The sequence below is a fragment of the Pipistrellus hanaki genome, assembly GCF_964339955.1.
Source record: "Pipistrellus hanaki genome assembly, chromosome: 1".
NCBI lineage: Eukaryota > Metazoa > Chordata > Mammalia > Chiroptera > Vespertilionidae > Pipistrellus > Pipistrellus hanaki.
In genome coordinates, this window is record NC_140503.1 from 47,816,975 (window position 1) to 47,961,153 (window position 144,179).

General features: G+C 43.1%; 1 protein-coding gene across 2 annotated transcripts; it reads right to left on the reverse strand.

The window, feature by feature from the left end:
• Positions 1-58,535: 58,535 nt before the first annotated feature.
• FAM81A (family with sequence similarity 81 member A) lies at positions 58,536-109,914 on the reverse strand. Of its 2 annotated transcripts, none has more exons than XM_084874068.1 (9): positions 109,738-109,914; positions 94,974-95,043; positions 93,432-93,702; positions 80,475-80,593; positions 70,404-70,533; positions 68,840-68,946; positions 67,940-68,075; positions 66,185-66,380; positions 58,536-61,418 (listed from the first exon to the last, which is right to left on the reverse strand). In XM_084874068.1, exons 2-9 carry the CDS (start codon positions 95,018-95,020, stop codon positions 61,294-61,296), a joined length of 1,131 nt encoding a protein of 376 aa, XP_084730194.1. In that variant the 5' UTR covers positions 95,021-95,043; positions 109,738-109,914; the 3' UTR covers positions 58,536-61,293. The 2 variants fall into 2 exon arrangements, with proteins under 2 accessions (XP_084730194.1, XP_084730195.1); XM_084874069.1 differs by having other exon boundaries at positions 94,945-95,043; positions 109,738-109,913.
• Positions 109,915-144,179: the final 34,265 nt, after the last annotated feature.

Genomic DNA, 144,179 nt, shown 5'->3' on the forward strand with positions numbered 1-144,179 from the left:
AATATTAGGTCTAGTAATAATTAATGTCGTTTTCTAATACTTTTTAAAATAGAATTTATTTAAACAATACAACAAAATTTAATCAACAATATAGTTGCTGTTGTTTTCTACTACTTGTGCCCAACGCTCAGGAAGCATTTTAATCCCTCTGTTGTAAAATTCTTGTGATTTTGATGCAAAAAATTCGGTCAATGCATTTTTCAGGCATTCTTCATTATTAAATTTTTTTCCAAGAAGAAAGTTTTGCAAAGAACGAAACAAATGGTAATCAGAAGGGGCAATATCAGGAGAATATGCAGGTTGAGGGAGAACTTCCCATTCCAACTGGCGCAGTTTTTCAGCAGTGATTCTTGCAGTATGCGGTCGTGCGTTATCGTGGTGAAGAATTACGCCCTTCCGATTAATCAGCGCGGGTTCTTTTTCTCTTAAAGCTTGGGCTAACCTTTCCAATTGGGCACTATACACTGCACTTGTAATGGTTTGGTTAGATGGTAAAAGTTCATAATGAAGAATTCCTTTAAAATTCCACCAAACACACAACATCACTTTTTTCGCATGCAAGTCAGGTTTTGGCGTGGGCTGCAGAGCCTCATTTTTGTCCAACCATTGAGGCCGCCTTTTCAAATTAACATACAGCACCCATTTTTCATCTCCGGTAAACAATTTGCTCTAAAAACAGCAAACGGTTTTGACGAGAGAGGAGCGAACTGCAAATTGTGACTCTTTGATTACGGTTGTTGTCGGTCAACTCATGAGGAACCCATTTTCCAAACTTTTGGACTTTGCCAAGTGCACGCAATTGATTGGAAATTGTTTTTTGTGAACAATTTAAAGTTGTCGCAAGCTCTTGTTGGGTAATTTGAGGATTTTGCACCAAAAGAGCTTGAAGAGCTTCTTGATCAAAATTGAACACACGGCCTCGACCACTCTTGTCATCTAACGAAAAATTCCCCTCGCGAAATTTCTCAAACCAACGCTGGCATTTTCTGGCGCTAACTGCATCTTGACCAAGAGCACTACAGATGTTTTTTGCAGCCTCACTTGCTTTTCTTCCTAATTGGAACTCGTAAAGCATGCAGTGCCGAATATGCTCTTCATCCGCCATCTTCTTAGCCCTAGTTCTGCAACAAAAACCAAACCAAACACAAACTTTTTCAAGCAAAACTTGTTAATTGCACTTCACACGTTCTGTAGATACCACGTGTTTGAAGGTTATGTCAATACAAGTCAACGCCAAGCAAGATTTTAAACGAATGTTTAAAAACGACATTAATTATTACTAGACCCGATAAAAAGGTAAATACTGGTAAGCAATTGTCTTACTCTGCAAAATTCAAATGGAATGCAATCAGCTCTGCAGAAGAGCATGAAAATAGAGTTGCAGAGAGACAATTTGGACCTCCTCCCACTGAGTTTACAGGAAGAACAACTCCTTAAGCTGCCAAAAAAGAAGACCTTAAGAGGAAAACCAGCAAAATGTTTAAAATATTGATTCCTTATTTTTGGGTTTGGAAACATGGGGGGCATCTTATACATGGGGGAGTTTTATACATGGAAAAATACGGTAAATCTTCCCAAGCAAAAGTGACATTGATACTCTCAAGTGAAGGAAGTTTGTACTTCCTGTCATACATTAGCGTCAGTCCACATTGCCTTATCAAGTGGAGATAAAGGCATTGGACTACTAAGAAGCCATTCCATGTGATTTATGGAACTAGTTCTAAGAGTGACTAAGTTTATTGAGGAAGAAGCCACCACTTCTGATGCAGCAACATTGGGAGTTTCAGAGTCATGGCCACAGGGGACCGCAGCTAAGTACAGTGCAGTGTCACAGACACTGGGGCAGAACCAGAATAGTGGGGTTCAAAGCCCAGCTTTGCAATTTCTTAGCAATATGACTTCATTTAAAGGGTTAATTTTTCTGTGCCTTGGTTTTCTCATCAAGAATGAGTTCCTGACGAACCTGGTTTGGCTCAGTGGATAGAGCATAGGCCTGTGGACTCAAGGGTCCCAGGTTTGATTCCTGTCAAGGGCATGTACCCTGGTTGTGGGCACATCCCCAGTAGGGGGTATGCAAGAGGCAGCTTGTTTCTCTCTCATCAGTGTTTCTAACTCTCTATCCCTCTCCCTTCCTCTCTGTAAAAAAAAACAATAAAATATATTGTTAAAAAAGAATGAGTCCCTCCTTTACAGAGTTATGATAAAAAGTAAACACGTGTAAAAATTTGTAGAGCAGTACAACCAGTATCTGGACAAAAATACATGCTCTATAGGTGTTATTATTAATCAAATGCTATTTTGAGATCTAGCTCAACACTTTTTCTTTCATTTCTGATGCCAGGAAGAAGCAGTGGATAAGCCAGGATCCCACAGAAATCAGCATTCATTTGGGTCAGTTAACAAATCAACACTCAGTGCTCTCAAAAGTTGAGAATGTGGAGGGGCTATGGAGGGGACTGCTATCCTGCTAATAACATCTACTCTCCCTGTTAGCTAACTAAAACCTAATGACTGCTTTTTATGGGTTGGATGTTGCTAAATGCTCTACTCATTTAATCCAATAGCAATTCTATGAATTGGTTGTTGCTATTGCACTTTTACAAGTGAGAAAACAGAGGTTTCGAGTTACTAAGGAAATTGCTCACCCCTGAAATTAAATTCTGACTTCAGTGCCCAGAAATTAAAGCACCTTGCTATACTTGTCTGAGAGGTTGATGCATCAAGTGCACGTGGATAGGTTAGGAAAAAACAAAAACATTTTTACATCCCCTTTATTCTTTTCCACGGTAGAACCATCCACAACTGACTATTCTGGTAGAGACTGAATTAAATCATGTTGGGTCAACCAAGTCCAGTAGCCAGGCAAGCATTTAGGTGACTGGTAGAGAAACAAAAGGACACAGGGGAAGAACAAGAGGGCTGTGAGGTAGTGCAGAGAGAGTATAGGAGATGTACTTCATCTTGAGTTAGATGTGACTATGGGGCATGTATGGGTATAGTTTGAAGTACAGGTCTGAAGCCTGGGAAAGGAATGGTTTGGGGTTTTATGAGCAGAAATGGGGAGTAGAGGCCCTGACCAATGTTAACAGAGTTTGTAAAACACAATGACCAAGAATGGAATCTCTGGACCTAATACTTGAGGGGCCAGCAAAGGAAGTGAGAAAGAAGGGCCATTTGAATTTGTGTACTCCGTTTTTCACAAAGGGAAGCATGCTAATGCTGGGGGTCTTTCCCAGCATCTAGAAGGGTTCAGGAATCTGGAGAAGGTGCTGTGTGAAAATTAATAAAGAGACTAGCGATCTATACTAATAAAGAACTAATATGCTAATGGTTGATACACCATAACGAGTAATGACCAGGTCATTAGCATATTAGCTCGGGCATTGCTCTGGAGATGGGGCAGAAGCAGGGAGGCGCCCAGAGGAGGTGGGACCATCCTGAGCCAGGGAGAGCAGGGGTGAGAGCCCATAGCGCCCCCCCTCACCAGTCCTTTGCCACCCACTGCTTGCACTCTGAGTGCCCCATGGCCCACCTACCAGGGGAAGGAGCACAGCCCAGCAGGCGGGAGGCTTCCATGCTCTCCCCTGGCTCCATGATGGGGCAGCTGCATTGCTCTGGAGATGGGCAGAAGCCAGGAGGTGCCCAGAGAAGGTGGGACCAGCCCGAGGTGACTCGAGGGACTGAGGAAGGGGCTTGAAGCAGCCAGAGAAGGCCAGAGGGTTTGGGACTGGGCCAGGTGCACTGGAGCTCTGCGTGGGCAGATTCAGGTGTCAAGGCAGGGCTGCAGGTGGGTGGCGTCGCAAAATTTTGAATTGTACACTGGGCTCCTCGTATAATATAAATTTGTAATCCATGGGGAGCTAGAGGAAGCTTAGCTGTAGTAGCTAAGGTCTTTCTATCTCTAGAACCAGGGCTCTTTTTATTCCCACATTTTGCCCTACCAAAGGCAAGATTTATTATAGTATATAGTAGGCATTGTCAGTTTTGGGAGAAACTGCCTTCAGCTGTCTCAGTAGCAGGCAATAACATGTAGAATTTCAGGTTTGGGGAAATGCTATTCCAGCAGCACGTAATATGTATTCAGACCTGCTGAAGCCTCAAAATTCCATCAAACTTTTGGTGAAACTTCTTGCATTTATGACCTGCTGGAATTAGCCTCCAGCAGCATGCCAAATTCCTGTTGGTGTCTTTCACAGAACTTGGTAGTTAGTAAGCTCTCAAAAGTATCTTTGGAGTGATTGGTTTACTAGTGTGCAGCTAATTTGACATTTAAGAAAACCCAAACTTTATTATTTTTGTTTCTGAATAACACACATTGATTTATCTAGTAAGAGACTTATTTAATAAATAGTTGTAGCATAATTGGTGGAAGAAATAAAGTTAGATCTGTACATTATGCCATATAGAAAATAAATTTCATATCAATTAAAATTTGGCTTTTAAACATTTTTAGTTGATTGACTTTAGAGAGATAGACATCATCAATTTGTTGTTCCTCACACTTATGCATTCATTGGTTGATTCTTGTATATGCCCTGACCTGGGATTAAACCTGCAGCCGTGGCATTATCAGGACGAGCCTCTAACCAACTGAGCTATCCAACGAGGGCTAAAATTTGAAGATATTAGGAAAATATATTTCCAGTCACACAAACATCACCAAATTTCTAAATAAAGACCTAAAACACTTCTAATATTAAACATTGAAATAAATGTGAGCTATACATACATTTAAGAAAAATTAATAAAAACAAGTAAGATAAATATTCTAGTTCAGGGCTACAGGGGGCCAGAGTCTATCCTGGCAGCTCAGGGTACAAGGTGGGAACCCATCCTGGACAGGATACCCTTCCATCACGGACACACACACACACACACACACACACACACACACACAGAGAGAGACTGGGACAATCTGGGATGTAGGAGGGAACCCAGGCAGACACAGGGAGAATGTGCAAACTCCACCCAGACAATGTCCCTGACCAGGAATATATTTTCCCCCCTCATCGATGACATAAAGAAATGATGTTGAACAAAGGGACCAAAAAGAGGACCTGTTATACCAAGAATTTCATTCCCTTTTTAGGGTAACTACCATTTCATTGTATATATATGCAACACTTTATTTATTCATCTATTGATGGATATTTGGACTATTTCCACTTTTTGGCTATCATGAATAATACTATCTAATAAAAGGGTGATATGCAAATTGACTGTCACACCAACACACAAGATGGCTACCCCTATGTGAACACAAGATGGTCACCACAAGATGACCAGCAGGGGAGGGCAGTTGTGGATGATCAGGCCAGCAGGGGAGGGCAGTTGGGAGGCACTAGGCCTGCAAGGGAGGGCAGTTAGGTGTGACCAGGCCAGCAGAGGAGGGAAGTTGGGGGTGACCGGGCCTGCAGGGAAGGGCAGTCTGGAGGGACCAAGCCTGCAGGGGAGGGTAGTTAGGAGCAATCATGCTGGCAGGGGAGCAGTTAGGGGGTGATCAGGCTGGCAGGCAGAAGTGGTTAGGGGCAATCAGGAAGGCAGGCAGGTGAGCAATGGAAGCCAGCAGTCCTGGATTGTGAGAGGGATGTCCGACTGCCTATTTAAATGGGCAGTGAAACATCCCTCAAGGGGTCCCAGGTTGGAGAGGGTGAATACTGGGCTGAGGGACACCCCCCCCCCCATGCACAAATTTCATGCACTGGGCCTCTAGTCAGTCTCTCTCTCTCTCTCTCTCTCTCTCTCTCTCTCTCTCTCTCTCTCTCTCCATATATATATATATATATATATATATATATATATATATATATACCCTAATATGCAAATAGACTGAATAGCAGAACAACTGAACTGGTCACTATGATGTGCACTGACCACCTTAGGGCATGCGTGGAACATGGTGGGTATCAGCAGCAGGCGGCAGAGCACAGAACATAGTGGGTGTTGGTCATGGCAGGATGATGGAGCAGGTGAGTGGTGGTACCAGACTAAGGCGAGGTGCTGGTCGCTGTCATCAGGGAGAGCCTCTGGTGGTTACTGAAAATTCTTTGCTCCCATATGCCATGGTCCCGTTGGGTGCTTGCACCTGCTGATGGTGCCGGCCCCACTCGCACCCACTGCCAGTACCAGAGCCACTGCTTGCACCCCCTGCCAGCACCCAACACCGGCCCCAATCACCTGGTGCTGTCAGCAGGTGCGAGCAGTGGCTGCCAACCCTGATTGCCCCCGAGGGCTTCTCCACCTCCCCTGCTCCTGAGGGGTGATTGGGGCAGCAGCCCACCGCTCGCACCCACTGACAGCACCAGTCCCACTCGTACTCGCTGCTGGTGCTGGCCCCAATCACTCCTCTCCATCAGCAGTGTGAACAGGGTCGGCACTGTCAGCACATGGGAGAAGCAGTGGGAGTGGGGCTGCCGGCAGACAGGGGACTAGGGGCCACGGCGGGAGGGGTTTGAAGGGGGCACAGAGGATGGGTTGAGACTTGCCCCTGTGCCCACTCCAGCCTCATGACCCTTCAAGGTGCACGAATTCACGCACGAATTCATATAAATATGAATGTACAAATAAAAATATACTAGGAAATGGAGGATAGTATCTGTATTGTTTAAGGATAAATGTGATCTTTTAAAGCAAGATAAAAAAAAAAAACAAAAAAAAAAGACACACAGAGGCTATAAATAAAATGTTTAAAATCCCTGAGATATAATTGTATAAAAAATGTTTCAGTATGGCAATAGACACCACAAGCAAAGTTGAATGGCAAACAATAATCCGGAGAGAATGTTCACCTAGTATTCCTAATAGCAGAGCGCTTCTGTGTGGCAGTGAAAGGTTGTCGTGTCCTGCTGAAATGTGCAGAGATGTGTCTCATGGCCTGCCCACAGGAGGCTCAGCAGGTGGGTATAGGGGCTGTGGGAAAGCAACCTCTTACTTGAGTGTATATGTAAGAGAGATAAATCAATTTTAAATTAATTAAATCATTACATAAGTTAATTCTATTTAAGTCCTTTCAGCAATAACGGGCTTTCAAAGCACTTTCACATCCATGGTGTCCTCAGTCCAGTCTCTAGCTACCTCTCTCAGACTGTATCCTCAACAACCCTCTTTCTCTCTCTCCTCCTGCTCCTTGCTCGCTAGTCTCATTGCTGTTCCTCAAATACTCCAACTCTCCTGCCTTAAGACACTTGTGCAGTAAGCCATCCACTGTCAATGTCATCATGAGAATGCATAAAGGAACTCGGAAAGCTGATGAACCTTGAACTTTAGCAGGGCTAAAAGCTATGCACTGGTTGTTCTGTGTTGAGATAGCGATGGCTCAAAGCAATTTCCTGACCTAATAGCCTCAAAGTAAATCTTTAGTGATCTTTTACTGACCTTTCAGATAGTCTGTATGCTACCTGTTTGCCGAGGGCAAGATGTGTATCTAAAACTGAATAAAAGCTGACAGGTCCAGGATTTTAGCAAGCTTCTCCTCTAGAGAGAGCTTTTCACCTGCCCCCCCCCCCCCAATGCCTTCTAAATTCATATTTCTTGTCTAGTGTTTTCATTTGTGTGCAGCCCCTTCTTCAGATCCTGAACCCTAGCCATGCTGGATGTGGCACACTTGCACATGCATTTCCTTCCTTTGGATGCCTTGGACCCACATATGCCCCCACACTTGATCCCTTGTGTCATTCAGATCTCTCCTCCAATGTCTCGTCTCAGCCAGGCCTTCCTTGACTGTAAGGGCAAGGACTCTGTTTTGCTTTTGCTAAATGCACAGAACAGAGCCCTACCCATAAGAGGAACTCAAATAATAATCAGTTGAATCAGATGATTACTTCATTTTATTCTCACAATAAATCTACATTTCCTGATTTGATGAAATGCATGCCCTGTGATATATACAGTGGTGCCTCACACAACGAACTTAATTCGTTCCAGGAGCAAGTTTGTTATGCAAAAAGTTCGTTATGTGAAACGCGTTTTCCCATAACAATACATGTTAAAAAAAATAATTTGTTCTGTAGCATAAAATATGCTAAGATGACATAAAAAAAATATGCTAAGATGACATATTTTTATTTAGATACATCTAAAAACATAATTTTTTTTTAAAAAAAACACACATTTTTTTAATTTTAAGACAGACTAAGTAGAGTCTACCGAATCTTGCACATCTTCATCCATTTTCTGCTTTTTGGCCGATGGTTTCATGAAAAACCTGTCCAAAGTTCGCTGTGCGAGGCATTCGTTATGCGAGGCACCACTGTATTTCCATCCCACCAGCTCAGTACACCTGCCTCCCAGAAGCATTTAAAGATTCATCCTTTCCCAAAGTGCTAAAATTGATTATTCCCACCAATGAGACTCCTCTGTTTCAACAACTCTTGTGCAGCAAGCACTTGCACCAAATACTATGGCAACACATTTATTCCTCTTTCTCCTGGTTAATGGATGATAAAAGCAGTCAGTACAGAAACTCTAGAAATTTGACAATTGTTAGCAAGTCACGCCTCAGCATTCCTGTTCTGTGATGATTCAGGACTTAAGTGGAACTTCCTTGAAGTTTCCTGTGGTAATTTCCACTGAAACATGAAGCTGTCCTGCCACCACCCCTGTACTCACCTGTCATAACACAATGGGCAGGTCTCAAAAGGAAGCTCAACAGGTTCCAGCAGGACAAAGTGACCTGATGGCTTTACCTTGGGACCATACCACATGGGCCAGTGATTCAGAGAGAAGGATAAATGCTATTTCCATCATCTAGTCCAGGGCAGGGGAAGAGAAATAGACAAAAATGATTTAAAATATCCTTGCATCCAGTAAGTTATAGTAGGAGATTCAAATCATAAAACCAGCTTATGATATAAGTCAGAAGGAAATAGATGCTCAATAGAAGTCCAAGCAATGAACTATGAAAAGGTACATTGAAGGGAGAGAGGACCATTGGTTTTATTGGTTTGTTTGTGTTTAAGGATAAGGATGCTTGGGTTAAACTATGATAGGCCAATGGGTGTGAAAGGAATGGAAGATACAATAGAAAAGGTGTGGTTATTGGTGAAAAGGATGGTAGTGAGGTCTTGGGTGGACAGGCAGTCTCAGGCAAAAAGAGAGATGACATCCTCCTTTGAGACATGGAGATATGGCTGAAGAGAACGGAGGCGGATGTGGTGACATCTAACTGAGGGACAGGTGCTGCAACCTTTTGCAGCAAGGATTCAGGATATGGAGAAGGGGCTGTGCACAAATGGATATACTAGACAAGAAACATAACTTTAGAAGGCATGGGGGGACCCAGCAGAGACCTACTTTCTAGTGGAGTGGCTTCCTGAATGTCCAGACCGACAGCTTTTTCTTTACTAGAATATACATTTTCCCTTTAGCAAAGCAAACACATATATCAAAGGTAAGGTTTGGTACGACAGAAAAAGATGATCAGGTTAGGGCAGTGGTCAGCAAACCACGTGAGCCACGGTTTGGCACTCTGTTGACTAATGAATTTGCCGACCACTGGGATAGGGGCTTAATCACAAGGAACAACAACAGCCTGTAATTATTGGAATTGAGAGTCTCGGTCAGTGATCGGCAAACTCATTAGTCAACAGAGTGGAAAACTGTGGCTTGCGAGCTGCAGTTTGCCGACCACTGGGTTAGGGGATTGCCTCGAGCCACCATTGTCTCAACAGAACAATAGGTGCATAGCTTTTAGCCCTTGCTAAAGCCCAAGGTCCACCAGCCTTCTGTGCTTCTTGCTGCACTTCCATGATAGTGAAGACAATGGGTAGCTTCTAGCAGACAGGAAAGTTGATGCCACAGTCTTCTCAGAGAAATAGAAGAATAAGTGGTGCAGGGAGGAATGAGTTTGTAAGAATGAGGGTGAAAATGAAAATAATTCCACAAAACTGAGAAGAATAAAATAGTAAGTGAGGGTAAATTAAAAAACACCCCATCAAATAGCATTTATGGTTCAGCTAAAGACTGATTATACAACTTTGTAAAAAAAAAAGTCAAGCAACTTGGTTCAATGATTTTGTTTGCCAGCACTATTTACACAGTGTGTGGACACATGTACAGGAAATTTAGAGCTAGGCTAACTTGAGATGGGAAGTAGACTAAGCTACTGAAAAGAAAATCAAGGGTTAGAAGAAGGGAGGAAATTTATGAGAGCAGAGAAATGTTTGAACCCGAGGTCCACACTGGATAGAGAAACAATGAAACCAGTGTGGACCAAGGCATTGAGAGAATAAGGAAGAGTTTAGGAACAAGAAATTGAAATTCTATTGCATAGCAGGTGTACAAGGAAAGAGGATAGAAAAAAAAAAAAGGTAAAAAGTCATTGTCAGAGAAAAGAACTTCAGGATTTGTAATTTCAGTTCTGCAACAAGACCTGTTCAAGTGGGTTGCTGAAGCGGGGAGGAGGAAGACACCATGAGGCCAGATGCTGGAGAAGTCACTCATCTGGACACTGGGGACAACCAAGATATCCACCAGGGACAGAGTGCTAGGCAAGCCTCAGATTCAGGGGCCAAGATGCTTAAGGCATCTGGAGGCATACATAGCAGGCAGTGTGGCTGGCTGGTGAAGGCTTATGAGGGGGCAATCCAATCACTGACTGCAAGCAGAAATGGAGATTAAAGAGGTGGTACATTCTCCTGGTGCCAGCATGCAGGAACTGTGAGGCTGTGAAGGGATGTTAAAAAGAAAAGAAAAGAAAAGAAAAGAAAAGAAAAGAAAAGAAAAGAAAAGAAAAGAAAAGAAAAGAAAAGAAAAGAAAAGAAAAGAAAAAAGGAAAGGAAAGGAAAGGAAAGGAAAGGAAAGGAAAGGAAAGGAAAGGAAAGGAAAGGAAAGGAAAGGAAAGGAAAGGAAAGGAAAGAAAAAAAAAGAAAAGAAAAGAAAAGAAAAGAAAAGAAAAGAAAAGAAAAGAAAAGAAAAGAAAAGAAAAGGAAGGAAGGAAGGAAGGAAGGAAGGAAGGAAGGAAGAAAGAAAGAAAGAAAGAAAGAAAGAAAGAAAGAAAGAAAGAAAGAAAGAAAGAAAGAAAGAAAGAAAGAAAGGAAAAAGGCGAAGCCCACAAGAAAAAGTGAGGACAAATAACAAGCAAGGACTTCCCAGTGCAAGGGATGGGAGAGTCAGGTTGGGAGAGGGAGTCAGGCCCTCAAGCAAAGGTGCTCCCCTCTGAGCCTTGAACACCTCTGAGCCTTACAGAACCCCTCTCTCCTACCAGCCTTCAGCTGGCTTCCTGAAACTTTAACCTATGATTTCCTCTTGAAGTTTTCCTCAAGTTATGGGATTTCAGTGGTAGCATCATTCTCTTTACCCAAAGGTCCTCTAATGCTCACTTTCTGGGTTAAAATAACAGTTTTGAACTCTACAGAAGATCTTTCAAGTAATAACAGGTGTCCAATGAGGAATGGTTTCCCTTGAGGTAATAATTGGGCATACCTGGACAACTGTTACATGACAAGTGGCCCCGTGGCTGGGCAGAGGTTCTTGGTAAATTAATTGCCAATAGGGAAATGTTGGTGAGGAAAAATTATCATAAGGAAAGAATCTAAGATATTCTCAAGCAACTCATTTTACTTCCTTACTAGAGGCCTGGTGCACAAAATTTGTGCACAATGTAGAGGGATGGGAGGGTTGGGAGTGGGTTCCTCCGCCTGGCATGCACCCTCTCCAATCTGGGAGCCCTCAGGGGATGTCCTGCTGAGGTCTAAGGCCCACTCCCCATGGTTCTCTGCTCTCTGTGGACCTGCCTGCCTGTCTGCTCTCTGGCTTGCCACTGGAGCCAGGGGCAAGCAGGACCCTTGTGTCTGCTCTCTACAGGGGCCTGCTTGCTCCTCACCATGGCAAGGGCTAAAAGGATGACTCCAGCGGGACTGAGGGGACTTGGCCCCACCATCTTATGGCAAAGACACTACCATCTTTGTGGCGGAGTGAGAGTCAATTTGCATATTCTGTCTTTATTAGATAGGATTACTCCCCCTCACTCACCCATCCCCATCCTAACAGGCTGCAAGGAGGCCATGTTGAGTAATGTTTATAAGCAGTTTGAGTCTTCAATGCAACTCTGCACTGGTCCTAGCTCCATCACTCCCCAGCTCCCCAGCAAATCACATCATTTCTATAAGCTCCAGTACCTGCACCTCTAAAACAGGATGATGATAATAATTTACTTCATATAGGGTTTGTAGCTATTAAGTGAAATATGGTACCAGAGCCTGGCATATGGTAAGTGTTTAGTAAATATTAGGTATTATTCCTGATACTAACCATATTAGTATCAGTACTGTTAATATTAAAATATTCTACACACATAAACATATTGTACATATACTAGACGCCCAGTGCACGATATCACACGAGACCCAGACCTGCAGTGCCAGTGGGAGCCCTCCCACTACACCATGTGGGAGGCGAGCCCCAGACTGACTCCCACTGTGCTGGGTGGAATGTGGGACCCAGAGTCAAGTCCCTGCCCACCCATGCACACAGCTCCACCGACCTGTGTGTGCCTCACCGCACACACAGCCTCCTGGTGACTAGTCTTTGGTCATCCCGTGTTATGGTGTCATGGCCACAGGTCTTTTATTAGTTATAGATGTGTATGTATCATATAGCAGGTCCTCAGGGAATGTTTATTGAATGAATGAAAGCACGCCCATGCCCTTCTCCAGGGATGCACCAATCTAGTCATGGACATTAGAGATACTGAGAAATTTGGTTTCCTCTTTCTTGCATATGAAAATAGGAAGATAGTTTCTCCATTGGGTGGAAGAGTCAACTTAGCCACCCCTATTTTGTCCTTATGATTAAGATTTATAAAGTCAACCACAATTGCCTGCTGCCTGGTTTTCATTGCCTGTGCACCAACCACCATTCCGTTGACCCTTTTTCCTGCCCATGCACCAGGCCTCCTTTTTGAGGTAGTAGCCTCAGGTATTTCTCTCCTCAGGATTTACTCTTCAGCTTCCCCCCTAGCTTCTGGCCATCCTCTCTTCTTCCTTTCTTCACTAAACTTCTACAGCATGTTTTCTTCACCCACTGTCTCCATTTTCCCACGTTCTATTCCTTCTTAAGACTTTCTGAAATCTGGTGCCTAAGTTAACCAATTTATTGACACTGTTCCTTTTAAAAGTTACCCTGATTAATCCATTTTCTTCCCCTGGGACTAGACTCAAAACTGCATTGCCCTCCTACTTCATTCCTCCTGGTACCACTTCTTGTTGGACTATAGCCATTGTCAATGTGGATATCATACTCCTCCTATTTCTGGAGCTAGCTGGCCAGTCTGTGCTAATATACAAAGGAAGAAGCTAAAAACATGTTTTAGTTATATATGGCTATATATAAAATAACTTAGTATTTTAAAACAATAGTAATTATTAAATATCTACACTAGTAAAAGAGAAAGATGCTAATAGACCTTACCTCCACTACACCCACAGCCAATCAGGAGTGATATCCAAATTAACTCAACAAAGATGGCAGGTAAATTTGCATATGCAGGTGGCACAGGCAGCTCCAGATGCCGCCAGCCGGATCCAAGCCGCTATCAGGGACCCACGCAGGTGGCAGGGGCAGCACCTGACGCTGCCAGCTGGATCCAAGCCACAATCATGGCTTGGACCCAGGCAAGTGGCAGAGGCAATCACAGCTTGCACTCAGACAGGCAGCAGGGGCCCGGGCATCCCCTGCCAAGGCCCACCCTTGGGGTCCAGCAGAGCAAGAAAGCTGGTGGCTTAGAGGGCATTACTTCCTCTGGAGCCCCAGCTTCCTCATCGCAGCTGTGGAAACTGACAACAGGTAGGAGGAAGTCCCACCCCCACAGAATCAGCCGTTGGTCACACAGCTCTCAAAGGCCTGACAGCCAGGACTCTCATTCACCTGTATCTCAGACCGTGGCAGTAGAGAGGTGGGACTATGTCCAAAGAAAAACTGTTAATACAACGTAGCTCTGCAGCAGAAAGATGCTGGCATGTTGTCAACAGAAAATGTCTGAAGAGCAACATGCATCTGATCTTGAAAGAAAGTGACGCCTATGACAGCTATTGGAAAAACGTCACTCTGAAGCCAAAAAACACCAGCATCATCGACCAAAAATGTCTAAAGACCAATGCGCCTTTGAAGTTGAAAGAAGGCGGTGGCGAAGACAGAATATGTCTAGAGAACAGTCATCAACATGTACTAGCAATACTGGTAGGAACTGCCTGCTCAGTGAAAATGGAATACATGAGGATGCAATTCTCAAACATTGGTAAAATGACTCTTAGATGTGAATTTTGCCTATCACTAAATGTCTCTGATGAAAAATCATTTGATGGGAAATTTACTCGATGTAGCAAAGGGAAAGTCTGTCCAAATGATGTACATTTTCCAGATTACCCGGCATATTTAAAAAGATTAATGACAAATGAAGATTCTGACAGTAAAAAATTATGGAAAATATTTGATCCACAAATAGTTCTTTTGCTTTTGCTTCCATGGGTGCAAATACTGCATTGCCATTGGGGTATGGGCCATAATGTTTCAGAATACACAGACATGTTTATCGCCGTACTGGAACTTTACATCCTTTGGATTGTGTTTCTCGAAAGTTTGCTCAACTATGTATTTTGGATACAGCATAAGCAACAAGTAAAAGATTAGCAATGACAGAAAACCAGGGCTGCTCAGAAAGACTCATGATCAACATCAACAACCTCACGCCTGAAATAAATGAATTAACAAAATCATATAAGATGTTATGTGATGTAGAAAAGGAAGCCCAATCTGAAGCAGCAACAAAAAATACAGTTCCCACAGAAGTAACAATGGCATTAAATATAATCATGACAGTGATCTGGGTAGATATAATTCTCCCCGTGTAACCGAGGTTGCTGTCATATTCAGAAACAAAGATGGAGAACAGAAAGGGACTTGCTCATTCATTCAGATCCCAATAATCTGAATGCCACTAAAATGAAACAAAACGGTATCCTGTCTCCTACATTAGATGCAATGACGTATCCTATTCTTTTTCCAAATGGTGAAAAAGGCTGGGGAGCAGATATTGCATTAAGACTCAGAGACAACAGTGTAATTGACAATAATACTAGACAAAATGCAAGGGGACAAGTCACACAAATGCGGTATTATGGATTTCATCTTTCTGCCTGGGGCACTTTCAATCCTGTCCTAAATGCAGGAAATGAGTTTAATTACTTTATCAGTCATTATTTGCATCAATGTTGTTTTTATATCATAAGTTTATTTCATTTTGTTATTGTTTTTTATTCATAAAATTATGTATTATTTTCATATACATTGTACTCATTTCCTTTTCTCTCTCACACTTTTATTATAGAGAAAGGGCAAATAGCAATATTAAAATATTTCTTCTAATTAATTCTGTTTCAATGTGCATGATTTTCATGCACTGGGCCACTAATATCTAATAATATTGAGAATTTTTTCACGTGCTTATTTGTCATTTTGTTATTTCTTCAGTGAAGTATCTAAATTTTATGCCTTTTTTCAGTTTTTGCTTTTTTAAAAATATATTTTATTGATTTTTTACAGAGAGGAAGAGAGAGGGAGAGTTAGAAACATCTATGAGAGAGAATCATTGATCAGCTGCCTCTTGCACACCCCCTCATTGAGGATGTGCACTCAACCAAGGTACATGCCCTTGACCAGAATCCAACCTGGGACCTTTCAGTCTGCAGGCCGATGCTTTATTCACTGAGCCAAACCGGTTTTGGCAGTTTTTGCTTTCTTACTATTGATTTTTGAGAGTCCTTTATATATTGTGGATACATATAAACAAATAGGTGATTTGCAAATATTCTGTTAGGCTGTAGCTTATCTTTCCATGTTATTCAAAGAAGCCGTTAATTTGGGTGAAGTCTAATTTACCCATTTTTTAAATAGATTGCATGTTTAGGACAATATCTAAGAAACTGTTCCCTAATTGTAGGTCACAAAACATTTATTCTATGTTTTATTTTAGAAGATTTGGTTTTAAGTTTTACATTTAGAGCCATTTTTAACACATAGTTCAAGGTATAGATTGAAGTTTTTTGTGTTTGCATATAGATATTCAATCATTCCAGTGCCTTTTGTTGAAAAATAAGCTTTTCTCCACTGAATTGCCTTTGTTTTGTAAAAAACAAACTAACCATATGTGGGTCTATTCTGTCTCATTTATTGATTTGCCTATTTTTATGAAAATATCATACTGTTCTTATCAGAGCTTTACAATAAGTTCTTGAAATCAGGTAGGTAATATTGCTATCTTCATGTTGTTATTCTTTTTAATAGTAGTTTTTTTACAGAGAGGAAGGGAGAGGGAGCAAATGCCTGAAAGGTCCTTTGCATTTCTATATTAATTTTAGAAGCAACTTGTCAATCGGCAAATAAGCTTTTCTCTTTCTATTTAGATTCTCTTTTTCATATTTTAGCTGCACTGGCAAAAGTTTCCAGTACAATGTTGAATAAAGCTGTTAAGAACAGTTAATTTTTGAGGAAAGCATTTAATCTTCTACCACTACATATAATGTTAGCTATAGGGTTTGTTTTTGTAGATCTTCTTTATCAGATTAAGGATTCCTAGTATGCTGAGTTTTTTTTTTAAAGCAGGAATGGATTTTGGGTTTTGCCATTTTCTGCATCTATGGAGATGATAATGCCTCTTTTAATCTTTAATATGGTAAAATACATTGATATTCAAATGTTAAGCCAACCTTGAATTCCTAGATAAATCTCACTTGGTCACAATGTATTATCCTTATACACTATTGGATTTGTTTTGCTAATATTTCATTATGAATGTTTGCATCTGTATTCATATGAAGCATTGCTGTGTATTTTTTTTTCTTGTGTAGTCTTTGTCTTGTCTTGGTATCACAGAGTCCCTACACTTACGGAAATGGCAAATATTGTCTTCTTTTATTTCCCCTCTTAAATTCTTGATTGAATTCACCAGTGAAGCCAGTTGCTTTTGCAGATTGCTTTTGTGGGAGGGGAGGTTTTTAATCACTAATTTATTTTGTTTAATAGTTATCTATTTCTTCTTGGTTCAGCATTAGTAGTTTGTGTCTTTCAGGCATTGCTCATTTAGTCTAAGTTGGCATAAAGTTGTTTATATTATTTTATTCTCCTTTTACTATCTATAGATTTTATACTGATGCTACATTGCTACATTTTTTATTCCTGATATTGATAATCTGTCTTTTTCTGATCAGTCTAGAGAATTATCAATTTTATCATATCAAAGATATAATAAACATGGATATAATAGTGCCCAGCATGTTTTTTAGAATGGAGGCAGAAAGCTTTTGATTTTGATTTTCTTTATTTTTCAGTTTTCTATTCACTGCCTTTTGATCTTATTGTTTCTACCTTATGCATACTTTGGATTTTATGTTTTCTTCTCTTTAGTTTCTTAAAGTAGAAGCTAAAGTAATTGACTTGAGACCATTTTTTTTTTAAATGAACTTATTGGGGTGATGTTGGTTAATAAAATTATATGTTTCAGGGGTACAATTCTCTAATACATCATCTGTATATTGTATTGTGTGTTCACCACCCCAAGTCCACTTTCTTCTTTTCTAATATAATGCTTAGTGCTACAAATTTCCTCTAATATAACTTTAATTACATTTTCATTTACTTCAAAAGTTTCTAATTTTACTTTTTATTTCCTCTTTGGTGCAAGGATTATTTAGAAGTGAGTTTCTAAAGTATTTGCAGATTTTCCAGTTATCTACTACTAGCTCCTAATTTAATTTCATGGTGGTTAGAAAACATACTTTATTATTTAATTTTTAAATCAGTTTATCGAGAACAAATTCAGATTATGGTCTACATTGGTAAATGTTCCATGTGCACTTAAAAAGAATGTGTATTATGCTGTTGTTAGTCAAAGTATCCTATAATCCTCAGAACAAGTTGGTTGATATTTTTGTGGCAGGTAAGATAGAACTGCTGGGCCCCAGGCCATTTCTTAAATGCTTCAACCATCACTTAATGAGTTCATTGGCTAGAACTGGTCACGTGGCCCTACCTGGCAGCATGGGGCAGGAAATGTGGGGGACACATGGATATAATAGTGCCCAGCATGATTTTTAGAATGGAGGCAGAAAGCACCTCTCTGAAAACCATCCCCAGGAGATGAGATCTGAAATCATAATGTAAATGCATCATCTCATGAGACTTTCAGAGTGAAAGTGAACCTTGGTTTGCTATAAAAAATAAAAAAATGACATGTGGGAGTAATATGTAAGCTCTTTCTGCTTTTAGCTGCTGCTCTACTCATTTGTAGATATATAATAATTAGTCCAAGTTGGGTAAAAATAGTTTGCTATTTCATTTCTTTGATTGAAGATGTGCTTTTTAATCTCATCTGCCCTGGGAAATTATAGGTATTAATCATCAAGTGTATTTTAGAGGAAGGAAGAGTAAGACAAGAGCAGAGATCATGTCAGGCAAGTGTGGCTCACTGGTTGAGTGTTGTCCCACATACAAAGAGGTCACTGGTTCAATTCCTGGTCAGGACACATGCCCAGATTTCTGGCTTGATCCCCAATACACGTGTGCAGGAGGCAGCCAATCAATGTTTTTTCTCTCACATTGGTGCTTCTATCTCTCTCTCCTTTCTCACTCTCCCTTCCTCTCTCTGAAAATCAATAAAAACATTTTTTAAAAGAAACCAGCTCTTAAAAAATAGAGAGCAGAGATCATTAACATTTATTGCTTTACACTTCATAAATTCTTATCTAATCATTTGAGAGCCTTTATAATCCTTTCTGTTAAGTCTTCCATCAATATTGGCATATGTTCAATTTGTAACAATAGTCAGTGACCTTAGTGCCTGTTGTAGACGGAGATCTAGCCTCCTATGACTCCTGGGATGACACCTGGGGGTAATAGGTAAGCTCTTCTGCTTTTAGGTCCTGCTCTATTCATTTGTAGATATGGTACTTAGTCCAAATTGAGTAAAAGTATGCAGAAGTTCAGCATTCACAATCAAGAAAAATGGCGACTGCAGAGAGCCTGCTGAGAATTAAGTTCTGTTCCTGTGGTCTCCCTTCAGCCTCCCCAAAGGGCATTTGGCCTAAGTACAGAGCCAAGGATGGAGGTTAGAACACAAGGCCACTCTGCAGACCTCAGCCCTAGCACTCAATCCCTGAAAACCCATTTCATGTGGAACAATTGACATTTACCAGGAAGGTTTCCCATTCCTCTTGGTTTTAAATCACTCACACACACACACACACACACACACACACACACACACACACCAAATGTTCTGTGACCAAGTGAGGAACAAAATTTTTCAACTCCCAGCCCCTCTCTGCTGGAATTCAGATCTCTGTATTTCTCTGCCCTCAGATGTCTCATGCACTTGGACTTAAAATGTGTAAAGTTAGACTCCTGATATCCCTTCCATTAACCAGTCCTCCTCCCAACCAAATCAGCTTCTCTTCCAGGTCTCTCTGCAGTGAATGGCTTTTATGAGAAACCCAGGAGTCTTCATTGGCACCAACTTAGATATTCCTGAAAGCAGAAGTATTTTGTAAAAATTAAATCGAATACTCTAGACAAATTGCTTGACATAAAAGTAGGTGCTCAATATCTAATATCATTATTTGTTAGGATCTACATCCAAGGGCTGTTAGGCAAAGGGGTGTCACTGCTGTTCCTACCTCTGTTGCCATATTTGTGGGACTTCTCGCGGTAAAATTTTAATTTTAATTTGGGTTCTTTAATCCTTTCTTAAATTTCTTCAACGGGATTACATCATAAAGCAATTTTCCCTTTTAACTTCTTTTTTAAAAAAAAAATATATTTTTTTGATTTTTTTTACAGAGAGGAAGAGAGAGAGATAGAGAGCTAGAAACATCGATGAGAGAGAAACATCGACCAGTTACCTCTTGCACACCCCCCACCGAAGATGTGCCCGCAACCAATGTACATGCCCTTGACCGGAATCGAACCTGGGACCTTTCAGTCCGCAGACTGACGCTCTACCACTGAGCCAAACCGGTTTTGGCCCTTTTTAACTTCTTATTTTGACAATTTTATGCTTACAGAAAATTTGCAAAATGAGTACAAAGAATTCCCTTATATCCTTCACTGAGATGCCCCAAATATATTTTGTTTGCTTTCTGAACCATTTGAAAGTCAATTAAAGACATAGTGCCTCTTTACCACACTTCAATTTGTATTTACTAAATATAGAACATTTTATTAAATTACCGTGGTACAATTACTAAAATCTGAAGATTGACATGGACACAATGCTAGTGTGGTGGGGTTTTTGGTGTTTGTTTGGGGGGTTTTTTGTTTGGGTTTTTTCTTTTTTTAGCACAGAACTTTTTATCCAGAGAAAGAGGCAAAGGGTTGAGGCCAGCCTCCCTCCCCATAAATCCTAATCTTGTTCTGACAAACCTGCCAGGTGGCTAGCCTGGCAGGTTTGGCTCATTGGTTGAGTGTTGACCTATGAGCCAGAGGTCACGGTTTGATTCCTGGTCCAGGTACATGCCAGAGTTGCAGGTTCAAACCCCTGTAGTGGGCATGCAGGACGCAGCTGATCAATGATTTTTTCTCATCATTGGCGTTTCTATCTCTCTTTCTCTTCCTTCCTCTCTGAAATCAACTAAAATATATATTTTTTAAAAGACAAAAGTTGGTGCCTAAGCAGAATATTACACTGTCAACAGGCAACACAGAGAGGCTACTGTGTCATGGCGTGAGGACACAAGTCCCAGGGGTAGACAAGGTAACACATAACCCTGGCTGTGGCCCAGTCCAGCCCCTCCCAGAGGCTGAGGTCTAGTATGGAGATGGGCTCAGCAAGGAGAAAGGGTGCTCTGTGTGCAGGTAAAATGCCCCCCCACACACACACCAACCAATCCGAAAAGAGGACAAGATTCAAATGTTTATAATCTAATCTATAGATCTCATTTACATTTGCCAGTTGTCCTAATTAAGTCCTTAGCAAAAGAAAATTCTAGATCATGCACTGTATTTAGCTGTCACAGCTCTTTCATCCCCCTTCAATCTTAAACATTTCATCAGTCTCTGCATTTAATGACATTGATATGCTGGGACAAGCTGGCAGTATTTTGTGAAATGTCCTCATCACTGAATGCACATCAGGTGTTGTATTAGGAGCACAAAAATGAGGGTGTGCTCTGCTCAGTAATGCTACTGTTTTAAAATGAAAATCTGTTGGATACACAAAAGATTTCCCAGCAATGCAAACAGTAGAAATTGCCTCTTCTTCTCAGACTGGAGGAGTTGGACAGACTACTCAGGGATTTTGAAGAGCTTGTCACTCAGTTCAAAGGATCTGGGAGACTTCCAAGAGAATCCATTTAATTTCTAGCATTACATAACTCAGCTAGGGATAAAAACCAGGTCTATGAGTTAAATCAAATAGAAAACGCTTTTCTATATTCCTTAGAATTATACTTTCAATTCTTAAAGGTGTTAAAAAGATAGAGATTGCAAGCACATGTTCTGGGGTGGGGAGATATGAATGGCTGAACATGAATTAGAAGCATCTTTAGGCTCTGACTATTTAAAGGCCTTAGACTTGTAATTATACAAATAAGTGTATGCTACTATTAATATTTAGAATAGGTACATTTAATGTGCAAGCACCAGGCTTATGCAAGCATATCATTGTACTTATGCACATTTGTGTTCACATACATCTAATAAGTAAAAAAACAATATTACTATACAATGGCAGATGACTTTTGAGTGATTTGATTTTATAAAACATGTTTTTATTGATTTCAGAGAGAGGAAGGAAGAGGGAGAGAGAGAGAGAAACATCAATTACCTGGTGCACTTCCTGAATGCCTCCTACTGGGGATGGAGGCCACAAACCAAAATATGCCTTGACCAGAAATCAAGCTATGACCTCCTGGTTCATGATTCAATGCTCAACCACTGAGCCACATCAGCCGGGCTTGAGTGATTTTTATACTTTTAACAACAGTAAGAATGTTAAATAAGGTTGGCACTTTTTAATAAGTTCAGACAATTGAAAGAGTCCTTAGAGAGCAAGAAATAAATAGAATTAAGTGGGGGTGGGGGAAATCCTATGTCTGTTTTTATTGAATCCGGATAAATTACCTCCCAAAGATATTCATTTGATTTGAAATGTTGCCAATACTTAAAGCAATGATTTATTTTCCAACTTCTTGAAATTGACGAGTTTGAGGTTTATTACAATATCTGGAGTTAATTTTCCATTAGTGATACCAGTAGCATGACAATAATCAGTTTTTTATTATCATGAGAGTCATTATCAACTCAGTAGCAATATAATATTGATTTAAGTTGGCCCAGCCTCATTTATCTAGAATAAAATTAAAGTTAAAATTTCCTCCCCCCACTCCATATTCAATCTTAAACATGTTATTTCTTCCTTTTTTCAAGCTACAACAAAAGGGAAGGTGATATTGGAACTTTTCTATACATTTTTAAAAATCCAGTTATGTTATTAGGTCAAAATTCATTCACTCAATTTCCTACACCATTTACAGATACTACAGCTTTTACAATGATGTCAATCATCAAGATTATGGCACATAATCAAGCTAAAAGAAAGATAAGTTATATGGCAGGCAATTTTAGTGTAATTTGGTTCCACAATTATGAGTTTATTGCTTAAAATTAATTATTCGTTTGATGGTGGCCAAATGGAAGGGGGGGGTGGTGTAGGGAAGGTGAAAGTGAAGGGATTAAAAGGTACAAATTGGTAGTTACAGATTAGTCATGGAGATGTAAAGAACAGCATAAGGAATATAATCAATACTAACTTTGAATGATGTCCAATGAGTATTAGATTTATCAGGATGATCACTTAATAAGTTATATAATGTCTAATCACTTGGGTGTATACCTGAAACTAATATAATATTGTATGTCAACTATAATTGAAAAAATAAATAATCTATGTGTAGTAAACATAGAAAATTTCCATTAAATAGAAAATCTGGTTTCCTAACTTTTTTGTATAAAGAGATTGCTGTATTAACAATGCTACACCAAATAGAAATTAATAGGATAACTTCCAATAGAGCTTGCCAATTTTCCTGGTATAAATACTCCTATCATACCTCATTTAAACTTATCGATGGTTTAACAATCAGCTCACAAATTTTCTTTACACAAAATGTAATAGGTTCTTATGAGTGGTGTGAGCAGGCTCCAGAACACCACCAATTCTGAAGAAAATGTCTGCATTGAAGTACAGAGAGAGACAGAAGATGAAAAATGCAGATGAGAGGTTAAGAGAGAAAAGGATACAGTGAAAAGGTCTCATGTGTTTAATTGTAGCCTCAGAGAGAGAGGCGAGAGACAATGGGGTTGAAGCAAACTTCACCAATAAGTTACCTGAAATCCTCCAAAACTGATGAGACATTAATCTACAGATTTGAGAAGTCTTGTCAACCCTAAGCAGAATAAATAAAGAGACACCTTTCCCGGACATATGGTAGGAAAACTGCAGAGGACTAAAGGTGAGGAGAAAATCCTAAAATCCAGAAGCAGCAAGAGGACAGCAATTTTCAAACAACAGTTAGACTAAGAGCTAACATTTCAACCTAAATAATAGAAACCAGAGGTTGATGAAAAGATATCACCATACTTCTGAAAGAATAAACTGTTAACCTAAAATTCTATAACTATTGAAATCACCTTCAAGAATGAAAGTAAAACAATTTTTAGATGAAAAATAAGAATGTTACTGGCTAACTGCATGGACGGAAATATTAAAGGGTGGTCTTCCGGCTGTAGAAACAGATCCCATGTAGAAGTGCAGATATGAAGGAAAGAACAAAAACAAAATAAGAAGTCTAAGAATATAAAACACATAACAGCAATGCCTGTGGGGGTTAAAATACACATGGAACTAAATTATTTGACAATTGCAGTTAAGCAGGTGGAATGTAAATGAACTCAAAGAACCTCAAGGTCCTAAAATTATCAGCAAAAGAGTAAAAGCACCAATTAACATTAGCTTTCCAAATTGATATGTAGAATCAATGCAATCAATCCTAATCTAAATCATAACTGCCTTTTTTGTAGGAATTATCAAACTGATTCTAAAATCCATGCAAAAGATTCATATTAGCCAAAACAACTTTGAAAAAGAAGAACAAAGTTGAAGTTCTTATTTCAAGACTTATGAAACTAATCAGAACAGCATAATATGGGATAAAGATAGACAAGAAGATCAATGGAACAGGATAGAGTCCAGAAAAACCAACATACGTATAAACTGATTTTAAAAAATACAATGTACCAAGCCAATGCACTGAAGAAAAGAACATCTTTTAAATTAATGGTCCTGCGACAAAGATCCATATAAAGAAGAAAAAAAAAGAAACAAAAACTTGAGCACATACCTCAAGTTAACTAAAAAAAAAATCAATCATAGAACTAAAAGAATAATCTAAAACTATCATGTTCAGAGAAAATCATGAAAGAAAAATCTACGTATGTGACCTTGTCTAGCACAATAACTTCTTTTTTTTTTTTAAAGAAGGTCATGCAGATCTGTGTTTTATTTATTTATTTATTTATTTATTTATTTGGTTGTTTAGATTTTTATTTATTTTTTATTTTTTAATAAATCTTTATTGTTCATACTATTACAAATGTCCCTCATTTTCCCCCCTCCATTGCTCCCCTCCACCAGGTTCCCACCCCACCCTCTGCCCTTGCCCCACCCCCCATTGTCCTCATCCATAGGTGCACAGTTTTTGTTCAGGCTCTTCCCACACCCCCCAATCCCCTTTTCCCTGAGAATCGTCAGTTCACTCCCCTTCCATAACTCTGATTCTATTATATTCACCAGTTAATATTGTTCATCAGGTTTTTAAATTCCCTTGGTTTTTAGATTCACTTGTTGATAGTTACGTATTTGTTGTTCATAATTTTTATCTTTATTTCTTCCTCTTCCTAAAGAACTCCCTTCAGCAATTCATATAATTCTGGTTTGGCGGTGATGAACTCCTTTTGCTTTTTTTATTTGTGAAGCTCTTTATCTGGCCTTCGATTCTGAGTGATAGCTTTGCTGGGTAGAGTATTTTTGGCTGTAGGTTCTTGCTATTCATCACCTTGAATATTTCTTGCCATTCCCGTCTGGCCTGCATGGTTTCTGTTGAGAAATCAGCTGACAAACGTATGGGTGCTCCTTTATAGGTAACTACCTGCTTTTCTCTTGCTGCTTTTAATATTCTCTCTTTGTCTTTTGCTCTTGGAATTTTAATTATGATGTGTCTTGGTGTGGTCCTCTTTAGATTCCTTTTGTTTGGGGTTCTGTGGGATTCCTGGACTTGTAAGTCTATTTCTTTCCGCAGGTGAGGGAAGTTTTCTGTCACTATTTCTTCCAATATGTTTTTAGTATCTTGCTCTCTCTCTTCTTCTGGGACCCCCATAATTCTGATGTTGGTTCGCTTGAAGTTGTCCCAGAGGTTTCTTACATTATCTTCAACTTTCTGAATTCTCTTGTCTTCTTGCTTCTGTGGAGGAGTGTCTTCTGGCTCTTTATCTTTCAAATCTTTGGCTTGATTCTTGCAATCTTCCATTCTGTTTTTAGGACTCTGTATAATATATTTTTTTTATTTCAGACAATGTATCCTTTATTTCTAGTTGATCCCTTTTTATTTCTAGTTGATCCCTTTTCATACCTCATAGGTCTCATTTATTTTATCAGCCTTTTCTAGGAAATTCTTAAAAAACCTTATAAGCGTGGTTTTGAACTCTATATCCAGTCACTTTTTGTCCCCCATTTCTTTCGTTTGTGATCTGTTTCCTTGTCTCAGCATTTTCACTGCTTCCCCAAGTTGGTAGGATGGCTTTGTGTGCTAGGGTGTCCTATATGGTTCAGTGGGTCAGTCTCCCAGTTACCTGAGGTGGACACTCTTGGTGCCCCCTTTTGTGAGCTGTGTGTACACCCTTGTTGTAGTTGTCTTGATTGTTGTTGGTATCACTGGGAGGAACTGACCTCCAAGCCAATTGGCTGTGAGGATTAGCTGTATCTATGCCAGGAGACAACCTTATTCTACTAGACTTGGCAAATTGCAAAAGCCTCTGCTCAGCTTGGATGGGGCGGAGTTTCAGGGTGGAGCCTACAACCTTGGCTTCTGTCAGCCCCATCCTATGAGGTTCATGAGTCTCAGTGTTTCTTAGGGTCCTTTGGTACTCGCTGCAAGCACCTCTGAGAGAAAGGTGCCCTCGAGTTTCGCCAGCTACCAAACAGTCTAGTCTCTCTCAAATGAGCCCGGAACTGGGGTTCAGTGCAGTTGGAAGTGGGGTTCAGAGCAGTCTGGAGCTTTTGTCTCCTTCCTGCTAGGGCAATCCAGCGGCACAATTTCTGCACACAATGTGTGTGCCTCTGGGACTTCCTTTTGCCGTTCCCCTGAGTTTCTGCCTTACAGCCCAGACTCTCTCTGTATGAGCCTGGGTCCCCGGGGTCTGGCTTAGAACTGGGGTTCAGTGCCGTCGGAGCTGGGGCTCAGCACAGTCTGGAGCTTTTGTCTCCTTCCTGCTAGGGCAATCAAGCAGCAGAATCAAGAGTCTGTCCTCTGCGCGCAATGTGCGTGCCTCTGAGACTTCCTTTTGCTGTTCCCCGGAGTTTCTGCCTTACAGCCCAGACTCCCTCTGTATGAGCCTGGGTCCCCAGGGTCTCACCCAGAACTGCGGTTCAGTGCTGTCGGAACTGGGGTTTAGCACAGTCCGGAGCTTTTATCTCCTTCCATCTAGGCACTCAGCTTCCCCTCCTCTCCAGCTCCGTCCTCTCCCCGCACACACCGTGTCTCAGTACCTTAGGTTTTTAGAGCTCCTCTGATTTTCCTTCTGGTTCTCTCTTCCTTGTAGTTGTAGAATTTCCAGTCAGTCAACTTTCCTGTAGTTCTGGATAATGTCCATTTTGTATTTTAGTTGTATTTTTTTGAAATTGTTGTGTGAGGCTGCAGTTAGGCGTTTACCTATGCTGCCATCTTGGTTTCAGGTTCCAGATCTGTCCACAATAACTTCTTAAATATGGCATTGAAAACACAACGTATAAATTTAAAAAAAAAAAAAAAGATAAATTGGACTTCACAAAAATTAATACTCCTGCTTTTTATAAGACACTATTAAGAGAATGAGAAGACAATCCACAGACCAAAGAGAAATTTTTACAAAAATTATATTTGAAAATAACTTATATTCAGGAAATATAAAAAAGTCACAAAACTCAGCAATTAGAAAATAAACAATATAATTTAAAAGTGGGTTAAAAAATAAAATAGACACTTCATGAAAAAATATATGAGTAGCAAAAATAAAGCACAATAAAAGATGATCAACATCATTAGTCATTGGGGAAATGTAAATTAAAAACCACAAGATACCATGACATACCTAATAAAATGGCCAAAATTTAAAAGATTGGCCATACCAAGTATTGTTAAGAATGTGGAGAAATTGGAATTTTCATACACTGCTAGTGGGAATAAAAACTAGTACTAGTTTGAAAAACAATTTGGCAGTTTCTTAAAAAGTTATACAACTACAATATAATGTAGCCATTTTACTCCTAGGTATTTACCCAAGAGAAAGGAAAATACATGCCCATAAAATGACTTGTGTGTGAATGTATATAATAGTCTTTCTAACAGTGTGAAAAACAAACAAAATGGAAAACCAAGTGTCTATCAACAGGTAAATGGATAAACAAATAGAAAATGCCAGCTAATTTATAGTGACAGAAAACAGAGCCTTGGTTGCTTAGGTAGGGGAGATAACGGTTGAGGAGGAAAGGAGGAAGGGAATACAAAGCAACAGGAAGAAAACTCAGGGAATGGTGAATATGTTCATAATCTTGATTGTGGTGATGGTTTTATAAATGTACATATATGTCAAAACTTATTAAACCTGTACACTTTAAATATATGTGGATTATTTTATGTCAATCATACCTCAATAAATCTTTGTTTGTTTGTTTTTTAAACAACGCTGTTTTGAGGCACCATTTTTTGCTCATTAGATTTGAAGGCATTAAAGTGTGACAGAACCACATCTATGAGGCTGTGCAAAAACAGGTGTTTAGGTAAGGGGCAGCCTCTATGGAGAGCTATTGGGCAAATGCATCTTCTCTCTAACTTGTAATGCTGCTTTACATCCTACAGAAGTACTTAAATATCTATAAAATGTGTTAGGACAAAATTATTTACTGAAGCATAGTTTGCAATAGCAAAGCAGTTGAAACAACATCAACATAATTAAAATGAATTATGGAAAATTCATATAAAAAGGGGAAGAAACCCTTTATATACTACCAATAAAAAGATCTCTAAGATGTATATTTAAAGGACAAGTTATAGAATAGTACGCATAATATATGAAAAGACTAGCCACAGAGGTGGAGATGATATTTATAACATGTACCAGAGGCCTGGTGCATAAAAATTCATTTGCTGTAAAGGGGGGTCCCTCAGCCTGGCCTGTCCCCTCTCACAGTCTGGGAGCCCTCAGGGGCAAGAGTCAACCCGGCAATCAGAGGAAGGTGAATGGATAAACAAATAGAAATATCACAGTGCAAGCCTTGGCCGGCTCTGGTTACCTGAGCCTCAGGCAGCCCTGAGCAGTTTGCCTGCACCTCGGGCTGGCCCTGGGCAGGTGGGCAGCCTCCATCTGAGGCTTGCTTGTGCCTCAGGCATTAGCTGAGCAGCCTCCATCTGAGGCTTGCCTGCGCCTTGGGCTGGCTCTGGGAGGCTGAGTGGCTGAGGTGACTGGGGGACTCCAGAGGCAGGCACACAGAGAGGCCAGACCTGCCTGGGGATGGCCCAGCCTTGCTGGGCACCTGCCACCCCAGTGCGGCTGAGGGGACTGGGCGCCACCATCTTGTGGCTATGGGCACCACCATCTTTGAGGGTGTATCAGTCAATTAGCATATTCCCTCCTTATTGGCTGTGGACACCATTATCTTTGTGAGGGCATGAAAGTTAATTAGCATAATCCCTATTTATTAACTAGGATAATAAAAACATTTCTTTTTCAAGTGAGAAAAAAGACAAAAACTAAGAGGGAAAAAATGATAAGAGACAGACATGTACAAAGTATTGTAGTATATCCAAATGGCCAATGAACTTAAAAAATGTGCTCAGCTTCCTAGTAATCAGAAAATACAAATTAAAACCACCTTGAGCTATTATCACAGACCTGCTGTATGGCTAAAGTTTAAGACTAACAATGTTAAGTGTTGGTAAGGATGTCACGTAACAGAGCCCACCTACACTACATTGGTTGAAGTATAAATTGGTTCAGTTGCTTTGAAAACAGATTGACAACATCTACTGAAGTTGAAGATATTCATACTCTACAACTCAGCACTTCCACTCCTACATATATAGCCAACAGAAATGTGAGTGCATGTTCACCAGGATGCTCCCAGCAGCCTTATTTTTAATAACCGCTATAAATTCTGCACATTCAATTTTAATGTGGGGGAAAGAGATTTGACACATCACCAAACAATTCTGACACTGTCTGGGTGTCCAAAAACTCAATTCTGACACTATCCACCAGAGACAGAATCAGATTCCACAGTTTAGGGCTCAGTCCCACAAAACTGCCTTCCACAATCCCTGGTTGTTGTCTGTGCTTCTAGCCAAATGGCTGTAAATCAGAGGTTCTCTGAATCCCCTTCTTGATTTGGATTCATTTGCTGGCTCACACAACTCCGGAAATCCATTTCCTCACTAGATTCCTGGTTTATTACAAAGGATATTAATCATCAGCCAGATAAAGAAATGCACAGGGTGAGGTCTGAACAAAGGAACTCTGTCCTCATGGAGTTTGGGGACTGACACGGTGCACATGAAAGTGTTCTGGCTCTCCAGTCTGGAAGATCTCTGAAACCACCTACCCCTTTGGTCTTTTGGTGTTTTTTGTTGTTATTTTTTTACACAGACATGATTGAATAAATCACAAGCATTGTGATAGATTCAACCTCCAGCCCCGCTCCCTTCCCTGGAGTTCAATGGGTGCAACTGGAAGTTCCCACCCTTAATCACATAGTAGGGTTTCCTGGCAACCAGTCCCCATCCTTAGGTGCTTTCCAAAAGCCACCTCATTAACATAATCCAGTAATGGTGGAAAGAGGCTTGGGATGAAAAACAAGACACACAATATATAAACACACAAATGTTCACCAGCAGTAGAATGGATATATATATATATATATATATATATATATATATATATATATATATATATATAAAATCATAGCCTATTTACACAATGGAATAACATACCCAGCAATAAAAATAAACAAATTCTAGCTATGCACAACATGGATGAATCTAACAAATCAAATGAGCAAAGGCGCTCAATACAAAACGTATATTTAACATACAAATCCAATAACAGCACAAACACCAGCATGTAGAGATACAGACCGAGGTGATAAAACCATAAAGCCAGGAAGTGATGATCATAATCAGGACAGTGGTGTCTTTGGGGGAAGGAGGGGACGGAGAGGAGAGGGCTCGTGGGGTGAAGCAGTGTTCTGTTTCTTTACCTGCATGGATGATGGCTTCAGTGTCCACTTTATAACTTACTGAGCAAAGCATTACGTGTTCTGCTTTTCTCTGGATCATATTTCATTATAGAACTTTAAGGAGCACAGTGAAAAATGCTGCTGCCACTCATTCCTTCCCCCTGCCACCACTTCCCACATTCTCTGATGTAACCCACCTTTATTAGTTTTCTGTATAACCTTCCAGAGTTATTTTCAAATACATATACAACCACACATCAATTTATATTTAAAAATATATATTTTTATTGATTTTTTTTTTACAGAGAGGAAGGGAAAGGGATAGAAAGTTAGAAACATCGATGACAGAGAAACATTGATCAGCTGCCTCCTGCACACCCCCTTATTGGCCATGTGCCCGAAACCAAGGTTCATGCCCTTGACCAGAATGGAACCTTGGGACCCTTCAGTCTACAGGCCGACACTCTATCCACTAAGCCAAACCAGTTAGGGCTCAATTTATATTCTTACTAACCGTTCTTTGACATAAGATAACAGTATACCATTCTCTACCTTGATTCTGTTGGTTGGTTAAGTTTTGTTGGTTTGCTTTGCCTTTTACTTAACAAGAGATCTTGGAGATCTTTCCACATAAATATCCTCTTCTATAGCTGCCTAGTTTTCCTTTCTGTCTGTGTGCCGTGGCTACTCCTCCACCGAAGGGCATTTGGGTTGTGTCTAATCTTTTACTATTGCAAAGAATACTACCCTGAATAACTCTGCATATGCATAATTTCACATGAATACACACACACACACACACACACACACACACACACACACAAACACACACATATGAACAACTGCCTGAAATTGAATTGCTGTAACAAAGAGTGTGTACATTTGTAACTTTGATAGATGTTGCCCATTTAGTAACAATTTTCTTTTCCACCAGCCATATATGAAAATGCCCATTACTCCCATAGCTTTGGCAATGATGTGTGCTATCAAATCTGGGAATTTTTGTCCACCTGGTTTCTCAGCATAGTGTTAATTTACATTTCTTTTATTATGTGTAAGGTTGAGCCCCACCCTTCCATAGAACCATTTTTATTTCCTTTTATGTGAACTGTTTGTTCATATTATTTACACTTCTTTGAGTTTTAATCCTTTTTTTGCTTGGTTTCTAGGAATTCCTTTCACACTAGGGAGATTAGCCATTTGCCCTTACTCTGTGATATGAGTTGCAACCTATTTTTCTCCAGGTTTTTTCTTATGGGGTAAGTCTTATTCTGCCAATTGGAACGGTTTGTTTTGTTTGTTTATAACGTGGCTAAACTTATTGTTTTGGATTCTATTGGAGTTGTATTTAGAAATGTCTAACCCTACTCTCAGCATATAAAGGAATTCTCCCATGTTTCCTCTTAGTTCTTTTATGACTTCAGTTTCACATTTAAATTTTCAATTTATTTGGAATTTATCTTTGCTAACAGTGTGAGATATGGATCCCATTTAATACTTTTCAGATTATAACCTATTATTTCCTTACCATCTATTGAACAGTCCATTGTTGTCTAATAGTTTTGCTTAGTACTTTCATTTGAATCTCCCAACAGCAAGAAGAGATTACTTCAAGTTATCCTCATTCTGTGTCTTCAAAGTGCCAAAGATTTCAATAGTATCTCTTGCTGTGATGGGTCCTGCTTTAAGTGAAATGAAGGAGGATCACATTGGTTCCCCTGTTTGATATCAGGAGAGGTGTAATCAGAGTAATAGACCAGCCTCCTAAGCCCTGAGGGTAACAAGGCAGTACTGTGTTCCTGGCTTCTAGATTAGTCAGCAAAGGTTGCATCTTCCTTTCACCAAAAATCCTGATTGGGAAAAGGTTAAATGATTAAGTACAAATTGGTAATATAAAATAGTCATGGGGATATAAATTATAGCATAGGGAATTTACTCAATAATCTATATATATAAAAGCCTAATATGCAAAGTGTCCCCTTGGGAGTTCAACGAACTGGGAGTTCGATTACTCACTATGATGTGTGCTGACCACCAGAGGGCAGTGCAGAATAAAGGAAGGCCCCTGCCAGCAGCTGGCAGCTGCTAGGGACCTTACCCATGCACAAATTTTGTGCACTGAGCCTTTAGTATTGTAATAACAATGTATGGTGCCAGGTGGGTGCTGGAAATATCAGGGGGAACACTTTGTAAAGCAATGATTGTTTAACTACTATGCTGTACATCTGAAGCTAATACAAAATAATATTATAGGTATTAAATAATATTATGGCCAAAACCAGTTTGGCTCAGTGGATAGAGCATCGGCCTGCAGACTGAGAGGTCTCAGGTTCGATTCCGGTCAAGTGCATGTACATTGGTTGCTGGCACATCCCCAGTAGGGGGTGTGCAGGAGGCAGCTGGTCGATGTTCCTCTCTCATCGATGTTTCTAGCTCTCTATCCCTCTCTCTTCCTCTCTGTAAAAAAATCAATAAGGAGAAACCAAGATGGTGGCATAGGGTAGACACCCAAATGCAGCCTACCACAACAAATCTGAATTTAGAACTGAAAACAGGGGAAACATCGCCCTGAAATGCAGGACGGCTGGCTGAGAGGAGGCTCTACCATCTGGGAAGGAGAGAGAAGGCACGCTGAGCCTCAGAAACTGTGAAGGTATGGAGAACTGTGTGCGCAAAAAGGCGGCCACCCAACTGCGCTGCTGGCTTACTTGCGGAGCACTGAGCGGGCGGGCTGAGTTCCCTACCGGCTTACTCCCTGCGCGCAGAGAGGGCATACAGCTAACGCACGGCTGGCTTTCTGGTTCGGGAGGAAAACAGAACCACCCTATTGCTCTGATAGATGGCCCCAGACATGGAGAGGCCAGACTGTCAGGCAGTGGGCAGAGATCTCTTGGAGGTGTGTGAAGCCAGCAGCCATTACTGCGGGACTCAGAAACCAGACCCTCATAGGGAGGGGCTGACTAAAGCTTGTCTACACCACCCGAGACTCTGCCCCATCCAAGCAGAGCACAGAAGCCTTTCCAGTGGCTACCCTTCTCGTTTGCCGCAAATAGGACTCTCCGAGGGAGGGACAGACAGGAATCCAAAGCTTGTCTGTGCCTATACCAAAGAGGTGCGCGCGCCTGCAACCAATAGTGCGGGATTCAACAAAGCTTGTTTGTGCCACACTGAGACTCCGCCCCATCCAAGTGGAATATAGAAACCCTCCTAGCTGACACACTTCTGATCCTCATAGCCAACTGGCTTGGAGATCAGCAACAACAAGCAAGGCTTAACAACAAGACTGCACACACAGCCCACAAAGGGCTACACCAAGATTGTCCACCTCAGGTAACTGGGAGACTGACCCACTGAACCATATAGGACACCTTAGCACACAAAGCCTCCCTACCAACTCAGGGAAGCTGTGAAAATGCCGAGACAAGGAAACAGATCACAAACAAAAGAAATGGAGGACAAGAAGCGACTGGATATAGAGTTCAAAACCACGCTTATAAGGTTTTTCAAGAATTTCCTAGAAAAGGCCTATAAAATAAATGAGACCTTTGAGGATATGAAAAGGGATCAACTAGAAATAAAGAATGCATTGTCTGAAATAAAAAAAATATTATACAGAGTCCTAAAAGCAGAATGGAAGATCGCAAGAATCAAGTCAAAGATTTGGAACACAAAGAGCCAGAGGACATTCCTCCACAGAAGCAAGAAGATAAGAGAATCCAGAAAGTTGAAGATAGTGTAAGAAACATCTGGGACAATTTCAAATGAACCAACATCAGAATTATCGAAGTCCCAGAAGAAGAGAGAGAGCAAAATACCGAGAACATACTGGAAGAAACAGTGACAGAAAACTTCCCCCATCTGGGGAAAGAAATAGACTTACAAGTCCAGGAATCCCACAGAACCCCAAACAAAAGGAATCTAAAGAGGACCACACCAAGACACATCATAATTAAAATTCCAAGAGCAAAAGACAAAGAGAGAATATTAAAAGCAGCAAGAGAAAAGCAGGTAGTTACCTATAAAGGAGCACCCATACGTTTGTCAGCTGATTTCTCAACAGAAACCATGCAGGCCAGACGGGAATGGCAAGAAATATTCAAGGTGATGAATAGCAAGAACCTACAGCCAAAAATACTCTACCCAGCAAAGCTATCACTCAGAATCGAAGGCCAGATAAAGAGCTTCACAAATAAAAAAAGCAAAAGGAGTTCATCACCGCCAAACCAGAATTATATGAATTGCTGAAGGGAGTTCTTTAGGAAGAGGAAGAAATAAAGATAAAAATTATGAACAACAAATACGTAACTATCAACAAGTGAATCTAAAAACCAAGGGAATTTAAAAACCTGATGAACAATATTAACTGGTGAATATAATAGAATCAGAGTTATGGAAGGGGAGTGAACTGACGATTCTCAGGGAAAAGGGGATTGGGGGGTGTGGGAAGAGCCTGAACAAAAACTGTGCACCTATGGATGAGGACAATGGGGGGTGGGGCAAGGGCAGAGGATGGGGTGAGAACCTGGTGGAGGGGAGCAATGGGGGGGAGGGAAAGAGGAACATTTGTAATAATCTGAACAATAAAGATTTATGGTTTTTTTAAATTTCAATAAAAATATATTTAAAAATAATAATGTCTTCAGTGTTTTGTTTTGGTTTTTTAAAAGCTCTGGTTGTAAAGTTCTAATTTCTTTCTAAGATCTTGTTAATCAAGAAGCTGGCTTAAAATACCAAACAACTCATTCAATTTATTCTTGCATTACATTCCTCTTTCCTCCCTCTGAATTACTTTGCCCATCAAAATACAAAGGTCACATATTTCAACTGAAAAGACATTATGAATATACTTTCCCACTGAATTTCATTGGCACAACCACAGTAACAAAGGCATACAAACAAGGTCAGATGGACAGATTGGAAAAGAGTACAGGAAGAACATAAATTATAAAGACAGCAGAGAGCCAGGTGATTTATTTTCTTCAAAAGGTTCTTTTCTCATTTATTTCCCTCTCCTTTCTTTAACCCACAATGTTGACTACCTTCAATGGGGTAACCTCCTGCTAACCCCTACTTAGGTGTGGGTAGACCTCATTCGGAGAAATTCTGAAATAAACAGACAGCTCAAGGGAAATAATTTTCCCTCAGTGGTGTGGTCCATTTGGAAGAGCATTGGGAGAGGAGTCGCTTAATCCATCTCCAAACCCCAATTTCCTATTCCATAATGTACCCTCCATCTGCCCCCACTATTAGGTTAAGGATCAAATGAGCTAATATGTACAGAAAGGCTTTTCAAAGTACACATAAATGTGATTCAGACAGAGGTGGAGAAAAGAACAAATCATAGGCGCCACTCCAGCACCTTCCTGTTACCATAGGAAATGCTGACTTGAGGGGGTCTGAAAACCTCAGCCGGGGGTAGTGTTGGAGTTAGAACCCTGACCTCTCAATGCCAAGGTCAGTGCTTTTCCCAGCTGCCATATTACAGGTTGCAACAGGTTGACAATAAGGCTAGAGCATCACTCAGTCACTGGTGTGGCTTGGCCTGGTTGTGGCATGGCCTGCAAGTGTCACCAACTGTGTGTGCCCTGGGCCAAGGCTTTCATTCCCTCTGGGCGTTGGTTCCCTTATCAAACCAAAATGGTTGGGCTGGGAAGATTCCATGGGTTCTTCAGCAATTATGTTGTAAAATGTTATCTCAATGCAAATTTACAGACATTCACACATACCTTTTACCGACTGCATAAATCACAGAACAGGCATTAGGTTATATGAATTCCCAACCTCACCCTCATCTTCCAGGACTGCACAGCCTTCTGATCAAGTCAAATCGAAATTCCTTTGCTTGATAGTCAAGATCCTACTACCACCAATCTGCCTTTCTAATTTTATTACCAAGTCACCTAAACCTCTTAGCCCACTGTGCTTCTCACTGTCCCCAAATATTCCTGCCACTTTCCCTCCTGTCTGTGCTATTGTCAATGCTGTTTCAGAGTTGCCATCCTTCCCCCATTATTATCAACACCCTGCCTGTCTTTGGGGTGGGAAGATGGTGGGAAGGATCCCATTCTTCCAGCCTACCCCATGCACATTGTCTACCAGGAGTGAGTCGCTGTAAGGGACAAGGTACAGGTTTTGCTTTCTCTGTGTCCCCACAGTGCTGAGATGTGACCTCTGTATACACAGCAAGGGCTCCACTACCTATATTTTAAAGTTGTTTGTTTGTTTTTATGGTTGGGGAAAAAAGGGTCCAGGGATGAAGGACTTGGCCTAACATCTCACAGAGGAGCAAGAACACATCTAAGACAGCACAGCTAGAAAGCAAGCCTGGCTCCCCTGACTTCTAGCCCACAAGTCTTATGCCCCTGCCTCCCACAACTGAGTTGAGTAATTGGACATTTAAAAAGTGTGCAGATGTGTTTATTGGAATTCTATTTTTAAGAGGGAAAAATTGAAAAGGACCAAAATAACCATGAATGCATTAGGGTAATTCCAGACTATGAAAGATTATGAAGTCATTGAAGCATTTTAACGGAGTCATTTGGAGTCTTTAAAGAGCGAGACATCAAGGGAAAATAGCCATAACAACTGTCAACCAATGAAGACAGGTGTAGGGGGATATGCATGACATAATTCATCTTTATAAAAAGGAAGCACACACATACAAAGCTTGCAAAGACAGACCAAAACCATTAATAGTGCTTCACTGCACTGGGAGAATTACGTGGAAAACTTTCTTTCATTTTCTGTCTTATACACAGGTATTGTGTATGCATGGATGTGCTATAGATATGCGCTATTTTTATAATCAGAAAAAAGTTAGGACCCAATATTCAACTATGATAGTGTTTTCAAGTTAAATAAAGAATAAACTCAAATATAAAAGCTCTAGGGCAGTGTTTCCCAAACTTCTCTCATGATGAGAATCACCTGGTGGAGTTGTTAAAACACAGATTCCTGAATCCCAACTAAGAAGTGCTAAACTAGAATTTTTGGGAACATATAGGTAAAATTGTATACTTAACTAGTGCTCTAAGACAGATTTTATATACAGAGCACTAAGTTAGGTATGCAATTTTACCTATATGTTCTCAAAAATTCTAGTTTAGCACTTTTTAGTTGGGATTCAGGAATCTGTGATTTAACAACTCCACCAGGTGATTCTCATCATGAGAGAAGTTTGGGAAACACTGCTCTAGGGAGAAAAGGGTTAAGATCCATCCATTTGAAGACATAAAACATCAAAAAAGACCTTCTTTGCCAGGTACTGCCAAAGCTTCTACGGAGGACAGAGGCCACCTGGGCCAGCATAGGGCACCTGCGTGAAGTCATGGCACAAATGCAAACAGGTGAGTGGCTCAGGGTGTGACTGCTGCACTCACTGCACGGGGTGGTATCAGACCTGACCAGTTATTTGCTTCCCTGGTTAAGATTTTCCAGATTAGACCTTGAGCAAGTGCTTAAGATAAGGCATTGTTTACTTAACAGAAACCAGATGAGACTTTCCTGCCTGGCCCCTGGATGGTCTGAGGGCGCCTCCCACAACACTTTACACTGGCGGATCTGCTTCCTGTCCCTCCTAATGCATTCTTGGTTATGACAGAAATTGTAAGGAACCAGGAGTCCAAAGGCCTGGGCTGTAGCTCTTTCACCAATAGCAAATCCTGGGGCCCGTAACTTCCTCTCTGAACCAGATTTACCGCATCTGTAAAAAGACACTAATTCAGCCTGTCTCCCAAGATTTTCATGCCTTCTCTAGAATATTATACAGCCATGCCTTGGAATTATATGCAGATATGAAAAGGCCTGGGAATAGGGTCTCTGCATGAAGGGGAAAGAGCACCAACATGGATTACTAAGTGTGAAAACACCGGGCACGGAATAGAATGTATTGAATGATCTGGTCCGAATGGGCCTAGAACTTACAGGTTTTAGGTGCTAAATCTGTGGTCAGCAAACAGAGCCAAATATCAATAGTACAACAATTGAAATTTATTTTGAGAGCCAGATTTTTTAAACTTAAACTTCTTCTAACACCACTTCTTCAAAATAGACTTGCCCAGGCCGTGGTATTTTGTGGAAGAGCCACACTCAAGGGGCCAAAGAGCTTCATATGGCTCTCGAGCCACAGTTTGCCGACCACTGTGCTAGATGATTCATCCCTGGGCTCTTGAGAAACCTAAAAGGTGTCATATAAGATAGGGAGTCCTCTAGCTTTCATTTTTGTACCATTTGGTCTATCTTGTGTAAATTCCTTTTCTTAAAACATAATTTAAATAAAAATGGATAATGTTGTCTACCTCATGGATAGGTTGAAAAGACTAAGTGAAGCATTCTGCATAAGAAGCATCTCTGTAAAGTTTACCAATATTACTTCATCTTCCTAAACAAAATCAACTATCTGTTTATTGAACTCTGTTCTAAAACAGCTAAGAATCACCCAGTTGAAAACTCCCACCTTTAATATTCTTAATGGTTGGAAACACGAGACCAGTGATCAATCATCTGAGGATGCCGTGTAGGCCCCCCAGAGCTTTGCCCACCCCTCCACGTCACTGGTGTGAGGCCATGCCACCATCTAACTGTGCTCCCTGCTTCTTTCTGGCCTTGTCCCTAGCAGTTCTCTACACGGTAGTTACAGGAACAGGTAAAAATGTAAGCCAGATTATGTCACTGCTCATGACCTTCCAATGGCTCTCAACTCAGCCAAAGTGGAATTCCTTACAAGCCCCTATCTAACCTTTGCCCCTGCCAGTTCTCAGCCACTCCTTCCACTTCTCCATGGCTCCTGCCATGGGTCTCCTGGCTGTACTTGGCACACCAGTTCCTCCTTCCTCAGGGCCTCTGTACTCCCCCATGTTCATTACTCAAATGTCACCTTCTCAGAAGAACCTTCTCTGATCATCTTTTTCCCTCTCCTGAGGATATGTTTTTATTGATTTGACAAAGAAAGAGAGAGAAAAACATCAATATGAGCAAAACATCAATTGGTTGCCTCCCACACGTGTACCAATCAAAGACAGAACCCTCAACCTAGGTATGTACCCTGACCTGGAATTGAACCCACAACATTTTGCTCTATGGGACAATGCTCCAAACCATCGAGTCATCCAGCCAGGGCTGATCACCTACTTTCAAATTACAGCCCTTGACACATATGCTCCTGGTTTATTTACCTCCATAGCACTTATTACCACATGTTTTTCTTATTGATTCTGTTTGTTGCCCATCTTCCCCACTGTCTAGTTTGCTCATGAGAGTGGGGAGAATTGGTTTTGTTGATTGCTGCATACCCAGCCCCTAGGATGGAGCATGATAGCAGGCGCTTGACCCATATGGTTTTGAACGAATTCCATAGGGAGATTATTGAATTAGTTTGCTTAGCTACCTGACAAAAGAAAAGACGAGAAAAACTTGAATAGATCGGTGTGCCACCCCCCTTTTGGGGTGTGGTGTTAAAATGGGAGGCATGTGTGTGTGTGCGTGATGAAAGCAGGAAAGAAACCAGAGCAAAGGGACCATTTTTCTTAAACTGACAAGAGTTACGTGTAGACATGAGTCATGCAGCTGCCAGCTGCCAGGCAATGTTCATGCTAAAACCTTCCGGAGCACAGGGGGAGCATTTTTGCAACAAGGGAACAAGGAACCAATATAGCTATTAGAATAAATACAGATATTAATGGAGATAAAGCAGGCAGGTTAAATATTTACTCCCTGCTTGGGATAAATGAATTAGCCGATCCTGGAGCCTGAGGAGCATGGGGCATTGCCTGGGCAGATGGAGTCAGATCAGAGGAATAGTTTCCTCCTCCCAGAATCCCAGGACCCCGCTGGGGCTGGAACCCTGGTGGTGGGGCTGCTGTCAGTTTTCCAGCTGTGCTTCCCCAACTCCTATGTCTCAGGCATGTGGCTGATTCTCCTTTTCACAAATCTGAAGTCCTTGAGAATGAATCATGGGAGGGGTTCTAAGAACAAACAATGAGGGATTATCCTACTCAGCAGTCTGCTGGGTGGATTCCCATTCTTGTCTGTGAGTCATGAGGAAACCAGAGGGGGCCAAAACCTATACGTGAGAAAGGCCTATGTAGGCACTCCGGGCCCACCCAATGAGAGGTACTCTATTTCTTCAACACACCTATCCATAGCTCCGATGGCTAGCCAGGCCACTGGAGCATGTTCTTTGAATGGCCTGAGGTCTGATCTTCCACAATAAGAGGTGGTATCTAGTGCTTGGAGAAGAGCAAGGTCATTCTGCTTTGGGAAAAGCTTTGCTCCTGTCTCACCAACTATTTCCACCTTCCTCTTCAGCCTCGTCTCTCTCCTTTCCTTCTGTCTGTCCCTCTTCGATCCCCCTTCTATTTCTCTCACCATTTCCAGCAACTATCACAGTGCATGACACCTTTGAGTTAGAGGGCGTTATTGTGGAGGAGAGGGAGGCAGAACACACTATTTCTTCTGGATGTTTTTCATTCCTGGAAGTCTGGGCAAATTAGTATTTGGTTCACTTATTTCCTTACACCCATGCTCATCCTTAGAAAGGGAATTAATTTAAAAATATGATGAAATAAAAATTTAGGAATCAGAAAGATAAGGCAAAGGGACAAGACATAAAATGGAATTAGGAACAGAACACGGCTAATATAAAATGCATGCCAGCAGGTCCTATGCCTTTAATTAGAAGGGCTACAAATTCAATTCTAAATTTTCTAGCTGGATAAAGTACATCAGTAACATGAATCTTAGGGTCTATCTGATTAAAAAAAAATAATAAAACAGTTTGAGAAACACACACCTGACCCAATACGACAAAGAAGTTTCTTCTATTGAGGCAATGTAATGAATGATGACTCAACAATGTCTTTAGAATGGGCAAAGTGACAGTGTCATAGATGTAGTTCTTAGATAACACCTCAAGGAACATCTTGGGCATCTCTGCATAGCGCCATTTAGTGAAAGCAATTCTAGGGAAGTCTAGGCCACAGACTGGTCTGACACACCCAGTCCCAACTGGGCTTGTGTAGGTGGTACTGTCGTGTGATTGTCACCGCTGTTGTTTTAAATTTAATGCCTCTAGGAGGAGCATGCATGTTCTACTTCTCCACCTTCTAGTGTTTTAATCCAGTCACTTCAGACATTCGTATTGCTTTGGAGACCCCATTGATTTATCTACTCATTAAGCAGGTGTCTCTGAGCACTTTTTATTGCCTCGCACTGTTCTCTGCAAGCAAACAAAACACATTCTTCCTCAGGAAGCTTAAATCCTAGTGGAAAACAACAGGCAATATCAATGAAGTAAAAATAGGTGATATATCAGATAACTAAGTTTTATAAAAAATAAGCAAGAAAGGGAGAGGGAGTGCTAGAGGGAGAAACATTCTATAGAGTAGCCTCACCGCCAAGGTTGCTTTTGAAGAATGACCTTAAAGAAGTGAGGCACCTATGTGGCTATCAGGAGGAGTAGCAAGTGCAAAGGCCCTGAGGTAGGAAAGGGCTTGTGCTGCTGGAGGGAACAGCCCACACGCTACTGTGATCAGATCAAACAGCAAGGGTGAGCCAAGAAACCATAAAAGAAGAAGACATGGTAGAAGGGCAGGGAAGGTAGCAAAAGACCTAGTAGATCAGTGTAGGTAATCAGGGAAGCCATTGGAGGTTTTTGAGCGGGGAATTGACATCATCTGATTTAGGATTAGAAGGACTGCTCTGATTGAGGAATGCAGTAGGACCGTGGTCTGCAAACTGTGGCTCATGAGCCACGTGCGGCTCTTTGGCCCCGTGAGTGTGGCTCTTCCACAAAATACCACGGCCTGGAGAGACTATTTTGAAGAAGTTTAAAAAACTTGGCTCTCAAAAGAAATTTCAATCGTTGTACTGTTGATATTTGGCTCTGTTGACTAATGAGTTTGCTCACCGCTGCAGTAGATCAGCTGACAGATTATTCCAATCATCCCGATTTAGGAAAATGGAGTGATTGTATATTCTTCAAGTTCCCCATAGGTATGGTTTCTTGCAGACTTTCAGTGGTGTCCCTGGCAAGAACCAGGCACGCAGCCCATTCGAGGGAGAGCTATAGGTTTTAACTGTCAGCAGAGTTGAGAGCATGAACCAAAGAGCGAGACTCAGACCAGCACCTGAGGAGACAGCCCCTCCTCCCTTTGCAGAGGGGCTGAGAGAGTCCTCAGATGTCCATCTTCTTCCGCTCTAAGGCACAGACGGCTCACACCCCCGGAGCAGGGCTGCTCCTGGGGCCTGGAAAACGGTCAAGCCGCAGGAACCACGGGACTTTGATCTCAGCCACTGAAGGAAAGGGGGCCCATGGAACGCTTTGTGTTAAGAAAGTCCTTTGTGAGGCCTTCAAGTCAAACCATTTGCAAAACAAACAGAAAGGTAACTGAAATCAAAGACTGGCCTCCTGGGATTTCACTAATCAGCTGAAAAGTAATTAAAAGCCCGGGGACCCTGATCCTGGTTTATGGCCTTGCTATAGAGAACAATAGCCCTTTCTTCTGGTCTGAAGGTCAGTGTTTCCATGTGTCCTCACAGTGAAGGCACCTGAGCAGGAAGTGCCCTCCACAGGTGGCCCAAGCCTATGGACGGCAGCCACCTCTGCAGCTCACTGCGTGGCAACCTAGAGCAAGTCATGCCTCCTCTGCGAGCCAGTTTCTCGTCTGGAGATGAGAGTTTTGTGAGGACTAAATGGGATTATAAACAAAAGAACACAGCACAGTTCATAATAGGGACTCATTCCATTCCTATTGCTTCCCTCTGCCTTCCCCCTGCCCCATTCAGGCTGACCAAGGCCAGGCCTCAAGCAAGTCCCCCTCCATTGCTCCCGCACATCTGACTGCTTTTCCATCCCACTGGCCTTTCTCCGGTGCAGGAGAAGGAAGTCTGAAGCTCCCTGTCTGAGAGGAAGGCCCCTGAAACCTACCCTGAGACTTGAGCAGTTTGTTCCGAAGGAAGCCAGCAAGTCCCTGGCACATTCCTCCTGCTTTCTCAGATCCCACACCCTCCATGCGCTGCCCTTGCCCATGCACACCACCGTGGGGAAGGCTCCATGTGGGAAGCAGGGAAAGTTCCAGAGAGGCCCCATGAGCTCCCTTGAGGACTCAGGCTCCTGCAAACTTGGTGCATAGTTCCCTGAATTTCTCTTTCTACCAAACAAAGACAACGCAAGGTTGCTAAACAGGGCTTCATGTTTCAAGGCAGACAGAAAAGAGAAATTTGTGGAAGAGAAGAATTTTTCTGGGTTTTATATATTTTTTTAAAATATATTTTATTGCTTTTTTTTACAGAGAGGAAGGGAGAGGGATAGAGAGTTAGAAACATCGATCAGTTGCCTCCTGCACACTCCCACTGGATATGTGCCCACAACCAAGGTACATGCCCTTGGCCAGAATCAAACCTGGGACCCTTGAGTCCGCAGGCCAGCTCTCTATCCACTGAGCCAAACCGGTTAGGGCTTTTTCTGGGTTTTAATGTGTAAGCAAACTCTGTTCAGGTGAAAGAACATGACCTGCCTAGGGTCCCTGTCTAGTCTAGGTGGACCAGGGATTAGGCCACAGAGGATCCCAACTCTCTGTGGCCAGGTGTCCTTGCCAGCTCCCCAACCTTTGTCCCAGCCACCACCTCCTGGGACTGTGGCAGCTGCAAAGAGGCTGGGAGCCAAGTGGCAGACACAGGAGATACACAGAGGCAAATGGGGGACTGAGTTGTGCAAAAGATGAAGCCTGAGAAGGTAGATGTGGAAAGTCACACTGCCAACATCTGGAGCCCCTGGAGGCCCAGACCTCTCCATCACAGCCCTTCCCTGGGGCGGATGCCCAGCTTCTCCTCATCCACAGGCGAGAGTCCTCACGATGACTCACGGCGCTCAAAATGACTTACTCCGGTCCTTCCACCCAAGGGAGCCACGGTGCTACTGCTCCTGGCCCTTCCTAGAGTTGCTTCCGTTGAAAGCCATGGTCGGCAAACCTTGGCTCGCAAGCCACAGGTGGCTCTTTGGCCCCTTGAGTGTGGCTTTTCCACAAAATACCATGGCCTGAGCGAGTCTATTTTGAAGAAGTGGCGTTGGAAGAAGTTTAAGTTTAAAAAATTTGGCTCTCAAAAATTTCTATCTACTGTTGATATTTGGCTCTGTTGACTAATGAGTTTGCCGGCCATTGGTCTGAAGGCACTATGCCACACAAATCCCAGCCCCTCTCCGGCCAGATTCGGGGACTTCCAGATTTCCTCCCACACATCCTCGTGTAAGCTACCTGTCACCCTTTGTGGGCACCTTTCCACAGGAGGTTGGTTTTTATCAGCCTCAATCCAAGACCCTCTACTCACCCTGATTTCCAGCCCAAGTTTCCACATGTCTCACCTCAGCTCCATAGGTGCGGACTGGTCCCAGGTGGTGGGACGATCTTGCTACTTCAACCGTATAGACTCAGAGTTTCAGAGTGGCCAGGGAGCTTAAAAGACATCGCATCCTTACAGTGCTTACATCGCCTCTGCCCTGATTAGTGGGGCGTGTCCTCCTTGATGAGACAACAACTGTCATCCTCACAGCCCCAGGGAACCAACCACCCCCGCTGGACAGAGAGCCCTCCTGACCTCCTTGTGCACACAAAATCCCCTTCATCTTTGCAGGCCAATGCACTGACTTCACTTCCTTTGTTTTTTCTTTTCTCCTGGCTAAACATCTTCTATTCCTTCTGCGCCTACCCAGACGCTCCAGTCCTGCATTTCCTCACCAGCCCAACTACTCTTCTTTAAATATGCTCTGGGCTCACAATGAGGGCTTCTCTCACCTCAATGTGCATAACAATCACCTGGGCTCTTCTATCGCCATTCCCTACGGGTTCCAGGTCTAGGTGGGGACAGGGACTCGGAGTTTCCCACAAGCTCCAGGCAATGCCGATGCCACCGGTCACCACTTTGAATACGAGGATTTCCACTCAGGGTGTTCTTTCTATTTGGAAGCACCCGGATTTTGTTAGAAAGTGACTCTGCAGCCCCATCCAAATCTCCTGAATCAGAATCTGTAGCTTAAGAAGCTCCGCAGGTGCATCCATAGCATGCCCTTTGAAATGTGAGAAAACAGAGGTTGACAACCATGGCTGCTTGTGAGAATCACCTGGGAAAGGGGAAAACAATCCCATGGCCCAGACCCATTACATTAGAGGGTGGGATCCAGGCATCAGTGGTTAAAGCTCCTGGTGATTCCAATGTGCAGGGTTGGTAACTCGGCCACAAGCATCTTAGAGTGCAGGCCCTACCTCTGAGACACAGCCCAGGAAGGGCAGGACATTTTGAGTAACCTTGAACTTCTCAGGTCATAGCTTGAGGTTCCATTAGCTCCTGGCAGCCATCCACAATGCCGACCTCTGAGGCAGTACAGAGCTGTGGTGAGGAGCTCTCTCCCACAGTCAGGTAGACCTGGATTTGCATCTGATTCCAGCATTTATTGGCTGCATGACCTCAGAAAATTTCCCTAATTTCCCAGTGTTCATTCCCTGGTGTGTAAAATACAACCAAGACAGTGCCTATCTCTTACAGTCAGTCACGTTGAGGGTTGAATTGAAGGAGTAAAGCAGATAGAGTTCTCCGCACCAAGCCAACAGAAATGCTTAATATTGGTTAGTTGCCGTTAGGAACACTGATGCTAAAATTCCTGGATGTTTTGCAAGTGCTCCCACATTTAAGTCATTGTGTCAGTTGAGGTTTCCTTTTGCAAGCAACTCCTGTTTAACCAGATCTTGCTAACCTATGCAGAAAAGAAGTGTATCAGAAGACTGTGCCCAAAACTTAGCACAGGAATGGGGCCAGCTGCAGCAATCTCAGTCAGCTGGAAACTTTCGAGTGCTCTCCAGGGAATTAGCTTAGCATTCAAATTCCCAAGCAGAGTCTGACAGTGCTCAGCTAGAGTCATTCACCCCTAGGGGTCTCCTGAGTAATGCTCCCAGCAGGACCACTGGAAGGAAGCTAGTTCTCCAGAGAAACCAGAGGCTGCCACCTAGAAAAAGGTGGAGGCTGGCCAGGCAAAAGAAGATGTCCACCTCCACCCGATTGTATTTGAACTCAAAGACACACACACACACACACACAAAGGCAGGAGCATGCATTTATTTTTACTAATTTTTTAATGGAGGTTGTCATTTTTTCGAGTGTTATTTTTAAAAGTATGTTTTTATTGAGTTTTATAGAGCTAGAAACATCAATCACTGCCTCCTGCACACCCTAATAGGGATTGAGCCAACAGCCCTGGAACATACCCTAACTGGGAATCAAACTTGCAACCTCTTGGTTCATGAGTCAACGCTCAACCACTGAGCAACACTGGCCAGCCTCAAGTGTTTTTTTTTTTGTTTTTTGGTTTTTTTTTTTTTTTTTTTTTTTTTTTTTTTTTTTTTAAATAAATTTTTATTGTTCATATTATTACAAGTGTTCCTTTTCCGCCCCCTTCCCACCCCACCCTCTGCCCTTTCCCCAACCCCCATTGTCCTCATCCATAGGTGCACAGTTTATGTTCAGTCTCTTCCCACATTCCCCTGTCCCCTTTTCCCCAAGAATCATCAGTTCACTCCCCTTCCATACCTCTGATTCTATTATATTCAACAGTTAATATTGTTCATCAGATTTTTTTTTTAATTTCCTTGGTTTTTAGATTCACTTGTTGATAGTTACGTATTTGTTGTTCATATTTTTATCTTTATTTACTTTCTCTTCTGAAAGAACCCCCTTCAGCAATTCATATAATTCTGGTTTGGCAGTGATGAACTCCTTTAGCTTTTTTTTATTAGTGAAGCTCTTTATCTGACCTTCGATTCTGAGTGATAGCTTTGCTGGGTAGAGTATTTTTGGCTGTAGGTTCTTGCTATTCATCACCTTGAATATTTCTTGCCATTCCCGTCTGGCCTGCATGGTTTCTGTTGAGAAATCAGCTGACAATCGTATAGGTGCTCCTTTATAGGTAACCACCTGCTTAGCTCTTGCTGCTTTTAATATTCTCTCTTTGTCCTTTGCTCTTGGAATCTTAATTATGATTTGTCTTGGTGTGGTCCTCTTTGGATTCCTCTTATTTGGAGTTCTGTGTGCTTCCTGGACTTGTAAGTCCAATTCTTTCCCCAGGTGGGGGAAGTTTTCTGTCACTATTTCTTTCAGTATGTTTTCGATATCTTGCTCTCTCTCATCTTCTGGGACCCCCATGATTCTGATGTTGGATCGTTTGAAGTTGTCCCAGAGGTTTCTTACATTATCTTCAATTTTCTGGATTCTCTTGCCTTCTAGCTTCTGTGGAGGAGTGTCTTCTGGCTCTTTATGTTCCAAATCTTTGACTTGATTCTTGCGATCTTCCCTTCTGTTTTTAGGACTCTGTAGAATATTTTTTATTTCAGACAATGTATTCTTTATTTCTTGTTGATCCCTTAGCATTTCTTGTTGATCCCTTTTCATATCCTTATAGGTCTGATTTATTTTATCGGCCTTTTCTAGGAGTCTCTTGAAAAACCCTATAAGTGTGGTTTTGAACTCTATATCCAGTCGCTTTTTGTCCTCCATTTCTTTCTTTTGTGATCTATTTGGTTTAGGCATTTTCGCAGGCAGCTTTCCTGATGGGGCGGCGTTTCAGGGTGGAGCCTACAGCCTCGGCTTCCGTCAGCCCCGCCCTATGCGACTCCTGAGACTCAGGGTCCTTCAGTACTTGTTGCAAGCGCCTCTGAGAGAAAGGTGCCCTCGATTTTCGCCTGCTACCAAACAGTGTAAGCTCTCCCGCAATGGGCCCGAAACTGGGGTTCAGTTCAGTTGGAAGTGGAGTTGGAGGTGGCGTTCACAGCAGTCTGGAGCCCCAGTCTCCTTCCCGTCAGGGCAATCCCGCGGCACAGCCGGCCGTCCCTTCTCTGGGGGCAGTGTGCGCGCCTCCGGGACCTCCTTTCTCCGCTACCCCGGGGTTCCGACTTACAGCCCAGCTCCCTATGGCTGAGCCTGAGTCCCCGGGGTCTGGCCCAGAACTGGGGTTCAGAGCAGTCGGGGGCCCAGCACAGTCGGAGTTTTATCTCCTTTCCGCTAGGGAACGCCTGCCAGGCACTCGGCCTCCCTCCTCTCCGGCTCCGTCCTCTCCGCGTGCGCCGCGTGTCTCCGTACCTTAGGCTTTTACAGCTCCTCCGTGCTTCCTTCTGGTTTTCTCCTTGCTTCTTGTTGTAGGATTTCCAGTCAGTCGACTTTCCTGTAGTTCTGGGTAATGTCCATTTTATATTTTAGTTGTATTTATTAAAATTGTTGTGTGCGGCTGCGGCTAGTTGCCTACCCGAGCAGCCATCTTGGATTCTCTCTGTTTTTTGTTTTTCTGTTTTTTGGTTTTTTTTTAATGACAGTTTTGAAATATAATGCATATACCAATAAAATTTATCTTTTTAAAATAATTCATTGGATTTTAACATATTTGCAGAGTATCACTATCATCTAATTCTAGGACATTTTTAAAAATATATATATTTTTTTATTGATTTCAGAGAGAAGGGGAAAGGGAGAGAGAGAAACATCAATGATGAGAGAGAATCATTGATTGGCTGTCTCCTGCATGCCCCCTACTGGGGATCGAGCCCACAACTCAAGCATGTGTCCTTAATTAATAACGGGACCCTTCTGTCTGTGGGCCAATGCTCTATCCACTGAGCCAAACCAGCTAGGGCTGTTGTAGCACTTTCTTAATAGAATTCAGGTACTAATGATTGACAAGACAAAGGGACAAAGAATGTAGCACTCACCCATTTGGAACCTTTCAGTTCATGGTCAACTGCAAATATCAGACCACATCTGTGGGGAGCCGACACGGCCATGGCATACTCAGCCCCAAGGCGCCTTATCGGCTCAGCCAGGTTCAGTGACCCTGAGAGGGGGCGATGAAAGATTAGAAAAGACAGACAAGAGAAGGAAAACTGGGACTCGGTGGGACGCTGCTTCCCTGAGGTGGACCCAGCAGCACCACGAACTACAAGCCATCTTTATTTTATAACCAGATGCCACGAGGCAAAGTAAGAGTGTGGTCAAGATGTTTACAACATTCTCCTGGGTTTCAATCCTACTCAATTACATGCACCTGATCAAGCTTTGTTTACTTGCAGCCTATATCACTCAGGCATGTGGGGCCACGTGTTCGGACCATAGGGTCAAGCTTACACCTACAGCTGTTGGCTATAATTGTGCTGGGAGGGCTCTGCCCTTCAAGCTGGGACTTGCACATGGCCATGAGAGGACTGTGCCCTCTCATCAGTCCAAGGCTTGAACCTGTCCAAACACTGTAGCCACGCCCCACACACATCCATGGAGCAGAAACCAAGTCTGGTTTCTCAAGAAATACCCAACACCTTCCTTCTGTTTGGTTAGTTTATTCCTTCCTAGGTTCATCCTTCCCACCGAGGTACCGTGCTCAGGAAAGTGAAAAGACCCATCCTAACTCCCATTTTCTCCCTATGTAGCCCGGGCTCCCAAATATATAGTCTCCAGCACCTATAGTGTGGCCATGGTCTGACTGAGCATCCAGAAGGAGGCCTATCAACCGGGATGGATTTCTTTTCTTTTTAAAAAAAAAAAAAAATGTACATATATATTATTGATTTTTTACAGAGAGGAAGGGAGAGGGATAGAGAGCCAGAAACATCGATGAGAGAGAAACATCGATCAGCTGCCTCCTGCACACTCCCACTGGGGATGTGACCGCTACCAAGGTGCATGCCCTTGACCGGAATCGAACTCGGGATCCTTCAGTCCACAGGCCGATGCTCTATCCACTGAGCCAAACCCTTTAGGCTCTCTCCTGTTTTTAGTTCCTTCATCCAGTGCAGGGATTTTCAAGATGTTGGTCTACATACTGCCTGAGCCAGATTCATCTGGAGGGCAGGGGAGGTGGTAGTTAAAACCCCAGAACTACAAAAGCAGAATCTCTGGAGGGTGGATCCTAAAAAGCCTACATTTAAAACAAGTTCCTTAAGCATTCTTACATGCATTCAAGTATGAGAAACAGACATGCAGAGGTATTAATGTCTTGGGTAAACGTGATTTGTGAATGACAAAGTGCTATACAAGTATCAGGTCATCATCATTTAAGCAAGTTGAAAGTTGGGGTGAGGTGGGGTGTAGGATTTTCTTCATGGTTTCTGAACAAATCTAGCTTATTGCTCCATCTAGGGATAGATAGTCCCATTGTTTCCATAGTTTAGAAAAAGCCAAAATGAGGTTAAGAAAAGATTTCTACTTGCTGAATCTTACGAAGCCAGAGAAATCTACATTGCCTAGCTCTCAGAACACGTATTTAAGAGAGCTCTTCAATAAAACTTATTTCTCACACTGTCCAGAAATAATATGTAAATGAGACAATGTGCATAAAAACACCTTTCATGGATAGCCCCCATATTGTTAGTCCCCTTCCTTTTAGAATTCCCCCCAAACACAGGCCCTTTAGAAAGACTCGTTTTTTTTAAATGCATTAACTAAACAACAAATCATCCATTTACTGTTCATTAAGCCAGGCCATGGCCGCTCTGGAATGACGGGTTGGAGCTCCTCGTTAGAATGTGGCAGGAACCTGTTCTACCAGGGGCTGTTCTCCGCGGGTTCACAGGGCCACGTAAGGAAGCCAGAAACTCGAGTTCATCTGCAAGGCATGTTCATGATGAACATCTCACTTCTGTTAGGTTTGAAATATGTGGGGAACTGTGACTGTCCCTGCAGGGGAGAGTATATGCTCGTGTGTGTACTGGGATAGTGTTACTGAAAGATGCATTTCCTTGCCCTCCCTCCACCTGCCCCTTCTGCAGAAGCACCCATTTGTCCCAGAGGGAACTCAGAGGTGACTGCAGGAATACAGAGTTCACATTCAATTTTGAAACTCAGAAGAGATCACTTGAAAGCACAGAAAGACACATTTTAAAAGCCAGGTTTTGTCCTGAGATACTGAATGTTTTAAATTCCTTCAATTCCTAGTACTGGCGAGGGCCATGGACTCCAGGCCAAGCACCAAAGCAAACCTGCCTCCCTGGTGCTGAGACACCCCTTCCACCACCAGCGGCCAAGGCCCCCTACCCCAGGAATGAGGAGGGTGTGACTGAGGGGAAGGCCCTTCCAGAGAAGGAGCCCAGATCTCTCTTTCACCCCAGGGGAGTGTGAGGAGCAGAGGGGAAAGCTGACAGGCAGGTCCTCACTTTCCCTCCTCTTGGGGTGAAAATGCACAGGACGGTTTGAAGAGGCTGAGAACATAGTGGGCAGAGGGAGAGGGCCGCTGTCTTCCTTATAAAACTTAGCATGTGGTCCTGCCCAGCACGCTCCGGGCGCAGCACAGCCTCTGTCAGACATGTGAGTTCCTGACCAGGTTGGAGGGCCTGGGGCCGGTGCCCCTGCAAGGGGCTGGGGTGAGGGCAGGGGACTGCTCTGTCCTGGACTTCTGGGGCCGATACAGAGATGCCCACCCTCTGCCTTTGCTTTACTTTCCTTGAAAGCCCTGACCATCAACTAACGTCGTGGTATTTACCATATTTTTCGGACCATAAGACGCATTTTTTTCCCCCAGAAGTGGGGGGAAAAAGTCCTTGCGTCTTATGGTCCAAATATAGCCTACACATATACTTTAAAAAAAACGTTTTTTTACTTGCCTGGCTCTGTGTGGTCTCTGTGTGCTTGCCCGGCTCTATGTGCTTGCTGCAGCCACTGTCCATTCCTCCGTGCCCAGAGTGTCTGCCCCGCTCTGTAAACCCCAAGTGGTAGAGGAGTTCCCATGTATGGTAGTCAGCCTCCATGCCATCGCTGCAGCCATATCTCCATGTCAGCCCAGGTGCGGTGTACGGTAACTGCGTAATCCAAACCGTAATCATCGCCTGTACCCCTTGCTGGCCAGTACTCCGTGCCCAGAAGAATGCCGCGTCTATTCCCTCAATCATTCCTCTCCGCCCTCTGTTGCCGTGCTTGACTACTGGGTAGGCATACTGTAGATCTCAGCAGAACCTTTACCATAAATCTTCAACTTTATTCTAATTTATTACTGAAGTCTCTCGTTATGGTGTTTTACAGTACATTTTGTCTTTTGCTGACTGTATTTGTTAATAATGGTTCTAAATGGTTCTAAATGCTGCTGTTTACTTTACAGGGTTGATTACATGTGTTTATGACTGTGATGTTGGGTTTTAATGCACATAAAATATTTTAGGACACTATTTGTTTCAGAATCTTTTTTTCTTCATTTCCCTTCTCTAAAAACTGGTGAGTCTTATGGTCCGGTGCGTCTTATGGTCAGAAAAATACGGTACTTATTTCTTTTCTGTCATCCTAGAATTTAAACTCCATAAAGGCAGACTATATATATTGATTTCAGAGAGGAAGAGAGAGGGAGAAATTAAAAAAAAAAATCAATGATGAGAAAGAACCTTTGATCGGCTGTCTCTTGCACACTCTCTACTAGAAATTGAACCTGCAACCCGGGCATGTGACCTTGACCGAAATCAAACCCAGGACCCTTCCATCCACAGGCCAATGCCCTATCCACTCAGCCAAACTGGCTAGAACAAGGCAGACATTTTGGTCTGTTTTGTTCACTGCCACATCCCAGCCAGTGCAGGGGTTGGGGCTAACTCACTATTATGGTTACAGCTTGTCTATGGTACTCCTCTGCAAAGCCCCCCTGAATTTCTTGGGACTCCATTTCCTGTTCTAGAAAAATGATAAAGTTGGGTTCAGTGATCCCCAAGGGACCTTCCATTCCTCGGTTCAGATTCCCCAAAAGTTTCCATTCCCTCCACATGGGGGCAGCAAGGGACAGTGAATGCAGAGGGCTGGCAGGTAGCACGCAGCTCACAGGTCCTTGCCAAGGTCTTCACTGTCTCCATCCCGCTCTCCGCAGCCCTCCCTCCAGTCCCAGAGAGGAGTCTGAGCTCTGCTTTCTGTGTGTGCCAGCCCAGTCCCAAGCATTAAGTCACAAGTTGAAAATTAAACAAGGCATGGCAACTGGGGCTAAAAACAGACCAGAGACCAAAGCACTCAGGCACGCCTGGGATAGGCTGGTTACTAAAATAGCTGAGCACTGAATTTAGCTCCAAATTCCTGGACATTGAGCAGGGCCAGCATCAAAGTGAGGTGAGTGAGGCATTGCTCAAATATGAATGTAAGATGGGGAACAGCCCAGATCCTGTCATCAGGTAAAATAATATTTTACTGCAATGTTTCCCAAAATCCAAATTAACAACAACAACTATATATATATATTGAATGAAATGTCAAAATTTTGAAAGAAATTACATAAAAAATTGAATATAGAGGCACACATTTTTTTTGTTTGTTTCAGTATTAATATGCCAACGCACAACACATTTAGGTCTGGTCTTATTTAGGGTGTGGTGTTTTGTCCATTGTGTTTTATTGCTTTTTAAAAATTGCATTATTGCTTTTGAATAGTATTTATCTTAATCACAGAGATTTCGGTTTTCCAAGGTGAGTGTCTCCCTTCACCCCATCCCAGTCCTAGGCCTGCCAGGTCCCTCTCAGCAGGGAACATCAGATTCACTCAAGAGTCCCCTGGCCAACAACCCCTTGCCAGGCAGCCTACAGCCCTGAGTGTCCTCGTGAGAACCCGACAGACACACAGCACACAGGCAGCCTCCTCCCCAACCTTGGCCGACACTTCTCCCTCGTCAGGCACCAGCTTCCCCAGCCTTCTCTACCTAGTGCTCCAGGCAGCAGTATCTTCTGATCAGCGCTGGCAGATGAGACAAAGTCTTTTAAATAACGACCTGGGAAATCATCTCGAATAGGAACAGATGGCATAACATTGTAGTGATGAGGCCTAGGAAAGTTACAGGCCCAAAGCTCAGTCTAGGCTGACAGGTGGAAGCATGGAGCTGTGGACAGGGCTGGCAGGATGAGGACACTGCTGCTCCTGGCCAGTGGGACTTCCTGCTGTCACAGGAAAGCTCTACATTTGCCCCTATGTAGCCACCAAACACATGGGGCTATTGGGCACTTGAAATGTGCCTGAGGAACTGAATTTTTAAATTTATTTAATTCAGGTTAATGCATATTTAAATTTAAGTGGCCACCTTGTGAATACTGGCATTGTATGACACACACACATACACTAATGACCCGGTGCACAGATTAATGCACATTGAAAGGAAGTTAATTAGAAGGTGGCCGGCGGGGGCGGGACTGGGCGAATGGGGCTGGACACGCCCTGGAGCCAACCTCCCACGGTCCCTCACTGGCCAGCCGCACCTGGGGTGGCACTGTGGTTCAAAGGGCATCTGTGGAGTGAGCAGGGTCCCTCCAGCAGGTGGGGTCCCTCTGCCTGGCCTGTGGGGGTCCAGCCAAAATCGTTCTCCAACATCCCCCGAGGCATCCTGGAGTGTGAGAGGGCACTCTGCAATGTTGCTGTTGTACAGGGTGTGGAATGCAAACACAAGTGTGAAGTAAACCAGATCCAGTGCCAACAGTGGCCCAGAAATAATATAATCTACAGCCAAAGATGGGATCATGTGGCCCCTCGAGGAATCAGGCTTCCTCTTCTCTGTTTAGAGGTGTGTCATCTAAGAACTGTTACTACAGCTCGGCAGCTCCTGCTTTGAGCATCTGCCCCCTGGCAGTCATTGCACATCATAGCTACCAGTTGAAAGGACACTTAGCATTATTAGCCTTATATATATATAAACTAGAGGCCCAGTGCACGAATTCGTGCATGGGTGGTGTCCCTCAGCCTGGTTAGCAATCAAGGCAGACCAGGGCCATCTTGTTCAGTCCCAACTGGGACTGATTGGGGCCAGTCGACTAGTGAGAGGGACCATGAAAGTTGGCCAGCTATGGGAGGTTGGCTGTGGCAGTGCACTGACCATGATGGGGCAGCTCCTGCCTTGAGCGTCTGCCCTCTGGTGGTCAGCGCACATCATAGCTCCCAGCTAATTGTCCGGTAGTAATGGTCACTTAGGCTTTTATATAGAGAGAGGCCTGTGTACAAATCTGTGCATGGGTGGGGTCCCTCAGCCTGGCCAGTGATCGAGGCTTATGAGGGGGCTGGTCAGCCAGGGGGAGGGACCTGGGAGGTTGGCTGGCCTGCTGGGGAGAGAGGCTGCAAGAGATTGGTTGGTTGGGGTACAGAAGGGGCCATGGGAGGTTGGCTGACCTGGTGGGGGGAGGGACCGGCTAGGGGGAGGAGCCACGGGAGATTGGCTGTGGGAGTCCACTGACCACCAGGGGGAAGCTCCTGCATTGTGTGTCTTCCTCTCGGTGGTCAGTGTGCATCATAGCAAAGGGTTGACTGGTTGTTCCAGTCCAGTCATAATAGTCACTTAGGCTTTTATAGAGAGAGATGTGTGAACATGTAATTTGTAGCACAACAAAAAATAAGCATTTCCACAAAAGAATTCTGTCAAGATTCCCCAGGGCCAGTGTACTGGTTATCTACTGCTGCACATAACAAACCAACCCAAAATGCAGGGATTTGAAACCACGCATATCCATGATCTCAGTTTCTGTGGATCAGGTGTGGGCGTGCCTGAGCTGGTGTCTCTGACTCTCTCGTGAAGTTACAGTGAAGCGTCAGGCTGCAGTCTCCTACAAAAGCTTCTCTTCGTGGTTAGGGAATCCACTTCTTTTGTTCCTTTTGTGTGTGTGTGGTAGGATATACATAAAATCTACCATCGTAACCATTTCTAAGTGTACACTTCAGTGGCATTATGTACACCCCCCTTGTGCAATCATCACCAGAAAGCTTTCATCTTCCCAGCTGCAACCATACCCATTAAGCACTAACTCCTGCCCCCCCCTCCCCCTATCCTTCTCCTACCCCCTATCATCCCCCTACCCCATCCTCCTCCTCCCCCAGATCCAGGCAGCTATCACGCTCCTCTCTGTCTCTGTGGATTTGATTATTCCCGGTACCTCATGCAAGTGGAATCAAACAGTATTTGTCCTTTGGTGACTGGCTTATTTCACTTAGCATAATGCTCATGCTATAGCATGTGTCAGAGCTTCCCTTGTATTTATGGCCAAAGAGTATTCCACTGTAAGCATGTGCCACATTTCTCATCCTTGCTTCCACCAATGGACATTGAGAGGCTTCCACCTTTGGCTGCTGTAATGAACATGAGTATACGACTGTGTGTGTCAATTTGTTTCAGGCTACTGGACTGAGGGTCTCAATTCCTTGCCACACCACATGCTCCCTTCATAATACTGCTTCCCAGAGAGAGAGAGAGAGAGAGAGAGAGAGAGAGAGAGAGAGAGAGAGAACTCGCGCTAGAAGGAAGCCACAGTCCTTTTATACATAATCTCAGAAGTGACAAGCCATTACTCCTGTCATTCTGTTAATGAGAAGCTTATGATTAAACCCAGCCCACACTCCAGGGAGGGGAGTGCACAATGGGGTGAATACCAGGAGATGTGGGGGAGGGTTTGGGAAACACTGGTAAGACTGCCTATCATAACCAGGTAAGTGCATATCTATCAAGTGAATCTAAAAATCAAAGTAAATGAACAAGGAGTTTAATGATCAAATTACACTGATGAATAAAATAGAACAAGAGGCATAGAAACATGGAACAGATTGATGAGTATCAGAGGGAATGGGGTGAGGATAGGGGGTGGGTGGGGTGGGAAGAGATTAACCAATGAACTGATAAGCATACTAGAGGCCCAGTGCACGAATTCATGCATGGTTGGGGTCCAGCCAGCCTGCCCTGATGGGGGCCCATTGGGCTGGGCCTGCAGGGGAGAGGGAGGACTGATCAGGACCCAGATCAGGCTGGTTGGCTGCCGCAGTGCGCGTTATAGCCACCGGTCATTCTGATCGTTCCACTATTCCAGTCGCTGGGCTTTTATATAGAGAGATATATATTATCTATGGACACAGACAATAGAGTGGTGAAGGCCTGGGGCAGGGCAGGAACTAGATAGAGGGGGACAATGTGGAGAAAAAAGGAGGCATCAGTAATACTCTCAACAATAAAGATTTATTTTTATTATTATTTTAAATATATTTTATTGATTTTATACAGAGAGGAAGGGAGAGAGATAGAGAGTTAGAAACATCGATGAGAGAGAGTCATTGATCAGCTGCCTCTTGCACACCCTCTACTGGGGATATACCCGCAACCAAGGTACATGCCCTTGACTGGAATCGAACCCGGGACCCTTCAGTCCCCAAGCCGACGCGCTATCCATTGAGCCAAACCGGTCCCTAACAATAAAGATTTAAAGGGAAAAAAAGCAAAGGGACTCAGATGGTGGAACGGTAAGGTCATACAGATGGGGCTAGAGTCAGTGGCTCGGCATGTCAGTTATGTGGGATGCAAGGATGCCTCTTAGAGGTAGAGTATGTCCTGGGTAAGAGCCCAGGCTTGGGAAGCAGGCTGCCTGGTTGGATCCTGGCTCCCACTTACTAGCTACAGGATTCAGGGCGAATTACTTTACCTTTAGGTAACCCAGTTTTCTCATCTGTAAAATGGGGAGTGAATAGGACCCAAATCACTGTTATTATCACAAAGTGAGTTAATGCACACCAAGGTGCAGCGTGAGCACACAGCTCGCACAGGGGCCTGTGGCTGGCTTTATTCCAGAGGCACGGCGGCTGCAGGACACACAGATGGAGCAGCTCCTGTGACTTCCCAGCTCCCAACAGGTCTGCCAGGACTCACAGCCTTTATATCCACCACCACGTGGTTTCCTCAGGAAGGTGGGAGGAGCACTTCCTTTAAAAAAAATGTTTTTAATGACTTTTAGAGAGAGAGGATGGGAGAGGGATAGAGAGATAGAAACACTGATGAGAAAGGAACATCATAGATCAGCTGCCTCCTCATGCCCCTTACTGGAGATCAAGCCCGCAATCTGGGAATGTGCTCTGACCACCAATAGAAACCTGAGACCTCTTGGTTTCTGGGTCAATGCTCAATCACTGAGCCACACCAGCTAGAAGGAGCATTTCTATGACATTTTGATGGAATTAAATGTTTACCTTCCACTGAAAGACTTTAAAAATCACACACCACATTTATTTGGATTTTTTTTTTATTGCAAATTTCTGGTAAAGGAAAGAACACAGAAGCTGATTCTCATTTAAACTTTGGTGATAAGAGTAGGTTCACAACCTCCCCAGCGCACCAGTCACTGGGGGCCTTTGACACAGACTGATGCCCACGCCCACCTCCCAGGGGCTCTGACGTCGTGGGCCCGGGGCAGCCCAGGCATCAGTAGCTTTGCCGACTCCCCAGGTGATTTCAACACGCAGCCACGGACAAGAACCACTGCCAGAGCTCAGGACACGTAACGGCAGCATCAGAAGCACCTGAGCAACTCAGCGGACGGCCAAGCATCACCCGCTCCCTGCTCCCTTCTCCCTGCCTCCAGCTGGAATCCTGTGCCCGACTCCCCAGGGGTCACTGGGCTGATCTTCCTTTTCAGGACCCCGGAGGAGACAGGTGAGGAGGGGCCATGACTCTGTGCTGTGGCTTGTGCTTAAGACTCAGAGAACTGAATTAAACAGGGTTACGCTGCCACAAAAGGAAATCTACTTTCTGATTGCAAAAGAGCATTAAACATTTTCATTGTTACATGGAAATGGTCTGCCTGTACTGAGAGCCAGGAATTCGTGACAAAATAAGGAAATATGTGTTGGATGACATATTCCTTATATGATTTCTCTGGTCCGAATGAAAAAAAAATTTTTTTTTTTGTCAAGCCATTGAGGGTAGACTATTATATACTTTAGCAGCATGTTTTATATGAATAATCAGTAATAGATAGATGTTTCATTTATAATTTATCCTAAAAATTGAAAACACTTTGATTTTCCTGAGTCCTTAGCAAAAAAAAAAAAAAAAAAAAAAAAAAAAAAAAAGGTTTTACAATGTTTAAAAGTATTCCTATTTCCTTTCTCCTGGGCACCCTCACAGTTTAGAACGGTGTGTGTCTTATGACCAATTTTTACATCCACAGGTGAACAGACAGCACTGAGCCAATATTGAACAACGGAGCCAATATGGCGACTAAAAAGAAATACCCATTGTCTATAAAGTTGCTCAAACTTAAAATTTCTTGACAGTATTATAAATGCAATATCAATTTGATTATCCGTTCATACAAAAGTATGAATTTCTATTTCATTAATAATATTGATTGGTTAATGTCTTGACAGTGATTAAATTTAGAGTTTAAAAAATATATAGGATCCCATTATTACATCATAATTCTGATATATTATCATGCCTTCTACTTTGTCTGCAATACTTTTGTGGGGTACAGTGCATTGACATAATGAAACCAAGGCACAGAATACAGTGTTTATAAACAGAAGCACTTTGTGCCAATTTTAGAAACAGTTAGAGAGTAGATCATAAAGCCTGAAAAATGCTCACATCCCATTATAATTAATGAACAATTAATTGTGAAATAAACAGACTATTAACCACCATTTCATTATTAAATATATGGCTATCACTATACAGACTGTGGATAATTGAAAAACATTTTTCAATATTAAAACCTGGTATAACTGTGTGGTCAATGTAGATATTGTGTCTTGCATTATCTACATAACTGTCTCTAGTTTCCATTTTAATTTGTAATCTATATGGCAGTTATCAATTTTTAAACTGCTCTCATTATATAAGTGGTGTTTTCCCCCAAAAAATGTTAAGTCCCTTCCCCCTACAAAAGACAGAAGATTTACAAGAAGTGTGGTGAAGACTTGAGCAGGGGTGTGGGGTGGAGGGGATCAACAATGGGGTCAGGGAAGGGGATATCTATAATATTTTCAACAATAAGGATAAATTTTTAAAAAAGAAATGCATAGACAACAATAATAAGATGCAAATATGGACTCCAAGGTTAAATTCTAATCTATCAGGACATTCTCTTAATTTAGGGTGAGGAGCAACACATTTCTGTGACAATTCATTAGTTCTTTAATTTAAAAAAAATTTACCATGACATTTTCAAATTAGCAAGGTCTTGGCCAGAGCATCAAGCACTGAAGGAAAATTAAATCTTTTCATTCATAAAATGAAGGGGATAAAGCCTTTCCAAATCAGGGAGGGAGGGAAGGATATCCCATTGAATTTAGAGAAATGGAATAAAGTGGTAAAAATTATATTTAATACTAGTGGCCTGGTGCATGAAATTTGTGCACAAGGGGGAGGGGGTCTCCTCAGCCCAGCATGCATCCTCTCCAATCTGTAACATCCCTCTCACAATCTGGGACTGCTTGCTCCTAACTGCTCCCCTGCCTGTCTGCCTGCCTCCTGATCACCCCTAACTTCCCCCCCTGCCAGCCTGATCACTCCTAACCACCTCTGCCTGTTGGCCCGATTTTTCCTAACTGCCCCCCCTGCCAGCCTGATCACTCCTAACTGCCTCCCCCCCATCAGCCTGGTCGCTTCTAACTGTCCCCCCTGCTGGCCTAGCCACCCCAACACCCCCCCTGCCAGCCTGGTCTCCCCATGCTGGCTGCTGTTCAGTCATTTGGTTGTCCCTCACTACCCACCCCCTGCCAGTCTGGTTGCCCCACCAGCCTGCTGTTCTGTCATTACTGTGACAGAGTCCCGGGCAATTTGTATATTCCTCTATTATCAGTATAGATTTTTAAAGATAGAGTGTTTTCAAGACTCAAGGTAAACATTTAGACCCATGAAAACACATTTCTTGGCACATGCACGCCATGAATAGAACAATCCCAAATGCCACAACACCCTGGCTACAGAGGTCTTGAGCTCCCAGACCCACTGGCAAAACCACCTTTGCGGTCCTTGTCCCAACTCCCTTCACATGGGAGCTTCCAGCTTCTGCATCTGTTGGATTTGTTTCTGTAGCTGGTCCTTGTCCAATTTCATCTTGGCTTCAAGAACTTGTCTGAGGGATCCTATGCTTTCATAGATGGCTGTAAACCCTTTAAGAGGTAAATTCACAAGAGTTAATATCAAGAAACAATGCTGTATCAAATTCTACAGTTGTATAGTCATAGTTGATTTGGGCAAACATTATTAGTAGATGCTAAAACTGCTGGAGTAAAACTTTGATGGGAAACAGGTTAGTATATCCTATATGTATATCCTATATGTATAGAAAGATACTCATAAAATGATCTCTGTGTAAAGGAAGGCATAAGTATTTTTAAAAATGTTTTGTGCTTTATGACTTTCCATTAAAAATGTGTTGATTTTGAAAGAAAAAAATTAAATATTTTTAAATATATTTTATTGATTTTACACAGAGAGGAATTGAGAGGGTCAGAGAGTTAGAAACGTCGATGAGAGAGAAACATCGACCAGCTGCCTCTTGCACATCCCCACTGGGGATGTGCCCGCAACCAAGGTACATGCCCTTGACCGGAATCAAACCTGGGACCTTTCAGTCCGCAGGCTGACGCTCTATGCACTGAGCCAAACCGGTCCCAGCAAAATTAAATATTTTTAATCTTAAAAAGGTTCATATGCATTTATTACTAGGTACTAAATATTAAAAAACTCAATGATATATTGATTAAATCATAATAAATTTACTCAGGAAATGATGCAAAGTTAAAAACAGGTGAAATACTAGTCAAATAACATATTCTAATAGTCCAAAAGACCAAGAAAGAAACTTCATGTTTATAAGTTCCTCGGCACATAAATTTAATTGTGGTTTCTACTTAAATAAAACAATATACTTTGATGGTAACTACAAACTTTTTCTTGGGGTATCTAAGTACTTTTATCTCCATGTGGCCAAATTACAACAATAATTATAGAAGGAAATTATAGAATCATGGAAGGAGCTAGGAGAAAACTTCGTCCACCTTCTCACATTATAAGGTTGTTTTCTCTTTTCTGACCATATCAGCAGCTTCCACTTGAATACCTTCAATGATAAAGAGCCTTCAAGCTCTTTAGGACCCGTTAACTGAGGGTATAGTTGGTCCTCACTTAACAATAGGCTCTGTGACTAAACAAATGGACATTAATGAAACTGACTTTTCCATAGGCTAACTGACATAAACAGGAGTTAAGTTCCTAGGGTAGCTCAGGAATGTTTTAACAAAATTGCCTTATTACAGGACCTGCTGTACTTCTGCCTCAGGTTGAGTTAAAATCTGTCTTCAGGGAGAACCAAGATGGCAGCGTAGGCAACCGCCTATATTCGTCACCTCCCACAACCACATCAAAATCACAACTAAAATACAGAACAACCATCATCCAGAACCACCTAAAAGGTGGCTGAACTAAAGTTCTACAACTAAAGAACTAAAGAAGAAAGCACATTGAGACTGTCAAGAGGGGGGCAGAGGCGTGGAACTGGCTGCACCAGTACCCACGTGTGTTTTTAATTGGCAGGGAGATCGTCTCTGCAGAGGCCACCCATGAGGAGTAAGGGGTCCCAGACCCACACCAGACCCACAGCCCAGGCTCCCAGAGGATGTAAATAAGGTCTCCATAACTATGGGCTGTAAAAACCAGTGGGGATTGTAGCTTAGTGGTATAGAGGCTTCTAGAGACCCAGTTGTTCCTCTTAAAGGACTGGCCACATGAAGGAACTTACAAAGTCCACTTTCTCTGAGCTCCAGGGTGAAGCTTTGGTGGATACAGACACATACAAGGAGAAACTTGATTGTTTGGAATTGGAACTGGAATTCAGGGGGCTTTCTCCCAGATGGAGGTGTTTGCAAGGGTCATTGTTCCTATAATGGGACCTCCCCAGTGGCTGGGCTGACTGGCAGCCATTTCTGTTTGCTCTGCCCAGGTGATTCCCTGAGACCCTGCCCCATCCAATTTACAGCCTCATTCAACCTGTGGGCAGTGGCTTTTGCTGTCCTTACTCAGGCTTCAGACTTTTCTAAAATCTCTCAAACAAGCTTCAGCTGGGTCAGGAGCCCCAAACCTATCAATAAGAGGCCCAAGACCCAGCACTAGCTTCAGCCTGCCTTGCTTCATAGCTAGGCCTTGCTTGGACCCTTTAAACCCTGCCTACTGTTTCCCAAACTTTTGACATATGTGTACCCCTTCTATAATTTTCGTAATGCTGAGTACCCCTCGTACTCATGAGAACGTAGAATTAGGTGCAGCTAAACACAGTGCAGTGCATATCCCCACCAAACTCCGGTGCAATGCGTATCCCCACCAAACTCTTCCCGTACCCCTGGGGGTACACATACCACACTTTGGGAAACACTGCGCCTATACAAATAGTAGGAATCTGCAGATCTCTCTGTATCTCCTGATGGATGGTCCCAGGCAGTGGCTGACTTTGCACCTTCCTAGAGACCCAAGAGCCAGTATACCCATTGGTCAGTGTCAGAGCATACTAGATTACAACTCTGCACATCCATGAGTGACACACTCAAGGGGCAAGCTCAATGAGCACCAAAGCCCTGATGGAGCACTGAAGCAAGCCCTGCTCCATAGGGGTGTCTCTTGCATAGCAGCTCTCCCCCTGTATTTGAAGCTGGTCCCCACAGCCAATTTGGCCTGGAGATCAATTCCTCCCAATGATATCAACAGCAATCAAATTTCAACTACAACACAGTTGTGCACACAGCCCACAAAAGGGCGCACCCTAAAGTGCCCAGCTCAGGTGACTGGAGAGGGCCCTATAGGACACCTACAACACAAGTCCACTCTACCAACTCAAGGATACATAGAAGCTCTATGCAATATATAGAAACAACCACATGAAATAGTCAAAATGCAGAGAAAAAGAAACATGCCACAAATGAAAGAAATGGAAGAAAGCAAGCTTCTAGATAGAGTTCAAAACCACAGCTATAGATTACTCAAGAATCTTCCAAGTGCCTCCAAGTGCCTCCAAGGCACCTAGTGAGACCTTCAAGGATCTTAGTGAGAATGCCAAAATAATGGAAAAGGAACAGTCAGAAATTAAGTATACACTGATGAAATAAAGAATAATATACAGGGATCCAAGAATAGAGTAGAAGATCCTGAGAATCAAATCAAGTATTTGAAATATGAGAAAGCAAAAATCACCCCATCAGAAGAGCAAAAAGAATTAAAAAAAATATGAAGATAGTGTAAGAAGCTTCTGGGACAACTTCAAGCCTACCAACATTCTCATTATGGGATTGCCAGAAGAAGAGAGAGAGGAAGATACTAAAAACCTATTTGAAAAAAATAATGACAGAAAACTTCCCCTACCTGGTGAAAGAAATAGACAAGTCCAGGAAGCACAAAGTCCCAAACAAGAGGAATCCAAAGAGGACCACACTAAGAAACATCATAATTAAAATTCCAAGGGCTAAAGACAAAGAGAATCTTACCAGAAGCAAGAGAAAAGCAATTAGTTACCTACAAGGACGTGCCAATACAACTGTCATCTGACTTCTCAACAGAAACTATGTAGTCCAAAAGGGAGTGGCAAGAAATATTCAGCAAGATAAATAGCAAGGACCTACAACCAAGGTTACTCTACCCAGCAAAACCATCATTTAGAATTGAATGTCATATAAAGAGCTTCACAGACAAAAAAAAAAAAAAGCTAAACAAGTTCATCACACCAAACCAGTATTACAAAAAATGCTGAAGGGTATTCTTTAAAAAGAGGAAGAGGAAGAAGAAAAAGATAAAACATATAAACAATAAAAAGGCAATAAATACATTATCTGTCAACAATTGAACCTAAAAATCAAAATAAACAAATAAAAAATCTAATGAACACAATAAACTGGTAAATAAAATAGAATCAGAGGCATGGAAATGGAACAAACTAATGATTCTGAGGGAAGGGCAGTGGGGGTATGGGAAGAGATTAACCAAAGATCTTATATGCATGTATACATTACCTAAGGACACAGACAATAGAGTGGTGAAGGCCTGGGACAGGGCGGGAACTGAGTGGAGGGAGACTACAAGGGTTTGGGGGGATAAGGGACATCTGTAATGCTCTCAACAATAAAGATTTTAAAAAATAGCCGAAACCTGTTTGGCTCAGTGGTAGAGCATCGGTCTGTGGACTGAAAGGTCCCAGGTTCGATTCCGGTCAAGGGCATGTACATTGGTTGTGGGCACATCCCCGTTAGGGGGTGTACAAGAGGCAGTTGGTTGATGTTTCTCTCTCATTGGCATTTCTAGCTCTCTATCTCACTCCCTTCCTCTCTGTAAAAAATCAATAAAATATATATATTTTTAAAGATTTTTATAAATAAAATCTGTATTCGGGTCATTTTCACTTACTGGTTCCAGTTCTGTATTCCTGATTCAGAGGGTAAATCTAATTCCTCCTTTTATGTCAGTTTGAAATCAGTTCTAACATTTTCTCCTAAACAAGTGTGAATTAGTGGGCCCTGTTGACTTCTGAGTAGAGGAAAACAACTCATTACCATGATGGTCCTATTAGCAGTATACAATAAAGCCTTCAAAAGCCCCTCAAAGATATGTGCTTATTTATGAGACCTAGTGACCTTGGCTATGAACAGAAAGGAATCTGTACACAGCACTAAAGAAAGTACACATCAACTACAGGCTAAGCAATCCTCATTTTGTTTGCTTGTCCCTCGTGGTGGCTTTTCGTGTCCTTGGAATTAAAATGATGTTTTAGTTGAATACAGCATAGCTTCTTAGAAAATCACCCAAGGCCATTTCACATGGGCAGTTGTAGGGAATACTAATTAATTGGTTTCTAGATCAAATAGAAAATAAACCATAGGAGCTGTTTTCAGCCTACCAGCATCAACTTCTGCTTTCATTTCCTTCATGTCCTCCGTCATCTGCAACTCCAGCTTGCTGATTCGCCCATGCACCTTCTCTTCTTCTTGCTTTGTTCTCTGCCCTTCCATATGCTTCTTCTGACTCTCTTCTATTTTGTCCAGTCTGGCTGACATCTGGCTGAGCTTCTTCTCCATGTCCCTCTCACTGGCTCCCTGAGATCCGTGACAAGAATTGCACCTGATTACTCAAAAAAGAAACTCTGTATGGCATTGGCATCAGCTATAATGTCTTTAACAACAGTCTGCAGGGAACGGAATTGCAAAGGTTGCTCGTTGGTCACCCTAATATACATGATCCTTTCCTTTTTAACAGATCCCCAATTTACAGTTGGGTATAAGGTCACCCGGAATACAGATGACATTTACCTCTGTCTCCTGAGTGTGGGGTAGCCATATGACTAAGTTTGGCCGATGACATGCAAGTTCAAGTGTACCTGGCAGTTTCCAGGAAGAGTTAAAAGAGAGCTGAGGCATGCCCTTTTTCCCCCTCTTTCTGGAATTCAGACAATGACTGGAGCCCCAGCAACCTTCCTGAACTATGAGGAGAGGGGTCACTCTCTAGGGTTGGCAATTATGCCAGGAGGATCCTGAGACTCTGAGGACTGACAAGCTACCACACTGGCCCAGACATCTTCTATGTGAGAGAGAAATAAACATCTATCTTATTAAACCCCACTATCCTGGGGCTTACTGTTAGTTATTAGAACAGTCCTCATGTAAAAATAAGTGATCCAAAGACCCAGAGTCTACACATGTATTAGCATGAATCTAAGTAAATCAATCAGTAGATCTGATAAAAATATAGAGGACATCTAAAGAAATATGTGATATGGTAACTATTCCCTTCTCTTCCTCCCTTCCCTTCCCACCATGCTTCATTTTTATGGGAATCTGTCTGCAGGTGAGCTCTGGAGGCCAGGACCACAAACTCCAAGCTGAAAGCGGGTGGGCTATGGCAGGACAAAGCTCTCACAACGCTGGTCAATGCAGAGTCTGCAATTCAACAGCTGGGCTTTCAGAGGGCAGAGCTAGAGATGCAAACTGCATCCAGTCGCTTCTGCTCTGTCAACGTTCGACGGGAGGAAGCAGTGCAAGAAAAGAGAAGGGAGAGGGAGATGCTTAGGCTAAATGACCAAACCAAAAATGCTGCCTGCCAAGTACCGGTTTCAGAGTTTACTGGTTTTGAATCCTATCCACGCAAGGCTTTCTCAATATGGTGTGTGAGCAGTTCTGCACACCTGAGTCCTCTGGAAGAGTGGGGCAAAAGGACAAGGAAACTGGGAAAGAAAACAGTGGATTCTCTTCACGTGTTGCACCATGACGTCTCATACTGCGGTTACAGTGTAACAGAGGGAGAAATCTAGCCAAGACTGGTTATACCCGGCCATGAAATTAAAACAACCTAGGTTGAAGTCTGTCATTGTTTGATTTAGAAAAGCAGAATGGACAGTTTGGTTCATTAGGTCTTCACTTAAATTCATCTTAGCTGAAGCTATTAAAGTTTTCTACTTAGCCTTTGTTAACCAAAACAAATCAGAGTGCTCCATCTTTTTATGACAAAGAACCAATATGAACCATGAAATGGATTCTAAGGCAAGCATTGGAACAGCCTAATGTGGTGCTAAACAACGCGATGATAAATTACTAGGTATTACTCCAACATTGCAGACCCTCGGCAAATGACCATGTTATTGCTAAACATCAATACCTACACTGTTTTCCTTAACAACCAAGGAGAGCTGATCGATTTTCTGTAAAAGTTCTTTTTCTATCCGTTCCTGTTCCTGCTGCAACCAATTCCGAGCAGATAAAATCTGGTTACTGAGTTCCTCAATTGTACCTTTAAATCTAAAATAAAAGAGTCAGCAAGTTAGATGTAAAACAATTCAAACAGTCTCCAATTATCAAATTTCTCATAAATATGTTGGCATTAAACTGAGCCCACTCAGAATTACATGCTTACCTTTTCGTAGACTTGCATTTAGCATTATTTTGGGAAGGGGTTTGAGGAAGATGATATAACAGAAAAGCACCTGACAATATTTCCTACTCATGAAGAGCTGACAGTGTGGGCAAGGAGGTGTCAGAGTCACACAAAGCCACACCAGGTGCTAATATTGCAGTTCAGAGGGTCCCCCAGGGCTCCCAGCTCAGAGGTCATTGTCCTGGAACCCCTCCTAACTCCCCTATTTATCTGGGCTCTTCCTCATTCTCCCTTTTATCTCCCAGAACTGGAGCCTGGCTCCCTTTTTCTTTAATTGTCTCCAAAGAGCCACATGTGGCTTGCAAGTCACAGTTTGCCGACAACAGCCCTAGACTATCAGCTACACAAGGACAAGAACAAGACCATCTGTTTCTCTTCATTACTGATCCTCAGCACCTTGGCCAGTGCTCAACTATTTATCAAATGAATGAATGGATGATTATCCAACCAAGAAAACAAAAATGAGGCAGGTGAAGCGACAGCATGCTGCACAGATACTTTTCCTTTCAATTTCCAGTAGTTGTCACTTTGTTTATGCAATAAATAAGAGAGGGAAGCTGTTGTATTGAATAAATTCATAAAGAACTCCTACTATTAGAAATAAAATGTTTATAAATTGATTACTTACTTAGTATCCAAGAGCTGAAGCTGGTGGTTACTGTCTCTGTGGGACATCTTCAGTTTGGTGCTTTGCTCAGATATTGACAAGTCCACTCTGTTCAAAAGCTGAGAAATCTGGAAAAGAGACTTTGCGTGGAATATCACATCGAGTTTTTCAGAGGTCATTTCAGAAAACATTTCATAAGCTATGTTCTAGACAAATGGCATGAAGATTCGGTCTAATTTAATACAGCCATTTAGGACTTCACCTCATCTCTCCACTTCCATTTTCTTTCATGTGCCCCATCAAAAAGCAAGACCAGCAGCTCTGCCAAAATGTTCCCTGTGCGCTGAGCACTGAGCACTGAGCTACAGATCTCTGAGGAACACTACTGCCACCTGCTGGCACAAAATACAGTGACTTTTATCCTGAAATTTCTACCAGGAACCTAGCTGCTAGTCACAGAGAATGGAATTCTTCTCACTTAAAAAATCCATTAAGGTCCCAGATTTACCTCTGTATCGTTTAGTTACCAGAAAACATAATTTGTATGCAGCCTTCCTACTCCTTTCTCCTACTGCCTACCCATTTCCCTTGTCTTTTCACTACCATTTAACAGAAAACGAGTGCTAGAGGAAATGTCTTAATTTTCTGCAACGGTCCTTAAAGATTCATGAAGCAAATATTTTTCAGATCCAGGACAAAGAAAAAATACATCTCCTTTTATGGATTTCTAGATGTATTACTCATAGTTTGGCTATCAGGAAGCTTAATATTTCCTTAGCATTTATTTTCTGGTATAATAATTTTATCTACACTCATTCTGTGATAAAAAAGCATTGGGCTTGTCATTTTATTCTTCTTTTCATGGTTTTATAATGTCTGTGCTTTTCTCACACACGGATATACCTACTTATTGGATGTAGTTAGGACACAAGTCTTGTCAATCCAGTAAGTTGACCAGATGCCCCCCTTCCCTGGCATAGGCCCTCTTTCAGTGAAGAAGAGCGAGCAGAGCACACACTGTGGGGAAGTCCCCGAAAGACAGGCCCCATTATGGCAAAGGGAAAGTCGTAAGTGGCCAAAAAGCAAACTGTTAAATGCCAAGAATTTTTTGCTCTTTGAAATTAACCTGTGAATTTCAAGGTGGAATACTGACAATCCACTCGCCGTCCTATCCTCCAGCTTTGCCTTAATTTCCTCCCACATACAGACTGCGGGTGCACCAGCACATGCGATGAGTCCCGGTGAATACAGCAACCTTTTCCCAAACCCCAAACTGCGTCGTAAAAGAATGCTGACCACTTACCCGTGTGAGAAGTAGTTTTGGAGTTATAATTTGGGATGTAGTGATTGTTTTCAGAATAAAGGGGGGGGGGGGGGAATCTTTGGAATTAGGACTATAACGAAAAATCCCAGTGATTTGGTTGCCCTACTCACGAAGCGCCACTCCAGTGACGCAGGAGGAAGGAAGAAGGAGAGATAAGAGATAATGCCTAGGCCGGGTAGTTTCCCCTGTAAAAGACAGGCTGCACCAAGGCGCTCTAAAGAACATGACCCCTTTTAAACGGCTACCTGAAACAGGTCATACCTGGCCCTCTGCGTCCTTGATCTTTGTTTCCAAGATAAGTTTGGCAGCTTGCTGTTCTTTGTTCAGGTGCTGAAGGCCCTCGTAGGTTGATTTGTGCTCCGCTGAGAGTCTGGCTATGCTGGCGTCACATCTATCCAGGCAAACAACAAAGTTCATTCTCATTCAAGTTTCAAAACAAGTGCTCGGGCTCCCTTGCATACTCTATGGCCCCACTCTAAGGAACTACGCGAGGAGCCCCTTTTTAGCAGAGGCTCAAATGAATTCAGAGCTGCCCTCACTATGGTCTTTACATTAAACCACAGGGGTGTGCTTAAAAAGATTCGAGATGTAACCGTCAAAGGGCCCAAGGCTTACAAGGATTGTGACTACAAAACCGTATCTGCAGTGAGGGCCCAATTACAAAACACGACAGAGTGTGCGGATGTGGTGTGTCATCTTCAGAACCACCTCTGCCTTTTCATGTGTGTGTGTGTGTGTGTGGGGGGGGGGTGGAAGGGGGGATTGCATTTTGGAGGCAATTTCTACCACATTTGAAACGTTCCTCTGAACCTCTTACCAAACCACCTAGAAGGCTGTCTGCGCTGAGGGGGTCCAGGGCCGGGGAAGGCTCTGCAGCTGGTCCACGCGGCCAGGGAAGTGGCTCTGCCCCTGGGGCCTTACACCCATTGGCAGTTCCAGTAATGCCCCAAGTATCCGTGGCAGATACGCTGGGTACCAGCCTCTGTCCATGGGTGACAGACCTAATAGGAGGATCACAGGATAGATCCTGGGGGTTTTAGAGCAAAGCCATCCCTGTCCCAACACTCTCGGTCCTGCCTGGTGGAGACTGCACACAGGTGGGCACTGAGCAGCACTCCATCCCCGAGGGGAGGGGTACAGACAGACACCAAGCCTGAACAGATCGTGAAGGCTACGCAAACTGCATGAGGCCCAATGCCCATGGCATCCAGCCCTGATGCTTCACCAACTCTCTTCAACTCACACCTGCGGCCTCTTGAGGAGTTTTCTGATGCCCAAGTGGACCGAGGGGGGAAAAGTCAGGCCTGCTTTACAGATGGTCACGCCCAATAGGCTGGCACCTTCTAGAAGGCTGCTGACACTTAAAAGCCTGCTCAGGAGTAGTTCTAAGGGCGTTACAGCAGGGAAACCCTCATAGTGGGCAGAACTTCAAACAGTGTATCTGGGGGTTCACTTCGCCTAGAATAAGAGGTGGCCAGACATTTATGGAAATAACTCATGGTGAGAGACTTAGAAAAAGATATAGGAAGGCTAGTGACAAGAGTAAGCAATCACACGAGTGCCACCCAGAGCAGACACGGCCTTTTTGGTCTCTGTACCTCCTCAGGGCAGGAGCCCCCAGGTTACACTTCCCGGATTCCCTCACTAGCGTGGGCTGATTTAGGTCCCACCCGTGGAGGCACGTATGCAGGAGGTGGAAGGTGGGAGAGACGGGGAAGCCCTATTGCTCTCTGCAGCAGTGGCAGGCAGGCACAAGGCACACTCCCGAAAAACCCTTACTTCATGCCCTAGCCAACTGAGTCCCTTCCTGTGATTCTCACACTGCCTGTTTTCCCAAAGCCAGTAAGTCTCCTGCACTTTGCTTCCCCAAAGCTTCCAATGCTTTTGCAAGCTGTGATTTTCTATACGAAATCCCTTCCTGCTAAAATAGTGTTCTCTGAATGCTTCAGTGGACCTTGATGCATATAATATTAAAATATCACACGGAAGCTTACAAAATATTAACCAACTATCTCTGGATCATGTGTGGTTATTTTACTTTTCATTCTTTTCTGACGTGCACAACTTTCCTGCAATACATACATGTAATTTTTATAATCAGAGAAAAACAATTCCACAACGAACTTGTTTTGATCAATAGCCATGCACAAAGATTATGTTATAATTTTATGGAATAAGCACTATCCAACTACCTTTGCCTGGGCCCCCATGAAGCAGAAATGGGTTGGAGATAAGAAAGCCAGAGCTAGAGACAAGTGGGCGTAGGTCACTGCTATGAAAGGCAGATCAGGTTCAAGGCAACATACAGTAAAGAGAAGAGGCTGTGGTTGGAACCCTCAGCCACAATCCATTCATTCACTCAGGAAGTATTTGTTGAATTTCTACTACACCAAATATACCCAATACAGGATGGTGAGAACTTTATCTCTCCAGTACATTCACTATAGCAGTCTAGATTTTTTTAAACTGTTATGCCACTATACCAAATGTGATTCATTCTATTCCTATATTTTCCTGTTATTGATGGGGATTACATTTGACATCTGTTCACTATGCCCCTGATTCAGACAAATACGCTCAGAAGATTGTTTGGGAACTTGCTGAATAAGTCATAAATACTCACGAAGAACAACCTATGGCCAGTCACACTTGCAGTGAACCAGCAGTCTACAATCATCCTAAAAGCACCCAAGATGTGTTCTTTAAGATGCACGTATGCACTGAGGCCTGAACAAGGGTTATGGGCTAATCCCTAAAAGATGTAGACACCGAAAAGAGTCTCACTTTCTAAATCACACTGACTATTTGCAATAAACTAACAAAAGTTAAATTATATCCCTCCAGAAGCTGGAGAAAAAAAAATATCACAGGGTTATGCTTTATAAGCCATAAATAAAAATCAGAGAGCATGCCAGTGCTTGGTTGGCTTTCTAATAAGCTATACTATTTAACCAATTTACTAATCACTTTGTATTAAAATGCTGCAAATATGTTGTTCATTATATTCCATAAATGAGTAAGATCATGTGATATTTATCTTTCTCAGACTGGCTTATTTTGCTTAGCATAATGCTCTCTAGTTCTATGTTGCAAATGATAAGAATTTCTTCTTTTTTACCAAAAAGAAAAAAAATTACTGGCAAAGAATGAAAGAGAAATTATGTTAAGTGCTAGACTCATCAGTGTCAAAATCTAGCACTGCTTCAAAGATCCCTTACTCTGCAGGCTGTCATCACAGCTGTACTCATGAGCCAATCATCTTAATAGAGGCTGGTTTAAATGTAAAAATAATAATAAAAAAATAAAAAATAGAAAGAGCCTTAGGAAAAATTAGCAATAAAAACGTGTTAAGCACCATATGGATCAATGTATTCTGGGGAATGTGGTAGAATTATATTTTTTATTCTCTTAAAGTTATTTCTTTCTTTAAATAAAGAAATACAGTTTTTTTTTTTAATGTTGCAAATAGGAACTACTACCTGGTATTTCAGTTAAGCGTGGTAGACAACATACATGCCCTCACCTTGGCTCACTCCTGAATATCTATCAAGATGACACCAATGAGTTTTATAAAAAATAATAAAATAAAAAAAAGGGTACAAAGCCTAGGGTAAAAAGAAATGGGAGAAAGTGGAAAGCAAAGAGAAATGGCACAGAAGACAGAGCAGAGCGAGTGCTTTGCTGGTGTCAGAGACTTGCTGGGACTCTGCATCTGAGAGCCAGCAGTTGTAAGAAGAAATTTTAGTTCCCACGGGGCAAGAAGGGCATGAACTGGCTCCACTTATGACCAGGGTAACGGAACCAGAGACTTGAGTGGGGCTCCACCAGCTATGGAAAGCACAACTAGGATCAAATAAGTTTAAAATAAATATATTGTATTTAAGATACTACAAAATAACAAAGACAGATTAACATCCATCAAGAGGATGCTAAATTAGTAAATAAAAAACAGGCAGAGATGAAAGAAGAATGAGTACGTAAGAGAAAACATTAGAAATCCTGGGAATAAACTATATAGTTATCTTAATAGGCCAGTCAAACTCTAGATTAGACATGACTGAAGACAAAGTCAGTGAACTAGAAGATAGTACCCAGGAGCTCACTCAGAATGCAGTAAAGGTAGACAGAGATTCAAAACATGAACAATGGTTATAAAACAAGGAGGACAGATAAAGGAACGCTAACCTAAGTCCAGGAGGAGTTGAGGGGTTTCAAAAGAGGGAAATGGCCCTGGTCAGTGTGGCTCAGCTGGCTGAGCTCTGTTCCATGCCCGGAGAGGTCACCAGTTCAATTCCATCAGGGCACTTGCAGGTTGCAGGCTCTGTCCCCAGTAGGGGGCATGAAGGAGGCAGCCAATGATGTTTCTCTCTCCATCTCTCTTCCGCTCTCTCTAAGATAAAAAACACATTTAACAAAAACAAAGGAGGAGGAGGAGGAGGAAATGCAGAGAATGACATAGGCAGAGATGCAATATTTGAGGTCTGAGTGCTGGCAATTTCATTACACTGAAGACAGACATGAATTTTAAAGTATTTAATGAATACAAAGTAGGATAAGTAAAAATATATGGAGCAGGGTGAGACTCAGATAGCCCATAGTAAAGGGAAAATCTTAAAAGCTACCAGAGACTAAAGACTGGTAACCTACCAAAAACTGACTGCAAGAGCACACAACACATATGAGAAGACCATAGATATCACAAGATGATGGAGAAATGTATTTTACTCAGGGAGAATAACCTGTCATCCAAGAATAAGTGCAAAATAAAGATAAGACAGTTTCAGGCATACTAAGATTAAGAAATGTATCGCCCACAGCCCATATGGAAGGAGTCTCTAAAAATGTACTTCAGTAAAATTAAAATCACACTGTTAGGTAGTTGTTTTACTGCACATTATATTACTACAATGATAATTATTTTACAACAAAGTATATGAAAAATCTTAAGAGGACAGACACCAGATTGTTAACATTAGTTATTTCTAAGGAGTAAAACAGAGGTGGAGCTGGTGAGCCTTCATTTTCCATTTTATATATTCCACAGTGTGCCTGGTTGTTCATTGCCAGCATATGTCACTTATGTACTTTTGTAAATAAAGGGGTAGGGTGGGCAGGGAAAGTAGAGAGACACACAGTGAGTGATACCAGAGCCTCTCATCAGAAAACATACACAGTGAAGCCGACTTGTGTTTCTAATGTCAAAAACAGTGTTATTCTTACTCTCAAATGTTTCAGAAATAAATTTTATGTATGAAAAAATAATAGAGTAAATGGGACAAAATGTTAACAAATGGTGAACCTTGTATATTTTTATAAGTTTGAAATTATATACATAAATATGTATTTACATATATAAAATTACATATATATGTATATATATGGAAAGCAATATTGCTATTTCAGCTGATATTGAATCAAAGACATCATGCTTGTCTTTTCAAAAAAACATTCATAAAAGACAGCCTCAGCACTCTAACATAGCTGCGTGCATGCTCAATAACTTTAGCTAAACAAGAATTTGCAATGAGTCTGATCAGCTGTCCTATTTCATCCTTGATGTTTTGTATTACAGATTCCAAATTTTTTTCCTTTTTGTCTTTTGGCAGCTATCTCCCGGCTATCCTAGTTCTGGCCATCAGGTGGCAGAATGACTCTACCACTTGGCCAAAAGGGTCCCAAAGTCTAGCAACAGGTATGACAGGCAACATACTTAGGCAAAACTTTTCTTACTGCTTGTGACATGGTGGCATAGTAACCAAAAGCAATGGCATTTAAAACATTTTCTCGCCCTAACCAGTTTGGCTCAGTGGATAGAGCATGGGCCTGCGGACTTGAAGGGTCCCAGGTTCGATTCCGGTCAAGGGCATGTACTTTGGTTGCAGGCACATCCCCAGTAAGGGGTGTGCAGGAGATAACTGATGGATGTTTCTCTCTCATCGATGTTTCTAATTCTCTATCCCTCTCCCTTCCTCTTTGTAAAAAATCAATAAAAAATATTTAAAAAATATTTTCTCATCTTCCTATTATAATTAACATATATGTATGTATGTGTAATAATTAACATATACATGTGTATGTATACACACACGTATGTACTAGTAACTAGTGTATATACACATCATTAAACGCGTAAGTGCTGGCAATAATTTAATTGAATCAGATCACAGAGCAATGTATGTTCTAGGTCCCTTCAAAAACAGTAGAGCAATATGCCAGCAATTAGTAGAGCCTAAGATTTGAGTGTGGTTCCTACAGAGGCAGATGGCTTAATAACGATCAGGAAAAGAGACAGAGAGTCTTGCTGAAACCATTGTAATTGCAATGTGACTTTGTACCTTCTGAGGAGTGACACCTGAGGCTAGTTACCGCACGGGAAATAGACATCACTAAAACAGTCCAGCCATGTCATTGAACACACAACAACAACAACAAACCCAAGGGTGTGTGTCAGCACACCAGATTGCAGCACTATCACCTGAAATGCCCAGTTGTTAACAAAAAGCCTGAGAGTTGCGGGGTGGGGAAAAACAGGAAAATGTGAGCTATACACAGGGAAGGAGCAGACAAAAGCTCCTGTGAAAGAGCGGATGCCAATTTAAACAACAAAGCTCAAGGCAGCCATTATGAATATAGTCAAAGAAACACACTTTAAAAAGTAAAATATAATGACTTTTTATTTGTCTCATTAAATAGAGAATAGCAATAAAGAGATAAAAATTTTAAAAAGTAGAACCAAATTGACCCAATTAAGGAATGAAAAGAAAACAGAATGGGGAAACTTTTTTTTCAAATATCCGATCAGAGAATTGCATTTGGAATATACAAAGAACTCCTACAACAATAAAGAGACAAATAACCCAATTTAAAAATGGGCACAGGATCTGTGTAAGTTTTACAAAGCAGAGAAATCACCAATAAGCATATTAAATTTTGTTCAACACCGTTAGTCATTAAGGGAAATGCAAATCAAAACCGCGTAATGCCACTTCACACCCCTAGGTTGACTGTAATAAAAAAGGCAGACAAGTGTTGAATGCAGAGAAATGGGAGCCCTCATACACTGCCGCTGGCAGTAAAATGGCACGGCCACTTTGGAAAATAGTCCAACTGTTCTGTTCTTCAAAAATAGAGAGCTACCACATTACTCAACAATTACACTCCTAGGTATAAATATGCAAGAGAAATGAAAACATACGACCACACCAAAACTATGTGAGTGTTCAGAGCAGCATTACACATCATCTCCAAAAGGCTTTAATCTGATGATGTCCAAATTTATCTGTTTTTTTCTTTACACCTGGGCTTGCGTCACATCTGCCCTAGTATACCGATAATTCTCAAGGCTCTGACACCATGCAAACAGACTTCATAGAGGAAAGAGGATATGGGACTGAGTCTTGGAGAAATGAAGAAGACAGGGCAAAAATGGACCAAATATTCCAGTAAGAACAGGAAAGCTTTGAGTCCTGCTTTAGAGAGAAATGGGAACCTCTGTGAAAGTCTTTTTAGGATGTACTAGGCTTAGTGGGGGTAAGTGTTTCTCGCCTCCATAGCAAATTTGTTTTTGTCTCTCCCAGCTGGATCTACATGGGAGGTATCAGGGTCTGTTCCCTATCAATTACATCACCAATGGATCCAAAACACTAAGAAATAAATCTGAAATAATATAGCAGCCCAGCCCAACTGTGTGGCCCAGTGGTTGAGCGTCAACCTATGAACCAGGAGGTTACGGTTCAGTTCCTGTTCAGGGCCCATGCCTGGGTTTCGGGTTCGATCCCCAGAGTAGGACATCTAGGAGGCAGCTGATCAATCATTCTCTCATCATCCTCTCTCTTTCTCTCTCTCTCTCTCTCTCTCTCTCTCTCTCTCTCAATCTCTCTCTCTCTCATTTTCTGTCTCTCCCTCCCTCTCTGAAATTAATAAAAATATATTTAAATATATATATATATATATATATATATATATATATATATATATATATATATATATATAGCAGCCCAGTAATTTAAGAATATCATTTTAAAAATTCATTCAGATTCCTTCAATACAATAACATAACCAATTCAAGAAAGCCAAAATTTTGCCAAATAATTTTTACTTCACATGAGTTTATTTCAACAATTAAAGGCTCATTAACATTATAGGAGAAAGACAAATATAAAAACAAAACAAAGACATGTGGTGCTCCTAATACACTTTTAATTGTTGCAGAATAAACGTATTTGTTACAGAGAAAGAACAAGCTGAGTAGAGCAGCTAATAAGAAATTGCAGGGGGGGGAGGGAGAGACATAAAATTTCTGAAAGTATTTCATAATAACTTCTCTGTTTTGTAATTAGAACCAGGATAATTTCACATGCCATTCCATGCACTGCACTAGGCCTCTTACATATATTGCATCGCTTAATCTTCATCTGCAGAAAAAAAATGACCAAGAAGATCCTCAAAGGTCTCTATTCTGCCCTGCAGCTCTGAAGTTCTAACTTCTCACTGTCCTGAGAGCTATAACAAAGCTGTGGTTTCCTTTAAGCTAATCTCCATGGAAAGAATTCAAGTTTTTCCATCCTATTACAGTGATTTTCTAGATCTATTACTTTCCAGGGACTATCCCCAGACACTTGAGCTACAAAAGTAAAAGATGGCACTCCACTCCAACACAGTGAAGACAATAGAAATACTCAATAGAACAAAGAATGCCAGGGGACCTCAGGAGCAAGGGCTATCTGGAAAGACTTCCTGGAGGAGGTGACATTTGAGCAGTATTTTAAAGACTGATCAGAAGCAAGAAAAGAAGGAAAGGCATGTTGGGTATAAGAATAGTGTATGCAAAGGCACTGAAATAGGACGCATGGCCCATTCAAGAAATAACAAGCAGTTAGTTGATCACTGCTGAAAGGTACAGTGCTAAGATAAAGAGGTGAGAAGTCAGCAGGGTCATATTAAGGAGATTGGAGTTCACTCAGAGGAGGACAGAAAACCACACAAGAGCAGTCAACGAGCCCCCCAACAGATGCAAATCCACAGGCCCAGCACGCAAGGCCCTTCAGGTGCTGTCTGCAAAGACACCTCCCGTCACTAGTGCTCTCCGCTCCAAAGAGTCCTTGGTTCCTGAGCCCTTTTTTCCCCTCCTGCCCTTTGCAGACCACTCACAACTTCACCTCAGGCTGACTCAAACTGCCTGTGAGCTCCACATCTCCTGTGCTTGGCCCTTACCTGCAGCAGAGGGCGGGAGAGGCCCGTGAGCACTTTAGGGACTACTGGCATTTCTAACAGGGTCCCCGGTGATATGATGCTGCGGGTGCAACAAGTAGTGAAGGGCCAGAACAACACTTTCCAACTGAGATAACAGAGCTCTTTTGAAAATTTTCAACCTATGATGGACCAATACTTTCAGAAAATAAAATAAAAATGTAGTCAATAATATTGTAATAACTGTGCATAGTGTCAGGTTGGTACTAACCTTATTGGGGTATATTAATGTCTAATCATTATATTGTACAGATGAAACTAATATAATATTGTACACTGACTGTAATTGAAAAAGAATTTACTAATAAGTGAGTTATAAGAAAAAATTAAATTAAAAATGGCATGGAAGACTGCTGAATATCTGAGGGAATGGTGGGGTGGAGGGGTGGGAAGAGATTAACCAAAGAACTTGTATGCATATATGCATAACCCCTGGACACAGACCATAGTGTGGTGGAGGCCTGCAGGGGCGTGTGGACAGGGGGAAGGGTAGGGGACTGGCTATAAGAGGACAATGGGGGGAAAAGGAGATATCTGTAATACTTTCAACGATAAAGATTGAAAAAATATTCTGAAGAAGTTAATTTTAATGCTAGACATCGACCAAATGGTATAAGACTTGGCAAAATGTTATGCCATAATAATTAAAAATATTTTTCCAAGTTAAACACAGATCATTTTCAGAAAAGGCGGAGAAGTATTTGCTTAGAATTCTAATAAAAATTAAAGGAAATAGAATTATAGTTTATAAATAAATAAGATATGCAAAAATGTAAGTCCCAACTTTGTACATTATTGGATTCAATAAACATAATAATCTTCATCTGCCCGATGGCACCGGTCAGCTGAGCTCTCCTGCCACTTCCTCACACACACACAGTTCCCATTGCAGACACACAAGAAGTCATGGCATGCTCATGTCCAGGTCTAGTGTCCATGGTTAAATTTTATGGGCAAAGGAAGTGATGCACGAGAAGAATGCAAACAATTTGCTTTGGGACTTCATGGATATGTTCCCCACTAAAATGAAGGGTATGAAAAATAGCTTTTGAGGAGTGGAGTCCCAAACATTTGACCACCTACCTTGCCACTCTCCCTCGAAGATCCCCCAAACCGGACAGCTGCCGCATCTCCAGAGTCTTTAAGGCAGAATTAGTTCCGTAGCTAATGTTGTCCCGGGCACGGATCTGCTCCTGGAGGACCTGGGCAACACAAAACACCACAGGAGAGTCACTTGAGAGTTTGCATGATTCCACAAACCATTTTAGGCAAGGATGTTGAACTCTTTTCATAAGAGGCTCCTTTTTAACAGCTACCGGTATGTACAGAGAGCCAGGGGCTTAGAGAGAAAGAGAGAGACCTTAAGGATCACACCCACACCACGTCCCTTAATTTACCGATAAAAACACCGAGACTCTGGTGTCAAGTGAGTTGACAGAGATCCAGACCAGGACCCTGGCCTCTAGATGTGTATTTCTATCACTCCATGATGTTTTTTTAATAGTCACTGTTTTAGGAAAACAATCCTTACATTTATTAAAAAGTAATAAATCAGGAGCAAGGAGGGGAACAGGGCATCAGACAATGGCGCCAAATTCTGGTTCCTCCAAATTCTGGGCAAGTGTGTAAAGTTCTCTGAGCTTCCTTCCCTCGTCTGTTAACAGGAATGGTGACTATGCTTTTTTTAAAATATATATTTTTTATTGATTTCAGAGAGGAAGAGAGAGGGAGAGATAGAAATATCAATGATGAGAATCACTGATTGGCTGTCTCTTGCACGCCCCCTACTGGGGATCGAGCCTACAACCTGGGCATGTGCCCTGTCCGGGAATCAAACTGTGACCTCCTGGTTCATGAGCCGAGGCTCAACCATGGAGCCATACCGGCCAGGATGGTGACTAGACTTTTAAGGCCACTGTGAGTATTACATAAGATACACATAAAGCACTTAGTGCAATGCCTGGTACACGGTAAATACAGCAAATATTCTTTCGAGTAGTAGATGACAATACTTCTCCTGGAATGGCCGAATGGTGTCCCATAGGAAAGACATTGAAATGAAAGCAGGACTGCTTGAAGGGTAAGTGTCCAGACCTAAGAGCATGGCCTCGTGGAGCATCCATCTGGGGATCCTTCAAAGGAATGATGGGGGCAATGAGAACATCATGTGAGCATGTGCTGGGAAGTGCTGACATGCACCAAATCCACACAGGTGCTCAGTGAAGGGGGACACTTGGGATGCCCGTGTTCCCCTCCAGGACGTGAGGCACAAACAGCTGAAATGATACGGCCAAAGCCGCCCGGGTAGCCAGTGGCTCACCAGGACTGCCATGCTGACTGCCACAAACAGGCAGGAAAAGAAAGAAGCTGAGGCTGAAGCACTCTGACGGAGACAGATAGACAGACAGACAGACAGACAGATTAGAAAACCCACGTGCTAAGTAGTGGGAGCAAAAGGTTACATCAGATGTTTCTTTTGAGCATTTCCCCATTCTTTGGCACATCTTTCCTCCCACTCGCCTTCCTCTACTATATTCTGTTCTTCACACTCCCCCTCACCACACCATCTTCTCGCTCCTTTTCCAAGAGAAAGCTTTTGGTTTCTTGGATCCTTTCCCTTTCAACCACTTTTAAAAAGCATTTTCTATTTGCTTGATGTCAGCTTAAATATCTGCTAATTCTTTCCTTTGTTTTATTCCTTTTTTGGTAATTTTAAAAGATGAATACACCGTTCCTTTATTTTTTATTATTTCTTTCTTAATAATGAAGATTTTTTTTAGTACCATATTTTCTGTGTCCATAAGTTGGGTGTGACATGTTTTCTTTTTCACTGTTTTGAATTCCTCTTTGATCTAAGGATTACTTAAAATTGTTATTTCTTCATTTCAAGCTAAGTGATTTTCATCATTTTTATTATTTATTTCTAATTGTATTGGATAATGATTAAAATGTGGTCTGTAATATGTTTAATGTTTTGTTATTATGGCTTGCTTTGTGGCACATGATTGATTTTTTAAAAATATATTTTTATTGGTTTCAGAGAGGAAGGAAGAAGGAGAAAGAGAGAGAAACATTAACGATGAGAGAGAATCATTGATTGGCTGCCTCCTGCACACCCCCTACTGGGGAGTGAGCCCACAACTTAGGCATGTGCCTGTGACTGGAATTGAACCCAGGACCCTTCGGTCCACAGACCAATACTCTATCCACTGAGCCAAACCAGCTAGGACCAAATGTTCCATGCCCAAGTGCCCATCAGTAGATGAGTGGATAAAAAATTGGTGGTACATTTACACTATGGAAATACTATGCAGCAGTAAAAAGTGGTACATTTATACTATGGAAATACTATGCAGCAGTAAAAAAGAAGGATCTCTTACCCTCTGAAACAACATGGAGGGACCTGGAGAGTATTATGCTAAGCAAAATAAGCCAGTCAGAGAAAGACAAGTATCACATGATCTTGTTCATACGTGGAATATACTGAACAAAATAAACTGATGAGTAAAAGTGACAGATCTGGGATTTGAACGAAGAAGTCTGGCTCCATGCTGAAACCAGTTTGGCTCAGCGGACAGAGCGTCTGTCTGTGGACTGAAAGGTCCCAGGTTCGATTCGGGTCAAGGTCATGTACCTTGGTTGCGGGCACATCCCCGGTAGGGGGTGTGCAAGAGGCAGCTGGTCGATGTTTCTCTCTCATCGACGTTTCTAGCTCTCTATCCCTCTCTCCTCCTCTCTGTAAAAAAATCAATGAAATATATTTTTAAAAAAAAAGAAAAAAGAAAAAAGGAAGAAGTCTGGCTCCATGGACTATGCTATCAATGACCCAGGCTGCTTTGTGTTTTCATTCATCCCTTCACCTCACTTTGTTTACAATTTATGTTGCTTTTAGTTCTTATTGCCTTTCTCCTTTTTCTTACTTTGGTTTAATCAGGTCACCACTGATGGCCTTTCCTCCCCTTGTTAACTAGGAAATATCCCTGGACACTGCGATTCCAACATGATACACTCGGCACACCTGCACGTCCCCCATCCTTCAGCCTCTTTCACTCTCCTATCTAGCTGGCTTATTTGGAAGGATTTTTGCTTGTTTCCCCTCTTGCCCTTCCCCCACCCCAACCTGGCTTTGCTAGAATAATTCGATACTTCCAGTTGGGCTATAATTAGGATTTTGCCTATTGAGTAGAGTATTTCTTCTATTTTGAAAAAATTTTTAGCACTTCTGTGACCCAGTCCCAGGCATTTCTCAATATCCATTTACATGACATGATGTAGGTGCCGCTATCTTTGTGCTTCTCCTTTCCGTTTTCCCATCTAAGGGTCTCTCTGCAGACTCATGGTGTTTGGGTTAGAGTCCTTTCTCCCGCATTTTCCTCAGATCAGACACTCGGACAAAAGATTCTGAATCCCTGCCATGCCAAGAATCATCCTTCTCTGACCCTAAAGAATGAGTGATAAGTTGAAAGGGTATAGAATTCTTGATTTAAATGCCTTTCCTTCCAGGGAATGTTAAGGCTACAGAAAATCTGATGCTTCAACCTCCTTACAGCTAGAAGTTTGTAAGATTTTTTTCTTCATCTTTGGAGTTCGGGAGTTTTATCAGAATGTACCTAATTGTGGCTCTTTTTTTTTTTTTTTTAAATCAATTCTACCCGGAATTCAGTGAACTTTTCAATCTGTAATCACAGATATTTTTTTAATTCTGGTAAATTTTCTTTTATGTAACTATTGCTTCTTCTCCATCTGTTTCTTTGTCTCCTTTGGAAGCTCCCCTTATTCATGTGCTGGGTATCCTGGATCTGTCCTCCAAGTCTTGTATCTTTTCACTTCTGGCTTCTCTTTTTGTTCTGCAATCATTGGAGTGAGATCAAGTAGGTGGTCCTCCGTGTGGTGGAAGGAACTTATGAACTAGAGGTGTAGCCAGCTGGTGAGGGCACAGAGCCGGCTCCAGGTGAGGCACCAGGAGGAAGCTCTCGTGTCCTGCCCTCCACAGCCCTCCCAGCCTGGAGGCAGTGGGGACACAGCCACCTTTGCATCCCTCCTCTTCTTTACCTTCACCTCCAGTGAAGTGCAGAAGACTGGCCTACCTCTTTGACTCCTGCACCACAGTGTCGGGGACCTCAGTTCCAGGCTTTCCCAGGCCAGGTCTCTGCTGGCTCCCCCAGGCCGTCCCACCTGTGTAGCCCCGCTGCTGGGGAAGGTGGCCCTGAGAACAGTGGAGGAAGGCACACTAAGTCACCACCTTCCCGTTACCTCCTACACCAGCCCACAGGTTTCTTAAGCTACACTCATGTATATGCTTGTTAATATTTATTTCTAGAAATTTGATGATTTCTCATACACTGGCAGTCCAATTTGCAAATGATCAGAAAGGCCCTGTTAGATAATATAATTATGCTTGTTTAAAATGTGTTTGTGCTCCCTTTTAAATATAACATATATGCAGGAAAATGCACATACCATCCCTTACATTTTTATAGTTTTCAAACTTCCTGGGAACAAGTAGAAATTAGGAAGGTGAGGATCCTGTGTTTTCCTTATTGGAAACCTGGGCTGAGCCACTTTAGATGGAGGGACAGTGATAGTGACAATAAAGGAAATATTTCACTGAAAAGAATTTGGAACTACTAGACCTATCTATTTGCTGTAGTTTCCAGATTTTTCTGAATGAACCTGCTCTATTAAGAAGAATGCAAGCCAGTTACAATCACCTGTGAATGACTAAACGTTAGTCATGCCAACATATTCTTGCAAAGAAACTTTCAGATGTGACTAATCTGGTTCTGACACTCTCCCACTGAGGAAAAGGCGCTGCTGTGCACTCTCTTTTAATAGGAGGCCACACTCATTAACTATAGTTGATAAAAAGAAATCCTCATTTTTGTTTGTTTGTAATGCTTCCAATCTTTGTTTATAATAAGGCTTCAGACTAGTGGTTCTCAGGAGGATCCCTAGGTGGCTTGTTAAACATAAATCCCAGGCCCCACTCCCAGAGAACAAAAGTAGGAAATGGGTCCAGACATGAAGTGAGGGTCCATGGACCATTCCTGGAGAAACACTGCATTCAACACTGTAGAGATGGCAAAGGCTCAAACCAATCATTTCATTTGAGTTGTTTCTCAATCAAAAAATCACTAAGCAAAGAAAATAAACAGCACTTTCCAAAACAGAAGAAAAAAAAACACATAAAACAACACATATTTTAAAATTCTACCTTTTTAATAAGCAAAGAAACAGGAAATGAAAACCATGTCACGTAATGCACCCCTGAGGTGTGATGCTGCTGGGGTAGGCTGCACGTGTGGGGACGAGGGGGAGGGGGGGCCCGGGGGAGATGGGGGGGCCTCGTGTGAACTCTGCTTTCTGCTCAGTTCTGCTGTGAACCTAAAACTGCTCTAAAAATAAAGTCTATTTAAAATTTTAAAATCATACCATCTTCATCTATTAAAGAAGCAAGTATTTTTAATCTATAATACCAAAATGTCTATCAAAAATTAAAAATGCACTTCCTGATACAACTTTTCCATGGCATGACCCATCAAAATATGTTCACAATGTTCATAACCTTTGACCCAGCAATACTAGTTCTTGGAATTAATTTTAAAGGGAATAATAAAAATGACAAAATATAGGCACAAAAATGCCTGCAGAGTGTGAGCCACATACCATGCATTTTACAAGGTTATCTACAAAGCACATTATTATGCAACTGGTCCGTGGAGGGCTCTTAAAAACAGGGGAAATATGTGTCATTTAATATTAAGCAAAAAGACGCCCCAACCGGTTTGGCTCACTGGATAGAGTGTTGCCCCTTGGACTAAAAGGTCCCGAGTTCAATTCTGGTCCTTGATGTTTCCCCCTCCTTTCCACTCTCTCTAAAAATCAATGGGACAATATCCTCATGTGAGGATTAACACTCTCTCTCTCTCTCTCTCTCTCTCTCTCTATATATATATATATATATATATATATATATATATATATATATACACACACACACACACACACACACAATCAAAAAGAAAGGATATAAAACAAATGTACAGCATGTTCTAGCTGTTATAAGATGTATAGAAAATAATACTGGCATATTAACATTTTGCTTATCTCTAGTGTGGGATTATGGTTAATTCCTCCTTTTTGTATTTTCTATAAAGAGCTTACATTACTTTTATAACCAGATAAAAAAGTGTGTGTGTGTGTGTGTGTGTGTGTGTGTTTTAATGCTTAGAAATAAGAAAAGCCTATTTAACTTTCTGATGAATAACATATTGTATTAGAAGTGCTTTCCTTGAATAATTCAAAAAAGAATTATATCTGACCTTAGCACAATATTCACATTACTGAACACTGGAAATAGAAGGCATTCAAGAGTTTACTATTTAAAAGGAATTCTATGATGAAGTCTTAAAAAGCAACCCTCTGTAAAGCCAGTAAGTTCCCTAATTTGTCAATTTGGAACAATGTATAATCATCATGTTTACTTAGAAAAGGTTACAGCCCACCGAGTATGGAGTATCGTCAACGCTCCATCATTTTCAATTCAATTCAAGAGTCTGTTTCCTGCATGCCCACCGTGCTGTGCACCAGGCCTGCCCTCAGGGAGCTCAGCTGCAGCAAGAAAGACTCAGGATGGTAAGTGGGTGGCATTTCACACAGGCAGGGAGAAGAGACCAGCCGCCTTGAAAAAGCATAGTCCCAAGTTTTCACTTATTTTCTCTGAGACACGGCCTGTCTTTAAAGAAGCTCCCTTCCCAACAGCAGAAAAGAACAACACCTCCTGTGAGCCCCACAGCACTACATCCTGCTCACGCAAAAGACCCGGGCCCCAGGCTAGTGTTGCCTGGGAATGACCAGGAAAGACACAGCTCTGTGGTTCTCCTTCTCCAGGATTTAGAGATGAAAGTCTAACTCCAATGTTACCTGGAGAACGGCCCAACGCCCCAGGCAAGGGCCTCATACAACAATGTCTCCCTTGGGTGTTTAATCTTCCCACCAGAACTTAAAATCCCCCAGTGTTCCAACCCATCTATCAAAATGCCTTCCTGGCATTTTCACTGGGACCTTCAATGGCCCCTAGAACTTGCCCAGTCCTACCCCCAACATGGGCAAGTCCAGTCAGCTCTCTCTCCAAGTCAGATCCAGACCATCCACTTCTCTCCCTCTCCAAGGTGACTCCCTCCATCCAGCTGCAGTCCCCTCACCCTGAATGGCCCCCAACCAAACCCCCTGACTCCATTCTTGCTCCCCTACAATCCCCTCTCAAGCTGTAGCCAGATGATCTTTTTGAAACATAAATCAGTCTATAAGCAACGCAACAGCCAGAGATGTTATCTGTTTTACCCACAATGATATCCCCAGCACCAAGAGTGTGAATGCATTCAATTCCTTTGCTTAAAAATAAATCATGGCTTCCTGCTAGTATTTCCAACTGCCTAACTTCCCATCACGGCCTTTGAGGCTAATGATCTGGTCATATTCCTGGCTCATGACAAACAGTTCCACTGGCTCCCTTTCCGCTCCTCAAACATGCCAAGCTTCTTCCTGTTCATGGCCTTGGAACCTGCAGTCCCCTCTGTCTGGAATGTCCTCGTCCCCATGTGCCTCCTCCCCCAGGGCTGGCCCCTTCTGTCATTCTAGTCTCAGTTCAATCACCTTACATCCTCACTACCCTTCCTAGAATTATTGCACAATCATTCTCCATCACATTACTAGAGCCCTGACCTGGGCTGAAATCACCTTGGTTACTTAGAGGTCACTCATGTAAACCCTGCTTGGATGTACACAGGCCTAAGAGCAGCGGCCTTGAATGTGTGGGTGCCTACTGTAGCCGCGGGGCCTGTAACAGTGCCTGCCTCCCAGTGGGTAGCTGAGTAATGCATCAGTTCATTTAACTCCACGTTCCAGGACTTGGTTTTCTACATTAAAGGCTCAGATGTTTATTTAGAAAAGATTACAGCCCACCGACTATGGAGTTTCGTCCATATACAATAGCTATAGCTAGCTGGTGCTGGAGGTGATCAAGTCCTCAAAAGTGAACTTAGACTTGTGAAAATGTACGGAGACAAAGGCCGACCCAGAACACCAATTAGTACAGTGAAACAACTATCAGCAGAACGGAACAAATACTCAAATTCCATTCAATTCACTGTCTTCATGCCCTGGAGCCACGCCACAAGACAAACCAAGTCGAATGGGTAGAGTTAAAGTGAACTTGGGTAATGTGATGGTTAATTATATGTCAATGTGGCTAAGCCATGGCATGCCCAGGTAGTGGAGTAAACAGTAGTTCTGGGTGTGTCTGCGAGGATGTTTCTGAAGAGATTATCATTTGAATAGGCGAGCTGAGTAAAGTAGAGGGCCTTCCTCAAAGTGAATGGGAACCATCCAATCCTTTGAGATGAAGCTGGAATTTGATTTCTGCCTGAGTGAGCTGGGACATGGATTTTCTCCTGCCCTCAGCGCTTCTGGCTCCCAAGCCTTCAGACCTGGACTGGACTCTACACTATCAGCCTTCCAGTTCTCAGGCCTTCAAACTACATCACCAGCTTCTCAGGTCTCCTGCTTACAGACGGCAGAACTCCATAATCATGTGAGCCAATGCTTTATAATAAAAAAAAGTTTATTTATAGCCTACTAGCTCTGTTTCTCTGGGAAAACCCTACTAACACAGATGATAATCACCAAAGTCCCTCTGCTGGTATACCTGTTCCAATGGGACATGATTGCTGAGCTGCAGGCCAAACTTCCCTTTTTAGGAAAAATACCTGAAGTCCAGGAGCCAAGACTCTCTCCTCACAAGTTCCCATCTATCCATTCTTGTCCATGCCTCTGCCTTGACATGTTCATAAAGCCCAACTCAGCATTCATCACTTGAGTTCAGAAAGCCCATAAACTATCAAACTGTGTATAATTGAATCAATTAGACAAAGGCTTGATATGGTTTCCCATAACCCAACTAGGTCAAAGCCAACACCCCAACCAGTGGGACCTTATGAAGCATGGAAACCAGGAGCAGCTGCAGACTCCAGTCAGCAGGTAGCAGACCCCACTGCCCACCTCTCCAAAGACACAGTAAAAGCTCTAAGGGGACATGAGGTCTCAACCACTTCCTCAAACCATCCAGTGGCGTGGAAAGGAAAGCTTACCACCAACCAAGGGCTATGGACTGGTCACCGGGATCTGGCTCCCAGGGATTGATAAGAGCTTAAGTAAAAGACAGTATGGAGAATCCAGACATGCAAATTCATAGTTGACTATGTTACCTCTTCTAAATTTATAATGATGGTAATTTGTGTAAAGTTTCTGAGGAATGAATAATTGATGACATCCTCCACATTGCAAGGCAAACTGCCAGTGAAGACAATGGGTGGGAATGTATTTAAACAATGTATTTTCTCATTCAACATTTACCAAGCACCTTCTATGTACTAGTACACAAGAGTGATCTGCTTTGACACCGGAATCTGCTGATAGAACATAGGCGATAATTACAGGATTCTGGTAGGCCTAAGGACCCTGGAGACATTGATTATGCAGCATTTATTCAGCTCCTACTATGTGCTAGACTTTGGTAGGTGCTAAAAAATAGAAAAATGAAGATTAGTTCTAGTTTCTGAGGATCACAAAGACTAGTGGTTTGACAACATTTTACTTTTCCTCCTGGGTGTACTGTTTTCAGAGCCATATGGTAGAGAATTAGAAAGACTTTTCTAAATAAATTTACCATGATATAGTATTTACATTAACTTAATTTGACTAGCTCTGTCAGGAGCTTTGGAGTGAGCTCTATATGTTAAAACTGGTTTCAGTTTTAGTTTTGTCATACAAAATCACCTGCATAGACACATTTTTATAAAACAAATGCTCCATAAAATTTTACTAAGTTAACTGAAAAATATGTGTAAAGCATTAATAAAAATAATTTTAGAACCACAAGCAATTTACAGAAGAAATTCATTAAGAATCTACAGACAGCCTTGACCTGTTTGGCTCAGTGGATAGAGCGTCAGCCTGTGGACTGAAGGGTCCCAGGTTTGATTCTGGTCAAGGGCATGTACCTTGGAGGCAGCTGATGGGATGTTTCTCTCTCATTGATGTTTCTAATTCTCTATCCCTCTCCCTTCCTCTCTGTAAAAAGTCAATAAAATATATTATTTAAAAAGAATCTACAGACAAAAATGTATATATACACTTTTCACATCATTCAAATACAATCTGAACATCTTCACACCTCTATACTTTAAAGAGGCAAATGCTACATTTGTAATATACCCTCCTCCCAATTTTATATTACTGATAAAGACTTCCTTTTAGTACATTTAAAATTTTAATCTACACCATGATTTCATTTTTTTAAGTTTGGCTAAAATATGTCAATTTTGATGTTTCATCCAGCATCCTAATTTTGATTATGTTTGAGTAAACATACTCAAGTTTATAATATATAAAACCATGTAGTAAGTTTTTCATATCTACTTAGCTTCCTAACTTCCTTCTGTTACTTTATAATGATGCCTAGTTATCACCAGTCATAAAAGCAAATGTTCACATGTGCAAAATTTTACCAGAGTTTGATTTTGCTCAGTATCCCTCTCTAGAATGGAAATAATCTTTTCAATTACAAAATTGTACACTGCAAAAATTATATGCAAATGGGAAAGAGTATTGTCTGCTAAGGCAAGAGTAATCATTATACATTATGTGTTTCAGATGAAAAAGCAGATTTAAAATTATTTTAAAACTTGTTGCACTGCAAATTGCTTTTTAAAAATCATCTTAAACACATTAAAGAAAAATTGTGTTAAAAACTTAAAGAAAAAAATTAGCAAAAGCCTAAATAATTGATGACTTCAGAATTCTAGGTATGTTTGCTAATGACTCAAATTATCTAAGCTGTGCCATGACCTCGCATTAAAATAATGATGAGGCAGGGAAAAGTTAGTGAGATCTAAAGCTAGAATTATCCAGTGTCATGAAGAAATTCTTCTGGAATGGGTAGAAATATATAGAAAGCAAAGAATGGATGACTAGCACTGCCCATCACATGTGGGAGTTGTATCTAGACTCTATATGAACTTTTACAACTCAATAATAAGACAAATAATCCAATTTTAAAATGAGTTCTAACACATGCCACAACATGGATGAAACTTGAACACATGCTAAGTGAAATTAACCAGATACAAAGGACAATTTTGAATATGATTCCATTTACATGACACACTGGAATAGGCAAATTCACAGAGACAGAAAGTAACTCAGAGGTTACCGGTGGCTGAGGGAAGAGTGGAATGGCAATTTATTGTTTAATGGGTACAGCGTTTCTATCTGGGATGACCAAAGTGTTTTGGAAATGGACAGTGGTGATGATTGCATACAACACTGTGAAGGTAACTACTGTCCCTGAATTGTGTACTGAAAATGGATACAATGTTAACTATCTTACCACAATAAAAAATCAACACTTTAAAATAGTCAGCAGACTTGAATATACATTTCACCAAATAAAACACTCAAATCATCAGTAAGCATATGAAAAGGTGCTCAACATTATTAGTCATCAGGAAAACTCAAATTAAAACTACCATGAAGTACCACTACACATGCCCTATAATGACTATAAAAAGACAATAATACCAAATGTTGGTGAGGATGTGGAAAAACTGGAAACCTCATATATTACTGGTAAGTTGTAAAATGATACAGCCACTTTGCAAAATTGTTTGGCTGTGTTTTAAAAAGTTAAGCAAAAGCTTACTCTAAGGCCTAGCAATTCCATTTTTAGTAATTTACCCAAGAGAAATAAAAACATATGCCCATACAAAGACTTGTACACAAGTGTTCACAGCAGCTTTATTCATAATAGCTAAAAAATTGGAAACAACCCAAATGTCCTTCAAATAATGAAGGGACAAACAGAATGTGGTATATCCATACAATAGGATACTACTCAGACATAAAAAGAACATTCTAGAACATGGCTGAATCTCAAAGAGATTACGCTAAGTGAAAGAAGCCAGATGCAGATGACTTCATAAGATTCCATTTACATGGAATGTTTAGAAAAGACAAAGTTTATAGAGACAGAAAGCAGACTGGTGCTCACCTGAGGCTACATTAGAGGTAGGAATTGATTGCAAATAGACTTATATAAATTTTGGGGTGTAGTTTTTATAAATTTACTAAAAATCATTGAGTTGTACACTTATAATGGGTGAATCTTTCTGGCTTTTAAATTATACCTCAAAAAGGCTGTTAAATATATACACACATGTATAAATACAAATCTGACACCAAAAAAAATGAGGTTTAATTTCCTAAGTATAATTAAGACACGAGGTCTATGACTTGCAACAAAGATTTTCCTTAATCTAGTCAATGTACTTCTTATTCATATAGTTAAAAATTACATGTGGAGGATATTAATATTGTTCAGTGATAGAACCCAGGCCCTAAATAATCTTAAGGTTTCTGAACTAAATTATGTGATCCTGTGGTTGAATAAGTAGCAGTAAATTTACCAACTCTAAAAATAGACAACACTGGCTGTTTATTGGGCTCATTGCAGAGAAAAATAAAACAATAAAAGGGGAGTCTGAGAAGCAATTCAAATCTCCAGGTTGTTTGAGTAATAAAATCATCATGACCTAGAAATATTTAATCAGAAGAGCAAAGGATGACCTAGTAATTGGTCTAATAGCTGTCTTCAGGGATATGAAGAATTTTTACAGGGAAACTTTTTGACGAGTTCTCCTCTACATTGAGAGCCAAAAAAAAAAAAGTGATCTAATAATCAGCAAGGTAAATTTAGATTAAACAAAATAACACTGGCAGTAACTGCTATCAAACACTGGAAGAAATTTAACGAGGATATTTGTTCAAGCTGTTTCCTGGACAATCCGTAAGAACAGACAGGACAGAACAGACAGCGTTGGCCTGAAGGCATTGCTGCCTGGCAGGGGCACTGGCCTGGCCCGCCTCCCAGCGTGGAACGAGTCTGCGGAGTGGAACACAGCCCGCCTGAGGCACACACCTTACCTCGATGTCCCGGTTCAGCTGCTTCACGATGGCCGTTATGTTTCTGATGTGCTCCTCCAGGAAGAGCCGGGCCAAGCGGTCGCCTCCCCCTTTGTTCTGCATTTTCTGCAAGCTGCTGACGATGTCGTCCTTGATCCGGAAGGCGTGCTCCACGAGCGCGGCGGTTGTCTTCTCGTGGCACAGGATCCTGTCTTCCAGCTGCTCCATGAGGTTTACAGAGTAGGGTGCCATGGTCAGGGACTGGCTGTGTCGGGGCATGGTTCTGACGCGTCTGCGGGAAGGAGCCATGTTACTGGGGTTGTTAATCAGGGAAAAGGTCAACGTTAAAGCAGTTTCAAGACTTCCCAGAGCAGAAAATGCAAATTATCTGTCCCTACAAGCTCAGTGGTTGTTCGAGGCAGGGTTTCTGCCCCAAAGACTTTCCTTCATGAGCTGGGCAGCATCTTTCAACAATCGTACCCAGAGAGTCAAGTGTGCTGGTAGCAGGCTCCATGGCCTCTAAAAGCAAGAGGCTGTCAGAATTGGGCACGCTGACATGTTTTCCCAGGATAAGCTGTGTTATCAAGATCAAGCTTATTGCCCTGGCCAGTGTGGCTCAGTTGGTTGGGCAACATTCTTGTGCACCAAAAGGTTTGGGTTCAATTCCTGATCAGGACACATGCCCAATTGTGGGCTCAATCCCTGATAGGAAGATGTGCAGGAGGCAGTCAATCAATGTTTCTCTCTCTCTTTCCCTTTCATTTCCCCTCTCTCTAAAAATCAATTTTTAAAAATCTTAAAAAATAAAAAATAAAATAAAAAAGATCAAGCTTATTAATAAAATTTCCTGACATGTCCACCTCCTTTCTCCACAGAAAGCAGTGGTTACAAACCCAAATGCCTACAAAGGTCAGGCAGGTAACATGACTGAGTGAAGCACACCAGATAATGCAATAGGGAGTGAGGGGGGGGGGGGACTTTGGAGGATTGGAAAGGGTATTCCTCAACTAAAAGGAACCACAATTCTGCTCCACCTGAGTGACCACCTGGGAATGCCAGGTCCACTTTTCAGATCATCTGATATTCAAGAAGAGCCAGAAAATCCAGACTCGTATGAGAAATCAACTGATTCTTAAGTGATAACAACTAATTTTAAAAGTATTAAAGGTGATGTGGTAGATCAAACAATGTATGTCCACAAGCCAATATTGGCCTATGGACACTCAATTTGCAACTTCTGATTTAAAAGGGCTCACAGAGACCTTAGCCGCCCACGTCTCCAGAATTATATTTCTCTGCCGACCAAAAGTACATCCGTACTGCAGGGCTAGTGTGAAGCCTTCACCTCTCATGGTCACGGGGTGGCCCGTGGCATCTGACAAAGGGAAAGCTGGAGAGGCTACACAACAATACTGCCCTTGCCCTTGAACAAAATCCTTCTTGGATAATGTAACAGCTATCATAATGTTCCATGTACAAAGGCCATCACTCCCACTAGCAGCCTCTATGGGATTGGTAAAAAGAAAAAGTATACCTTAGATGCATATTTTCCATATATTATACCTTTCCTTGGTGACAAGAGAAGGAAATACAGTGCTCCGTTGGGCCATTTTTCTTTTTTAATAATTCACATCTGTTGAAAAAAAAAAGCATTAAATTATTTGACAGTTTATATCTAGAGCTTAAATTATCTCTAAAGCGTACTATTAAGTTGCTAAGTGGACCATACATGATGCTGACACACTGATCAGTTATATTATTAAAGATCTTATGACTTGTGTGTGCAATAAACAGAAAATGTTTCCAAATAAAGAGAAAAGAATCAAGCAAAGTCAAATGTTCCTGAAATTAATATCACTAAGCCTGGTGAGACAGACTAACAAGGACTGTTAAGTGTAGTTTCCTAAAGTTTCCTCATCCCATATCTATATTTCAAGCTTCAGAAATCACTTTTATAGAAATAAGACCATTTCTGTACCAGCTTGTACTTCTCCCTAGAAATTACAGGAGGCTTCCTTAGTAAATTTGACCTCAGCAAATTTAGTAAATTATACAACAAAATAAAAGCACTTGTTTCTAATATGAATCTAATAATTTATGAGCAGTGGGATCTGATTTGAGGAAACCTGTCTATCTACTAAGATAATCCTATGTAATAAAGAGCTAATATGCAATGGTTATCACACACTCACACCATCATGCAGTAACTGTTCAGACACTCAACACTGGGGAGAGAAGAATGGGGACCAGCCAGGTACAAATGTGCTCATGAGAGAAGAATGGGGACCAGCCAGGCTAAGGCCCAGGAAAGGGACAAGTCACCTGCCCCGCTGTCCCAGGCACCTGCAGCTGCAGCCCAAGCAAAGCCACCCACCCCTGGTCCCTTGCAGTTGGAGCCAGCCCTGGAGAAGCCAGCCTGGGTCCTGGGTGCCTATAGCTAGCCAGAGAGAGGGAACCCTGGGTCCCAGATGCCTGAGACCAGCTGGAGAAAGGAATTCTGGGTCCCAGGTGAGGGGTGAGGCGGAGGTGGTTATGGATGATCAGGCCAGCTGTGGAGCAGTTAGGGGTGATCAGGCTGGTAGGGGAGCAGTTAGGGGCAATCAGGCAGGCAGGCAGGAGAGTGGTTAGAAGCCAGCAGTCCCATATTGCAAGAGGCAGTCGATATCCCCCAAGGGGTCCCGGATTGGAGAGGGTGCAGGCTGGGCTAAGGGACCCCTAACTCCCCACATGAATTTCATACCCTGGGTCTCTAGTGAGGATATTAATTAAAACTTTGTTTTAGATATAATCATTCATATTACATCTTGCATATAAGGAACATTTGCTCATCACAACGCATTAGAAATCTGAGCAAAGCTGGAGGGTTTTAAAAATATCCCATTACTTAGGTTTCTCAAAACCATTATTAATTGGCTTAAACAATGAATGCCTACTAACCATGATCTGATTCAGTAATGAGTTCTCATTAGATGCTGGCTTCAGAAAACATTTCTGATTGAAACCATTGTTTTGGCATCATCTCTCCAGTATGTTATTTTTAGTTTCGCAATGTGAACATTTCACTTTCCTAGATACAGAACTTCAAATTTAAACAAATTACCTTTAAGAAAAAAAGTGATTCATACTAAACAAGCTGTGATGCCAAAGTTCTTCAGTAAAGATAAATAATTTCTGCCCTGCCCATGTGTCTCAGTTGGTTGAGCATCATCCCATACACCAAGAGGGTGCTGGTTCAATTCCCGGTCAGGGCACATGCTGGGGTTGCAAGCTTTATCCCCAGTAAGGGGCGTGCAGGAGGCAGCCGATCGATGTTTCTCTCTCTCATCAATGTTTCTCTCTCTCTCCCTTCCTCTCTCTTTAAAATTAATAAAAATATTTTTTTTAAATAAATAATTTATGTCATTTACTATTTAAAATCAGGACATATAATATTTATCATTTTAAAGCTGTAAAATACTTTAGTTGAGATATTAATCCACAGAATAACCAACCTAAGAAATAGCTATTTGGTATCTATTACGTAGCCAATAATCTAATCATTTTTCTTGGGTAGCAGCTAGGTCAGGGAGGCGCTGATGAGAATGGGTAAGATGTTCCAAAGTAGAGAACAGCGAGATGGTTCCACACCCTTTCTCCTCCACACCCCAACACTATCCAACACATTCCCTGGCTCAAGGGCTTCACAGCCTACAGAGAAAGGTAGACATCTAAACCAACCAAGAAACAACGGGGTAGTGGCTTAGGAGCCATGTGAACAAAAACACATGGGAAGAAAACACTAATTGGAAAACATATGTGCAACCCATGTTTAGTGTAGCGTTATTTACAATATCTGAAATATGGTCGCAACCAAAGTGGCCACTGACTGATGAATGGATAAAGAAAATGTGCTACATACACAGAATAAAATTTTACTCAACCATAAAAAAGAATGAAATCTTGCCATTTGCACCCTGGCTATCATTGCTCAGTGGTTAGAGTATTGTCCACATACCAAAGGGTCATGGGTTTGATTCCCTGTCAAGAGCACATACCTGGGTTGCAGGTTGAGTGTAGATCCCCAGCCCAGTTCAGGTGGATGCAGGAGGCAACCAATTGATCTCCAACTCTCCCTCTCCCCCTTCTGTTTCCTCTCTGCGTCCTTCCTTCCTTCCCCCTTCTTCCCTTTCACTCTCTCTGAAAAAGCAATGGAAAAGTATCCTCAGGTGAGGATTGACAAAACAAAAGAAAAAATCCTACCACTTGTGACAATATGGATGGACTTCAAGAGCATTCTGCTAAGCGAAATAAGTCAGGCAGAGAAAGACGCATACCATACAATCTCACTTATATGTGGGTTCTAAAAACAAAAATTGAAAAAAAACAAAACAAAAAAACCCAAGCTCATAGATACAGAGAACAGGTTGGTGGTTGCCAGAGGTGGGGTTTGGTGGGTGTAAAATTGGTGAAGGTGGTCAAAAGGTACCGACTTCTAGTTATAAAATAAGTCCTGGGGATATAATGCACAGCATGATGACTATAGTTAGCAATACTGTATTGCTTCCTGAGAGTTGCTAAGAAAGTCAATCTTAAAAGTTCTCATCACACAGAAAATATTTCCGTAATAATGCCTGATTTTGCAATACTTACAACTATCAATTCATTATATTTTACACCTGAAATTAATATAATGTTATTTGTCAATTATACATCAAATTAGAGGGTTTTTGTTTTTTTTAACATCAAAAGCTACATGGGGAGGAAAAAAAGAGAGAGCCTCATTTTTCTTGTGTAGCACCTAAGACAGGGAAGCACTGATAAGAATGGGTAAGATACTCCAAAGTAGAGAATAGAGAAATAGTTCCACACCTTTTCTCCTCTACACCCCAACACTATCTCTACTTGCTTTATTCTCAACGAGCTCTGACCTAACCCACTCTTCCAGCCTCATCCTGGGCCACTCTTACTGATTTTCCTTCTCCAGTTGACTCTAATGGAGAGAGATGAGTAAAGTCTCATGGCCCAAAGACACTACCCACTAAGATAATCTGACCTACAACTCTGGCCCTGAGCCCACACTCCCCAGGCACATCATTCAGCTTCCCATGTGGCTGTGCATAAAAAGGGAACATGAGGCAATCAGCAAACTCAAGACCCAGTCTACCTGCAGCTACTGTTCTCGTCGTGAATTAACCACCGGAATTACACCTCAGTGGGAACCGAGCTTGCGTGCCAGTCTCAGGAAATCTGATCATCTCTAAGGGTCCTAACAGAGATGAATACCTAAACCCATGTCACTGAAATGTGATGATCACAGCATGGTTTCCATTGTGGGGGACAGACTCTTACACAAAGAGTCTGGACTTCACACCTTGTGTGGTCCTCTCCCTTGAGTTAGATGTGACCTGTGACTTATTCTTCACCAACGGAACACAGTGGCCACCAGCCAGGTGCCAGCTGTTGTCAGCTGGGATTCTGACACCGAGTTATATAGTATATATATAGTGCAGCTTACTAGGAATATTTTCAATTTATTTTAAAATTTTTAATTATTTTATAATCTAACTTTTAAGTCATTTAATAGACTTCTAGACAATTGTCTTGCTTAGAAAACATCTCAAAAAAAATTTTTTTTCTTTTTTGTTAATCCTCACCCAAGGATATTTTTCCATTGATTTTTTTTTCTTTTTCTTTTTCTTAGAGAGAGTAGAAGGGAGAGGGAGAGACAGAGAGAAACATCCACATTGATTGGTTGCCTCCTGCACACACCCCAACCAGGGCAGGGGAACTTGCAACCGAGGTATGTGTCCTTGACTAGAATTGAATCCGGCACCCTTCAATCCACTGAACCAAACTGGCTAGGGCTCAAAAGAATTTTTTAATTTACCTTTATTGTTGAAAGTAATACAGATGTCAAAAGAACACTAAAGACAGAGTAAGAACTATTTTCTCCCTAATAACAGTGGCACTGTTCTAGCCAAGGGAAGCAAATTATAAAATAAATCTAATTTGTCACAAGGTACCATTTCATCCCATCAGGCTGGCCAAAACGCGGAGTGGCGAGACCATGAATTGACAGGAACTATACGGAACAACAGGAACACCAGGTGGGAATGGGAACCGGCACCACCATGTTGGGAAGCAATCTTCAATATCTACAAAAACTAAAGTGGCCCAAACCCCGTGACTCAATACTTTTTCCCCAAATTCCTCAAACCTGTTCACAAAGAAACACAAGAATACTTAGGGCAGCATTGTTCCCAAGAGCGGAAAAGTGGACTAGGGAGGACCAAAACCTGTGTTTATTCATCAGGCAAATGGGTGAATAAACCATGATATGTTCACAAATGGCTATTGGTTAAATGTCCAACAATGAAATGAATAATTTCATTGCTTTATAATTTATTTTGCTGTATAATTTTATAGTTAATAAAACATGCCACATCCACTCAGAAGAATGGCTATTTGAAATAATGGTTACAGAGGCTATGAAGTTGCACAGGAAATATTTACATGCTAGCTTAACGTTAAGGTTTGTTAAAAAGAACAAGAGATCAGAACAGAGATCTACAGTACTAGATAGAACCATAATCAGAGCCTGGAAACCAGAACTTTGTGCCATGGCAGCAGAGCTTAGATAGTGCGAACATTTTAACTTATTGCATTTAAAAGAACTCAGCAACATTTTAAGTTCCATCCTTGTCATGTCCTCTCCTCTTCCTCCTCTTCCTCAATGTAAGGAGCACCGGAACCTGAGCCAGCAGAGATAGTGTGGTCAAGGCCAAGGTCAAGACGACCCTGCACCTCTGTATGCACAGCTTCCCTTCCTCTCCTATCTGACCCATCACCGGACCCCTCTCTCCATGAATGGATGCTTCCTTGGGTTTGTGGCTCTCTTTAACTCTGCTCCTCCACCACACCCTGTGCCAAATTGGTAGGATTGTTCTGCCGTGTGAATAGCTGGTGTCTGGGTAAATCATTTGTTTTCAGTACAAGGAGGAGGGCTGTGTAACTGAGGCCAGGGACTAATTCCAAAATCAAAGTATCTAGACTGATAAGAAAGTCAGAGCCCTGGCCAGTTTTGCTAAGTGGTTAGAATGTCGGCCCTCAAATCAAAGGGCCTTGGGTTCAATTCTCAGTCAAGGGCATGTACCTCAGTTTCAGTTTCCATCCCTGACCCAGATGTTGGGGGGGGGGGGGGGGTGGGAAGCGATGTGATATGTCTTTCTCATATCAATGTTTCTCTCTTGCGCTCTCTCTCTGCTTCCAGCCAGTGCAGAGATTGCTGCATAACTGATGGGATCTGGTCAACCTACAACAGACATGTCAGGTCCAGATGGGGTCACAAATAGACTGGAAGCCTCCAGACTTCTAGAACCCACTGATGCTATTGTTATTTTGTGGTGTGTTTTTTATTGTTGTTGTTAATCCTCACCAGAGGATATTTTTTCCATAGATATTTAGAGAGAGTGGAAGAGATGGAGGGGGGTGGGGAGAGAGAGAAAGAGAGAGTCAGACAAACAGACATCCATGTGAGAGAGATACATTGATTGGTTGCCTCCCACATGCATATGGACCAGGGCCAAGACTTGAACCTGCAAGCCAAGTATGTGCCCTTGACCAGGAATTGAACCTGAAACCCTTCGGTGCTTGGGCCAGTGCTCTCACTCTGGCCAGGGCAACTGATGTTGTTTTAATCTATTCTACAGTTTAGAACAGTGTTAATGTTTTTAAGAAAACCCCTGCAAAAACACACACACACACACACAAAAAAAAAAAAAAAAAAAAAACCCAGATTGGTTTTTGTTCCCATCTATTAATAACAGCTATTTTGAAATGCTATTTGAGTCTCCCATTGTTACTTGAAGTTTTCATGGATTATGCCTCCCAACGGAGCTGCAGGGGCCAGCAGGGGCTGCATACCACATGAATCTGTAACCCCTATGTACCCAGCACAGCATCTCTTCACAGACACCCTGAATGTTTGTGCATTGGCTTGTTTTTCTAATTCGGTAAGGCCCGTTGTTTTAATTACTGAGTTGCTCTGCCCAAATGACATATCGATGGCTGACTCAGGGTCCCCTCCAGCTGGGAGCTTGGCAGACGGCTCCAGGTTGCCCTGCACGGGCGCTCACACATGCGTGCACGCGCACCGAAAGAGAAGTGTCTTAATACTACTGTTAGGGTGTTTTATTATGATCAGCGGCTATATTTGGCAACTTTTCTTTCCAGCATTAGCGAAGACACATGACCAAATGTTGAAAAGGGAATCTGCCAAACGCAACAGCTAGAACAGAAGAAATATTATTCAAAGCTGGTGCAAACTACCTCCTCAACTACCAACACCCCCAGATGCACCACGGATCACCCGGGAGGGAGGCCTGGCTTCGCACGCTCATGCAGGCAGATTGCTAACTGTGACTCCGGGGTTCTCCCTCTATGACTTTCGACCTGAAAAGCGCAGGATTTGGGCTTGGAACCAAGACCCGGCCCCCAGCCTCCGCCCTTTTTCTCACACACAGTGGGAGGGGCCGGACTTCTCTGCTGAAACACCGGGAGTCCATGCGAGACTCTTTTATTCGTAATAACAGCTTGAGTCCAATGCATTAATTTTATAACAATTTTAGAGAGAGCAGGGGAGGCCTCCCGAGTCCTCTGAGAGATCATTAAAAATGGGGAGCAAAGAAACCTGAAATAAACAAAAGCAAGCTGAAGCCACGAGGGGTTTCTGAATAACATCTTCCCGGTTAAACAATTTTAAGAATTCCATAATGCGACAGCAGCCCCCACACATTCCCGCCCACATAAACAGGCTTTTTATTTAAGCCTCACTCAGCGAAGCAGCAGATTCTCTTGCCTTCACTTCTGGAGCTACTCTATCCAGAGGACATGTGATCGGCACAAAAGCATTTCTAAGAGGGAAACGCTGACCGCCAGCCAGCAAGGACAGGCACGTCTTCAGGAGAACTGTCGTTCCAATAACCTCCACAACTCGCCACCCTCAAACCTGATTTCCCATCGCAAATGCCAATTGTGCCTGAACACAGACTGAAAAATTCAGGCCAGCACATTCTGTTTGTCAGCCAGCACATTCCCAGTAACTCTCCTCCTGTGCCCACAAGCTAATCAAATACACCGTTTTATGGTCACTGATAACTACATTTTTAACATACCAAGATTCATTGGCCCCTGGGCGGGAGGGGTAATCAACACAAGACCACGGAGTAATGAAAAGCAACTGTTTTCTCTTCTTTCACCTGCTTTTATGTTAGAAATCCCTGGCTGTAGTGGCTCAGTTGGTTGAGTGATGCCCGTATACCCGAGAGGTTGCCAGTTCGATTCCCATCAGGGCATAAGCTTGGGTTGCAGGGTTGATCACCAGTCAGCAACCAATCAATATTTCTCATATCTCTCTCTCTCTCTCCCTCCCTCCATTCTTCCCTCCCTCTCTCTCTCCCCCTCTCTCTCCCTAATCAATGTTTCTCACATCTGTGTTTCTCTCTCTCTCCCTCCCTCCCTCCCTCCCTCCCTCTCTTCCTTCATCTCTAAGCATGTCCTTGGGTGAGGATTTAAAAAACAAAAACAAAAAACAACCACAACAACAAAAACACCCATGGCACATAACCACAGTTACAAAGTAAAAATAATAACAATAATAAAGTCATCAATATAAGGAAAAGGAGCAAACAGAAGAGGCATTGAGAGGAAGAACAGGCAGAAGAGTGGACTAAAGAAGAGGAGGGAGCGTGCAGGAGGCTGGGGGAAGGAAGGCGCTGCTGGCAGAGCAGGGAGTGGGCCAGACAGTGAGGAGAGAGACAGGGGTCTGGGCTCCGAAGGGAGGACATGAGCCTGAGACACGGCTCCTCACACATTCAGCTGCTCGTTTCAGACGTGAAGAAGTAGATGGGCCTTTTTAATATACTATGTTAGATTTCTCTGCTCTCTTTTTAAAAAATCAAATGTATGGTTTCTTTGTTTTGACACAATTATACAAAATTAAGGTGTCACCAGGGGAAAATCCTTTATTCCACTTACAACATAGAAATACCTTTTTGAATCACCCATTGTTTGGCTAAAAGGCCCTATGGAAGGGTACTCCATCCCCTCCTCCTCCTTCCTTTGGAGGAAGGCATAGGTCTCACCCACCTTGTACCCAGGCTAGCAGACCACTCTAAGGTCATTCTGTGCATGGGCTCAATGATTTTAATCAAGTAATTCAGTGCACTCAACAAATACTCACAGCGCCCTACAAAGCTGAACAAGTCACAGCCCCCACACTCACGAGCTTCAGTTCAACAGGGAAACAAAACAGACCACAATGCAAGCTGGAGAGGCTGGGACAGGCCATGTGAGCACTACCCACCAGGCCTTGCCTCTGAACGGAAGGCAGGCTCAGTTTGAACTTGGCCATCAAGAAAAGTATTTGAGCAGCAGGTGTTTGAGCTGGATATTTAAAGGGGTGGATTAGGTAAACGCAAGCAGATGAAAAAGGATGCAGAGAGGAGAAAGTAGAGGAAGTACTGACTAGTGCAAATTACCATGTACGCAGGTTCCTGTTGGTAAGCAGTCAAAGACAAGGCTGAGACTGGGACTGGGACTGTGCTCAGAGGCCTGGACTCCACAACAGTCTGGAACAGGAGAGAGACAGTAGAACTAGAAAGGAAGGAACATTTAAAAAATATTTTTATGGGTGTGTTGTTGTTTTTTAATTTCAGAAAGAGAGAGAAACATCAATGATGAGAGAGAATCATTGATCGGCTGCATCCTGCAAGACCCCTACTGGGGACCACACCCACAATCTGGGCATGTAACCTGACCGAGAATCCAACCATGACCTCCTGGTTTACAGGTCGATGCTCAACCACTGGGCCACACTGGCCAGGCAGGAAGGGACATTTTGAGGGAGACGGTGCAAGGGCCACAACAGCTCAACACTCAATGACCAACTGGATGTGGGAGTGTGAAGAAGAGGAGAAAAGTCAGAATAACCCAAGTGATGGAGAGCAGGTTACAGAGAGAAGAACGACAGCACAAACACCATTAAGGAGGTACTGAGGACACAGTATCTCCCCGATAGGCCGCCTCCCTAATAAGAGATAACCTGGATCTATCATGAGAACACACTCAAAGAACCCAAGTTGAAGGGTACGCCACAAGAAAATGTCCTTGTGGGGTGTTTTGTTTTTGTTTTTGTTTTTTTTTTAGGACATATACAATCAAGTGTTGGAAGTTGGGAAATAAAAAGGACCCTATCTACAAGTAACTCTGAAAACGGTTCAAGAAAAATTACAAGAACATACTCAGGTATGCATATGTCTAAACACGTGTGGAGAGAGAGAGAATGTGATAGAGCGAGAAGAATAAAGCAAGGTAAATAGTTAATGTTTTAGAACTGGAGCAAAAGGTATCTGGGAAAAGGGATTAAGGAAGCTAGGATGAAGAGCTGTTTCGAGACACAGAGGCTTGTGGGTATCAGATTCTGAATGGAATCTGGGGAGGGCACAGCCACACGTGCAGCTTTGAAGGCCTCTGGGAGGCCTGAGTACAACCTGGTTAAAAGCAGGTCATATTGCCACTCTGTTCCCGAACTGTGCCTTCCTTAAGCTGTTCTCATTTCTCCCGGCCTCAGTCTGCTGACCTACACAGCAGGAACGATAAGACTTATCTGCCTCATGGAGTGGGAGCGAGGATTCCAGGACATAATCCAAGTGAAGCACGGGGCCCAGTGTGGCACCAGATAACTAACTGTCCGCTAGCAACTAATGTTGGAAGAGCAAAAGGTGCCCAGGACCCCACATAATCCTACGTTCAGACGTCAGGAAGGTGAAGGAGAGAAATGAGGTCTGAGTTGCACCTGGAGAACCAGAGACAAGAATAGAGAGAGAGGTTTAGGAGGACAGCGACGGCCGGAGGCAGACCCAGGGGCAGAAACCAAGGTGGGGAAGGGCCTCAGCTCTGCAACCAGGACCCTCCCCAGGAGCCGGACAAGAAAGCAATTTCAGCAGAAAGGTGAGGGCGAGGCCAGAGAAGGGGGTGAGGGGGGGCAGTCAGCGGAAGGAGGCAGGGGGCATCAACACAGGGTCCTCGTAAAACAGAGAGCCACTGCCTCATACCGGAGCCCACGACCACTTATATAGGATTTGAATTAATTTAAAATTGGCAAAAATTAGAGATTCAATTCCTCAGTGACACTGGCCACATCTCATACGCACAGCAGTTGCACATGGCCAGGGATTCCCATGTTGGACAGCGCAGGTATCAAATATTTGCATCATCGAAGAAAGTCCTACTGATCAGAGCTGGGACGTCAGCATGGTGCCTTCTATTATCAGAATGATGACTTATTGACTATTTGGTGAGGGGAAGGTTGGGGCAGGGGAAGGAGGGACGGAGGAAACTGAAGAAAGAGAATAACAAATGGAGCAAGTTTCCAGAAGAGGCGAGGAGGAAGGGAAGAAATCCAGAGGCAGGAGAGTGTGGAGTGCATGTGGGTTAATTTGGTGAGGGGAATGAGAAATATTTTCTTCCCTGGAGAAAGAAAACAAAGCAGGACGAAAATGGGTAAAGACAAAGGCTTAAGTGAGGAGGGTGCTTTGGGAGCTTATACTGAGGGAGAGGGCACTCAACTGGGACATGGATATCCCATCTAATAGAGAGGAAATATGCTAATTGACCCTCACGCTGTCGCAAAGATGGCAGCACCTATAGCCAATAAGGAGGGAATATGCTATTTGATTACCTGCCCTCACAGATGATGGTGCCCACAGCCAATAAGGAGGGAATATGCTAATTGACTGTCCTGCCCTCAAATATGGCAGTGCCCACAGCCACAAGATGGTGGCGCCCAGTCCCCTTAGTCCCCCAGCCGCCTAGGGCTGGCCCAAGGCAAAGACAAGCCTCGAATAGCAGCTGCCCAGCTGCCCAGGGCTGCCTGAGGCTCAGGTAACCAGGGTCGGCCGAGGCTTGCACTGCCAGCAGTGGCAGCAGCAGAGGTGTGATGGGGCATCATCTTCCCCTGATTGCCAGGTCATCTCATGTCCCTGAGGGTTCCCAGACTGTGAGAGGGGGCAGGCTGAGCTGAGGGAACCCCCTCATTGCATGAATTTTCATGCACGAGGCCTCTAGTCCTTGATTTATCAATGAAGAAAGGCTATCTTCCGAAAGGAAACTGACTAGAAGTTTAAGGAATAGAAAAGTCTGGCATAAACTCTAAAAGAATGCAGTCCAGAGCTAATTAACCAAGGATATTTTTTTTATTGATTTTTTTTTACAGAGAAGAAGGGAGAGAGATAGTTAGAAACATCGATGAGAGAGAAACATTGGTCAGCTGCCTCCTGCACATCCCCTACTAGGGATATGTCCACAACCAAGGCACATGCCCTTGACTAGAGTTGAACCCAGGACCCTTCAGTCCACAGGCCGAAGCTCTATCCCCTAAGCCAAACCAGTTTTGGCTCAAGGATTTAAAAAAAAAAATTTTTTTCCACAGAAAAGCTAGACCTTGGTGAAATTAGAGTAGAGCCAGCATAAATGTTGAATGGAATCAGTCTTCCCGCCTTTGTGACTTTCTCTTAGATAACTTGGCAGGTTGTAGAAGAAAAATCAGATAATGAGAGTGATTTTGGATTGAGGACTGCCATATGAGAAGTCCAACTTGTTAAGACAAAGGTTCTGGGATTCCAGACAGAACTGAAATGGCTGGCAACATATAAGGTCCAAGTGGAGAAATGGAGCCATAAAGGGAATAAACAAAGCAATGAAAGGACCAGAGTGTCCTCAGTGATGGCTGAAACGTGGTGCATTGGGGGGGGGGGGGGGGGGGGAATGCCCGGGAGAGTCAGATAACCAGGATGAAGTCCAAGGTGAAGTCCAGATCTTAAAGGTGGAAAAAATTCCCAAGGCTAAACAAGCCATGGGAGTTGATATTGAGACCCTTGGGCAACTTCAAGGTCATTGAATTAATAGAGCGTCAACATAATTCTCCAAGTCACTGGCAGGAGACAAGGTAGAAAAGAGAACCAAGCCAGTTGCTCATGCCTGTTTGTTACTTTAAAAAAAAAATTTTTTTGATTTCAGAGAGGGAGAGAGAGAGAAACATCAATGATAAGAATCATTGATCGGCTACCTCCTGCACACTCCACACTGGGCATCAAGCTCACAACCCGGGCTTGTGCCCTGACCAGAATCAAACCATGACCTCCCTGGTTCACAGGTCGATGATCAACCACTGAGCCACCCCTGGCAGGGCTGCTACTATTTTTGTAGCATCAAGTGAAGTGATTCCCAAACCTGTGTGTACATCAGATCCACAGGGGGAGCTGTTTTCTCTCCCCATCTTCCTTTCTCCCCCTTCCTTTTTTTTTTTTTTTTGGGGGGGGGGGGGTGCTGTTCTTAAAATAAGGATTTATATGTCTTGCTACCTTGATGATTCTAATGTGGAATGTTTGGGAGAGTCTAAAGCCACATTTTTTTTCAAAATGCTCCAGGTGATCCTGAGGAGCCCAGCACTGATGAAAGGTCAGAAGGATGGAGTGGGGCACAAGCAGGCAGCGTTCTCTCTAAAGACTTTGTCAGTGGTGGGCTCACGGTTTGGAGGTGGCTCTGAGAAGCCAAGGGAAGGCCAATCCATGTTTCCGTGAGATGGGAAAGGGCTGGGGTGGGGGAGGAAAGGCCGGGGGTGGGGTGGGGCATGGAGATAGGAGATGGGCTCTGCCTCAGAAGAGTGAAAACACAGGAGAATGTCTGTAGGATATAAGGAACGGGACTGAGAAGTGGGTTGGAGACACACAGGTTAGTGGCCTGCAGAGAGAGGTGGCTGAAGTTCATGAGGGTTCCTGGTGTGTGAGGTGTGATTCGTTAAGGGTTTACAGGCTTAGTGGCTGATTTCCTGGGGAGTACAGATTTTTCTGTCTGGATGCTCTCAGATTTCTAACATGTAAGCCATTAAAGATGATTAAACCCTCAGGTAAACAGGCTTGCAGGAGCTTATTCATTAACACGGAGAATGCTGTCTTCCCCACCCACCTTTTCATGCAGATGAAACCGGACTGGAATGAATGCCAAGGACAGCCAGCCTCAGAGCAGAACGCGAGAAGGGCCAACCCCAGGGGCTGTGAGAAGGGCCAGGGATTTCCTCCCTTCCCTCTCAGGGTACATGCTGAGAATGCAGAAAGGGGCCTGCGGGATCTTTTTAGCACTAGCCAATGCTAAAAATAGAAGAGGTGTCACAGCGGATCTCAGGAGCACCACACACACACACACACACACACACACACGCACACACACACTCCATGCCAGGGTCCTGAAGGCCGAGACATATTCAAATCCTAGGGATGGTTCTCAGTAAAGAATATATTTACTATCACAAACCCAACTCTTATTTAAGAGCAAGCTGCCCCTGCTTCAGAGAGAGAGCTGCACTTCTGTGGATTCAAATCATGCTAGCATTATTTCTGGTGACTCCTATGAAATAATTTCTAAAACTGACATACACAGACAATAAGATGAAGGCGTGATCCCAGCCAGGCACTCCCGTGCACCACACACACACACACACACACACACACCCTCTCTCATGCATACTGAAGAAATGACTCATTTAATCTCCTGCTGCCTGCCACTACTGGGTCTTGATTCCACCTCTTCAAATACAAAGTTTCCTATTAGATTAACTACAGGAGAGAACTCAGGAGTATTAACCCTGATGTCGTTCGTGACTTGAGAGCACCCAAGAGGTTTTCACCTGGGCATCTTGAGAAGCAGCTCTCTGGACCACCTACCGCTTTCTCTCCATACTCGTCTATAAAACTGTTAACGTTTCTGGCCACTTGAGAACCAATGAATGGACACCCTTGTACACTATAGAGTTGAGCCCTGTCTAGTCTGTCCATGCAGAGCCAGTACTTTGGGGCCCTTAGTCGTCTCACAGGCCAACAGCACCGTGGAACTGCGAAGACCCCCAGCCTCTCCTTTTAACGAAGGAGGTGGGGGGCGGGGGGTAGGTTGACCCGTCCAAGGTCACCCAGCTCCCTGGCAATGTATATGCACCACCATAGCCCCTCCAAACAACCCCTCAGGGCTTCTGTGGGTTTGCTTGCATGCAGCCTCTCCTCAGCCCCCGCAAAAAATTAAAATAAAATAATAAAATGCAATGTCGGTTGCGCTTTGTGCCCAACTTCATTTCTGCGCGTCAGCCAGCCGTTAACCCTCTCGCCGGCAGCGGGTCGCCTGGGCCACGCGCGTCTCTCCGTGTCCCCCAAGTCTATGCTAGCATTGGGGCTGCCCCAAGGTCACGGCCGCCCCGGCCGCAGGACGTCCAGCCTGGGGGCCCCCGGGACGCGGCACTCACCCTCGCGGCGGGGCGGGCGGGCGCGCCGCGGCTCCCCTGTCCTCGCGGGCGCGGCTGGGTGCGGCGGCCGCCGGCGCGGGTGTGCGGGGAGCCCGGTGCGGGCCCGCGCCGCGGGGAGCGCCGTCCAATCAGCGCGCGCCTGCCGCCGGGCCCCGCGCGCGGCCCGGCCGGGTTCGCGGCTCCCGGGGGACGCGTGCCGCCGCGCGCCGCCCGCCCGAGCGGCTTCCGGGCGCGTTGCCTGGACGCGGTTGCCGTGGCAGCCCGAGCGGGAGGCTTTCCCCGCGCCCGCGCCCGCGCCCCGCCCGGCGCCGCCCCGCGCCCGCCCGCCGCGCGCCCGCACCCAAAATAGCCTCTCCTCCGGCCGCCGCCGGCCCCGCGCGCCCAGCCCCGCGCCCGGCCCGGCGGGCGGGGATCTCGCTCCTAGGAAGACAGACCCTGGCGCGGGGCTGGCCAGGGGCTAAACTGAGAGGTGCTGAAACGGCGCCTGATGAGGGTAATAGCCCTGGCGATTGCACTGTAATGTTCTGCGGAGCTCTGATATCCCTATTTACCAAACCTCTTTCCTAAAATAAAATAAATAAAATAATAAAATAAAATAAAATAAAATAAAATAAAATAAAATAAAATAAAATAAAATAAAATAAAATAAAATAAAATAAATAAAATAAAATAAATAAAATAAAATAATAAAATAAAATAAATAAAAAATTAATAAAATAAAATCGAAACCTCTTTTCCAAATAAAATAAAATAATAAAATAAAATAGCATTATTTATGTCCACCCACCCATTCACATGGGGACGAGTTCTTTTCTTAGGCCACTGCCTGGGAAACCGCTCCCACCCGTGCAGGTGAACTTACCCTCGCGCCTGCCAGGTGTCATTGGATGGGACACCTTGATACCCGCGCCGCAGGGACCAGGGATGGTGCCTCCCCGCACCAGTCAGACCCTGCTGCCACCCCTCTTTCTCACCTTCTTTCCTGCTCCCTCCCGCCTCATGCCCAGCTCCCAGGGCGTCCTGACTCTTTGCACCTTCCTTTCTGTGTGCATTCTAAGCTGGAGGCACAAGCCAGTCCACTCTAATTTTGCTTCCTCGCTGCGAGCTGGGTTTAATGGAAGCAGAGTTGGGGGCCCCCCGCCTTTGCCTGCCTCGCCGCCGCCTCCCGTTCCTACCTCTTTCGCGTTGCTAGTGCTCACTCACCCAGGAGAGGTTTCCCGTCCGCCTTCCACACCAGCCGGAGCCCCTCCGCCCGGGGGAAGGACCGTGATGTGGTAGAAAGACCCCGGGGTTGGGAAGCTAAGCTGAGCTGTTTTGGAGTCCTCCTTTCCAGCAATTATTTCTGTGTGGTCTTGAGTATTCTGCGGCTGTTTCGACACCTATAAAACAGGATAATACTTCCCCTACAAAAGGTTCATGCATCCCTAGCATTCTTTCAGCCAGCAATATTTATTGGATGCCTGCCAAATGCTAGAAACTGCCTCCCCCTGAGCTAAGACACAGCGGCGGAGGAGAAAAAGACACCTGCTCTGGGCTCTCAGAGAGGCTGCAGCCTGAGACACAGTAATCCAATCATCGCAGACACGTGTGCCACTGCCATTGTGCTGAGCAGAGTTCGTGACCTTGAGACTTGGGGTGCATCCCTTTAGCACAATGATTATTCTTTCCTTTTCTCCCTTAGCTTCCCACTGACTGTCACGTGGTATGCACTCAGTAAATACATGTATTGAATTGAATCCTATGGCACAGTGATAACGGTATCCCCAGTAACTTTTTGCCAATGGCTATATATTTGAAACACATGTCACTTGTCACTCTGTCTGGAAGGGTGTGCAGGTGTTACTGGAAAGTGCCCATTCAAACACAGCCCACCACCCAGGCCTGAGAGACGCTCAGCTGGTTCTTGCCTGGCCCCAATCAGGTTGCCTTCCAGTGGGAAGGTTGTGCAATTCAGGGTGGGCACATGCGAGACCCTTCTGTCTCATGTCCTCTCTCTGCTTACCATTCCACTCTCTCCCCAGGTCCCAGCTCCACCCTGCCACTCCTCCTGGAGTCAGAATCCCAGGGCACCCATTCCTGGATTCCTAGGAGGGTAATAGCGGATCCTTCTAGTTCTCAGAGTGACATCCGTTAAACAGGAAACTTCTTCCTGCTACTCCGCTGGCCTTCAGAGCATAACTTTGCTACATTACTTGCCATCGTTCTCAAGGGTAGAGAAGAACAGGGACTGGGAGGTGAGGGAGCTTTGTCACCTATATACACCCTCTCTTTATTGGTAGGTTGACTAATTTCTGTCTCAAAAACCATACCAATTAACATAAGTAAAATCTAACACTAAAAAGAATTCATTAACAAGAAGACAAAGTTGTAGCTCTTTCAGACTGAATTCCTCAGTAGGAATCCTGAAGTTTCACAGCAGCCTTAAACCAGGCCCATGACTTCCTACTTCTGACTTTTTTTTTTTTTTTCCCTTTCCAGGTGGTTGTTTTGAATCCGAGCAGATGAAATTTAGTGCACAATGATTTAAACCTACCCTAGCTTCTCCAACTCTTACACGATTTCTGTAGCATAAATTTCAAAGAACTGTTTTTCCAGAATCGTTTGATGATGACTCATTACAGGAAATAGACTTTTCTGTGTTACTTTAAATTGAAAAGCTATGATTTCTCACAAATTATTTTATACTGACAAAGGCTACCAAAAATAGTTCATCAAAGAGAGCAATGTTATAAACGTGTTAGCTGTCATACAATTCACTAACCAGTCATTACATACAAATACCCTGTGCAGTATATGGTACTAGATACTGTGGAGATTTTTTTAACTTCTTGATTGATTGCATAACTGAGTTCTGGTCTTCGCTGTGTCTCAGCACCCTGCTGGATGAAGACATGGTGTACAGGGCATCTGTGAGGCCAGCAAGCAGGCTCATTAGATAAAGGCCAAGGGCTTGTATCGGTCATAAGTGGTCTTTATAAAAGGGCTGGGAAGCAGGCCAAGAAGGTGGTAAGCCTTGCAGGCTGGCTACGAGTGAGCACTTTACCTTAGAGTCAGCAATTCTCAACCTCCTTATACCTCCTTATACCTCCGTGGGGTGTCAAGATCCATTGTGAGGCCTGTCACACAGTGTCCCTCTCTAGCAATAAGGTGCCAAAGGATTGACCTACGAAGAATGGTCATATATAGAGTCCAAAAAAGAGGAAGAGGGATTCTACAAAGGGAACAATGAGGAAGAACCAGAGGCATAAGAATAAGCACAATGTCAGAAATGCTCCAGAGGGAAAGGCTCAAGGTGACAGGTCCTGCCAACAGTCAGGAAAAGTGTTCTCAGATTGCTGTGGGTTAAAAAGAAGAAGAAGAAGAAAAGATTGGCAACTGGATAAATGCAAGAGCAAGTGTAGGTCACTCTGTAGAGAAGTTTGTCAGTGTAGGGAAGGTGAAAAATAAGACTAACAGAGAGGTTTCTAATGCCAATGGACATTTTCAAGATAGGAGCAAATGGTCTCTGCATCTACATGTACTGTCGCAGTCGTGGAGAAATGGAGAGCATTACCCGGCTGGTGTGGCTAAGCACTTGAGCATTGGCCCAGGAACCAAGAAGTTACTGGTTCAATTCCCAGTCAGGGCACATGCCCTGGTTGTGGGCTCAATCATCAGGAGGCAGCTGAAGTTTCTATCTCTCCCACTTACTCTCTCTCTAAAAATCAATGAAAACATATTTTTTTTTTTAAAAAGAAATAGAGAGCACAACATATCTTTTTGCATTAACTCAGTCTAAATCTTGCCATTAATTTCATCATCACGATATCCATTTCCTTTTTTTAAAAAAATCATCAGCCAAAACCGGTTTGGCTCAATGGATAGAGCGTCGGCTTGGGGACTGAAGGGACCCGGGTTCGATTCCGGTCAAGGGCATGTACCTTGGTTGTGGGCATATCCCCAGTAGGGGGTGTGCAAGAGGCAGCTGATCGATGACTCTCTCTCATCGATGTTTCTAACTTTCTATCTCTCTCCCTTTCTCTCTGTACAAAATCAATAAAATATATTTTAAAAAAAAAATAAATAAATAAATAAATAAATAAAGTCATCAAATAAGAGAAATCTTATATTGAGCAAAGGTGGGATTCAGACCTGGGACATTATTCTCTTAATAACCAACTAAAACCTTGGGTTAACAATCAGTTAATACAATACATGTTATTCTTTACGGCTTTTCTTTGTTGATAGTAGTAACATCCTAGAATTAAGAAAAGCCCACTTTTTCCTTTTTTTTTTTTTCATGTAGAAAGAATGGATTTTTCATATGTTTTGAGTAAACTGTATTTGACTTATTTGTTTTTACTAATAATTTCCCTTCATGTGCTGGCTAATTCTCTCAAATGCTATGTTTTGCTTATTAACTTGTTGGTGTCTTATCTATCTCACAAAGGTGTTTAAAAGAAACTATAATTAAGTTTAATTATAGGAAGGAAAGCATAAAATATTAAAAGATTCTTTCCTGCCCAGTCAGTGTGGCTCTGTGGTTGAGCATTGATCTATGAACCAGGAGGTCGCAGTTCAATTCCAGGTCAAGGCACATGTCCAGGTTGTGGGCTCCATCCCCAGTGTGGGGCATGCAGGAGGCAGCCGATCAATGATTCTCTCTCATCATTGATGTTTTTATCTCTTTCTATCTCTCTTCCTCTCTGAAATCAATAAAAATATTTTTAAATAAAAAAAATTCTTCCTAGTTGTGTTGATTTGGGAAGTGTCACTTGTGTCTTAACTTACATAATTGCTGGCAGGGTCAGCCTGGATTGTGTTGAAATAGCACACAAGAACGCAACACCACTCTCCAGAGGGTTAAATCTGGAATAAAGCAAGATTCTTCCAAAGAGTTTATGGGCAGAAATTCTAGTCTAACCTTATAATAAAATGGATTCATCCAAAACCCAGTTTAGTGCAGGGGGAGCATTATGGAAAATTTCATTGCACATTGATTTTGGAAAACATTTCTTTCCAACAATTTTCAGAAAAATAAGATCTATAAAGGGTGGGGCAAATGTAGTTAACAGTTGTGAGTATGTGAAACACAGAGTTTATTCTTATATTACTTATTAATTATTGTATTATTTTTCATATGACCTCTATATAACATATATGTCTTTAAGCTATTCTGAAATTTCATGCCACAATGGCCCAGTTCAAGACAGTTCCGCACACATTTGTGTTTATTTACCTTATTAGGACACCAGTTTAAACAATGAAGCCGCACATAAATGGATGTTCTTGTTTCAGCTTCTCAGCCAAGTCGTACATTATTGAACAGTGACCCAAACAGGTAAGAATATTAAAAGACAACTTTTACTGCTGTTCAACAACAAAATAAATGACAATACCCATTGCACACTGATACATGCAACATACATGCTACAGTGTACAATGCCATGCCAAGCCACACTGAAGAGGGAGAAAGAAAAATCAAAACTATCGGTCCTGTTCTTTAAAAATTATTTGTTTATCATTGATTTTTGATTTTGAAAATACTGCATTAAAATAGTACCTTCATGACTGAGCTTTTGGGGAACCCCCTTAAATTTTGCACTTGAGACAAGTGCCTCATTCACCTCACCTTCACCTGTTGTCATAGTAGCCAATGTTTATGTGCCCCGTGCTAAATGCTTTACCTGCAGTATTTTATTTATTGCAACAATCTATGAGTAAAACTGAGGCTTGTTCAAGATCCCAAAGCTGTTAACTGCTAAAACTTGAATTTGAACCTGGGCACCTCTGACGCCACAGCCTGTGCTTTAACCAGCCACCACACGAGACTGAGTTCATTCACAAGCTTCAATATGTAGAGTGTGTGGCATAGTGAGACCTAAATAAATATTTCCTTTCCCTTCCCCTTTCCCTTTCCTTCCTCAAGGATACCATATATCAAAGAATAAGAATAGAAACATATTTAAAAATTATTTTGAGACAGCAAGCTAATTTTAGCATGCTATCTGATTTCTAAATCTTTATCTCAGGTCTACACAAACAAAAGAGTGAGGATTTATGATAATCTTCCAAATGAATCTGATAAAAGAATCTTTATTTTGCAATATGCAGAGCTAAAACTGTGTGTGTGTGTGTGTGTGTGTGTGTGTGTGTATCCTAATTAATAGATAATACATATCCTGCACTTAAAATAAATTAATATTATGCAGTTGTCTTACATGATAGCAAGAATTTCTCTTGTTTCCCCTCCAGCATTTGGATAAATTCACCATTTTCATGCACATATAATAGACTTCCCAAGGCAATGTGAATGAGTTGTAGGATTTTCTCTCAGGATCTGGAGCCTTACATTGTCATTTCATAGGTTATCATTACTACATACTCAGGAAATAGCTTTTTCTTCCCCATACAAATCATAAATTTAACACATTTTTTCCCTTAGAAAGATCCATGCTGTGAAATTGCTGGAACTCATTGATATGTGATTGGGCAAGTCACCTGGCCTCTCTTTGACTCAGTTTTATCTGTGAAAATGAGGCTAATGTAGCATCTACCTCATTGGGTTCTAATGAAGATCAAAAGCACCAGTTCATGTAAAAAGCTCAGAATACTATTTTAGTTACTATTTTAATGTCTCTTATTATCTAATATCATATAAATTTTATTACTTTTTCCTGAAACCCAAAATTAATAATAGCTCGACTATCTTACTAGTACTGACGGAACAAAATTACATAATTAATCTGGTTGACTCATTCCTCACACTATTACTGATGCTCTTATCTTAGAAAAATTCTAAGTATCCTTCTGGTGTCAGCCACACCCCATAACTATCTCTTTCTTTTGCATGTAGTTATCAATGTCCTAGTCAATGTATATATCCAGGTCTTAATATCATGCATCATTTTTGGCTGCACCTAACACAAATGACAAGGTCTCTCTTCTACAAGAACAATGAGTGAGATTGTCACAGGTTGGCCGCTGCCTTATTTATCTGAATCCTTCCTGCCCCACCTATATGATTCAACCAAGTAAGTATCCACCAGGCCCTTAAAGGGGAAAGGCTTATGTATTTGGTGCTCTGGGAGAGGTAGAAATGAAGTCACTGGCCCATCCTTCTTCCTCCCACTGCCAGTTGAAGTCATTCTTCTCACAATGAACATCTCTTAGTTTGAGACAACGAGCTTATTTTGTAGCCGGCAATGCCAGGAGTCAATGACCACCACCATCTCCACCTTCACCAGACAATGATCTGGCCCTTGCTATTAGTTGTTTAGTTCATTGTCATGAACCATAAAGTAAGATTTCAAAGCTTCGCCAGCATAAAGAAAACTTCCACCTCCCTAGCCCCACTAACCCTGACCTGGGTTCTCCCTAAAATTCTTTCCTCCACCCCTCTACCCTGATCTCAGCATCTAGTGTGGCTGTGGCCCTGCTCCTGATGAATATCTCCGCCTGTCTTTTACATCAGAAGGTAGGGAGTACTCTCTCCCAAATCTAGACAGAATAGTGAGCAACCAATTAATATTAGTTCAAATATTTTATTTTATACATGGAGATACACTTTAAAAGTCAGAACATCTTTTTTGGAAAGGTCTCAGTGACAAATACAAAAGTATTGCTAATTCATTTTAAGTTTAAAACCTTAACATAATCAATTAGACATTTATTTTTCCAAGGAAGAGCCCTAGCTGGTTTGCTCAGTAGATAGAGCATCAGCCTGTGGACTGAAGGATCCCAGGTTTGATTCTGGTCAAAGACACGTGCCCAGGTTGTGGCTTGATACCCAGTAGGAGGCATGCAAGAGGCAGTCAATCAATGGTTCTCTCTCATCATTGATTTTTCTATCTCCCTCTTCCACCTCCCTTCATCTCTGAAATCAATAAAATAATAATAGTAATATTTCTCCAAAAAAGAGTCCACCTTTTTTCCAAAGGGAGAAAATAATAGTAGTATTAGTAGAAAAATTTCCACAAAATTTATCGGCTTTTATGAAGTTTAAAGAGAGAAAATTATAAATAAAGCTTTTTAAAAATCTTCAACGTAGGCATTTCTTCTGAACAATGTTGAAGGGCAGGACAACTAATAAAATGGCCCATAGTAAGTCCCCTAAAATTGCAGAAATTATACAAAAAAATGAGTATAACTCATTTTCACTGAGGAAACATGCATATCTAGACTGAACAGAACCACCAAGTACCTGGCATAGTAAATGAAAAAAGACCATTACCAAGGCAAGTCATTTTCAAATTTCAGAACACTAAAGATAAAGAGAAGATCCTAAAATCTCCCCCCAAAATGCACACACACTTTGAATTATTATAAAGTCAGTGTTTATTAACTAACATACAGCTCATTTTCAAAATTAAGGGAGTTATCAGATGTTCAAGTGTCTATACAATTTTGGGATACCTATATATCACATACAAAGAGGTAGGAGTCAGAATGATGTCAGATTCTCAAGAGTATCACTGGAAGAAAGATCAGTACATTTAAAATTCTAAGAGAAACTTATTTCAATCCCAGAACTCTATACCAAATTAAACTACCCATTAAGTCTGAGGGCAAAATAAAGACATATTCATATGTGCTAATTCAAAAAAATGTTCCCTATATGTACCCTCTTGAGGAATTACTGTAAAATGCAAACCATCCTAACTAATAAAGAGGGAATATGCTAATTGACCCTCACACTGTCACAAAGATGGCAGCACCCACAGCCAATAAGGAGGGAATATGCTAATTGACTGTCACACCCTCAAAGATGGCGGCACCCAGTCCCCTCAGTCCCACTGGGGTAGGTGCACGGCACCTGCCTCCCAAGTCCTCCAGTCCCCTCAGCCTCCCAGCTGTCCAGGGCCAACCCAAGGTGCAGGTAAACCTTGGATGGAGCTGTCCAGCTGCCCAGGGCCAGCCCAAGGCTCAGGTAACCAGGGCTAGCTGAGGCTTGAGCTGCCTTCCCCTGATCACCAGGTCACCTACTACCCCTGAGGGCTCCTGAACTGTGAAGGAGGCAGGCCGGGCTAAGGGACCCCCCCCCCCCCTCCAGTACATGAATTTTCATGCACCGGGCCTCTAGTATGATAATATAAACCAAAAAGAAATAAACAAGGGCCCAGGAAGTGAAAGATCCACTCCAAGGTAATAGCAAAAAGGCATTCTTAGGAATCTAATCTAAGAAACCCCAGGACTAATGCCCAGGGGCCTCATGGAGAGCAGCCAGAGGAGACAGACACAGAGGAGCACCATGAGAAAGAGAGAGAGAGAGAAACAGATTTCCATGTGTCTGACCACAGTGAGGAAAATTACAGTTCATTCAGAAAGTTATTAGATGAATTAGGGAAAAGCACAAAAAGAACGAAGCAATGGCCAAAAGAAGCAATTATTCATGCCAAGAGTAAAAAACAAAAAACAAAAAACAAAAACAGTTATACAATCATACTTGGCTCAGCTGTGAGCAACAGACATTATGTAAACATTATTAGTTTAATCAAAAAGTGTTAAGTCACTATATTGAGAAGTTTGGAGGAGAAGAGGTGTATGTGGCTGAAGGTAGACCGAGCATCTAGAAAGCTGAATGAATCCTCATGCTTCCCGGTGAAGACAACAGATAAAGTCTCACAGCGAAAGGCCAAGGAACGTCAGTACCAGCACATTGGACTTCATAAACTCAGTACATGTCTTTCTTAGGTGCAAAAAGTTAAAAGAAAACCCTAGAGTTATGAGGGGGGAAATCATAGAGTAGTTTTTAAGTACATGCACCTATTATTTTGAAAATCCTCAGGTTATTTATTTAAGAGTCTTATTATTGCTTTTCCTCCTAGAACATACATATTTCTGTATTTCTATTTCGGGCACATTCAAATGTGTGCTTAGCAAACCACAATTCCTCCATTTGAGAATGGGATTATGAAACCTTTTCTTAGAGAATTTAAGACTCTCATTTGAAAGTCAGTTCTGTTCAAGAGAATGTAAAAGGATTGACTACAAAATAAATTGTTCCAAATATATTTTAATAACTTTAAAAATAAAAAATAAATCAGTATATAGCTCTGGCCTAGTAGTGCAGTTGGTTAGAGCATCTTTCTGATAAACCAAGGCTCAGGTTCGATCCCCAGTAAGGGCACAAGACTCAACCAATGAATGCATTAACAATAAATATCTCTCTCTCTCTCTCTCTCTCTCTCTCTCTCTCAATATGTTTTTTTTTTAATCAGTAAATGGCTTTTTCTGTCAGTTTTAGCTAATTAAAAATAGAAAGTGTGCCCTAGTCAGTTTGGCTCAGTGGATAGAGCATCAGCCTGTGAACTGAAGGGCTCTAGGTTCAATTCCAGTCAAGGGCACATGCCCGGTTGTGGTCTCTATCCCCAGCAATAGAAAGTGTGTCCTTGCTGGTTTGGCTCAGTGGATAGAGTGTGGGCCCACAGACTGAAGGGTCCGGGTTTGATTCCGATCAAGAGCATGCATCTCAGGTGCAGGCTCAATCCCAGGCCCCAGGTCGGGGTGAGGGCAGAAAGTAAACATCTCCCATCAATGTTTCTTTCTCTCTATCTCTCCCCCTCTTTCTAAAAAAAAATTCAACGAAAAAATATTTTTGGGTGAAGATTGACGACAACAACAACAAAAAGTATATTACTACAAAAATATTTTCCAGATATGCAGCATATTAATTTAAAGTGTGATGTGTGTATGCAACTGTAATAATGTTTTAGAGCAAGATAAAAAGAAAAAAATTTCATGTTAGTTTTTTTATAAACATTATTTTTTTAAATATATATTTTATTGATTTTTTTACAGAGAGGAAGGGAGAGAAATAGAGAGCTAAAAACATCGATGAGAGAGAATCATCCATCAGCTGCCTCCTGCACACCCCTCACCAGGGATGTGCCCACAACCAATGTACATGCCCTTGACCAGAATCGAACCTGGGACCTTTCAGTCCACAGGCTGATGCTCTATCCACTGAGCCAAACCAGTTTTGGCTATAAACATTATTGAATAAGGGAAAACTACCTGGTTTCCCTCTCCACCTGTGTTTTTCTTTCCTGTGACACTTTCCTTTTTTACTCACAGGGAACCCTCACTTCTGACACTTCCCGTCACTAAATGTGTGGAGGTTTTTCCCCACAGAAGCCATTGCCCCGTGACACCAGCTGGGTGCTGTACACTTTTAACTCAACTCTGACACTGCCTACCTGGAGATGGTGTCCGATCCCACAGGATAAGGGCTCAGCCCCATGAGACTGGTCCCACCCCACTTCAGACTCCAATCACAAGTCCGGGTTGTCCCCTGTGCTTCTGGCCAATCCACCATATAAATCAGAGGTTCCATGACCCCCTCCTGGGGTTCGATTAACTTCCTACAGCAGCTCACAAAAACTCAAGAAAACAGCTTCCTTATGTTGGTCGGTTTATTATAAAGAGGGTATGTTAAGAGACACAGAGGAGCACCCAGTGGAAGACCTGGCCTGTGGGAAGGTGAACGGAGCTCCGGGTCCTCTTCACGTCACCGCCTGCCAGCACCTCCACTTGTTCACCAGCCTAAAGCTCTCTGATCCCCATCCTTTTGGTTTTTTTCTGGAGGCTTCATCACGCAAGCATGAGCGACTAGTAACTCCATTTTCAAACCTCCCCCCTTCTCAAGAGAATGGGGGTTGGGGTTGAAAATCCCACGCTTCCAATCATGGTTTGATCTTCCCTGTGACCAGCCCGCATGCAAGACCCCACCGAGAGTCACCTCGTTAGAATAAAAGACACCTGTATCGCCCAGGAAATTACAAGTGTTTCAGGAGGCCTGTGTTAGGAACAGGGATTAAAACCCAAATACATTAAAGCAAAAGCTGCCCCTAATAGTTTTATGGCTTCAGAAATCACAAGGGTTTTAGGAGCTCTGTGCCAGGATCCAGGGCAGAGACCAATATATATTTTCCATTATTTCACAATTATGAATAATAAAAACCCAGGTGACCCAAAAATAACTCCAGGATTTATAGTAAAAAGACTTGGTTTCAAATTTTGGATTCATCTCTTACTAACGGGATGGTTTGGGGCAAGTTATTTTTTGAGCCTCAATTCCCACATCTGCTGAGCACCTAGACTGTTCCAGGCATGATGGGTACAGTTGTTAGTGTGGTCTGTGCATTCATGGAGCTTATATCTTAAGAGATAATAAACAAGCAAGCAAAGCATTTTTAGATAGTGATGAGGATCATGGAGAAAACAAAAGAAGCCATATGATAGTGACCGGTATGGAGCTTGGTGACTAGTTCAGAAAGGATAGTTAGCATGGACTTCTCCAGGAAGGTGATATTTGACACATGAATGGTCTAAAGACAGCTATGTAAAAATCTAAGAAAACCTAGCCAGCATGGCTCATTGGTCGATCTATGAACCAGGAGGTCACAGTTCCATTCCCGGTCAGGGCACATGTCTGGGTTTCAGGCTCAATCCTCAGTGTGGGGTGTGCAGGAGGCAGCTGATCAATGAGTCTCTCTTATCATTGATGTTTCTATCTCTCTCTCCCTCTCCCTCCCTCTCTGAATTCAATAAAAATATATAATTGTTTAAAAATCTAGAAGAAATGAATCACAAGCAGAAGGAACAGCCAGGAAAGAAGGGGCTTGGTATATGTGGGACTAGAAAGAAACCTGTGTGGTAGAGCTTAGAAGGAAAGGGAGAGTAGGGAACTAGGTGAACTTAGAGGGCAGTGTATGCAGGAGCTTGAAAACTGCAGAAAAGCATTTCAGTTTTATTTGAGATAAAAACCAAAAGACAGTTTTAAGCAGGGGGTCACCTGATCTGGTTTGATCTGGTGGCAGTTTTCAGAATGAATGACAGGAGGACATATGAACAAGCAAACAAACTAGATGTAGGTCTATTGTAGTAGTGAGGGATGATGATGGCTTGGATTACCATGGTTACAGGGGAGGAGGGAATACATAGAGATTGACTGGTTTCTGAAATAATGTAAAGGTAGAGTTAGTTAAGCCAACTTGTCATGAATTACCGTAGTTAGGAATGGAGGAAAGAGAAATAAAGGTGGTGGTTGTTATTGTTGTTTTAATCTGAGCAGCTGGGTAAACTATGATGTCATTTTATGAGATGGAGAACTCTGTGGAAAGAGCAAGTTTAGGGACTCAAATCTAGAGCTCAGTCTTAGACGTGTTAAGTATGAAATGCCTATTAAACCTTAAGAAGAAATACCAAGGTGGCAGCTAAAACTATGCGTGTAAAGTTTTGGGGGAGTCTGAGCAGATGTCATGTCACAGCATGAGCTACAGAAGGAGCACTGGGAGCCATGGGACTGGATGAGGTCACCGGGGGAAGACATGCAGATGGGGAAGGCCGGGGTCCCTTCAGAACTAAGCCCTGGGCGGAGGAGGGGGAGCCAGGTGCCTAGAATCAGAACCACAAACCAGGGAAGGAGAGTGAGAAGGGGGCAACTGTGTAGTTGAAAGAGAACCAGGAGAGGGTGATGGCAGAAGGCAAAAGAAGAGCTTCAAGAAGTGCTGACCCAGAGAGAATCCAAGATGGCTGCTCGGGTAGGCACCTAGCCGCAGCCGCACGCAACAATTTCAATAAAATACAACTAAAATATAAAATGGACATTACCCAGAACTACAGGAAAGTCGACTGACTGGAAATTCTACAACGAGAAGCAAGGAGAAAACCAGAAGGAAGCGCGGAGGAGCTGTAAAAGCCCAAGGTACGGAGACACGCGGCTCGCAGAGAGGATGGAGCCGGAGAGGAGGGCGGCTGAGTGCCTGGCTGGTGTTCCCTAGCGGGAAGGAGATAAACACTCCGATTGTGCTGGGCCCCCAACTGCTCTGAACCCCCGTTCTAGGCCAGACCCCGGGGACCCAGGCTCATCCAGAGGGAGCCGGGCTGTAAGGCGGAACCCGGGGAAGTGGCGTAAGGAGGTCCCAGAGGCGCGCGCACTGCGCACAGAGAAGGGACAGCCGGCTGTGCCAAGGGACTGCCCTGGCAGGAAGGAGACAGGGGCTCCAGACTGCTCTGAACGCCATCTCCAACTCCACTTCCAACTGAACTGAACCCCAGTTTCGGGCCCATTGCGGGAGAGCCTACACTGTTTGGTAGCAGGCGAAAATCGAGGGCACCTTTCTCTCAGAGGCGCTTGCAACAAGTACTGAAGGACCCTGAGTCTCAGGAGTCGCATAGGGTGGGGCTGACGGAAGCCAAGGCTGTAGGCTCCACCCTGAAACTCCACCCCATCAGAAAAGCTGCCTGCGAAAATGCCTAAACCAAATAGATCACAAACGAAAGAAATGGAGGACAAAAAGCGACTGGATATAGAGTTCAAAACCACACTTATAAGGTTTTTCAAGAGTTTCCTAGAAAAGGCCGATAAAATAAATGAGACCTATGAGGATATGAAAAGGGATCAACAAGAAATAAAGAATACATTGTCTGAAATAAAAAATATTATACAGAGTCCTAAAAACAGAATAGAAGATCGCAAGAATCAAGTCAAAGATTTGGAACATAAAGAGCCAGAAGACACTCCTCTGCAGAAGCTAGAAGGCAAGAGAATCCAGAAAATTGAAGATAATGTAAGAAACCTCTGGGACAACTTCAAACGATCCAACATCAGAATCATGGGGGTCCCAGAAGATGAGAGAGAGCAAGATATCGAAAACATACTGAAAGAAATAGTGACAGAAAACTTCCCCCACCTGGTGAAAGAATTGGACTTACAAGTCCAGGAAGCACACAGAACTCCAAATAAGAGGAATCCAAAGAGGACCACACCAAGACAAATCATAATTAAGATTCCAAGAGCAAAGGACAAAGAGAGAATATTAAAAGCAGCAAGAGCTAAGCAGGTGGTTACCTATAAAGGAGCACCTATACGATTGTCAGCTGATTTCTCAACAGAAACCATGCAGGCCAGACGGGAATGGCAAGAAATATTCAAGGTGATGAATAGCAAGAACCTACAGCCAAAAATACTCTACCCAGCAAAGCTATCACTCAGAATCGAAGGTCAGATAAAGAGCTTCACTAATAAAAAAAAGCTAAAGGAGTTCATCACCACCAAACCAGAATTATATGAATTGCTGAAGGGGGTTCTTTCAGAAGAGAAAGTAAATAAAGATAAAAATTATGAACAACAAATACGTAACTATCAACAAGTGAATCTAAAAACCAAGGAAATTAAAAAAAAAAAATCTGATGAACAATATTAACTGTTGAATATTATATATTATAATAGAATCAGAGGTATGGAAGGGGAGTGAACTAATGATTCTTGGGGAAAAGGGGAGAGGGGAATGTGGGAAGAGACTGAACATAAACTGCACCTATGGATGAGGACAATGGGGAGTGGGGAAAGGACAGAGGGTGGGGTTGGAAGGGGGGGGGAAAGGAACACTTGTAATAATCTGAACAATAAAAATTTATTTAAAAAAATGAAGTGCTGACCCAATGGCCAACTGAGCCAAAGGCTGGTGAAAAGTTTCACAAGTTAAGGCCTAAAAAGCAAGTGATGGATTTGATCATATGGAGGTCATTTGTGACCTTTTCGAGGGCTATTTCAGGGGAGCGGTGGGGACATAATCTCTATTGCAGTAGGTTGGGGAAAGAAGGGAGATGAATGAAGAAGCAGTGAGCACAGTGTAGTGAAGGGGAGCAGAAAAATAGGAAGGTAGCCAGAAAGGCATGATGTGGAATCAAGAGAGGTGTTTTTGTTGTTGTTTTTAAATATATTTCATTGATTTTTTACAGAGGAAGGGAGAGGGATAGAGAGTCAGAAACATCACTGAGAGAGAAACATAGATCAGAACCTGAACAACCCTTACTGGGGATGTGCCTGCAACCAAGGTAGAAGCCCTTGACTGGAATCGAACCTGGGACCCTTCAGTCCACAGGCTGATGCTCTATCCACTGAGCCAAACTGTTTAGGCAGGACAAGAGAGGTTTTGGTATTTGTTTTTAAAATGAACATTAGAGCAGGTTTGTTTTTGGGTGTTTTTTTTTTTGTTTGTTTGTTTTGTTTTGTTTTTTTGTCGGCAGTGGGAAGAGAAATAGGTTATGCAAGAGAAAGGAGGTAATAATTATAAATCATGATTTTAAAAGTCCTGGGAAGATTTCTGGTGTTTTGTTAGCTTCTTATTCCTTATTTCCATGTTTCCAATCCTGAGTGTACATGTAGCCATTATTTTGCTTGCTGAGAGTTTAACAAAATTCATGCTTGTCACAGATAACAAGTATGTGTCCACCGAAGCATTATTTTGTGTGATTAAGAGATCAGGTCCTGGATTAAGCCTCAGCTCTGCCGCTTCATAGTGGTGTGGCCTTGGGCAAGTTAATTGAATTCTTGGCGCTTCAGTGTTCTTTTCTGTCAAAAGTTAATAATAGTACTTATTTAATTAGATTGTTCTGAGGCTTAAATAGGAAAATATATTTAAAGTGTCTGGCATATAGTAGAATAATATTCCATGAATAATAACTGGTATTATCATTATTTTCATTTCTACCTAGCAAATAACAAAACAAAGATAAAAAGTATTCATATAGCTAAGAGATTTACAATTGTTAGAGTCAATAAAATTGCCCAGTGAATCCAGTAAGTGACAGAAATTTCTTCTGAATCACCCAAGTAATCTTTGCTTTCATTCAGCTTTCAAAAGGTATGCATTAAGTGTGGTGGGTTTTGTTTTCTGGAATTAGGTGGAGGTGGTGGTTATACAACAGTGTGACTTTACTAGACGCCACTGAATTGTACACTTTTAAACAGTTGATTTTATTTTATGTAAGTCTTATGCAAATTTTTTAAAGAGCATTAACACCTACTATGTGCCTCTGCCTTATTTTGTTTATGGGGATATGGCCACAATAAACTTTCTTTTCCTTTCTTTGTCAAGAACATCAAATTAAAGCAGAGATGACAGAGAGATGATAGATAGATAGATAGATAGATAGATAGGGCTTAATGGTTTAGAATAGGGGTGTCGAACTCAATCTGAGAAGGGGCCAAAATCTAAAATCCAGCCTAAATCACGGGCAGAATGGTTTACTGAACAGTCATAAACTGACAATGTCATAAACTGACAGCGGAGTGCAGTGATGACAGCGCGGTGCGGGCCACATTGCAAGGCCTGGCGGGCTGGATTTGGCCCGCGGGCCTTGTGTTTGACACATGTGGTTTAGAAGATCTGTCCCCAAAGAAAGAGCTTAAAGACCTCACTACTTTTTCCCAGGCAAGACAAAAGGCTCCAGAAAGTATTGGCCAGAAATAAATATGAAATATAATCAAGCAGAAAAGTCCATGCAGGGCACATTTACAAGCAAGGAATTAGATGGATGCTTTAGATAAAAGAGCAGAAATTCAAGAGAGGGTTCTGTGGAAAGCAGACTTGGAAGAAGCCTTAAGCAGCACCAGGGAGAGCTCCCAGGCACTTGTCATTTCCTAATACATATTTATATCCCAAGAAGAAGCTACCTCCCTTCCAACTCTGAGGTCCTGGGCTCCTCCTCTGGAAACCTAAAGCTCCTATTCTAAATGATTGCCAAGGCCTACAATGGCAGCTTGTTTTACATGACCTATCAGTGTCCACATGATTAAATGAATGACAAGCTCTTAGACAGGAAGGTGGTCCCACACTAAAGCATTGAGTGGGGCGGGGGGTCCAAGAAGCTCTGCCTCACAATGACATGGTTTGTAAGGGCTGCTGGGGCTAAAGGCAGCGAGGTAGACCAGATGCCATGCAGATCGCGTGGAGTATATGTTCATTGGTCATTGCAGCATTTCCAGTGGTTTACCTAAGGCCCCACAGCTAGTTAGTCACAGAGATAATATTAATGGCAGAAGGGAAGAGTATTAACACATTGATCCCCTGGTCTCTATCAGGCATGAAAAAGAAGGAAGAGGAAGAGTAGGAATAGCTGCTACTCATTTTTTTTCCTCCAAGAACTCAGGTCTTCCCCAGCTTGTCTTCCCTTTAAAGCAGGGACATCTAGAATTTAAAGACTTTTTTGATCTCCAGTGATGGGGATCACATTTGCTTCCACATAAGAATCTTTGGCCAAACTTTCAGGGACCTGTCTTTCCACTGAGCCCCAGTTCTCGAACATTGCTACCCAAAATGTGGCGTGTGGACCAGGAGTACAAGCACCACTTCTCTGTTAAAACGCAGATCTATGAAACAGAATTCCTAGTCCATTCCTATGCACCTTAAAGATTGAGGAGCATTCCCCTGGAGAACAGGACCCCCAGAACTAGACAATCCTCAAGGGCCTTGTCATCTTCACTGTATGAGGAACTGTGGTCTAGGAGATAGGAAGCCTGGTTACTAAAATCATTGGGGAAAATCTGAAATTTTCTGTTATAGATGAACCCCAGTAATGCCTTGCCATTTGGGATTTACAAGTAGTACCTATTTGATTATATAATAAACCATATAAAAACAGGGAGAAAAGTGATAAATTGGAAAATTCTCTGTAGGTTGATATTCAGTATGCAGCAATATGCAACCGATATTCAGAATGAAACATGTTTATTTTTCCATTAAACTCAGCTGTCCTAATTTAAGAGAGCCTCCAAAAATATCAGTTGATATTTAGCTTCCCTCAGTTAAGAGTTATTTAATTTTTTAGACAATTCTCGTCACTTCAGGAGGGAGAACAGAGTGTCATAAAGCCACAGAAGGATGTGCCCACCTACGCAGAGCCGCAGTGGCATGACTGGGGCACACTGTGACTGAAGGCATGTCCTGGTCACAGTCACAAGGGTACAGTGGGCATTGCCAGAGTCAGCACTACAAGCTGCATAGAAGTGATGTGTTTCCTGCCCATGTTTGCTTTTTTGCATTTCAATTTGCCAAGAACATTTTATTCTGCTTCTTGGATGACAGTCCCTAAGGAGCAAGTCTCCATTTTTATCCTGCCATGGATTTTCTAGGTCATCGTTTCAGGTAAACCTTCTGGGACTCAATCCTGTTTACACCAGGCACCTACTCTGAGTCCAGTTCTGGGCTGGGGAGTGTGAAGGGGGAGAGGTTGGGTAGTAAGACCCAAAATCTATTTAAGTTGTACAATCCTTAACCTTGAGAGGTTTCTTGTCTTACTAGGCAGAGTTAAATTACATTTATATATATATTTTTTATATATTACACACACACACACACACACACACACACACACTTCATTGGAAAGAAATGAAAGACACAGTAATAAGGTGTTAAATTATGTGGTTCACACTTCAAGTGCTATAAAAGGTCTCAGAAGAATGAGTTATTTTCCTCTGAAAAGAGAAGAGGAACGTTTACAATGGGCCCTGAGAAAAATGTGTGATTTTAGTGCTTAGAAGAGGGAGGAGGGAGGAAAAGAAGAACAAAGGTGAGAGTTATTTAATATCCTTTAAACTCACTTTTCACTTCCCTAAATGGGAAGAAGGATAATGCTCTTTGTTTTGGTTGACCCGTAAGTTCTCATGAGAATTAAATGAGATGGTGTTTGTAAATGTTTTATTATCTAAATAGTTAATCAAATGGGTGAAATGGTTTCAGTAACCAAACTACCAGTCATGGTTTAAAGCCAGAACATCAGTTTGTGATTGTACCACTGAAAAAATAACAGCCAACAGATTTGTATCAGTCTTCTGCCTCAGATATTTGCAGGCAGTCAGTCTATTCAGAAACCAAATTACAGATCAAAAGGATAATATTGGCCACCACGGACTGCAGCCCAGGAACCTGGGCTCCCTGCACCACGGCCTTTGATTCCTCCCAGCAGTCCTGTGAGGAGGGCACATCACCCCACTCTGCACCAGCCGAGCTTCACGGCCAGTTACTAATGACCATCTTCACCGCACGCCCCTCTGGCTTCAAAGCCCAAGCTCCAATCCCTGTCTCACCAGGTTTGCAAAGGAACCAGAGCAAGAAAAATCATTCACTAAGGATTTTTTCCTACCATGCCAAGTATTAGCATGGACATTTGGAAGGAAAAAAATAGCCAAATAAGTGAACTGAGTGAGCACTGTACCACCCTGAAGAAGCACTTCTGCAACTTCAGCTGAGCTATTGATCAGAGCAAATTCTAACATGTCTACGCTTTCTGCGTTTACTCTTGGAGAGGACAGATTCAAGAGGCGCCATAGGACCAACGTACTTATTCCTGTGAGTTAGAGAACGCTATTTTCTGAACGGTGAAAGGTGGGGTCACAGCTGATGAATCAGTGCTGGCAATAATCAGTGTGAATAAATCACACGCAGGGCATCTCTTTTCTACACATGGTAGATTTCCCGTTGCCACTGCTTTCGGCCTCACCTCTGCGCTAGTCTATTAGTCAATCTTAGAACTACATCTCCGCTCATTTTGGGTCCCCAATACACCATGAAACTTCTGCTAGGACGTTCATTTGGTTCCCAAAAGAGGAAAAGAGGTGTCTACTTGCTTAATGCATCCCTGGTAAAATAGAATGAGTCTTCCCCCCCCCCCCACACACACACACACACCTCCATTGCTATACAGAACCTAGAGTAAGTTTAACACAGTGTTCGACGTTAAGGAGGAGGCATCATTAAGAACATCAAGTAAAGAAAAAAGGGGAGATGACGGGTTGGGATGGTGTTTGGGGGAGGGACCGCCTGGGATGCTGGAGAGCACAGCCTGGTTACTCAGTGCCCATCCATCTGGACCTTCCCTGAGCTGAACTCCTTTCTATTCAGCCTCTCATTTTGATTTTCCTTTAAGTTATTTCCCAGGATTCTTTCAGGGTAACGACAGGCGCTCCTCTAACTGATTCATCACATCTGTCCCCAGCCCACCACCCCCACCAACCTCTTCAGAGATCCCGGGCACATCACCTAGGGAAGACACACCTGCGAGAGGCTGGAATGGTCCTTGACAAACTCGAGCTACTTACCCGCAGAAAGAGTTCTGCAAAACTCTGCACTCCCATGTACACTTTAAGGTGGACATCTGCAATTCCCCCCACCCCTGTAAGTTCAAATAATTGTAAAAGATGTATTTTCTGGCACAATGGTATTTTTTAAATCGAATTGTTCCAACAGAGTTTGGAATAACTCCAATATCCAAGTACCACAGTCTTTGAAACCTACCCAAAAGGGTCCTTTTAAGACTCAAGGACTTCAGAGGTGCACAGTGCCCTGCACATGGTAACTGCTGTGTATGCGCTGTGTGGGCGGGTACGGAGACAGCACGGAAAGTGATGGCAAGAGGTTAGCAGTCAGTCTTTTTTTTTTTTTTTTTTTTTAATAATTTTTAGAGAGGAAGGAAGATTTTAGAGAGGAAGGGAGAGGGAGATAGATAGAAACATCAATAATAGAATCATTGATCGGCTGCCTCCTGCATGCCCCACACTGGGGAAGGACACATGCTCTGCTCCCCCGTTCCTTCCCGCAGACACCACAATAAGGTGCTGGCCCACAGTTCCCCTTTCTCCTGCCTCCTGGCTGACTTGGGGCTTCCCCTCAGGGCCCTGGTGGCTGCTGTCTCTCCCCAGGGAGCTGTGAGTGTGAACACCCTGTGACACACTTTCCGGTTGCTCTCTCTCTCTCTCTCTCTCTCTCTCGACCTGAATCTGGCCTCGCCCTACCTCCCCTAAGGTAACATGGTTACAAGTGTGTTTAATAAGTTTTTCTCACTTTTAACTTTTAGATCCCAGTCCCCTTTCCAAATCATGACCTCCTGGCTCATAGGTCGATGCTCAACCACTGAGCCACACCAGCCAGGCCTCCCTCTTCCCCTTTTCAGGCACCCCACCTCAATATCAGCTGATTAGCAACCTTGATTGCATCTGCCACCTTAATTCCCTTTTGCCATGGAAGGTAACATTCCCAAGGTCAGGGGTCAGGATGCGGCATCATCGGGAAAGCCATCCTTCTACCGGCCAGAGCCTCCCGGCAGCTTGCCCTGCACCTTCTCTCGGGATGCTGGGAACACCGGGGAGGAGGCTGCGGCTTCCGAGCTAAGAGGCTGCCAGGGCCTTTCCTGCGGGTGGAGACAGCCATCTACCAACGGCAAATAAGACAGGAGGTGATGGCTCCAATTCTGCAAATTCTGGCTTAAGTGGGGAGACGTGTATATGCCCCCAGGTTTATGTCCCCTAACATATGAAAATGAGGTATTCATCCCTATGTTCCCAGGTGTAACAGTTTATTTACATGCCGTCCTAACTACGTGTGGGGGGCCTGGCCAGAGGCCACTCAGTCCCCCTTGCCTGAGCAGCCAATTAAGTGCACACCACCACCTGCCTCATTAGCTCTCACATCCGGGGCCCTGGAGACGCACTGTAACCACCGCAGGGCAGTACCAGACAGCCGGACAGCCCCTGTGTCCCAGGGGCCTCTGAAAGGATGCAAATTAGTCAACTCTAAGCCTCTCACCCTGCTCCCCTGTTCCTTCCCGCAGACACCACAGTAAGGTGCTGGCCCACAGTTTCCCTTTCTGCCTCCTGGCTGACTTGGGGCTTCCCCTCGGGGCCCCGGTGGCTACTGTCTCTCCCCAGGGAGCTGTGAGTGTGAACACCGTGACACACTTTCCGGTTGCTCTCTCTCTAGACCTGAATCTGGCCTCCCCCTGCCTCCCCTAAGGTAACATGGTTGGTTATAAGTGTGTTTAATGAATTTTTCTTACTTTTAAATTTTTGATTGATTTTCTTCTCCGCAAAATGCTCAGGGAAGACCTTTCTCAAGGCTTCGAGACTGATTTGAATGCCAACAGCAGACAGTCCAGGAGGCCCCTCTGCCTTCCCACCTGATGCCCAGAGCCGCCCTGCCCCCCAGAGCTGATGGGAGCACAGGAAGGGCAGGGAGAGGACCAACTCTACCACTGCTTCTTTGAGGCTTTTTAAAAATATATATATTTTATTGATTTTTTACAGAGAGAAAGGGAAAGGGATAGAGAGCTAGAAACACTGATGAGAGAAACATCGATCAGCTGCCTCTTGCACATCCCCTATTGGGGATGTGCCCACAACCAAGGTACATGCCCTTGCCTGGAATAGAACTTGGGATCCTTCAGTCCGCAGACAGACGCTCTATCCACTGAGCCAAACCGGTTTCGGCTTCTTTGAGGCTTTTGATAGATCAGGAAAGAGCCCCCAGGGTAGAAACATGAATTCTGAAGGTAAGAAACGGCCTCACAAATGACTGGAAACTGTTTCTCAGACCCACAGTGCCCCGGCAAGTTCTGAAATCTCCTTTACCAACACAACACTTCCCCATCTGCCCCAAGTTAACCTCTCCTCTGTGGATCCCAGTCCCCTTTCCACTCAGGAGCCGGGCCCTCTCCAGCGTAACCCCACACCCGGGAGGAGCAGCCAAGCCGGCTCCCAGGGCAGATCTGGACCAGCCCCTGCACTGGGAGCCCTCACCTCCCCTTGCCCAGCCACCCCCTCACCCTCTGTCCCAGTCTCCCTCTTCTCATCACTGGGATTGTCTCTCTTCTCCCCTTTCGCCTCGTGCCCACTCACGCAAGGGCTGCAGGAGATTCCACCCAGAGGTGTGGACCTGGGAGAGAAACAGGCAGAGCATCTTGCTCCTGGGGGGCAGGGAGGTGAATCCATTCCTCGGAGGGTGAGAGGAGGAAGCCGGTTCCAACGCGCTGTCTGTACTCTGCTCTGCGGGAGTGGTGCTGTTGTGCTGAGTTTGAGAACTGCTGGACAAATTCCCATGAATGCTCTGAGTACCATCACACCCCTGGTCAGACTCTGGCTGAACGGCTGGTAAGCTTTTCTTAGGAGGGACTCCGGCGGTCTCTCCTTAGCTTCCTTTGCTTCCGCTGCAGACCCAGGTTCTTCCAGTCCTTTGGGTCCAGCTCTGGGCTCCCCACAGCATCACTGAAGGAGTCCCTCCCCTCAGAGTGTCCTCTGCCCCAGGGACTGTTCCCAGAGCAAATCCTAGCCTGTGCTCTGCCCGTGCCCCTTGACCCGTGGGGCCAAGATTTGTGCTCATTCATCCAGCAAAACGCTAGGATAAAGGAACCGCAAAGCTAACGTAATCCAACATCACTATCTAAAACAAAGTGAGTAGCCTAGTGTAAAATCTACACCCAATAAATACCTGTGGCTTGAGTTCAGCTTCAAATGCAACATTGTTCCAACACATTTCTAACTTTTTAAAAATATACATTTTATTGATTTTTTTATTATTATTTTTTTTATTTTTTTTTTTTTTACAAAAGGAAGAGAGAGGGATAGAGAAACATCGGATGAGAGAGAAACATCCATCAGTTGCCTCCTGCACACACCCCACCCAGGATGTGCCTGAAACCAAGGAACATGCCCTTGACAGGAATTGAACCGGGACCCTTCAGTCTGCAGGCTCCATCCACTGAGCCAAACCGGTTAGGGCTCATTTCTAACTTTTAAAATGGTTTCTTTCTTTCGAAAACAGGATGTGGGAATATTTCCCAGGTTAATTGGTTACCCATTTTCCTGTTGGACCTAAGTCATCAGAAAGTACCTGGAGTTCTTTCTCATTCCATCACTGTGATTTTCTCATAGTTCCTCCTCCTCCTCCCCACATCCCTCCCCTGCCCTGGGGGATAGCAGAGGGTGGGGACAGAAATGAGTATTGCTTAATGATTAATGTTTGAGAGAACTCAGTTAGCTCCACTGCTAACCTCTCTAAGACTCAGTTTTCTGAAAAAATGAGACCAGTAATAATATTATGATACAATTTTCTGTATTAACAATTTCTATACTATAATAATAATATGGATATCATTTCACACTAATAATTTCTGTATAACGATAATAATAATAAAGTATACACTATATTAATGGTACTAATACTATTTTCTGTATTAATAATTTTCACTATAATAATAATAATACTGATACTATTTCCTTTACTAATAATTTCTACACTTCAATAATTTCTGTGCTAATAATATAGGTATAAAATATTTGTACTAGTAACAATTTAATAATGACAATAATTCTACATAATATCTATGCTAAGAATATCCGCACTAATAATACTAATAGTTTCTTGTAAAACGTGGCTAATAATATCACTAACTTTATAGTTATTCTGAGCATTATATGAGGAAAAAATAGATAAAACACACAGAGCATGACACATAGCAGGTATTTAATAAATATTAGCTATTATTATTACTATTGTTGTTGGGCTTCTAATCAGTCTCCTTCCCAGTTCTTGCACCAGGGAAACTTGTGAATAAAACTTAAAACTGCTTGCCCTAGCCAGTTTTGCTCAGCATCGCCCTGCAGACTGAAGGGTCCCGGGTTCAATTCCTGGTCAGGGCACATGCCTGGGTTGCAGACTCAATCCCCAGGATGGGGCGTGCAGGAGGCAGCTGATCCGTGATTCTCTGTCATTATGGATGTTTCTCTCTCCCTCTCCCTTCCTCTCTAAAATCAATTAAAATATTTTCTTTAAAAAAAAGACACACCTTAAAACTGCTTCTTTTCAGGTCTGTCTGGGTAAAGAAAAGACGGCCCCTGGGAGTGGCTGTGGGGAGGGAGCCATCGCCTGCCCTGGGCGCCTCCTTCCCCTGTGCAGTAGCTGCTCCTGGCGAGAAGAGGAGCAGGTATGAGGAGGGTGGGGGTGGGCAGCTGGTGGTGAAGTAGGGGCTTCTGTTCTCACTCTGGGTGGAAGAGGAATTTCATTCAGAGGAACAGGGATGCAGGGGAAGGAAGGGTTTGGTTCCCTCCGCCATGAGGAGCTAACTTGGACCTTGCCCCAGGGAAAGGCATCACAGAAGTGATGGGGGGAAAGGGAGGAGGGAGTGGGGAGGGACGTGTCCAGAGGCAGGAAAACAGGTCCTCAGGGAGACCTGGGTCTGGAGCAGAAAGGAATATCACATTGTCATGCCCTAATGGGTGGTATTTAGGGAAGGGAATGAAAGTGGACCTTTTGCCAAAGCCGGTTTGGCTCAGTGGATAGAGCGTCAGCCTGCGGACTAAAGAGTCCCAGGTTCGATTCCAGTCAAGGGCATGTATGTTGGTTGCGGTCACATCCCTGGAGGCAGCTGGTCGATGTTTCTCTCTCATCGATGTTTCTAGCTCTCTATCCCTCTCCCTTCCTCTCTGTAAAAAATTAATAAAATATATTATTAAAAAAGAAAGAAAGAAAGAAAGAAAGAAAGAAAGAAAGAAAGAAAGAAAGAGAACATTTTGCTACTGCCTTCCTCACTTCGCCTTTCAGGGGGAGCCCCTTTACTGGGAAGGAGCCCCCTTACTGGGAAGGAGCCCCCTTACTGGGAAGGAGCCCCCTTACTGGGAAGGAGCCCCCTTACTGGGTAGGAGCAGGCTCACAGGCCGATGCAGCGTCAGGTTGGCTCTTTGGAGTACGTTTTCCAATTGGATGTGTAGGGCTTTGTTTTACTGTTTTATTTTAAATGAAGCCATTCCTGAAACTAATTGGACTGGAAGCCCATCAATTACAATCTATTATTTTACATGTTTTAAGAGGAAAAAGAACAGAACAATCAGCATGTCCCCCTCCCTTCCTCACCCTCCACGCCTATTCTCCACTCCCATCCTGCAGCGCTCAGGTGTGTGTCCTCAGAAGCCTGGACCAGTTAACAAACCAACAAACAAAACCTTTCCCTGCAGGCCTCCCGAGAAGTGGAGGCACAATGCCTTCCTTCTTGTGTTCACCCAAAGCACCCCGCAGAACGGAGCATGAAGAATGGACTTACTGGTCTTCACAAAACAAATGCAGCTTTTCATACAATGCAGGGGGATGCAGGCTGACCACTTCCGAGACAGGAACAGATCAGAGTCGCCTCAGACAGCGGCGTAGGAGTTGGCTCGAAGAAGCATTTTGGGGTAGCGGACATGCTCTAAAACGGGACTGTGGCGATGGGTGCACAATTGCCTAAGTTTACCGAAGTCATTGAGTTGTACACTTATGGTGGGTGGATTTTATGATCTGTCAGTTTTGCTTCGATAAAGCTGTGGGTTTTTTTTTTTTTTTTTTTAAGTTATGTAGGTAACTGTTTCAACGAGCCAAATCATATAGTATTTGTCTTGACCACTTGCAAACCATGTGAGTTAGAGAAAGTGAGTTCCCAGCCCTCAGCCTCAATCTCCTGGTGGGCCAATTAGGAGGTGAGAATGCGCACCTCCAAGCAGAATGACAATTACATGAGATAACTTGTGGAAAGCACTTAGCTCAGCAGTGGGCACGAAGCCACTGCTTCTGATATATTATGCTTCATCCTGGACCCAGCCATGTGGGGATGGATGCCCTGCAGGGAGGGCTGGGTGTTGATCATTTCCGGACAACAGGAAAGGAAGGGAATGGAAGTACAATTCTGGATCTTTCGCTGAGAAGGCTCTGGAAAGATCACAGGGTGGCACTGTGTCCAGCCTTTCAGGCCCACCAAGGCCCTTGTGACTAGTACGAAATTCCACTTTCCCTTCCAGGGGTCCCTGGATGTTGACGTTCACCTCCTCCTGGGTGAGGTTGTGAGGATAAAGGAAGTGAGAAGTGTGGTGAGGCACATGGAGAGAGCAGAGGGCGGCAGACGCTCTAGGCCTCTTGGTGACAGTCCCAGCTGGCTGCCCTCCGGATGCTCTAAGGTAGATAGGATTTGGGCAACTGGATGAGGACATAGGTCCCTGTCTCCTGAGAGACACCCGGAAGTCTGACTGTTAGGAGCCAAACGGAATCACTGGCGCTTGCCCCTAGAAGGAGGCAGTGTGGGAGGAAGGGGCTGGTCCTAAGACCAGTTGGGACAGCTAGTTCTCTCCTTGTGTGTGGAGGACACTTTATGCTGAAGTTTTTAGGGACCATGGATGGACAGAATGAAGTATCAGTCATTCTTGGAGGAAAAAAGCACACACCTCATCCTTACCCTACATACCACATTCCCTGTCTGTCCTCGGCAGGCTGCCCTACTTGTTCATTCATTCATCATATACAGTCTACACTGAACTTCTGCTATGTGCCTGAGGCTGTTCTAACGAGGTCCTTGCCCTCACGGACTTTATATTCTAGCAAGAAACACACACAGTGAGCAAGGAATCAAGAGAAGCTATGCTAACATAAATGCTAACAAGGACAGGTTATCCAGGCGGCCAGTTTAGATTGGGTGGTCAGGGGAGACCCCTCTGAGAAAGTGACAATTTCGAAGATATTTGAGGGATCAGAAGCAGCAAAGGTCTGGAAGAAGGGCATTCCTGGCAGAGGGACAAGAATTTGCGAAGGCTCCGGCCAGGGGTGAGTTCTGTCTTTTCAAAGGGCAGAAAGAAGCCAATGTCGCTGGAACAGAGTGGGAGGCAGGCGTGGCTGAAGGAGAGTGGTCCAGGGTGGTGGTCAGGGCCCAGACCTGTTGGCCTCCTGGCCACGGGAAACATGGATTTTATTCTATGTGTGATAGGAAGCTGTTTGGAGCATTTGGGTATCAGAATGATTATTTTGGCTAGTTGGAGAATAGACTTCTGGGTATAGAAACTTTCTCATCAAACTAGTAGTACAGGGTTTCATATCAAAGCGAACAGCCCCTTCCACCTGGGCAACCCTCAGGCGAGAAGAAATAAGTAAGAACAGGGGACTTCACACTACCAGCATGAGGAGAGGGTCTCTCCTCTGTCTTCTCTTCCCAGTGGACCTCTGTGTCTCTATCTCTTCTATAGCCCAAGAGTAAATGAGTTTGTGTGTTTATTTGTGGAGGTTTACCTTTATAAATCATTCAATCAGCATTAATTCTCTGACATTGATTCTTCAAGACATCAAAGAAAACATTTATTAAGATCTTGAGGAAATTTACTACATAAAATGTTTATACATGAAAAGGGATAATTACCTCCCTCTGTGCCTCCCATGCTCATTCTTTTCTTTTTTTGACACATCTCTGCAGCTCCAGCCAGGTCTCCATGGCCTGGACTGAAAGACAATACCAAATGAGGATTCCTAGTCAGATAAGCCTTTTCATAAAATAACCCAGAGACACCAGGGTGGAGAAAGGTAGTATCAGTCTGCTCGGGCTGCCATAACAAAAGGCCACAGACTGAGGGGGCTTAAACAACAGACCTTTATTTCTCACAGTTCTGGAGGCTGAAGTCCAAGATCAAGGTGCCAGCAAGGTTGGCTTCTGACAAGGCCTCTCTCCTTCACTTCGATCTCTGCTGTGTCTCCACAGGGCCTTTCCTCTCTCCTCTGTCTCCCATGGAAACAGTGTGCATGGAAACAGAGCTTTGGCCCAGCCATGGCTCAGGAAGTCATGGTTTGATTCCCAGGCAGGGTGCATGCCCAGACTGTGGGCTTGATCCTTGGCGTGGGGCATGCGGAGAGGCAGCCAATCAGTGATTCTCTCTCATCATTGATGTTTCAACCTCTCTCTCCTTCTCCCTTTCTCTCTGAAATCAATCAATCATATATATATATATATATATATATATATATATATATATTTTTTTTTTTTTTTTTTTTTTTTTTTTTAAGAAACAGAGCTCTGGTGTCTCACCTGGGGCCCTGTGTCTATGACCTCTAATTTTAATCCAAGCTCCATTAACTCAGTGCCCCACACTTGAGAAGCCTCCAGGTAGTCTGTGCCCCTCCATAAGGCACAGCCATTTGGGGGTCTCCACCTTAATGCAACCAGGCAGATAATATGCATTTCAACAGAAGCAGACACTGTCTGCCAAAAGGCAGTCAAATACATTTCAGTTTCATACGGTAAAAAACAAATCTAAACACCCATCTAGCTAAACATGAACGTTTAGCTAAAGGACTCATTTGACCTTCAGGCCAACGCTGTGTAACCTCTGGCGAGTGTAGTGGCTGTGACGTTTTGTTTCTAAGTGTGGGAGCACGGGACACAGAAGCAGGCAAGCAGCCCCTTCTCCCCACAGGTGCCTCTCCATGAGTCCCCAAACAGGCAGGGACATGAAGATAACACCACCCTGTTTTCCACTCATGGAGGGAAATTTGGGGTTATTACTTTATATCACATAAAGCAATAGCAAAGTTAATATAAAATAACGGCCCTTTTGGATCCCAGGTGAGAAAATCACTTTCCCTCTATATATGCAAAGAGGAAATGTTTCCAGAATTAACCTGAAACCTTTGTAACCTTTGGCTGGAAGGATCACCGAGTAAAATTTCTTTTGCTACTTTTTGACATTGTGGACCTTAAACCCAGAACTGGAGGCTCGAGACCGGCCAAAGGTGGGCCAGTATCTGAGCCCACTTCCGACAGCAGCATTCAGTGGCCCTAGAGACCCCAGCACAGAAGCCTGAATGTCCGGTTAGCAAGAAGGATCGAGATGGAAACCAGGCCCAAAGTCCTTTCTTGTGTGTCTTGCTTAAAAGAAGCAGACTTATTTAGGTTTTGTTTTATTTTTAATATATTTTTATTGATTTCAGAGAGGAAAGGAGAGGGAGAGAGATATATAGAAACATCAATGATGAGATAGAATCATTGATTGGCTTCCTCCTGAATGCCCCACACTGGGGGTGCAGCTGACAACCCAGGTATGTGCCCTGACCGGGAATCGAACCGTGACCTCCTGGTTCATAGGTCAACATTCAACCATTGAACCATGCTGGCCAACCACAATTGTCTGGACAAACCGGATCCTTTTATATATATATTTATATATATATATAAAGGTTTTAGAGGTTTATCTCTGTCTTTAAAATATTAAATTCCCACTGGTGCCTCCCCAAGTATTTTCATTTTTCATTGTGACTACAGATTGGGAGACATAGTAAATTATTTCATGAAAAGGTAAACTTAGAGGAAGTTTTCCCAGTTCTAGGGTCCCATACTAAAGGAATCAGATGTTTTATCACATTATATTTGACCAGGAATATGGAGCACAGTTCTGAATCCCCCTTTCCTTGTCCTGAGTTTATGCTCATGCTTCTGGTCTAGAACACGGGGTCCCCAGGGCCCCAGAGGTGACCCAGCAAGGGAGAAGCTACCCAGACAGCCAGTTAGCTTGGATGTGCAATCCCAAGGCAGCATGGGTACTAAAGAAAAGAAACAGGGGGCGTGTGAGGGGAGGATTCTTAACAGCCTGGAGTTTAGGAACGACTTCACGAAAGCAAAGGGAGCTGAGAGCAGAAAGAGGGGTAGAAGGGAGGATCAGGGTGGCCCACTGGGAAAGCCCACCGCAGAGGGGAGTGCAGTGTTGGTGGGGAGGACAGCTGACCGCAGTGCTGGACTGGAGGGAGGCGGAGAGGGATAGCACCTGATGAAGCAGGGTGGTGTGGACCTGATGGCTCAGTGCTGGGCTGGCCACAGTGAGAAAGCCCTGCAGGGTTGTACGTGGCAAGTGAGGGGGACCACGACCATCGTATGCTGTGAAATGATGACAATGGCTGCAGCATGAATAGATAGCAGAGGGGTCTGAGCGAGTGCAGAGCAGACGGACAACCACTGCTGCAAGTCAGAGAGGAGGTGGAAACTTAGACTGTCCTGGGGATGAAGATGGAGAGGAGGAGGCAAATGTGAGAGCGTCTGAGGCATGTGTGGAGTTGGATGTGATGGGAGAGGGAGGAAGAGGTGCTCAGCTAACTTTGTGTTCTCCCTTGACACTGGGATGTATGGAGGTGCATCCATGGAGGCAAGGAACACTAAGGGAGAAAAAAATCTGGGGCCTGAGGGGAGGGTGAGAGCATGCTTTAGTCTTGGGCAAGTTGACTTGGATGTCCCAGGTCACAGAACCGCACCTGTAACTGTTGCCATAGTAATGGAAGAAGTTTAGACAGAAGGAGCCACTTGGTGATGCTCTCCCTCCACCTCCCCCGCCTGGAGCCTCCCCAAGGAGCCCACTTAAGATGCTTTGTTTTTCATTCTGGTTGAACAAGCAACTCAATTCTCCTATTTTGAGTAAAAAGTAGAGGCCTTCCTCACATGGCTACGGTGTTCTGTCTGTTCGACCCCTTCCTGCCCTGCAGGGTCTGGCCATTCACCTTAGGCCTGGAGAATCAGATGGAGCAGAGGGCCAGGGAGAGAGCCAGTGTTGGGAGTGTCACTGGAGAATGAGGACCGGCCTGAGCCTGGTCTGGGGAGTGAATTCTCCTGCCACCACAGTATATTCCAGCCACAAGGAGCCTCTTCCAGTTCCTCCAATGTCATGCCTTCTCTCCCTTGTGTCTTCACACAGGCTGCTCTCTCCCCTTCCTTCTCTCTTGTGTCCCTTTCATCTAGACCAGTCCCTCGTCATACTTTATTCTGTGCCCAGACAGCATCTCCTTCAGAAGGCCTTTTCTGATGTCCACCGCCAATGATGTTCAGTGTTTACAGCAGAGACTGCTAAGAGCAGACACCCAATACCCATTCTCTTCTTTTTCCCCCTTGTACCAGAACCTCTGATTTTTTTCATTGATTTCATAGAGGAAGGGAAAGAGAGAGAGAGAGAGAGAGAGAGAGAGGAACATCAATGATGAGATACAATCATTAATTGGTTGCCTCTTGCACGCCCCCATTGGGGATTGAGTCCACAACCCGGGCATGTGCCCTGACCAGGGATCAAACCATGACCTCATGGTTCACAGATCGACACTCAACCACTGGGCTATGCCAGTGGGGCCAGAACACCTAATTTCTAAGCTGAGCATAAAGATTACATTTCATAGCATCTTTTCTAGCTAGATGTGGCCATTTGGCTAAGTTCTGGCCAATGATATGAATAGTTTGCGACTTCTAGGAGATGATTTTTATGGAGGGGACATGCTTTTCCTCTCCTTCCTTAACCTGAATATGATGGCTGATTCTCTAGCCACCAAGTTGAACCATCAAGCACAGGCAACATTCCAGGGATGGGAGAGCTTTGAATTTGAGAGACTTGGTTCATTTCCTAATGACTTCATAAAGCTACCTTTGGCACTGCCTACCTCCTACTTTTATTTATGTAAGAGAGACATAAACTTGTATCCTGTGTAAAGCACTGTCATTTTGGAGTTTTGGTAACATGAAGCTAAGCTTAATCCTAACGTACACCATACCCCTCCCACCCCTGTGTCTTTTTCCCCATGCAAACATTTACATTCTAGATTATCATTGCACAGTTACTCATGCGAGTGAAACAAAACCTCCCTGCTCGAGTCGACACTCTTTCAGATGCAAATGGTGACATAAGTTGCCCCCACCCGACAGAACCCATCACTCATGTATCTGCAGGTGTCCAGGAAGCAACTGCAAAGCCGGGCCCAATCATGCAAAGGCCAAGCAGTGGAGCCACTTCAAATGCTGCTTTTCTGCCTCAGGGTTTCAAGCTCTAGGCAATGCCATGGTTATGACTCTATCCACTTCAATATAGTCAGTAATCCTAGCTAATAAAGAGGGAATATGCAAATTGACTGTCACACCGTCACAATGATGGCAGCAACCATAGCCACAAGATGGTGATGCCCAGTCCCCGCAGCCCCACCAGAGTCCACAGTCCTTTCAGCCCAGCCTAGGGGTGGCAGCCACACAGTGCAGCTGGACCCGCCTTCAGCCACCCAGGGCCAGCCCGAGGCACAGGCAAGCCTTGGATCGCAGCTGCCCAGCTGCCCAGGCCTCAGGTAACCAGGGCCTGCTGGTGCTTGCGCTGCGAGCAGTGGCAGCAGTAGAGGTGTGATTGGGGCGTCACCTTCCCCTGATCACCAGGTTGCCTTCTGCCCCTGAGGGCTCCTGGACTGTGAGCCGGGGCAGGCCAGGCTGAGGAACCCTCTCTCCAGTGCATGAATTTTTATGCACCAGGCCTCTAGTATTGTACTAACTATGAATGGTGCCAGGTGGGTACTAGACTTATTATGGGGATCATCTTGTAAATTATATAAATGTCTATACACTATGATGTACACCTAAAACTAATATAAAATAACACCAAATGTCAATGGTAATTGACAAATAAAGACAAATAAATGAAATTACATTGTACAGAGGTGGGGGGCAGGCGATTAAGATGTATGTTCCGCCGGGACCGGTTTGGCTCAGTGGATAGAGCGTCGGCCTGCGGACTGAAAGGTCCCAGGTTCGATTCCGGTCAAGGGCATGTACCTTGGTTGCGGGCACATCCCCAGTGGGGGTTGTGCAAGAGGCAGCTGGTTGGTGTTTCTCTCTCATCGACGTTTCTAACTCTCTGTCCCTCTCAATTCCTCTCTGTGTAAAATCAATAAAAATATATTTTTTAAAAAAGAAAAAGATATATGTTCCACAGTCAAAGGACCATCTTGCTCACTGTCGTATCCACATCACCCAGAGCGCCCGAAATAAAGTGAAAGGAAAAAAGACTGTATCCATTTCCCTCTAGTGCAACTTCTCTCTCTTGTACTGAACAGTCAAGTAAAACCACAGAAAACAACAAGGCAAAAAAAAAAAACCACACAAAAATGTCTTCAACTGGCATCCTCCAGTCTGCATGTTCTGATGTGGTGGTATTTGGCAAATCAAAAGTAATTTTAAAAACTCTGTCGGTCTGGCATTTGGAATGTTGAAAGCAATCTGGAAAGTCCGGACACCCAGCATTTGTGCCTCCGCTACTCACTGCAGGGACAGATTGTCAG

Coding starts and splice junctions, on each gene's coding strand:
- FAM81A (XM_084874068.1), bottom strand. CDS start 95,020: ATGGCCCAACGGAGCACTGTATTTCCTTCTCTTGTCACCAAGGAAAG. Junction 80,594..93,431: donor AGCTGAACCGGGACATCGAG/GTAAGGTGTGTG, acceptor TGTGTTGCCCAG/GTCCTCCAGGAGCAGATCCG. Junction 66,381..67,939: donor TGGTTGTTAAGGAAAACAGT/GTAGGTATTGAT, acceptor CACGGATCTCAG/GGAGCCAGTGAGAGGGACAT.